At 43.7% G+C, this 140568-nt stretch overlaps 11 protein-coding genes, 2 long non-coding RNA genes and 1 pseudogene across 25 annotated transcripts; 7 read left to right on the top strand and 7 right to left on the bottom strand.

Moving 5' to 3' along the window:
* Positions 1–1703: 1703 nt before the first annotated feature.
* LOC4347312 (protein CURVATURE THYLAKOID 1D, chloroplastic) lies at positions 1704–5914 on the top strand. 3 transcript variants are annotated; one of them, XM_066304336.1, is made up of 6 exons: positions 1704–1892; positions 2001–2218; positions 3206–3310; positions 3695–3766; positions 3848–3935; positions 5649–5914. In XM_066304336.1, exons 1-5 carry the CDS (start codon positions 1814–1816, stop codon positions 3917–3919), a joined length of 546 nt encoding a protein of 181 aa, XP_066160433.1. In that variant the 5' UTR covers positions 1704–1813; the 3' UTR covers positions 3920–3935; positions 5649–5914. The 3 variants fall into 3 exon arrangements, with proteins under 3 accessions (XP_066160433.1, XP_066160432.1, XP_015611799.1); XM_066304335.1 differs by lacking the exon at positions 5649–5914 and adding an exon at positions 4518–5182; XM_015756313.3 differs by lacking the exon at positions 5649–5914 and having other exon boundaries at positions 3848–4163.
* A 4448-nt stretch (positions 5915–10362) lies between these two features.
* Positions 10363–15500, top strand: LOC4347311 (glucose-6-phosphate isomerase 1, chloroplastic). The gene is made up of 14 exons (XM_015756309.3): positions 10363–11041; positions 11449–11571; positions 11687–11785; positions 11869–11952; positions 12530–12673; positions 12754–12819; positions 12911–12979; positions 13067–13174; positions 13604–13656; positions 13748–13886; positions 13969–14125; positions 14224–14302; positions 14875–14941; positions 15053–15500. Exons 1-14 carry the CDS (start codon positions 10493–10495, stop codon positions 15191–15193), a joined length of 1878 nt encoding a protein of 625 aa, XP_015611795.1. The 5' UTR covers positions 10363–10492; the 3' UTR covers positions 15194–15500.
* LOC4347310 (uncharacterized) lies at positions 14692–18494 on the bottom strand. 4 transcript variants are annotated; one of them, XM_015756311.3, is made up of 7 exons: positions 18057–18494; positions 17097–17187; positions 16765–16919; positions 16431–16458; positions 16233–16341; positions 15618–15737; positions 14692–14992 (listed from the first exon to the last, which is right to left on the bottom strand). In XM_015756311.3, the coding sequence occupies exons 1-6, from the start codon at positions 18363–18365 to the stop codon at positions 15656–15658; spliced, it is 774 nt and encodes a 257-aa protein (XP_015611797.1). In that variant the 5' UTR covers positions 18366–18494; the 3' UTR covers positions 14692–14992; positions 15618–15655. The 4 variants fall into 4 exon arrangements, with proteins under 4 accessions (XP_015611797.1, XP_066160431.1, XP_015611798.1 ...); XM_066304334.1 differs by lacking the exon at positions 16431–16458 and having other exon boundaries at positions 16233–16371; positions 16761–16919; XM_015756312.3 differs by lacking the exon at positions 14692–14992 and having other exon boundaries at positions 15454–15737.
* Positions 18495–20081: 1587 nt separating this feature from the next.
* LOC4347309 (mitochondrial uncoupling protein 5) lies at positions 20082–22294 on the top strand. 2 transcript variants are annotated; one of them, XM_066304332.1, is made up of 2 exons: positions 20082–21347; positions 22093–22294. In XM_066304332.1, exons 1-2 carry the CDS (start codon positions 20181–20183, stop codon positions 22153–22155), a joined length of 1230 nt encoding a protein of 409 aa, XP_066160429.1. In that variant the 5' UTR covers positions 20082–20180; the 3' UTR covers positions 22156–22294. The 2 variants fall into 2 exon arrangements, with proteins under 2 accessions (XP_066160429.1, XP_015611796.1); XM_015756310.3 differs by lacking the exon at positions 22093–22294 and having other exon boundaries at positions 20082–21742.
* Positions 22295–24113: 1819 nt separating this feature from the next.
* Positions 24114–26862, bottom strand: LOC136351882 (uncharacterized). The gene is made up of 2 exons (XR_010735146.1): positions 26670–26862; positions 24114–24537 (listed from the first exon to the last, which is right to left on the bottom strand). It is a non-coding gene; the product is annotated as an uncharacterized lncRNA (long non-coding RNA).
* A 22130-nt stretch (positions 26863–48992) lies between these two features.
* LOC136351720 (uncharacterized) lies at positions 48993–50741 on the top strand (annotated as a pseudogene).
* A 4535-nt stretch (positions 50742–55276) lies between these two features.
* Positions 55277–67744, top strand: LOC4347307 (ubiquitin carboxyl-terminal hydrolase 17). Of its 2 annotated transcripts, XM_066304331.1 has the most exons (12): positions 55277–55872; positions 57686–58352; positions 58434–58522; positions 60293–60378; positions 60463–60625; positions 61096–61216; positions 61329–61486; positions 61800–61884; positions 62055–62267; positions 62608–62669; positions 62785–63344; positions 67375–67744. In XM_066304331.1, the coding sequence occupies exons 1-12, from the start codon at positions 55460–55462 to the stop codon at positions 67419–67421; spliced, it is 2664 nt and encodes an 887-aa protein (XP_066160428.1). In that variant the 5' UTR covers positions 55277–55459; the 3' UTR covers positions 67422–67744. The 2 variants fall into 2 exon arrangements, with proteins under 2 accessions (XP_066160428.1, XP_015651433.1); XM_015795947.3 differs by lacking the exon at positions 67375–67744 and having other exon boundaries at positions 62785–63742.
* A 6642-nt stretch (positions 67745–74386) lies between these two features.
* LOC107277367 (AT-hook motif nuclear-localized protein 17) lies at positions 74387–76071 on the top strand. Its single transcript, XM_015755972.3, has one exon. It carries the CDS (start codon positions 74753–74755, stop codon positions 75755–75757), a length of 1005 nt encoding a protein of 334 aa, XP_015611458.1. The 5' UTR covers positions 74387–74752; the 3' UTR covers positions 75758–76071.
* Positions 76072–91622: 15551 nt separating this feature from the next.
* LOC4347305 (beta carbonic anhydrase 5, chloroplastic) lies at positions 91623–96384 on the top strand. 3 transcript variants are annotated; one of them, XM_066304330.1, is made up of 9 exons: positions 91623–91726; positions 91815–92173; positions 93625–93786; positions 93862–93910; positions 94000–94113; positions 94201–94254; positions 94377–94468; positions 94553–94658; positions 95571–96384. In XM_066304330.1, exons 2-9 carry the CDS (start codon positions 91947–91949, stop codon positions 95766–95768), a joined length of 1002 nt encoding a protein of 333 aa, XP_066160427.1. In that variant the 5' UTR covers positions 91623–91726; positions 91815–91946; the 3' UTR covers positions 95769–96384. The 3 variants fall into 3 exon arrangements, with proteins under 3 accessions (XP_066160427.1, XP_015612363.1, XP_015612365.1); XM_015756879.3 differs by lacking the exons at positions 91623–91726; positions 91815–92173 and adding exons at positions 92529–92785; positions 92878–92930; XM_015756877.2 differs by lacking the exon at positions 91623–91726 and having other exon boundaries at positions 91740–92173.
* Positions 96385–97843: 1459 nt separating this feature from the next.
* On the bottom strand, positions 97844–98570 carry LOC107277475 (transcription factor bHLH30). The gene is made up of 2 exons (XM_066303987.1): positions 98394–98570; positions 97844–98314 (listed from the first exon to the last, which is right to left on the bottom strand). Exons 1-2 carry the CDS (start codon positions 98568–98570, stop codon positions 97844–97846), a joined length of 648 nt encoding a protein of 215 aa, XP_066160084.1.
* Positions 98571–105458: 6888 nt separating this feature from the next.
* LOC4347303 (uncharacterized) lies at positions 105459–107091 on the bottom strand. 2 transcript variants are annotated; one of them, XM_015795950.3, is made up of 2 exons: positions 105863–107091; positions 105459–105779 (listed from the first exon to the last, which is right to left on the bottom strand). In XM_015795950.3, the coding sequence occupies exon 1, from the start codon at positions 107001–107003 to the stop codon at positions 105885–105887; it is 1119 nt and encodes a 372-aa protein (XP_015651436.1). In that variant the 5' UTR covers positions 107004–107091; the 3' UTR covers positions 105459–105779; positions 105863–105884. The 2 variants fall into 2 exon arrangements, with proteins under 2 accessions (XP_015651436.1, XP_015651437.1); XM_015795951.3 differs by having other exon boundaries at positions 105870–107091.
* Positions 107092–112840: 5749 nt separating this feature from the next.
* On the bottom strand, positions 112841–114038 carry LOC4347302 (protein MIZU-KUSSEI 1). The gene has a single exon (XM_015755954.3). The coding sequence runs from the start codon at positions 113713–113715 to the stop codon at positions 112981–112983; it is 735 nt and encodes a 244-aa protein (XP_015611440.1). The 5' UTR covers positions 113716–114038; the 3' UTR covers positions 112841–112980.
* A 6919-nt stretch (positions 114039–120957) lies between these two features.
* Positions 120958–122154, bottom strand: LOC107278886 (uncharacterized). Its single transcript, XR_001539795.3, has 2 exons — positions 121226–122154; positions 120958–121138 (listed from the first exon to the last, which is right to left on the bottom strand). It is a non-coding gene; the product is annotated as an uncharacterized lncRNA (long non-coding RNA).
* A 4068-nt stretch (positions 122155–126222) lies between these two features.
* Positions 126223–130703, bottom strand: LOC4347301 (uncharacterized). 3 transcript variants are annotated; one of them, XM_015795865.3, is made up of 10 exons: positions 130189–130703; positions 129391–129519; positions 129175–129291; positions 128604–129053; positions 128117–128484; positions 127884–127983; positions 127247–127306; positions 127048–127131; positions 126793–126918; positions 126223–126673 (listed from the first exon to the last, which is right to left on the bottom strand). In XM_015795865.3, the coding sequence occupies exons 1-10, from the start codon at positions 130276–130278 to the stop codon at positions 126365–126367; spliced, it is 1833 nt and encodes a 610-aa protein (XP_015651351.1). In that variant the 5' UTR covers positions 130279–130703; the 3' UTR covers positions 126223–126364. The 3 variants fall into 3 exon arrangements, with proteins under 3 accessions (XP_015651351.1, XP_025876263.1, XP_015651352.1); XM_026020478.2 differs by lacking the exon at positions 130189–130703 and adding an exon at positions 129702–129857; XM_015795866.3 differs by lacking the exon at positions 130189–130703 and adding an exon at positions 129595–129720.
* Positions 130704–140568: the final 9865 nt, after the last annotated feature.

Below are 140568 nucleotides of genomic sequence, written 5' to 3'. Positions count from 1 at the left end.
AATTTAATCTAGAGTGGTTTTGATCCTACGTAGTAGTCCGGTCAATATTTTTCGGTATTGCTAAAAATATGTCGCCACAAATTACGATGGATTTCAGTCGGTTGTTTCAACCATCAGATGTAGATGCAGAAATCACCGCATGTGTACGCATATCCCTCCAATTCTGTTCTCTTCTTTTGTTTTAACGTTATTTGCTAATCAGGATTACTAATTAATCTTAAAAACTAAATATCTGTGTCATCACAAATCTATAGTTTTGTGACTTACATCAACTTACATATGTAATTTTGAGAATTACATATGTAATTTTAGGACTTACATATGTAATTTTGGAATTTACATTGTAAATACACTAAAATTACATACGCAATTTAGGGACTTACAATGTAAATACATGCCGACTATTTTTTGATGAAAAATATGACGCCATAAATATAGCTACTCCCATTTTTTTTTAGAAAAATCAGTGGATCCACTTGTTAGAGAGAGAGAGGGGTAAGAGAGAAAATCTGACAAGTGGGTTCCACGGATCTTTTTTTTAAATACTGATTGGACTGTTACATAGAACTAAAACCACTCCGGATTAAGTAAGAGGGGTGAAAGATAGCTTTTTTTTTGGTATAGGGGTAATTCGTACTCATCCAACAGTTCAGCGGTATAATTCGGACCTTTTCTTTCTTCTTGTCATTACTCATCCGATGGTTTCTCTATATCTAGCTGAGTCCATCAAATCTTTAAATATTTAGTTGTGCTAGTGAAACCTCTCTTGAGCATGCCATCTATTGATGTTGTTTTCCTATGAAAGAGAAGAGAAAGTTAGACATAAGCATTACGGATGGTGTACTTAACCCCTACGGTATAAATGAGTACGAATGATCAGTGTATAACATTTTTTTTAGAATTACACAGTACAACGCAGACACTCACAACGCACGCACACTCATCCCTAAGAACGCACGCACGCACGCAAACCCTATCTCTATGAGCATCTTCGAAGACTGGGCCAATAAATACTGGTGATTGATGAAGTCACCACAGACGCCTCGCTGTCGACGGGTTTCTCTTGGGTATGGGATACCCAAAAGAAACCATATCCTAAAATGTTATGCATTGATCATTGCTGAAATTTAGACATTTGGTTAGGCTATGATCATAATGGAACAGACTACTTTGCAATGAAAAGAAAAACACGTATGCCCTTTTTTGAACACAAGGTTTTCTTAGAGATTCACTATGTACATAAACTTAGAAATTCCTGCTCTCTCCATATTAAAATAAGTTTATTTTTCACCCATTCTACACATACCCATACAAAACCCAAAAACCTATAATAGCCTCACTTTGTGAGATCCGAATGTAATTGTTTCTCTTTTTATCTGCTTTCAATACATTTATAACATTTATACTCTAAGGGTTAAAACTGGAGACGGAGGAAGTAGGTACATTCCAACACGAGGAAAAAGGGGAAGCAACTCGGTTCAGCCTACCCGGACGAAGCACAAGAGAGAAAAAAAGCCCACTATTCTTTCCAGTTTCCACACACCTTGCTCCATCCATCCGCAGTTGAGAGGAAAGGGGGAAAAAAAGAAAGCCCAAAAGCTGCTCTCCGCCACGCGGCCGTGCTCGTCGACTCGCGCCGCCTCCTCCTCCGCCGCTTCCCCGCCGGCCCAGCCCAAAAACCCCAGCGCTCTGCCGCCGCATACGGACAGGCAGGCTAGGCAAGTGTGAGCCAGTGAAGGCGGCGACTGTGCGAGTCAGCTGCTCCTCCCAGAAACCTCGCCACCCTCTCTCTCCGCCGCGAATCGAGACTCCGATGGCCCCCGCCGCCGCCGCCGCCGCCGCGCTCGTGCGCCTCCCTCTCCGCCCGGCGCGGGCCACCCTGCCGAACCAAGGTACGCACGCACGCACGCACGCCCGCCGGGACACGGTGCATTCACCTCGAATCTTCCGCTGCATGGGCGATGGGAGAGCTAAAACCCTAGTTTTGTTCACCCCCCAAGGTTTTGGCCGCCGCCGCGCCGGGGCGTCTTCGCTGGCCGTGCGGGCGAAGGACTCCGACGATCTGAGAGTGCTGATCTCGGAGAAGCCCGCGGAGCCGGCGCCTGCGAAGCGGGAGGGGTGGGAGGGGTTTGGCCGGGAGGTGGGTGATGGGGATGGAGAGGTCCAGGTGCAGGGGGAATCGACTTCCTGGAATGTTCTCAACCAGATTGGCGTCGAGGTGAGCACGCGTGCCTGCCTGCTTGTTGCATTTCTGATCTGAAACGAATGATTTAGGTGCGGGTGGTGAAGATTTCGTCTTGATCACCATTTCTTCGATCTCATTTCTTTTTCAATCAATCTTGATCATGGTTTGAACATAACATGAGTTTTTTTTCTCTTTTTTACACTGATTAATAGGACAGGAGTAAATGTTGCTACTGCTCTAGTTCAGCATGTAGAATAACAGTCTTGCGAGTAGATTGTTTTAGTTGTCCGATGAGTGCTAATTTGTAGATGTTCTTGTTTGCTTTGTAAACTATCATAGAAGCCATATATTTGTTGAAGTACATATATTCAGGAAATAAATACTACCTCTCGTCATATTTACATGACGTTTATGGCATCAGAATATACTTGATAATAGTACAACTAAGTTGTCCTAAATGTCAAGTATACTTGACTGGAGGGAGTAACACTTTCTGGGATACTAGAAATGGTCTGTACTCTGTAGGCTCTTTATCAAAGCAAAAAGTAAATTTGTCTCTAGATATCCGATTACTTGGTCTCAGTATCTATCTTTTATGTTTTATAGAAAACATCTGCCATTTACTTACTGTTTGGATCTTACACAAGGACGGCCTTGTTCTTCTCATTCAGAATGCTATCAGCCTATGTATTAGATGAAAGTAAACATTTATCATTGTAAGATTACTTTCAGAATTGTCACCCTACTGTTATTTTTGAAAAAAAAATCCTTTTGTTCTTGACTCCTGTTTAATTTGTCCAAAATGTTCATATGTTTTGATGGCATAAGTATATTGTTAGTTTGTTACTTCATGCTTTCAAGAGAGCTCAGGCTCATAAGGTCTATACCAGGTTTTTGTTTATCTTGTATCTTCCAAATGCTATGCATAATATGCAATTTCCTGAGAGTATTTCATCCAATGTTTCATCTATCAATGATGCGCTTTACTGTGGCTCACCTCTACAAACCACTCTTATGCAGTTGGACTCTGAAAATTCATATACTGCTCTTGTTTATGGGACATCTGCGCTTGTTACGATCTGGATTTCATCAATTGTTGTTTCTGCACTTGATTCAGTCCCTTTGGTATGCAACTCTGATTCTCTCTCTCACTCACTCACTCACTCACTCACTCATCACAATTTCATTTGTTTGAAATTGTATGATAAGATGTAAAACAGATCAGTGCTTTATTTTTGAAATTAGGAAGTCAAAAGAAAAAATAGTTTCTGAAGGCAATACAGTTGCTGGCTGTACCAAATTTTGCCACCTGTTGGTTATTTCGGTAGTGCCAGTTCTCTCACACTTACTTTCTATGACTGGAGCAGCTCGCAGTTACATGCTTGCCTTTGGCAATTTTAGGACTTTTCTCGAACAAGCTATAGAAGCATTGCATAATCTTTGTTAGTATTATATATGGAAGTACTATGTCACAACTCATAACGATGTGATTATCGCTGTCATGAGCAGGTTCCCCAGGTGATGGAAGTTGTCGGCCTTGGATTCACAGTTTGGTTCACCTCGCGATATTTGATTTTTAAGGTGATTAGTTTTATATCTGTTCTGAACACTCTCCCCTATTAAATGGACTTCTACTCATATTTGTACTACTTTTTTGTGCAGGAAAATCGGGATGAATTGATCACCAGAATTGGCTCCATCAAGAAGCAGATACTTGGATCTCGTGGTGACTGAGTAGTTCTCCTACACGGTTAGTGATGAATCTCGAAAGGTGCTTCGAATGTTTAATGGGTACCCATGTTGTGTTCTTGAAAAAGTTGTTATGAACATTTAATATGTTATCTTAGTGCTTTAGTGCTGGTTCTGAATAATTAGTTATCACCTCTTCTTTGCTCCCGTTGAAATTAATAGTAGGGGCTGCGAAGTCATGCTTTCTTGCATACAATCTTTGAATGTCATGGGTCATGCTGTCTTGTTAGGGGGCTGCTATCCTTCTAAGTCATACACAATTCATGACCATACGGCTGGGCCAGGTGGCTGCCGTCCCTGTCAAATGGTTCCAAGAAGAGTTGCTGAACATCAACATAGCCGTGCTTAGGTTCCTCTGGCCGTATCTGGTTGGTTTGCCGTTTAGATTGGGAGGCCAACTTTGTGTTGAGAATATTCTATTCGCCCTTCATGGCTTCACAAAGCAGGAAAAAAAATTGGGAATATACTTTTTCTTTTTAATAATTTGCGCATATATACCTGTATGGAAAGAATTACCACAAATATACCTCCATCATATAACGGAGACGCGAGAGCGCAACATAATCGCAGTGTGGACATGCAGAATCGGTGGCCGGGCCAGTCGCGCAGGACGGGCGAGCGGCACCGCTTCGGTCCCACGAGCGGAAGTGCGCCACCGCTTCGCTCTAGCGTCTTGGGAGAGCGGCCGCGTGGTGGCGAGCGCGATCGCGCCGCACCGATACGGTCCCGCAGCATTGAAGGGCGGCAGCGATGCAGTCCTGCGTCCCCGTTGCGAGACATCGAGGCGGTTCCACTGCTCTGCGCTCCTACATGCCCGTTGTGCAGTATCGCCCTCTCCCCGCATGCATGTCGTGCGGTAGCGTTTGAAACTCGCAATACCGTGGCATGCGACCGATTTGATCCAAATAGTCCACGCTGAAACTTTGTCGCACACAACAATGTCATGGTCACGCATAACAGAGAAAATAGTAATTTCTCTCGTCCGTCTTAGCTTTATTCACATGCTGTAGCAATTATTTTGTCGCACACAACAATGTCGCCGTCACGTATGTCCATAGAAAAGAGTAGTTTCTCTCGCCTTGTCTTAGCATTATGCACATGCTGTAGCAGTGAAGTAGCGTCAAAAGTTTGTTGTCCTATACTGTTGAAAGTTTGGATAGCCTACTCACGGACTGTTTATAAAAGGAACCTTACGAAGGGAAAGAAGACAGACTTCAGTAGAGTGGATCACTCTTACTCTTGAGTTTATTGTTGGTGTACTCATGGTGTAAACTTCAATAGGTTAGAAAGTTTCATGAATTCACAGGCTCTATCTTGTGGTATGAACTGAGTACACGGTGATTATGGTGAGTATTGGGGTCTTACCATAAGTCAAGGTCGTGAATTCATGAAACTTTCAAACCCACTGAAGTAATGTATAAAGGTTGTGGAAAACTTTGTTATCGTGCTGCAGGTAAATATTTATAAGTGTCCATTTAGATGTAGAAAAGACAGTTTAATATTTAAAAGTTTTTTATTTTAAATGTATCACACACGTTAGATAGTTTAACACACAGATTTGTTTGAAGTAAGCCATACATCAGACATAAGAAATATATAATCATGGTACTGATCATTCTCCTCATCGAAATTCCTTGATGTGCTAGTGTTCTTTACCTTGCATTTCTTCTAGCCCCTGCTGGAGGTCTGCGTCCTGACAACAATAATCTTTCAGTTGAACGTTGATCGTGGACAGACCTGTGTGTCTCTCCAACGCCGCTGAAGTCAATGTGCCCGTAGTCTTGTGTCGGCTGAGTTATTTGAAGTGGTTCATCATTCTGCGACGGTACTATCTCCTGATATGCTATTGACGACCCCCCCACCGTAGCTACATAGGTCACCATAGGACTGTGTGCTGCCCGCATATGCTGCCATTTGATCGGTGATGTACTTTCTTAGCTACATCATCAATTAATAAAAGCCCTAGTGCTACCGATTTTCTCCTTTTTTTCGAATTTTTTTTGGCTCATCGGGTTGGCTACCACGTTGTCTCTTTCTGGGGCAGGGCTCCTCGATTGGGTGAGGGGAACCGGCACGCACAGTACCTGCTATTCCCAGGCGCACTTATGCTCTCTAGTGTCCCGGTAGCCTCTGGCGTGTCTTGGTGGAGTCTGGCAAGGCGTGCATGCATGCCATGCTCATGTAATTTTGTAAAAATGGATTCTAAAATTGTAGCCTTCTAGCACACTGGACTATAGTACTTTCTTACTAAATAAGCATATCAGGAGATATTACCGTCGCAGAATGATGAACCACCTCCAATAACTCAGCTGACCCAAGACTACGGGTACATTGACTTCAGCGGTGTTGGAGAGACACAGGTCTGTCCGCGATCGACGTTCACCTGAAAGATTATCGTTGTCAGGACGTAGACCTCCAGCAGTGGCTAGAAGAAAAGCAAGGAAAAAAGACACTTGCACATCAAGCAACTTCGGTGAGGAGAATGATCAGTAGCATGATTGTATCTTTCTTATGTCTGATGTATTGCTTAATTCGATCAAATCTGTAATATCTTGTGTGGAACTAGCTAATGTGTGTGCTACATTTTAAAACAAATAACTTAAGAAATAATATTTACATATGAAAGTGTATCTAGGCCCTAATTGTTTTGGTGGTTAATGACGATCTGATTAGCAAGGACTAATGCTTACTATTGAGAATGTGTGAAGGAACATTAGTCCGTCATGAGATGATGTTCGATGCGACATCATTTTGTATGGACTTTTGATGGAAAGTAATAATGAAACTATTGGTAAATTGTAAATCTTCATTTACTCGGTCAATAGGAAAGCCGTACTATAAAGGGGATGTTGTATTGATATCTAGGAATGAGAAAAGTGCTAAAGTAATATTTGCTGAAGTTGGCTTCTTCCTTAGATTTGTGTACCGGTGTTTTTTGGAGTTTTCCAAAGTGTATTTGCTTTTGAAAAATGGTATTGTTGTTTTTTGGATTTTTTCGAAAGCTGTTTCGGAAATTTCCGAAGTGCTGTGAACTTGCAAAAATCTATACTGGTCTTTTTCGGAGAGTTTCGGAAAATTTCGAACTGTGTTGAACCTGTTGATTTCGGTACTGGTGTTTTTCGGAAATTTCCGAAGCTATGAGTTGAAGCACATATCAGTACTAGTGATTTCGGATTTTTCCGAAGGTGCTTCGGAAATATCCAGAATGTTCTTTTCACGTTGGATTTCGGTAGTGGTGATTTTCAGAAGTTTCTGAACTTGGTTTGGAAATTTCCGAAAAAGGGTATCTTTACCCACCAATGGCATTTCTGAGGGTGTTGCTATAAATACGCTCCTCATTCCACAAGGCAAGGTTGCTGGTGCTATTGAATACTTTGCCCTTAGCTTGCTTTGTATTTAAGATCCACTTTGAGCCTTGCTCCCTCATTTCTCCTCTCCACCGAGCTCGGACTTTGTGTGTCAGAGAGTTGTGGATTTGAGTTCGTGTGAGTGCTTGTGGTCGACTTTGTGAAGATTTGTTGAGCACTTGTTTCATCCCTAAGACATTCTTGCTTAATCTTTTACTCTTGGAGATTGAGGACTCCTAGACTACTAGGTCTTGAGCCACCGATATAAGTGTGGTTGGTCGGAAGAAGTTTGTGAAGGTTGGGTCTCACCTCCGAAAGGGAAGAGATTCCAATAGTGAAAGGATGAATGCTTTGTGCAACCTCTTGAGGAAAGAGTAATCAAAGTCCAGGCTCTTTGTGAGCTCCTCAACGGAGACTAGAATCCCCTCAAGAATTTGAACTTCGGGGAATAACTCATCTTGCAAGAAATTTGGTGACATCCTTTTTCGCTTTCCCTTCTACTATCTTCACTTGCTTGTGCCGCTATAGCTTTAGCTTCTCTTTGAGCTTTAGATTATTTGTTGTGCCTTGCTAGATTCATTTTTCTAGTGTGATTGTCGTTTGGCATATATCCGAAAATCCTAGCTTATGCATTTTATTAAGTTTTAACTTAGCCTATTCACCCCCTTCTAGGCCTAAGTGACCCTTTCAACATGCCTTTCCTGCGTCTAAATGGACACTTATAAATATTTTCATGCAGCATGATAATGAATTTTTCCACAATCTTTACACAACATTTAAGTTGGTTTGAAAGTTTCGCAAATTCACAGCCTTATCTTATGGTAAGCCCCCAATACACACCATAAATCATCACGTACTTAGTTCATACCACAAGATATGTCCTGTGAATTCGCGAGACCTTCTAATCAGTGAAGTTTATACACCATAAGTACAATAACAATGAACTTTAAAGAGTGATACAATCTACTGAAGTATGTCTTATTTCCCTTCGTAAGATTCCTTTATAGGCAGTTCGTGAGTAGACTATCCAAACTTTTTGATGGTACAGTATAACAAACTTTCGGTGCTACTTCACTACTACAGCGTGTGCATAAAGCTGAGTCTTAACGAGATAAATTACTCTTTTCTATAGGCGTGCGTGACTACGACATTGTTGCGTGCGATAAAATAACTGCTACGCCGTGTGAATAAAGCTGAGACGGACGAGAGAAATTACTCTTTTCTCTGGTAGTGCGTGATTGCGACATTGTTGCCGCGTGAAAATAACTTTCGGCGTGGACTATTTGGATCAAATTAGTTGCGCGCCACGGGATTGCGGGTTCCAAAACACTACCGCGTGACGGGGAGAGGGCGGTGCTGCACAACGGGCATGTGGTAGCAGGACCGCCTCGGTTTTGTGCAATGGGGACACGGGACTGTATCAGTGCTGCTCTTCTGAGCCGTGGGACTTGGCGCTGCTCGGGTGTCATTCTTAACCGGCCCGCCCGCCTGTCCCGCACGTCCACGCCGTAATTATGTTGCTCTCCCGCGTCTCCATTATGTGTTAGAGGTATATTTGTGCTAAATCTTTCCATTAAGGTATATAAACTCAAATTATTAAAAAAAAGGGGGTATATTCCCAAAAAATAAATTCCACAAAGCAACTCAACCCAATTGATAGTTCTCCCCCTCTTTCATCTAAACTTGTAATATTCTGTGAAATCTATACTCCGTCCCAGTATAGCGGTCGTTTTACCCCGTAGCAGATGTCCCAGAAAGCTTGACGCATCCAAGTTCCAGCAGCGATAAGTACTTGAAAAAAAGAAGTCCCAGCAGCGAGAAGTACTCTAGAAAAAAGAAGTGGGCCCATCTAGTACCGTGGGTGGCGTGGGATTTTTCTCCTCCACATGAGATTTTTCTGATTGTGTGTCAATTCTCTGCATGTTGAAATGACTACATGCAGCTGCCAGCTAATGATTTGGGGGTGTTTTGGTCATTTTCTCCTAAAGCAAATTTGTGTCAGTGATTCTCGGACGACCACTATACTGGGACTGAGGGAGTACTAGCTAATGTCATGTCGGATATTGCCTGTCCGCATGCTTGACTCCTGAGAATGTAGGAAGACAAGGTCAACATAGCAGCCGGAACAGTAGCTACACTGTGATGAGCAATTGGAATACTGACGCAATCAGTTAGCATGTAGCTCGTCAGGGAAGGGAGGAGCCAATCGCTTTCCTAACACTAAGCGGCCATTAGCGTTCAGCATGAGGCAGTAATCTTGGGCTTTTCAAACGTGTGGGACGATATTAAAGATCGAACTGGGCAATATTAATTTGGTCACTGGGGTGTTTTGCGCTGACAAATGATGCATGCCATCATCCAAAATAAACTAGAGGAAGATTGGTCCATATGTATGTATGCACTTTTATTTTATGTTCCAAAATTTTGATGCAAAAGAAGCAGTTTTTGAAACCTGGAAGTGGTTTTAACAACTTGAACACTCTTCCAATACACGACAAGACGGTCACACGTGCTGCACGGTGGCCGTCCAAATCAGGTCTAAGAAAACAGAGGTGAGACGAAAGTGCCATCAAAATCAAACCACATTCCCATTCACCAGACGCCGTAAATTGTTTTCTACGGCCGTAAATTGGTTTCTACTTGCTCCTTGCGAGGGTCACCGTCCAGCCATCCATCCAACTGACAGAACAGAAACCAGCAAACTTCCTGAAACAGCAGCCGTTGAGAAATCACAACCAAAAATTCGCCAAATATCTCTCTGCCCCTCCTCGACCGCGAGTTCTCCTCGCTTTACCGTTTTGTAGCCTTGTCCCGTACTCGTCGCGTCAAGCTCGCGAAAAGATCCCCGGGCCCACCTACCATTGGCACCCAGCTGCCACCACCGGATCTCGCCGTCGAGATTTTTCCGCCCCCCGCCGTCGCTCGCACGCGCCGCCTCACCCCAAGACGCTGACATGTGGGGCCAAGTCGTGGCACAATGACAGGTGGGTCCCACGTGGTGACGTGGCTGGGGTCCACCCGGTGCCTTCGTCTTCCCCCAGATAAAGCCAAGCCCAGCGATGCCACCAACTCCTCTTCTTCGTGGACTCCAAGACGAAACCATCGCTTCCCCTCCTCTCTCGCTCTCGCCGGAGTTAGATGCGCGTGAGCTCGTGTAGGAGAGCGGGAGCGAGCACTACCGGGTGAGACTCCGGCGGCGGCGGCGGCCGCGATGGCGTCCATCTCCGGCGCGGCGGCGCCTCCGTCCTCGTCGGCGGCGTGCAGGCTGCGGCTGCGGCGGCAGCTCCTCCTCCGCCCCTCCCACCTCCGCCTCCGCGCCCCCCACTCCATCGCGGACCTCTCCCGCTCCTCCTCGTCCTCGTCGGAGCAGCAGCCCTCCTCTACCCCGGCGGCGCCGCTCGCCTCCAGGCCGGGGCAGAACGGCAGCACCCGCGGCGCGGTGGAGAAGGACCCGATCAAGCTGTGGGAGAGGTACGTGGAGTGGCTGTACCAGCACAAGGAGCTCGGCCTGTTCGTGGACGTGAGCCGGATGGGGTTCACGGAGGAGTTCCTCCGCCGGATGGAGCCGCGGATGCAGCGCGCCTTCGCGGCGATGCGGGAGCTCGAGAAGGGGGCCATCGCCAACCCCGACGAGGGCCGCATGGTTGGCCATTACTGGCTCCGCGACCCAGGCCTCGCCCCCAACTCCTTCCTCCGCACCAAGATCGAGACCACCCTCGACCGCATCCTCGCCTTCTCCCAAGACGTCGTCTCCGGCAAGGTGATTGCAGAAGTTTCCATTTGCTCGAGATGCTAAAAATTGTTGCTGTTAGGAGTCTGGACTCGCTGAAATTAGATGATTTTCACGTGTTACTAATTTGATATCTCTAGTTCTGCTACTGCTACTATAAAAAAAGCTTAATTTCTGGCGGCTAATAGCAAATAAGCAAACGAAACCCTATTAGCATATTGTGGTAAAATTAGTGCGGTTTTAAGCTTAGTAAGCTGTGTGCTCAAGGGTGAAGAAAAGGAGCCACCTATGTTTTGGTGATTACCATGAAATGGGTACTGGGGAATGTGCATTGTTCAATAGATAGACGCCAGTCGAGTTTTGCTTATGCAGGCTCTTGCTACTTCTTTTTTGATCTTGAGAAACACTATTAACAAAGTGATTTGGTGCAAATGTAGATTAAACCTCCGTCATCTCCAGCTGGCCGATTTACTCAAATACTCTCAATAGGAATTGGAGGATCAGCTTTGGGGCCTCAATTTGTTTCAGAGGCACTTGCACCTGATAACCCTCCATTGAAGGTGCGCCCCTACTTTTATATCCATGCAATGTGCTTCGATCTCATTTGCCCCTTTGTAGATTTTGGTGTTTCTCATGTAGCTATAACCTCACCTTTTGTTCTGTTTGATGTCTCAGATACGATTTATTGACAACACTGATCCTGCTGGAATCGACCATCAAATTGCTCAACTAGGACCAGAGCTTGCATCTACTCTTGTAATTGTTATTTCTAAGGTTGATATCACGCTTGTTTTTCCTTATTCACCCTCTCTTCTCCCTGCTTCTTTTGCAAATTTTATGTTTGTCTATACTTGCAGAGTGGAGGCACACCTGAAACCCGGAATGGTCTGCTTGAAGTGCAAAAAGCCTTCCGAGATGCTGGGCTGGATTTCTCGAAACAGGTTTTTACCTCAGGCTCTTTTACTTCTTGTATGTCTTTTATCAACAAAATAGGAAGTGCAACATTTATTTTAAGCCAATTTAGACTGTAATCGATTTGTACTAGTCCCGTTTCTTGATTTATATACTGATGGTATTAAGATAAACACTGAAACAATATTGTTTCTCTTGTTTTACAAGCAAACCATCAGTGTTCATAAGTAGGTCATGTGGTGTGGGCTGTTCTGGATCCATTTGTGTGACATGATATTAACGTGCATTTTGTAACTCAAGATATAAAGATCATTATATTATACTCCCTCCGTATTTTAATGTATGACGCCGTTGACTTTTCGACCAAAGTTTGACCATTCGTTTTATTCAAAATTTTTGTGCAAATATAAAATCATGCTTAAAGAACATTTGATGATGAATCAAGTCACATTAAAATAAATGATAATTACATAAATTTTTTGAATAAGACAAATGGTCAAACGTTAGACAAAAAGTCAACGACGTCATACATTAAAATATGGAGGTAGTACTATATATGACTGGTGTGGTACATACCATTATGTGACAGCATAAACTGCTATGCAGGGAGTTGCAGTTACTCAAGAAAATTCTCTGTTAGACAACACTGCCAGAATAGAGGGATGGTTAGCTAGATTTCCCATGTTTGACTGGGTTGGTGGAAGAACATCAGAAATGTCAGCTGTCGGATTGCTTCCAGCTGCATTACAGGTCAGTGCTGCTCCGTTCTCCTATATTGCTGAGAACTGAACTTTCATTAGCTCTCAGATTAACACGAGTTTGCTTGCCAGGGTATCGATATCAAAGAAATGTTAGTTGGCGCAGCACTAATGGATGAGGAAACCAGGAATACTGTGGTATGATGTTATAAGAATACATACAGTTTGTAGTTTAGTGATACAATGGACTGTTGAGGATATATCAAGATGTTGCTATCCACTCATTCAGGTTAAGGAAAATCCAGCAGCCTTACTTGCTTTGTGCTGGTATTGGGCATCGGAAGGAATAGGAAATAAGGTTAGCATTGTTGATTACTTCTGTTTAAGTTTTTTTGTCATTGTTTTGTGCATTATTTTTATGTTTTGAGTTGAACATATGTTTCAGGATATGGTTGTACTTCCGTACAAGGATAGTTTGCTACTTTTGAGTAGATATTTGCAACAGCTTGTCATGGAATCTCTTGGGAAAGAATTTGACCTTGATGGCAATCGGGTACACATTCTTCCGTTTTATTCTCACTGTAACTGATGTTACTAAGGCCCTGTTTGATTCAGCTTAGGATTATTATAATCTAGATTATTAGAAGTAAGCTAAAACAAACAAGTAGATTATTATGCTAGATTATTATAATCTATAAGCCAGATTACTATAATCCAATAATCTCCTCTAGAGGAGCTTTTTCCAGATTATTAAGTGGGTAAAGACCCACTACCTTTAGATGCCTCTAATAATCCAGAGAAACAAACAACTCGTAGATTATTTTATATCAGCTTATTATAATCCAGCTTAGAGTAATCTGATTTAATAATCTAGATTACAATAATCTTAAGCTGAAACAAACAGAGCCTAAACTTAACTAGTTACCAATAATTAAATTATGTCTCCAATAGTTTGCTGACAAACAGAAATTTTTAATGGCAGGTTAATCAAGGTCTAACTGTGTATGGCAACAAAGGAAGCACCGATCAGCATGCGTAAGTTTTTTTTTCCTGTTTTTCTGCAGTACTTGCTTAAGAGTCTGTAGTTAAAAGTGCAAAAATCTAATGGTATTATATCCGGTTACAGCTACATTCAGCAGCTGAGAGAAGGTGTACACAACTTCTTCGTTACTTTTATTGAGGTTTTGCGTGATAGGCCTCCTGGTCATGATTGGGAGCTTGAACCTGGAGTTACATGTGGTGACTATTTGTTCGGGATGTTGCAGGTTGATATTCAGCTTTTTAAGATACAGAACTATGACATTTTTTTCTATGAATGCAATGACAGAGGAAAGAAATATTTTGCAGGGAACCCGTTCTGCTCTTTATTCTAATGACCGAGAATCCATCTCCGTTACTGTGCAAGAAGTTACTCCTAGGGCTGTTGGAGCGCTGGTTGCTCTATATGAACGTGCTGTGGGGATTTATGCTTCTTTAGTAAATATCAATGCCTATCATCAGCCTGGTACATTCCTCAAACAAGCTAAAGTTGACTAGGATTCTTTTGTTGCATTATGATTCTTATGATTATGATATGATGTATTTGTGCTATGCGCTGTACAGGTGTTGAGGCTGGGAAAAAGGCAGCAGGTGAAGTGTTGGCACTTCAGAAGAGGGTGCTGACTGTTCTGAATGAGGCCAGGCATGTTATATCTTTATTTACATTTGTATATTATTTATCGTATATTATTTATCTACAGATATTGATTTGTGCACAGTAGTTTGAGGCATGCATATCTTTTAGGTTTTAGCACTTGAAAAACAGATGTTCCTACATTACTATATCTTTACCTAGAGAATACTTTTCTGGAATGACTTGCACTCTGATTAATGGCCTCTAGACAGCTTCAGATGCCAAAATATTGGAGATGTCATAAATTCTTTGGGAAAAACTCTTCTGTGGGTTATTATTGGGAATCAGAGAACCTACCTCATGTGGCTGCAAATTCACCAGATAGCATGAATTCTATTTGAACAGTTAGCTGTCTTGGACAGTTTAAACCTAATTACTGACAAAGGGAAGCCTTTGTGTAACAACTGGAACATATCTTGCTCATATGTGTGAAATTCCAGCACATCGCTTAAACTTGTTTTATCAGTGTATTAACCTAAAGACATGAAACTCTCGGTTTTGCGTTTACTCCCCGATGGGGTATCTCTTACAATTCTAAGTGGTTCCTGAATTTCTGCTGATTACTTGCTGCTGTCTTTCAGCTGCAAGGATCCTGCCGAGCCGTTGACGCTGGATCAAATAGCAGAGCGCTGTCATTGCCCTGAAGATGTAATATTCATTCCTGACTCAACTTCTGTTACTATCTGGATTCATTGCGAACTGCAAAACAGATTTACCCTTTCATATTAATAACTCGTGCTATTCCATTTGTTGCATCAGATTGAGATGATATACAAAATAATCCAGCACATGGCAGCAAATGATAGAGCGCTCATAGCAGAAGGCAGCTGCGGTTCTCCTCGAAGCATCAAGGTTTACCTTGGAGAATGCAATGTAGATGAGGATATGCTTGCTGCTTAGAATTTCCGGTCTTGGATGTGTGTAAAATTGGGTGGGCTTTGGAATAAAAGGAACGACGCCTATGGCTGGGCCATGCATTGTTCCAATGAGCAATTAGTTTTTTATTCGGTTGCAAATGGCATGACTGCCGCAACCCTGTACTTTAGATTATAGATTTTCTGTTTTAATTACAGACAAATAATGATCTTGTCATCCCGTGCCCTTTTTCAACTTCCAACCAAGAAGATGGTACAATTATTTCCAATCAAACGAGTGGAAAGTTAATTCCAGCACTAAATTTATTGAAATGTTTATTCAAAGTTTCAAACGAATGTCATATTTACAGTTAGGTTGTAGAAAGTCAAAGCTTACAATGGCAAACCAACGAATAGACACTATTTTACATGAGTATTGCAGGTCTTTCTGGCCGTGTTAGCCAATTTACCTAATGATGATGGGAAGCATGCCAGTAACAGCAGCAGCTCACAGAAATTTGGATATCACACTGCAGGACGTCCGGAAGGCTGTAGTTGCTACCTTAAGAATTGCTTGATTATGGTAGATTCTGCAGTGTTGCAATGAAGTTCTTGTAAGTAAACCAATACAGAAAACACGTGTTTATTTAGATACAGTTTAATAACAAGGTATGACAGTCACTAATCGCAGAGAACATATTTGGACTTAAAATCGGGAACACAAAGCTCAGATGTGATCTTATGGTTTCTTGATCTTCAGGATCACTTCAAAGATTTAGGTTTGCCCCCTAACCTATCATAACCAGGTTGGAAGAGACTACATAATGGAGGACTGAGATGAACCCTCGAAAGTCTGTTTGACAATCTTATGGACAGCCTATAAAAACTTATGCAGCCTGCAAGAAAGCTGGCTACTGAAGCTTGGGTATGAAACTAAGGCCTATTTGGGGTGCCTCCGAACTAGCTTAGTGACAAGCTGCGCTGGTTGATTCAACACTACTCAACTGAACATCAAGGCTATCATTTTGCAGGGAGAATAATACCATAAAGAAGATTCACAATCAGATATTGGTGGAATAACTTACCCAATAGCTGTGGCACTCCATGAATCTACATTATAAATAACTTTTGTCCCATTCCATGCCTTCCGAAGTTTACCTTTTCTCTTTCGAGATGAAAATGTCTTCTTGAGGGCTGGCAAAAGAATGATGAGCAACTTCAGCACTGAAACATTCATTCCAATGATTCAACCATTTATCTGAATTAAGGAAAGGGAAACAAACCTTTTCTAATTTGATCAGGAGAACATTCCTGTACAACATTAAGTTTGAGGCATCAGATATATGATTGTCCAATGATGATATTTTAGGCAGAAAAGCAAGATGTATTACTTAAAGGAACATAAACGTAATTCAGACCAGGGAAAACTAGATCATGTTCAAAATATGGTGACAGATCTTATTTGAGACAAGATATGCAACAGATAAAAACTAGGGTTTCTCAAAATTATAACCGCGTGAACAATATTAAGCAAGGTTTTTCAGTGAATCATGGACAACAAAACAAGAAAAATGATGTATAATTGGAGCAGAAGTATTAATAATAGGGAGTACCTACATTGGCTGTTTTAAGCGACGATATGTATGTGGCAATAAAGAAAGCCATCCCCTCAGTTGCATCATCGTTCTTAACAAGAACATATCCATCACCTAAGTCATCGTCTTCCCACAAATCTACTGCCTTTACTATATCCCATGATGGATCTTGTTCAACTGCGGCAAAGAACAGTCAATGAACTTTAGAGTATGATAGCCTCCGTTTCATTCTATGCATTACTAGAACAGCAAGTGAGTTTCAGATCCAGCACGACAACAAGTGTAATTTCAGCTCCATATATGCAATAGCTTACACATCACAATCAATAATAAGTTCATTCAGTAAAGGAATACCTGCATCATTTTGATACAGTGACTTCTGAATTTCATCAACCTTTTGAAAAAAATTGGGTGATTCGAATGTAGATTTAAGAAGATCACATAGCTGAAAAAATAAAGGCAAGCGATTTTAAACATTAGGAAAGATTAACATAAAAATGAACTGTAATTGAACTTGTACATTCTCCCAGTCATAAAGAAAGAGATCTCCATAATTATTATGAGACTGTTCAGATATTCTACCCTTTTCCCCTGTTAGCAGTTTTCTTTCTAGTATGTAAAACTACAGAAATGACTAGCCTAAAGTTAAACATTATATACTCTTACAAACCTGAAAACACTGTTAACAGGGGAGATGTTTTATTTTGAAGGACTTCACACACATTCATAACTACTCCTATATAGAAACAATTGTTCTGTCAGCTGGATTTCCAGTTCCTCTTCTCCATTCAGAAATAAGCCACTAACGTACTCCTTTTCACTCCGCAGTAATCCACTAACCTACTCAGTACTTCATGATGTTCTGACAGACCAACTAATCGACACTACATGTGCAAGGACACAGTATGCTCCTGATAAAAAGTAGTACTCCGTACATAGGATTCATAGTATAAGTAGTAGATAATTTGACTCGATACAACAGCCACCACTAGGTTCCTTATTAATTGAGAAAAAAACTACTATCACACCACTAGGGCATCAGATAGACAAATATGAAACAGTAGTACTACTAGTAGTATTGAATCCAGATTGTGAAAACAAGCCATCTCAGATTATCAGATCTAAATGCATGACAAATCGAATCAATTAATTCTGAATTTATCAGGATAAACTGAACAGTGGTAGTGAATTTTAGTTTCATCATCGCAATTTGTCAGCAGTTACGGCAATTAACGGCTTACAATGCGAACTCCCAAAATCACAGGCCTCAACCGCAGATACCAAATCGGAAAGGAATCACTCCTCCCTCCTCACCTTGTCCGTCTCACCGTCGGAGCCACCCGCCAGCGACGCCGCCGAATCATCATCGTTACCACCGCCGCTGCCGCCGCCGCCGCCGCCTTCTTCCTCGTTATCCGGCTGCTCCTCGCCGCCGCCGCCGTCGTTAACGGCTCCCTCGGGGTCAGGGAGAGGCACGCCGAGCTCCCCGCACTCGCGAAGCTCGTCCAGCGCCCGCCGGAGTTCCTCCAGCACCGACTCCAGCGCCTCCCTCCGCAGCCTCATCGTCGGCGCCGACCGCCGCGGCGCCGCCGCCGGCGAGGAGGAGGCGGAGGGGGGCCCCATCGCCCCAAACCCTACCACACACCCGACGCGGCGGCGGCGGCGGCGGCGGATCGCTGTCGAGGCGCTCGTCGTATCTGGTGGTTGATTTCGCTTCTCCGGGTTTTGTGGGGGGAGAAAAAAGAGAGAGGCGCGCGCTGCGTGGGGTGGGGGGAGGTTATGTCACTGGTGAGTAGGCCCGAGTTAAACGATCTTCCACGTGTCAGCGAATCCTAGTCGTTCGATGAATCTGAATCTGACTTGTGGTGGTTGGACGGCCACGTGTTAAAAAAGGGAAACGTCCGCATCACCCGATGCTGGGACATTTGCAATTTCGATCCAGCTGTAGATTGACCAGTTGTTACTCTCTTTTTTTTAACACCATACAAACGTAATACTCCCTCTGTCCCAAAATATAAGTATTTTTTTTAACCTCGGTTCAGTCTTCGAGGTGCTACTTTGACCAATAATATTTATAAAAATAAGATGTTTTAAATAAAGAGAGTTGCATATTATGATAGCTCGTTTAATGATAAACAAAGTACCATCAAATTTACATGATTAATCTTTTTAATTTATTTGCTATTAATAGTTAAAATTTAAAAAGTTTGACTTCACACTGTTCTAAAAATACTTATATTTTGGGACGGAGGGAGTACACATTAGAGCAGGTACAATAGCAGACTAGTAGCCAGCTATAAACATATTTTAATGAGATAAAAGATGAGAGAGAACAGCGGGCTACAGATCTGTAGCCAGCTGCAGCACGGACTCCAAGACATTGTGTGTGTATGACAGGTGGGACCATATATTAATAGTACAGTAAGTAACTATTGTATGAATTGGCTATTAGATTAGCTATAGGTGAATTGTAGCTAGTAGTGGGCTATACTATTGAACTTACTCTTATATCTCTCAATATCTCCAGAAAACTAGGACGATATATATTGATATTAACAAAGTCATCATAGATATCTCGCTATCGACATATATATTACCTATCACTGAAAAAATAATTAATCATAAATGCAAGCACATATACTACGTTCAACACTGAATGTAGGTAGATTGGTAGACGGGTTCCACCGCAAGAAAAGCATTGCACCAGTGAAGAAAGAAACATCGGAATTTGTATGTAGTTTGTTGTTTGATGAATTCTTTTGATTAAAAAAAACTAAAATCAGAGTTGATTCAGTTAATGGTGTTGCCTACGATATACTTCCATATCATGATATCACTGTAGACTATGAATCATATCTTTAATTAAAACTAAATCAAGAAATTAAGTATGAGACCTCAACTCAATGAAGAATTTCTAGTTGAAAAACATTCCTAGTGTGCGTTCGGATGGAGGTAGGGATCTTCTCTCCGTTCATATAAAACCGGATGGTTCATTAGAACATGATTAATTAAGCAACAGTTAATCTAAAAATAAATTAATATTTTTTAAGAAATTTTTGTATAGAGATCTTTTGAAAAAAATACATTGGTTAGAAAGCATACTAATAAAAAGAGAAAAATAAGAACATAGTACTATAGTAGAAAATGAGAACTTGGAGTATTTGAGAGGATGGGAAATAAGAAGATTAAGAAGATGCGTAAAGTGAACGGTTAACGCATGATTGATTAATTAAATATTAATTATTTTAAATTTGGAAAATAAATTAGTATGATTTTTAAGCAACATATATATATATATATATATATATATAGAAAAACATAGTTTTAGAAAATATAAGCGTGTAAAACGATATGCAGGAACGAAACGTTGAGCATTCAAAATTTCAAATTGAACATATGAATCAAGAGAGAATAAAAAAAGAGGCCTTCTAGGCTGGCATGGACAATTGGACATGTTTTCAACTAGGGTTTCAAGCTTCGAGCATCCACTTTTGTCCTTGCAAACTTTATACGGCAAGGCCCGTGAATCTAGCCCCCCACACCACCCCACCCGCCCGCGCCGCGCGGCCGCCTCGCCTCCCCTCCCTTCTCCTCCTCTCCGCCCCCGCCGCCAGGCCGTCCACCTCCGCCGTCTCCTCCCCCATTCGCACCCAAGGCGCTGGCGCGGAAGGCATGGGGCTGAAGGGGTTCGTGGAGGGCGGCGCCGCCTGCGTCGTGGCCGGCAGCTGCACCCACCCGCTCGATCTCATCAAGGTCCGGATGCAGCTTCACGGCGAGGGGCCCCCTGCCCCAGCGCTCGCGTTCCCCGGCGGCGGCGCGCACCACCACCACCACCACCACCTGCTGCAGCAGCAGCCGCCGCGTAGGCCCGGGCCGATCGCCGTGTGCGCGCAGATCCTCCGCGCGGAGGGGCCAACCGGGCTGCTCTCCGGCGTGTCGGCGACCATGCTGCGGCAGACGCTCTACTCCACGACCTGCATGGGGCTGTACGACACGCTCAAGAGGAGGTGGGAGCGTGACGACGGCGGCGGCGGCGGCCCGCTGCCGCTGCACCGGAAGGTCGCGGCGGGGCTCTTCTCCGGCGGCGTCGGCGCGGCCGTGGGGAACCCGGCCGACGTGGCCATGGTGCGGATGCAGGCGGACGGGCGGCTCCCCGCGGCGCAGCGGCGGAACTACCGGAGCGTCGCGGACGCCATCGTCCGGATGGCCCGGGACGAGGGCGTGTGCAGCCTGTGGCGCGGGTCGCCGCTCACCGTGAAGCGCGCCATGATCGTGGCGGCGTCGCAGCTGGCCACGTACGACCAGGCCAAGGAGGCCATCCTGGCGCGCCGCGGCCAGGGCGCCGACGGGCTCGCCACGCACGTCGCGGCCGGCCTCGCCGCCGGCCTCGTGGCCGCGTCGGCGTCCACCCCCGTCGACGTCGTCAAGACCAGGGTCATGAACATGAAGGTGGTGGCCGGCGCGCCGCCGCCCTACTCCGGTGCGCTCGACTGCCTGATCAAGACCGTGCGTTCGGAGGGGGCGATGGCGCTGTACAAGGGGTTCGTCCCGACGGTGACGAGGCAGGGGCCCTTCACCATCGTCCTCTTCGTGACCCTCGAGCAGGTTCGGAAGCTGTTGAAGGGCGTCGACTTCTGAGTTTTTGAGTTCTGTCAGTCTGACCGAGGCGACATGGCGATCGCCCAAGAAGATGCACAGGCCATTGCTAGGATACTTAATTATATATTAAGTTATAAATAACTATATATCTAACTAATTTCCAATTAGTAAGATTTTGTCCTGCAAGCCTCCATCGCAACGGTTGCAAAGCTGCACCCCGAGTTGCACTGATGAGACGAACTAAAAGGTTCCTGTGGTAATTTTGATGTGAGATGTTATTTTTGGATTTCTACAAGGCAACTGATCAATTGCGTATGGTAGTTGTCTTTCAAAGTGATCTGATCAGTTGTGATCAATTGCATTTGCGACACATAACAGTGAAGTGATGATGGATTGCAGTCTTCAGAAGAAGAAAAAAATAGTACTCCGTCTACTTTTGATAGTCATATTTCTAAATCTGAAAATTTTATTTTTGATAGGCATATTTCAATCCAACAAACTATCATCTTAATGATTTTCTCGAATTTAATGCGTGACTCTCCATTCTTCCACATATGATTGGGTACATGGGCTTTGAGAAATGTAAATATTAATGAATCGCTTGTTTACGATGAATGATTAGTAGCATGTTTAAATAGATGATAAGTAGAATTAATTATTCTTAGTCTGTGTCAAGATAAAATATGACTATCAAAAGTAGATGGAGGAAGTAGTTTATTACTGATTATAATTGACTTATAATTGAGTGCAGCTGGAAGTGCTGAATCTGCAATGGCGTATCCTCGGCCCTCGCAGGCTATCAACAGGCGGCTGAAGGACGCCATTGATGGTATTTTTGGACCTGTGACAGACATGAAACACTGAAACAGGATACTGGATGTAAACTTGTATTGAACAATGCAAATTAACACAACAGTTTCAGACTAATTATGCAGAATAGATATATGCTCTTACCATACTATATTATAATATCTAGCTTAGAACAACATTGCGGTTTTCACTTCAGTAAAGAATTAGTAACATGTACCATGTATTAATATTACATCAGGTTGTCAACCTGAATTGATGCTTGGCCGGTCAGACTGCCTGGCAAGGGGAATAATTTGTACTGTAAGATTCAAAATCGACATGTTTGATGAAAAGCTATCCCCTTCCTTTTGTATAAAAAGGAAAAAGAATATAACTCAACACATGTTCTGTACACAATAGGAAAAAAAACAGAGCTGTTTTCAGTAGATCTGCAAAATTAACACTGCAAGAGAAAGCCATGAAAATATGTGAATATGCAAAGCCTACATAACCAGGGGCGGATCCAGGAACGGATAAAAGGAGAGGCTAAACAAACTATACAAAACTATAGCCCCCTCTTCTAATGGATGTATGACAGAAAAAAATTAGTGGGGGCTCCCACGGTTACAACGCCAGTAGTGGGGCTCGAGACCTAGTAGTGGGGCTCGAGACCCCGTAGACCCCATGCTGGATCCGCCACTGTACATAACTAATAACTTCCCATGGTTCAACAGAAAATGCATCATACAAGTTACTCATAACATAAAGCATAGGCTGTTTTATAGAACTGAATTAATATTGCAGATGCCCTGAAGACAGAGTACAGTGCATCGCCATGAAATTTTATTGTGGATTACATGAAAGAAATAACTAATTAAACTTTAACAAAGTATTGGATTGGACACGTCAGTACTCAATACACAATGAGTCAATGGCACAGAACAAATAATCATCTGCAATGAAGATAGTAGTAGTGAAAGATGCACATGCTGTAGTTATCAAGAAACTAGTAAAAGGCTAATATGCTGTGCTTTCTAATTCCAATAATCATCTGCAGTGAGACAAAGTACCGTCTAATTGCAGGTATAACACAGAACGCCGTGATCAGCTCATGAAGCGGATAGGGGAAAATATATCTTCCTAATCTCTATAATCTTCCAACATATCAAGACAATCTAGGTTAGCTAACTGCCATTCTCTAGAAACGGCAAACACAAAAACTCAACAAGACAACATGAGCTGATATTCCTTTTACTCCAGTAAACACATATTAAAAGGTTGTTGGACTTCATACAAAGCAAATTAATGGTGAAAGAGTGGTCCATAGCTTCTGTCCGGTCCAGTTATGACGATCTACGGTGCTTCATTTTGGGGAGATGCGTTAATGGATCGTATTGCTGCCAAAGGTGCAGGTTTGTTGAAGCACAGTATTTCCTAAGTGATACGTTAGTGTTGGATTGAACAGGAACGCACAGGCTATGTAGAAAATTTATATTCTGCAAGAAATAGGCATAACCATTCAAGTAATGTTCAAAAAATGAAAATTCATGACAAATGTCTCCAAAAATAAGGCCACAAATGACAAGATGGCAACATAATATAAAGAGGGGGCATTGAAACTTGCCCTGATGTAAAACTGAGAAAGTTCACACACACACCCCCCAAAGAAAAAAAAAACTGAGCACGGCTGAGGGAATCATTTATGCCTTTGCCCTTTTGACACTAGGAATCATTCGATTGACTGCTAGCTTCTCACAATCTGCACGGTTTATTTCAAGAGCCGTAGTGCACTCCTTGTCAAGGGGAACTAAGCTAGCAGTCAAGCATCATGGAGTTGGTTCTTCTATATACCCATACCCAATTTAAACAGTACTACAACCAACTCTGTCAAAACTCAAAACAGGTATTTTTTGTCATCTTAACAGTGAATCACATGTGCTTCCATTAGAATCCAGACTGCTAACAAGCAAACAATGAATCATGTCCAAAAGGGTCCAAACCAAGGATCATTTTTCATAGATATTCAATTGAGTTAGATGAACCAATGGAAGTTTCCAGGCAGCAGGTGCTGCCTTCAAACATCAGTTGGTTGGACAAATGGAGGACTAGTGGGCCTAAAGTACATACTTTCTTGGCCTGTTGGATTTGGCCCACTTGCAATGTAGGACTGCCATAAGGATAAATTGCATAGAGACAATCCAACCAACAAATTTGGCTGTATTCCATCACTTCAGGGTGCTATTTACTCAACCAATATTCTGACTTTAACAAAAGTTGCTTTCATTTTGTGCAGTTTAGGTCCTCTTGGATTCTCTCTTGGTAGGTAATCTACTAAATTTCCAAAAAGATGATAGCAGCTTCATCCAACGGCGCAAAAAAGGACCAAAAGGCAACAGGACAACCAAATCTAAAAAATAGAAATCCAAATATCATATTCTGAACCAAAGAGCAATATTTAGGAGCATCCCTGCACATACATAAAATAACTTTACACGCATGAAATAGAAAAAGTATTCCATACACTAGCTCATTTTAAGTGGTTTTAATTGATTTAACAGCAACACCACCATACATAATCGGGTAAAACATCTTAAAACAGAATCGGACCTTACAACAGTGAGTATATGCATTGTCCAAACCAAATAACATGTGCATGTCCTCTGAATCATACTATTCTACATTTCTCTTGCTATCTCGAAAGGACTGTTGTAATTATAATAGAGCACTAACTAAATAGTCGTGCTTTACTACGGATTAAACAAATTATATTGTGCTAATATCGTTTGGAACAAATTAATTGTGACATTTTTGCACAATTTTGTCCTTGTTGATGTCTTTGTATGATAAACTTGTATTATAGGAATGAAATCGATAGAATTATATATAGAAGAACTATTTTGTAATATTAAAGCAAATGAAGTAGTAGTTAATAAAAAACATGAAGGGGTAGTTGGTTAAGAAAACTCTATACAATAGTTGGTGGGGTGGCAGATTCACTGCCACCACCATTGTCTTCTTTTAAAAGGAGTATAGATTTCAAGCAATAGCCGCAAGCCCGCAACTTATTTATATTTAATGCCAGCCAAAGAAATGTCTAATTTTATTTAATAAATTCTATATCTGCCTAAACACCACTTGTAAATCGAAAGAAAACAGCACAACAGCCAACAGATGATAGTTCTAAATTTCTAATTGACACAAAGGTTAACATTTCTTTAATATACACTATCTATTCTCATCTGGGGGGAACTAAAAAAGTAGTCTGGATAGAACCAATTATGGAAACAATTTAACATTAAAAAGCAATTTTTAAAGTCACCGCAACTGGAACAATAATGTGACAGATTACATTTGAATACCTCCAAGACAAGATGTCTTTAATCTATGCAATTATTTGAACTTGTTCTGTCTTCAATAAATGGTCAAGGTACTGATCAAAGCGACACTGATTCTATTAATAGTAGATGGTACTCTTGTATACAGCATGTTTAATTAATTGCAATCTAGATTTGAAATGCGCTCCAACACATGCATACAAAGATAGAAGTGAACCAACTGTCCAACTCTGTGTCAGTGTCAAGTAACTCAAAAGCAAACTACCATGCAACTATCCCCTCATCAAGATATGCTTATTTTTATCTACTTGCAGGACTATCCTTCATTCAGATGCAATCTGAATTTGCAAACTACTGTGCATTTTTCCCATCATGAAGATAATTTACTTATTATCTACTTGAACCCAGAAGATAATGGGAGCAATTCCATTTTGCAGCTTTTGGAACTAATAACAGTAAACGTGCCCCAAAAAAAAAAGAAGTGGGCACTAGATAGTGAACAACAGACCACATTTTCTTATGTTTCTCCCCATCACCTAATGATCAAACAGATATCATTCTTAATCTAAGCAGTCACTTAAACTAATGCAGTGAGCCCCTCACCCTACGCTCATTGTTCTTCGCAACCTCCTGAAGAATGTCCACTCCAAGCCACACTAATAAACGACCCCATCATTCCAATGGCAAAGCCCCCAGCCCCACCTAGCATCTGAATATCCAATTAAATACGACGCAACCTGAGCTCCGAGCGAATCATCACCCCTTCCCTACTGATGATTACACTGGGAGGATCCTGGGGACGGCCAACATGCGAGCTTGCTCAGATACACTGTCCGCATTGCATCATCAAGCCCCCACAAACCCCAACCACCCCGCACATGTGTCGGAGTAAATTCCACTTCCCCCCCAATCCAACAATCTCCCTTGTCACCTTGCACTTGTTGCCTTCCCCTGGGTCTGGTTCCAGGGAATTTAAGAACATTTTATGCAGGCGTGGTCCTGGGCCTAAGCTCGCGTGCGCGCGCTGAAGAGGGTTGCTATAACAAGAAAGCTGAAACGTCGGCGCGGTTTAAACAATTCGGGATCGCCATGGCTGGATTGGAGCTAAGCAAATCGACCCATCGACACCTGGATGCGTGGGCGTGGCCTCGGAAAGGAGGGGAAGTAGAAGTAGAGAGGCGAGGATGGGATTAGCGAATCTTACGCCCCCGGAGCGGTTGCGGTTGCCGGTTGGGATCCTCGGTTGAAGGATCCGGTCCAACACGAGATCCCGCGAGGCGGCGCCGCGGCGCTGCTTGAGTCTCTGGAGGCGGAGACGGCGGCCGGAGTTTGGGAGGGAGATCGCGCCGCGCTTCTCGCATTTGGCTGGTTGTTGGCTTGTTGCTGCGTTGCGCGTTGCCATTCAACTTACCCAGAAAACGGAAAATATGCCACTCCAGAAAATTGCAAAGGATAAAATGTCACCCACTAGAGTACAAAGGATAAAATACCACTCAATAGGTTATCATCAGTATACTTTGCCATTTTGGGTGGTTTTGAGACCAAAATACCCCACCGTGGAGAGAGAGGAAGGGAAAGAGGAAAGACGGCGGCCGTGCTCGTCGCCAGCGGGCAGCAAGCACGCGGGGGTGGGCGGCGAGAAGGGGAGGAGGACAGTGCCGCTGAAGGGGGGAGGACAGCGCCGGCTCCATCGGGAGAGGGCGTCGACGTGGGGAAGGAGGACGGAGCTGGCACGTCGCTGACGAGAGGAGGAGGACGAGGTGATGAGGAGCAAGCGAGCGGCGGCGGTGGCACCCACGCGCGCTTGCCGCCGGGGGAGGACGAGGAGGCGATGCAGGGGAAGGAGGAGGAAGAGGCGACGCAGGAGAAGGAGGACGACGTTGGAGCAGCAGCGGCCGGGCGGCGACGGGGACGACGGGTCCGTCTGAGGCTTCACCAATGTCGGCTCTTCCTCCGCCCCGTCGTCCTTGCCGCCCTGTCCTCTTCCCCCGTCATCCCCGCGGTCCGTCGCCACCACCGCCGCCCAGCGAGTCCTCCTGCGCCGCCCGGCCGGCCCTCCCCGGTGCTCCCCTTTCCTCTCTCTCCAGGGATATTTTGGGCATAAAAGTCTCCAAAGTGGCATTTTATCCGAACCGATGTTAGAGAGTGGCATATCATCCGTTTTCTCTCAACTTACCCCTCTTTTGAAAGGGTTAATTTGATCCGTTCCATTGCAAATATGTCTATTCAGATAAATGTCATTATAATTCGTCTATTCGTAGCTGTGCCACTCAAATTTTACAAAATTGGAGCCATGCTATCACTGTCATGTTTTACATCATCTTCCTCATCTACATGTGGGACCCACTAGTCAGATTCATCTTCTTCCTCCATCCTCCCCTCTTCTCTCTTTTTTTTCCATCCCTCTCTACCACTTCAATCTCAGCCTCATCAGCAACAGGTTGCACCACTTCCTCCATCCTCCCGCAGGCCGTTGGCGCCAGCACCATGCCGGAGCAAGCCGTGACGGAGGTCGGAGGCATGGACTTCCCCGGCGGCGAGGTCGGAGGCGTGGCGCGTGCGGCCGCGAGTGGGGGAGGTGTGGCGTCTGTGGCCGCAAGGGCGGAGGCGAGATCGTCCGTGTCGGTGAGGGCAGAGGTGTGGACTCTCGTGACGGCGAGGGAGGACGCGTGGACTCCCATGGCGACGAGGGTGGACGAGTACTCCACAGCGGCAACATCGGAGACGTGGACGCCTGCGGTCACGAGGGCGGAGGCGAAGTCATCCGTGGCGATGAGGGGTGGAGGTGTGGATTCCTGTGACGGCGCTGTCGACGGGGGATACCTGTAGACCGGATATAAAGGGTATTGGGGTACGCTGGTATGAGGATCTACGTAGTACGACATCAAGCAAACAGGAAACAGGGATTATACTGGTTCAGGCCCCTTGGTAGGTAATAGCCATAATCCAGTTGATATGGGATTATATGATAGAAACCACAGATTACAAAGGGAATAGCGGAACTCGACGATACCGTCGGGATCGTAGTCGAGTTGATCCGACTAGATCTCCCGGCGACTTGGCTCCAACAAGCTCCAGCTTCGTAGGCTGTGGTGGATGTGTTGGCTCTGAGATTCGATGCCTTAGGTCCTCCCGGGGGGTCCCTTTTATACCACAGGTCAACTGGTCTCCAAGTAGGACTCGGAGACATCAAACCCGACACGATACAATGACGACCCAGTTCTATCTGAGTAGGACTCTTTCCATCTATAGACCCCGTGATGGACTTCCTTAACTTATGCTGAGAACGTCCGTATACGCGCAAGCATACCATATCGATATGTGACGTATATCGAGGGGTAGAGGGTATACCTTACCCGTAACCCTGACAGTAGCTCCCGACTTCTGCTTAAATGAACTTGTGAGACCGATCGCGGCTTCTGATGTTGTCGTTGTTCTCGGTGTGAAGACCGAGAGACAAGGAGTGATCGACAACGTCGGGTGAAGCTCAACGGTCATGAGTGAATTTAAACTGAAGTCCGAAAAACTGTCGCATGTAACGGACCCCGAAATTTCCGGCGGCCATCTCTCTCCTTTCCTTGGAATTCGCACCGTCGGAAGTGCGTCTATTTAAGGGAGTTTTGGGGATCCCATTTGAAGTACGCCTGTTGAAAACACTCTCCAGCTTCCAAGCGTCCCTCGTCTTCTTCGCTCCCGCAAAAAACCCTAGCTAGCTCATCTCGATCCTTTCTTCGGCGATCCCCAGCAGTGATGGATCTCGACAAGTCAACCTCCACCGGTGCATCGCTGAAGAAACTGCAGGAGGATGGTGCCCTTCCCGGTCGTGGGACCGCGGAGAGGGAAGTAGGAGGTACTGAACCCCAGCCTGTCCTGGGTTGCATGGTTGCGATCGAGGACTTTATTCTCTGTGGTTTTCTTCCTCCGCCTTCTGAATTTCTTCTCTTGGTCTTGAATTTCCATGGTCTTTCCTTGCTCCATTTGAACCCTAATTCCATCGCCTTCCTAAATATCTTTTCGCATCTTTGTGAGGCCTACATTGGGGTAGAGCCGTTTCTTGACCTTTTCCGCTTTTACTATGAGTTGTGTTGGATGGAACCCAAAAAGGTGTCCGGGTGTGTTGGTTTCCGACTTCGGGATGGCCTGAAGTCGCGATACATCCCCTTCCAGTGCCCCTCATCTCGCAGCAAATGGCGGGGGAGGTGGTTCTATCTTCAGATAGAGGATTCGGATCCGGTCTTCGTTGTTCCTGAGGAGCAACCAGACAAGATTCCATCCTGGACCACCAAACCCGCCTTGACCCCATCCCTCCAATCTTTCATCGATGTCATTGATGACCTCCGAGAACGGGGGTTATCGGGGTATGAAGTCACTGCCGACTTCATTGGTAGGCAGATCCAGCCGCTTCAGGCTCGAGCTCATCCGACCTTTGATTATTCTGGGACGGAGGACGCGACCCGGATTTCTCCTCGGGGTATTTTCCTTTTTAGTTAAATTGACTCCCTTATACGCGTGTTCTTCCCGACTTATCGGATTCCGGTCTCGATCTGCAGGCTTGGACAGCGCAACCGTGGAGCGCCGAGTCGGCCAACTGATGATCAGTGGCCCGACAACAGCGAGCAACGTCCCCGTCCCCCTTTGCGAGAAGGGGGCAGCCGAGCGCGATGCTGCCATCAACGTAAGTGCACTCCATTAGGAATCAGACCTGGGGCATATTCAATGTTCCTACCACTATTGCTCTGATGTGGAGGGGAGGATTCTATTGTCTGCAAAACAGGAACAAAAGATTAGTTAAGTAATGAATCGGCTAACCGTTATGAAATTTAGTGATGACAAAGTTTACTTGGGGTATGACGTCAGGGAATAGATCTGTCATGTACATTGTGGCCGATTGATGAAATAGATGCAACTTCCATTCACCCCATCATCTGTCAAAGTTCCTGCTCCTGAATCCTGCTAACTCAATATTGTCGATACTGCCTAAGGGAGGTCCTTGGAGGTTAAGCAGTCGATCCATCATTAGAGTTGAAGAAATTTCTCCTCGGCATTGGATCTTGTCAGCAAAGAATAAGCCGATTGGGAGTTGGCCTAATCCAAGTTGTCTAGCTGAACTTATAGAGTGATAGAATTCGTAGGAGACTTGGATATTTCTTCCTTGGTGAATACCGACAGGTAGGATGCATGGGCTGATTGCAGCTGTAAAGACTTCCCTGGACGTTTGATATCTTTCATGATTGATGTCTTCAAATCTGAAGTCTAATGGGAGCTCAAGGTCTGCTGAGTCTTCATAAAGAAACCAAACCCGGGCATCTTTCTGGAAGCCTTCATAAAAGCTGCAGAACCAATCTTTGAGCAGCTCAGCCGATAGTTTTGCCCCAGCATCGGCTGGTGTGGATGCATATTCTCCATATGACATGCATCTGCAATGGGTGAGTTCTTCTCCATCGTCTTCTACAATTGGCTCCAACCTTGGGAATTCAGCTTCTGTTATAGATGGCCGATTGACAACTTTCATGACTACCAGGTTTAGCCAGGTCTGCAGTAGCCACCATGGTCCACCTGCTCCAACTATTGAGTCGACGGCTATCTTAGCCGATGCATTTTTCAACTTTTGGTATAGATAGCCGAGAAGGATTTTGCCCAAGGGAAATTGTTTATTTGATTCTAAGGCTTTGGCTACAAATTGCCAATTGGTTGTGGGACCACAGCTGGATCTACAGAAGAGAAACTTTTCTAGCCACATTAGCAAGAAAGCTACGTGCTCCCGAGGAGTGACAGGCCCTTTGCCCATGTATGCCGCTACATAACCAGACCACCCTCCTATGCTTTTGGTCTTGAAGTCAAATTGGTTCTTGGTGTTCATACTCATAGGGTTAGCCGATGAAGTTACATCTAATCCAGTAATCATGATGATGTCGATCAAAGTTGGAGTCATCGGCCCTTGGTTAAATAAGAAGGCATTGATGGTGTTGGACCAGAAATAGGTGGCGGCAGCCATCAGAGGTTCATCCTTAGCAGAATTGGCTATGGTGAGAGCAAGCGCTTGGCCGATCCCAATCTCATCCCAGTGGGTTTTCTTACTAGCCGATATGCGTTGGTACCAGGTGGTCCAGCTCTTATCAGGGGTAGGCTTTTCGAGAGATGACCAAGACTTGAAGGTATTCTTCCAGTGACCCAAGTTAGGGTTGGCTAGTCTAAAGGGGATTCTGTTGGTTTCACCAATGATGAAATCAGTGGGGTCAAGATTGTGGATTGGGCCAAGAAAATAGTGGTTTTTGTGCGATAGGCTGGGAATCGCAACTAGGTTGGAAAGGTGCTGCAAATCCAAAGGAATCGGGAAGCAGAAAACATAATGAGAAAAGGAGAAATCGATTTCATGCGAGGAAAAGGGATCTAGCCGGTGAGAACTTACCTCAGCGTACTCGGCCAATGGCGTAGTAGACGGGCTAGTGGAAGACGACATCGCCGCAGGCGGAGATCTGATCAAAAGCGGAATCGCCTGGGGATCGCTTTTGCGTCGGAGGAATCGCCGGAGAGAGAAAGGACAAAGTTTCGCTTGGGCGGTGAAAACGGAAGTCACGGCGTGAGATTTTTTGAGGGCAACGGTTGGTATTTAAAGCGATAGAATAACGGTCGAAAAACGGCAGAGTGCGAGACTTGCTCGGAGTCGGTACACAGCAAATCCGGAACATTATCAAATATCCCGGACTTGGGGGGCATGTGTTAACGACCAAATTTGCTAATATCAGCATCGGAAAAGGATATTAGATCAAGGTGGAGTCGAAGGCGAAGATTGATCCGAGAACAGAGCAAGAATCGGCTGAAGTCCAGATCGGCTACGATTAGGATCGGCTGGGTCTGAGTCGGACTAGGTGAGCCGATGCAGCCGATTCTGACAGTATAATTTGGTGTATGACATTGGGTTGAATTGAGGTGCTTCAAGATGATTGCCGCACATGGATAGAGTCCTGAGAAGGCAATTGTATCTATTAATTAGGATGTTTTATGTAACTTCCTTAGAGATATGTTTGGGCAAAAGTCTGCCGCAAAGACTTATGGTATCTTAGAGTTTGTTAGAGATAGTGGTCGTGTCTGGTATGGACATATCTTGTAATTCTCGGGTATAAATAGACCCCGAGCCCTATGTAATTTTTAACACACACGTTCAACACAATTTCGGCGCATCGCCACCTTTTTGCTTTAGTTTTGTTTCGACGAGTTCTTGCTTTCGGGTTGAGCTGCATCGGTTTCGATCTTCAACAAGAGGTAAAACTTGTTATGACGACTTGTGTTCTCGGGATTAGTGCTTCCATCTTTATGACACTCTAATCTTGTCTATATAATTCGTCAAGTTATCATATATCTTACATAATCTCTGGCAATATCGTCATCTAACCTACAATCGGCTAACATCTGTTAATAGAAGGCAGCCGATTAGGTTAAATAGCGACGTTGTCCTAGATTATATAGGATATCTACCACTTTATGAAACACCCAGCAGCTTGATTGTCTAGATATTGTTCTTCTTTTCATACTTAATGCTGCATCAGTTGAGTTTGATCTATTAAGTCGTGCTTAGAATATCAATCTCTAGCCTGTCCTCTGGTTGCCGATTAGGGTAGTATCGGAGTTTCAGCCGATCTTATCTGAGTTAAGCAGATCTCCCAGGCCTCGTGTTTTCTGACTTGACGGCGATTAAGCAGCGGCATGATGAACCTGTGCACGAGTATATTCAGAGATTCAGGGAGATGAGAAACAAGTGCTTCAGCTTGAGTTTAACTGACGCTCAGTTAGCCGATCTAGCCTTTCAGGGTATGATTGCTCCGATTAGGGAGAAATTCTCGTCTGAAGACTTTGATAGCTTGTCACATCTGATACAAAAGGTAACCTTGCACGAGCATAGGTCTGCGGAGACTAGGAAAAGCTCTAAGAAGGTTAATCATGTTTGTCCTTACATGTATGGGTCGGATGACGATGAGGATGACTCTGAGATAGCTACAGCCGAATGGGTGAGGATTAAAAAGGTCATACCGTGCCAATGGGTAAAGAGTTATGGAAAGGAAGAGAATATGATTTTGATATTACTAAAGCTGACAACATTTTTGATCTGCTACTCCGAGAGAAGCAAATTCAACTCCCTGCTGGTCATACGATTCCATCATCTAAGGAATTAGGCAAAAAGAAATATTGCAAATGGCATAATTCTGGGTCCCATTCTACTAACGATTGCAAGGTGTTTAGACAACAGATTCAGGTGGCCATTGAGGGAGGCAAGATTAAGTTTGATGATTCCAAAAGCCGATGAGGGTCGATGGTAACCCATTTCCCGTTAACATAGTACACACAGTTGGCCGAATAGCTGATACGGGGTGCATGAGGGGTTATCAAGTAAGTTCGGCTAGAATTATAAACAAATATCAAAGGAAATATGACAAGCAACAGGAAAGGCATCATGAAGAAGATAATGGTGGCTTTGATCCTCATTGGGGCTGTGAGTTCTTCAGGTTCTGTCGGAATGAAGGTATGAGGTTACCATCTATCGAGGATTGTCCTGGATGCAGTGATGTTGCAAGGGGTTCAAGCCGATTGTACGATGGAGGCAATTGGCTAAAACAGACAAGAGTGCCTGTTCATCAGAGATTGGGTCCAGTAAACCAACGTGGTGATTCGGAATATGACGAAAATAAGAAGACTCAATGGTGTCCTGCTAGTATTTTTACGAAGAATCAGAAAAGAAGGGTTCAAAGATTGAGGAGTAGGGAACGCTTCCAGGAGGTCGAGCAAGAAATTAATCATCGGCTGAAGAAAGCAAAACCGAGGCAGGAGTGGCGTGTTAAGAATCAGGCTCCTGTAGCCGACGATGTTGCAGCTGATGAGGCAAAGAGGTTGGCAAAAGGAAAGAGTGTTGTGACGGCACCAGTTAACATGGTTTTTACCTTGCCAGCCGAATTCGGGATCGATCAAGCCGATGTCGACGAGGTGGAAGAGGAATCGGCTAAGTTGGTTCTATCACCAGAACAGGCGGTGTTCGAGAAGTCTGAGGGGACAGAGAATCGGCATCTTAAACCATTGTATATAAATGGCTATGTCAATGGGAAGCCGATGTCTAAAATGATGGTTGATGGTGGGGCCGCGGTGAATTTGATGCCTTATGCTACGTTCAGAAAGTTGGGTAGAAATGCCGAGGATCTCATTAAGACAAATATGGTGCTCAAGGACTTTGGTAGCAATCCATAGGAAACCAAAGGTGTTCTAAATGTGGAGCTGACAGTCGGCAGTAAGACTATTCCTACCACGTTTTTTGTCATCGATGGGAAGGGTTCTTACAGCTTGTTGCTTGGAAGGGATTGGATTCACGCCAATTGTTGTATTCCTTCAACTATGCATCAATGCTTGATTTAGTGGCAAGGCGACAGAATAGAGATTGTACCAGCCGACAGGTCAGTTAATGTTGCCAGTGCCGATTTAGCTCTTTAGGAGATGGATGGCCTTGATTGTTTATCTAGAAAAGTTTGGAATGGAGATTTTCTAAAAGTGTCCGATTCTGATATACAACCAGTTGAAGATGGAGAACCCAAGCTATTATTTTGAGGGCGTCGTGGAGGGTTCAAGTGTCTACACTAAGGATACGGTAGATGATCTCGATGACAAGCAAGGTCAAGGTTTTATGTCGGCCGATGATTTGGAAGAAATAGATATAGGTCCAGGCGATCGGCCAAGGCCGACATTTATTAGTAAGAATTTGTCTCCAGAATTTAGAACCAAGCTGATAGAGCTCTTATAAGAGTTTAGAGATTGCTTCGCTTAGGAGTATTATGAGATGCCTGGACTCAGCCGATCAATTGTAGAACATCGGCTACCTATCAAGCCAGGGGATAGGCTGCACCAGCAGCCTTCGAGGAGATGCAAAGCCGATATGCTTGAACCTTTCAAAGCTGAGATTAAGCGTTTATATGATGCTGGTTTTATTCGTCCTTGCCGATATGCTGAGTGGGTTTCTAGCATAGTTCCTGTCATCAAGAAGAACGGCAAGGTGAGGGTATGCATTGATTTTAGAGATCTGAATAAAGCTACACCGAAAGATGAATATCCAATGCCAGTAGCCGATCAGCTGGTTGATGCTACATCAGGGAACAAAATTTTGAGTTTTATGGATGGAAACGCAGGGTATAATCAAATTTTTATGGCTGAAGAAGATATCCATAAGACAGCTTTTAGATGTCCTGGTGCAATCGGCTTATTTGAATGGGTTGTTATGACTTTCGGCTTGAAGAGTGCTGGAGCTACATATCAACGGGCCATGAATTATATTTATCATGATCTAATCGGCTGGCTGGTTGAGGTCTATATTGATGATGTGGTTGTTAAATCTAAGGAAATAAAAGACCACATAGCCGATTTAAGAAAAGTTTTCGAGAGGACCAGGAAATATGGCTTGAAGATGAATCCGACAAAGTGTGCTTTTGGTGTATCGGCTGGCCAGTTCTTGGGATTTCTTGTCCATGAGAGGGGAATTGAGATAACTCAGAGAAGTATAAATGCGATCAAAAATATTAAGCCCCCGGAAAACAAGACCGAATTGCAGGAGATGATCGGCAAGATTAATTTTGTTCGAAGGTTTATTTCTAATTTGTCCAGAAAATTAGAACCTTTTACACCATTGTTGAGATTGAAGGCCGATCAGCAGTTTACTTGGGGGGCAGAGCAGCAAAAGGCTTTGGATAATATTAAAGGATACATGAGTTCCCCTCCTGTTTTGATTCCTCCACAGAAAGGGATACCTTTTAGATTGTATCTGTCGGCCGGTGAGAAGTCAATCGGTTCAGTCCTGATTCAGGAGTTGGATGGAAAAGAACGAGTTGTATTTTATCTCAGTCGTCGGCTCTTGGATGCAGAGACTAGATATTCTCCTGTGGAGAAGTTATGCTTATGTTTATATTTTTCATGCACGAGGTTAAGGCATTATTTACTGTCCAATGAATGTACTATTATATGCAAGGCCGACGTTGTTAGATATATGTTATCGGCTCCAATATTGAAAGGAAGGGTTGGAAAGTGGATATTTTCCTTAACTGAGTTTGATCTTCGGTATGAGTCTCCGAAGGCGATTAAGGGACAAGCTGTAGCCGATTTTATTGTGGAACATCGTGATGATTCAATCGGCTCGGTTGAAATGGTGCCATGGACTTTATTCTTTGATGGATCGGTGTGTACTCATGGTTATGGTATCGGCCTAGTTATAATTTCCCCTGGGGGCATGTTTCGAGTTTGCTTATACTATTAAACCTTATGCGACTAATAATCAAGCTGAGTATGAAGCAGTGCTTAAAGGGTTGCAATTGCTCAAGCAAGTTGAAGCCGATGCTATTGAAATCATGGGGGATTCTTTGCTGGTAATCAGTCAATTGGCAGGGGAGTATGAATGCAAGAATGATACGTTAATAGTTTATAATGAGAAGTGCCAAGAACTGATGAAGGAATTTCGGCTGGTTACTTTAAAGCATGTATCACGAGAACAAAATATTGAAGCTAATGATTTGGCCCAAGGGGCATCGGGGTATAAGCCGATGATCAAAGATGTTAAGGTTGAAATTGCAGCAATAACAGCCGATGATTGGAGGTATGATGTGCATCAATATTTACATAATCCATCTCAATCGGCTTCTAGGAAATTAAGATATAAGGCGTTGAAGTACACTCTATTGGATGATGAGCTTTATTATCAGACGATTGATGGAGTGTTACTTAAGTGCTTGAGTGCTGATCAGGCTAAAGTTGCAATCGGCGAAGTTCATGAAGGAATTTGTGGCATTCACCAATCGGCCCATAAGATGAAGTGGTTACTTCGGCGTGCAGGGTATTTTTGGCCGACAATGCTGGAGGATTGCTTCAGATATTATAAGGGGTGTCAAGATTGTCAGAAGTTTGGGGCAATTCAACGAGCGCCGGCATCGGCTATGAATCCTATTATTAAACCGTGGCCATTTAGAGGTTGGGGAATTGATATGATCGGTATGATAAACCCACCATCAAGTAAAGGGCATAAGTTTATATTGGTGGCGACTGATTATTTCACCAAGTGGGTGGAGGCCATTCCTTTGAAGAAAGTTGATTCTAGGAATGCAATTCAATTTGTTCAAGAACATATAATCTACCGATTTGGTATTCCTCAAACTATTACAACTGATCAAGGTTCAATCTTCGTGTCCAATGAGTTTGTTCAGTTTGCCGATAGCGTGGGTATCAAATTGTTGAATTCTTCACCATATTATGCACAAGCTAATGGGCAGGCTGAGGCATCTAACAAGAGCTTGATCAAATTAATTAAGCGGAAGATTTCTGATTATCCTCGGCAATGGCATACCCGGTTGGCCGAAGCATTATGGTCTTATCGGATGGCTTGTCATGGATCAATTCAAGTTCCTCCTTATAAGCGTGTTTATGGACATGAAGCTGTTTTGCCATGGGAAGTTAGAATCGGCTCTAGAAGTATAGAATTGCAAGACGGTTTGACAGCCGATGAGTATTATAACCTTATGGCCGATGAGAGGGAGGACTTGGTTCAATTGCGTTTACGAGCCCTTGCTAAGGTTACCAAAGATAAGGAACGAGTTGCTAGGCATTATAACAAGAAAGTAATGCCTAAGGATTTTTCGGAAGGTGAACTTGTATGGAAGTTGATTTTGCCGATTGGAACTCGGGATAACAAGTTCGGCAAGTGGTCACCAAATTGGGAAGGACCGTTTCAAATATATAAGGCTGTGTCTAAAGGGGCATATATGTTGCAAGGGCTTGATGGTAAAGTTTATGGACGAGCGCTCAATGGCAAATACTTGAAGAAGTATTACCCAAGTGTTTGGGTTGACGCATGATTGGCTAGTGTTGTTGATGCATGACAGCCGATGTGTTTTACATCGTCTTGAGATGGCCGATATTGTTATATCGCCCTTAGTCGTTTTTCTAATTGTAATCGGTTTTTGTTTGCCGATATATAACGGCCGATATTGTTATATCGCCCTTAGTTGTTTTTTTTTAATTTTATCAATGCTGTTGACATTATAAAATTGGGGGGCACATATATACAAGAAATTCTTGAAAATTAGAAGTTATGTTAATCGGCACAAAGGATTGTTAAAACAGCAGGGTATTAAGGTATCTTAGTCGATTACAAGAATTTCTAAGTCCTATTACACAAAAGTTATTGAGACAAGTACTGATGGATAGCCGAAATAGCTCTTTGCCTAATTTGTTCGACTTCTTCATTGGCTTGGGCATCTTGAGAATCAGTCCTAGGAATGATCTTCAGGGACTTGGTTAGGTCAACAACATTCTTGATAGCTGATTTGAGCCTTGCTTTTTGCTCTTCGACAGATTTTGGGAGATCGGCTAGCTTTTTGCGCTCCATATCCAATTCAGCATTACATTCTTCAAGCTGTGCCAAGACATCGATCTTACGGGCTTCAAGCCGGTCGATATTGGATTTGATCGGACCTTCGGATAGCAGATCGAGTTTGACTTTTTCTTCATGCACAAGCTGCCGATTGACTTGGATTGTGGCTTCAATCTCCTTACGCTCACGGCGTTCGGCTAATCTTAGCTTGGCTTTTTCTAGTTTAAATTGATGTTACTCAAGATAAGCGGGTGGAGTTAGGACATCGGCCAGTTCTTCAGGAATTAGAGCTTGAACTTCGTGCAATCGTGTCCTAATCGATCCACAGTCGACAACTAAGCTATCCAGAGAAGAGGCTTCTAGCCGACGCGAGATATCTTCAAGTGTTTTCTTTGCATCGTCAGATAAGGGAGCTAGAGCTTTGCTTGAAGTATCTTCTTCTGCCTCATCAAGATAATCTTTGATATCAAAAGAAAAGAGATCGGCTAGAACCTGCAGGTATAAGTTCAGAAAGTTTGAGAGCTAAGTCAATATAGTCGATCTAAATTCTTGCATCAAAGGAAAACTTACTAGAATAGCAGGAGCAGCTGGTTGTTCTTCTTTAACAATATGATGACTCCCCACGGCCGATGGAGTTCGGTCACTCGATGATTGTTGTACATGAGAAGAAGGAGGAGGAGGAGGCTGTAAAAAGACAAGTGTTAGACAAAATCGGCTAGTAAAATTGAGAGTGTCTTACTGATGGAGCTGGTTTGAGAATTGGTGCTGCCGATTTCTTCTTTATAGCAGTTTTCTTCTTCTGCAACTACAAAACCTATGAGTAGTCGGCTGAAAAATAATGATTACAAAAGGGTTTGCAAGGAAAGATGTTTTACTCTGAAGAAGTGAGTGGGGGCAGAAGGAGTTGAAGGTATCTGCTTAGGCGAAGCCGATGGTGTTTTTTCAGTATCACTTACTTCGACTGCAGCCTGATCAACATCATCCTCAATATCTTCTTCATCCAGAGCTTGTTCAATGGATGGATCCAATGCAGGCAGGTCGTCGGTTGGCTTGGTTTTCTTAGATTTGGCCTTTTTCTTTGGAGCTAGAGTCAAGGTGCTCACAGCCGATGATCTAGTTTTTCTTTTCTTGGTTACATTGGTTGGTTCCCTGATGGCGCCTTGGAGGAGGGTTGAGACCTTGGGGGCGTGATAGCCGATGACAGGGGGAGACAATCCGCCTCTATTAGGAATCAGACCTGGGGCATATTCAATGTTCCTACCACTATTGCTCTGATGTGGAGGGGAGGATTCTGTTGTCTACAATACAGGAACAAAAGATTAGTTAAGTAATGAATCGGCTAACCGTTATGAAATTTAGTGATGACAAAGTTTACCTGGGGTATGACGTCAGGGAATAGATCTGTCATGTACATTGTGGCCGATTGATGAAATAGATGCAACTTCCATTCACCCCCACCATCTGTCAAAGTTCTTGCTCCTGAATCCTGCTAACTCAATATTGTCGATACTGCCTAAGGGAGGTCCTTGGAGGTTAAGCAGTCGATCCATCATTAGAGTTGAAGAAATTTCTCCTCGGCATTGGATCTTGTCAGCAAAGAATAAGCCGATTCGGAGTTGGCCTAATCCAAGTTGTCTAGCTGAACTTATAGGGTGATAGAATTCGTAGGAGACTTGGATATTTCTTCCTTGGTGAATACCAACAGGTAGGAGTCCGTCCTCCCTCTTTTTGAAGAGTAGGGTCTTAGCTTTCTTGTACTCTTTGGCCATGCTTTGTAAAACTTTTATTGGTTCCGACCGCCTTTGTGTGTGCAGTCATCACCTTAGCGTTTTCAGCATTTTGATCTTGAGTACTTTGTTGTCGTTTGTAGAGATGTTGATGTCGAGGATGTCCAGCAGCGCGGGCAGTCTGAGTTGCCGGTGGTCGTTCCGTTACTTGCGTTCGAGCCACATGTGCCGGAGGGCGATGTAGCTCAAAATTCGCCCATCGAAACGAGCATGGCGACGACTCCCTTAGGTTGGTTGTCTTTGTTATCATTTCCTTTGCCCTTCCGTCTGGATCGACTTGATTTGTTGTGTTCTCGGGAGAGAAGAGCAACTTGACTTAGTCGTTTCCATGCTGAGTAGATCTCGAGAGTGCGCTTGCTGACCAGGATCGTCGCATCCAGTACTGGAGGACGAAGTTTGAGGTCGCGGAACTCGACAGGAATATGCTGGAAGTGAGAAAGGACCAGGCTGTAGAGACACTTCGGGGTCGTGAGGTGTGGTTCAACTCGTATCTGAAGAGTTGCTGCACATCCATGTCGAGAGTCTGTAGAGAGCTCCGAGTACCCCGTGGGGATCCCGAGGAATCGGCGGCCGGATACATCTCGTGGCTGAATGGGGCCTGCGCCCAGCTCGAAGGCATCGGTCAACGTATCGACGAGGCCTTGAAGCAGGAGTGTCGTTGCTCAAGCCGATATGCCGGGGGGCACGTGTTGGCCTGCATACGAGATCATCGCCCGCAGCTGCACCTCGAGTTCCTCCGTGAAGGGTTTTCTCGTTCTCGGAGAACTCCTACGGAGATAGATGGCCTGGCGAAATTGATGGCGTTGCTGGCGGAGAAGGTCTTCCAGTCGATGGACTGGCGTTGGCCTTCCTGGTAGTCTCCGTGTCCTGTTACAAATGTCTTAGGGAAAAAGTGTGATATAGTTTCGGATTTTGATGGAATTGTAAGAAATACTTGTGGAATAGAAAAGAAATCTAAGCTTTCTTACTCTGGATGTAGTGTGTATGAGTGTCTTCTCACTTCACGACTTTGATCAGTCGTTTGAGTTATACACTCTCCCTAGCCCACAGCCTTGTCATCGGAGAATTCTTCTCGGAAGATAAGGCTCTTGGACCTTTGACATGCCTCGGTTGAACAAGCACTGATCCTAGCCCCCAGCCGTGAAGTTGGAAAGTATATTTCCGATTACACGGCTTGGTTAATACGCACGGCGAGAACTCTTACACAACCAGATCTGACATAGTCTTTCGTCTCTACAGGATCTGACAAGGCCTTATCGGCTCTGGGCGTCCCTAGCCGAAGTTCCCTTAGGTTCCTCGGAGGCCTTGTCAAGACGGCGTAAAGGGACATGAGGATAGGTTTCAACGCTAGGTGTCATCTGGGTAAGGGATCGTCAGGAAGGAACACTTTGACTGTAGTCTATACCTGAAAAATAGGCTTTATTGAGGCTGTAAGTTGTCTTACAAGTATGGATACTATTGACTTATACATAAAATTTACGTAATTGATCAATGTTCCAGGAATTTGCCAACTCGCGACCATCGCCGTCTGCGATTTTGAATACGCCTGGCCGCAGAACTTGTGTGATCGTGTACGGTCCTTCCCATTAGGGTGAGAGCTTGTTGCGCCCTGCTTGGCTTTGAACCCGTCGGAGGACGTAGTCGCTGATCGAAAGCGTGCGTGCTAGGATGCGCTTCTCGTGGTAACGGTGAAGGGCTTGTTGGTAGCTGGCTACTCGAACGGCAACTCGTTCGCGATGTTCCTCGAGTAGATTCACATCGTCGTATCGCTGCTCCTCCTGATCCTCATTGGAATACTTCTGTACTCGTGTACTTTGATGTCGTAGCTCGGTGGGGAGCATGGCCTCTGAGCCATACACGAGGAAGAAGGGTGTCTCCTTGTTGGACGTTGTCGGTGTGGTACGCACAACCCATAGTACTGATGGAAGTTCCTCGACCCACTTCTTGTCGTGTGACATGAGCCTGTCGTAGACGCGGGTCTTGATTCCTTGTAGTACTATGCCGTTTGCCCTCTCGACTTGTCCATTGCTCTGAGGGTGAGAAACCGAGGCGAAGCAGATCTTGACTCCCAGCCTGATGCAGTAATCCTGGAAATTGGCACTGATGAACTGGGAGCCGTTGTCTGTTATGATACGGTGGGGCAATCCGAACCTGCAAAATATCCCTTTGATGAATTTGATGGCGTTGTCGGCCTTGATTTCCCCCGTGGGTATCGCTTCAATCCACTTGGTGAATTTGTCGATCGCCACGAATAGGATCTTGTAGCCGCCCTGTCCTCGTGGGAATGGCCCGAGCATATCTAGCCCCCAGCACGAGAACGGCTAAGTGAGAGGGATAGTCTAGAGTGCTTGTGCTGGCAGCTTTGTGTGTTTACTGTGGAATTGACAGGCTTCACACCGCTGAACCATGTCGCAGGCGTCTTTGAGGGCGGTTGGCCAAAAAAACCCTTGTCGGAAAGCTTTTCTGACTAATGTCCGACCGGCGGCATGTGACCCACAGATCCCTTCATGTATGTCGAGGAGGAGGTGTCTGCCGTCGTCGGATGAGACGCATTTTAGAAGTATCCCGTTTGGTGCCTTCTTGTATAGATCGTTGCCGATCATACAATAGACTTTTGATTTACGGGATATTTTCTCGGCTTCTGCGTCGTCCTCGGGCAGCTCTTCGCTGCATATGAATTTAATGAGTGGGGTGCGCCAGTCGTCTGTGGTCTCGATATCGGCAACAGCGCGCTCTGCCTTTGTAGCCCCCGAGCCGACGTTGGGGGCGTCCGGGCTATCTTCGCCGGTTGCCTCTTTCACTGATGGCCTTGTCAGGACGTCCAGAAAGGTGCCAGGTTCAAGTGGTTCTCGTCTGGACGCACGTCGTGCTAGATCATCCGGTTCGATGTTGTCTTTGCGGTATACATGTCGGACCTCGATCCCATCGAACCTTTTTTCCAGCTTCCTGACTTCTGCGAGATACTTGGATAACTCGGGGCTAGAGCACTTGTAATCTTTATGCACCTGGTTCGCGACTAGTTCGGAATCCCCTTTCACGATCAGTCGCCTGACTCCGAGTGCAGCTGCAGCTCTTATCCCGGCGAGTAGTCCTTCGTATTCGGCTGTGTTATTGGTTGCCCTGAAGTTGAGGTGAATTGCATGCTTGAATTGATCTCCCGAAGGTGATGTCAAGATGAATCCTACCCCTGCTCCCTGGCTGTTGAGTGTGCCGTCGAACGCCATTGTCCACGTTTCATTGTCGATTTGGTTGTCTGACCTGTTATCAGGCATGGTCCAATCGGCTACGAAATCGGCGAGTACCTGGGACTTGATGGCTGTTCGTGGCACGAAGTGGATATCAAATTGGCTTAGCTCGACTACCCATTTGGCAATGCGGCCGACAACGTCTTTGTTTCTCACAACTTCACCGAGAGGGAAGGAGGAGACAACTGTGACCCTGTGGGTTTGGAAGTAGTGGCGTAGCTTTCTTGATGTCATGATTACTGCGTAGAGCAGTTTTTGGATCTGTGGATATCTTGTCTTTACGTCGTGGAGAGCTTCACTGACATAGTAGACTGGTCGTTGGACCTTCTCTCTCTCGACAACAATGACAGTGCTAACGGAATATGGCGTGGTGGCAATATAGAGAAATAATTCTTCATTAGGTTGGGGGGGCAACAAGTACAGGTGGATTTGATAGGTAGCGCTTGAGTGCAATGAATGCCTCTTCGGCCTCTTGTGTCCATACAAATTTGTCTTGCTTTTTCAGCAGAGCGAAGAAAGGTTGTCCTCGCTATCCCATCCTAGCGACGAACCTGCTTAGTGCTGCCATGCATCCGGTTAGCTTCTGTACTTCCTTGAGTCTTGTAGGTGACTTCATGTTCTCAATTGCCTTGATCTTCTCGGGATTTGCTTCTATTCCTCTGCCAGAGACGAGGAAGCCGAGTAGCTTGCCCGATGGTACTCCGAACGTGCACTTCTCTGGATTGAGCATGAGGCGATATCGTCGGAGGTTGTCGAACGTTTCCCGCAGATCGTCAATCAATGAGTCGCTTGTCTTGGTCTTGACAACAATGTCATCGACGTAAGCCTCGACATTGTTTCCGAGCTGGTCGCTAAGTGCACCTTGGACCGTGAGCTGGAAAGTGTTTCCTGCGGTTATTAGTCCGAACGGCATCTTAACGTAGCAGAATACCCCGAACGGCGTGATGAATGATGTCTTCTCCTCGTCCTCTTTCGCCATGCTGATTTGGTGGTAACCGGAGTAAGCGTCGAGAAAGCTCAACAACTCGCAACCGGCTGTTGAGTCCACCAGTTGGTCTATTCGAGGAAGAGGAAAGTGATCTTTGGGACACGCCTTGTTGAGGTCGGTGAAATCGACACACATTCTCCATTTCCCGTTGGCTTTCCGCACCATGACTGGGTTGGCTAGCCACTCTGGATGGAGTACCTCTCTGATGAAACCAGCTTTGAGAAGCTTGTCGAGCTCTTCTCATATGGCTTGTTTTCGATCTGGTGCAAATCTCCATAGTTTTTGTTTTACTGGCTTGGCATCGGGTCGCACCATGAGTTTGTGCTCAATCATCTCCCTGGGTACCCCCGACATGTCGGACGGCTGCCAAGCGAACACGTCAGCATTGTCGCGGAGGAAGGTGATGAGCGCGAGTTCCTATTTCTCTCCTAGTGACGCCCCGATCTTAACGGTCTTGTCGGGGTTGGCACTGGAGAGTGGGACGATCTTGATTGCGCCGTCTGGTTTCGGCGTCTTGTTTGTCTTGCTCACTTTCTTGGATGGCTCTGCTGTGGCAAGCGGGTTGGGCGTATGCTCGACCATGTCGAGGCTCTGCTTGTCGCATTGTACCGCCAGCTTAGTGTTCCCTTGAATAGTGATTGTTCCCTTCGGTCCTGGTATCTTGAGCACTTGATACGCATAGTGAGATGCGGCCATGAACTTCGCGAGTGCAGTTCTCCCGATGATGGCATTGTATGCTGTATCGAATTCAGCGACATCAAAGGTGATCTGTTCCGTTCGGAAGTTGTTTGCTTGGCCGAAAGTCACAGGCAACATAATTTTGCCCAATGGTTTGGACGATGACTGAGGAGTGATTCCATGGAAGGGTTGATCGGTGGGCGTCAACTCGCTTCGTGGGATCCCCATTGCGTCCAAGGTGCTGGCGAAGAGAAGGTTGATTGAGCTGCCGCCATCGATCAGGACTCGTTCGACCTTGATATTACGAATAGTGGGTTCGACCACGATTGGATATCGCCCTAGGATGACAGCAGTCTTGGGGTGGTCCTCTTCTGAGAATTCTATCTTCTGCTCGGACCACTTCATCTTGGGCGCAGCCCCCTGCCACGTCGAACAGACTTCATGTTCCACTTTCTTGTATTCTTGCTTTGAGGAGTATGCCGTGGAACCTCCGAAGATGTGTGAGACATGGAGATCGGAATCTGGTTATGCTGAGTCCGATTCCTGAGTAGGCGCCTCAACGTCCTTCTCAACCACGCGTACTCGCTTGTCTTTTTCCGATGCCATGTGTTTTGCAAGCGACTTTTTGAAGACGAGACAATCTTCTAGAGAGTGTCTGTCCGACTTGTGTATAGGGCACCATGCTTTCTTCGTGTCGCTGCCTTGTGGGTCTGCGCGATTGGGAGGGTCCGCGTATTCTGTTGCGAGAACTTCCGATTGAGCTTTCCTTTTCCCACTCTTGCGATTTTTCTTCTTGCTTGACTCAGGTGCATCCTTGGCTGGTTTCTTCTCTCCTCCGGTCTTCGGTTTGTCGTTCTTGCGTCTCAGTGCGTCATCCGCATGAGCGCATCGATTGACAATTTCGAATAATCTCCGAGTAGTCGTGACGCGCCTCGTTGCCAACTCTTGAGTAGTATAGCGATCTCTGACACCGGATTTGAAAGCGCGAATTACAGAACCGTCGGTGATCTCGGGGATTGTGTTTCTGCACTCGTTAAAGCACCGAACATAATCCCTCAAGGATTCACCCGGGTTCTGTGTCAACGCATGTAGGTCATCTTCGATCGCGTGGCGCTTGTAAGTTCCTTGGAAGTTGGCTACGAACTGGTGCCACAAGTCTGCCCACGAAGAGATCGAGTAGGGGGGAGATGCATCAGCCATGACGTGCAGAGCCTTTCAATGCGGTTGGTAAGTAATTCGCCAACGCGTTGTCGTCCGCTCCGGCAGCGTAGAGTACTGTGGAGTAAACTGGAAGGAACTCTTCTGGGTCAGTGCTCCCATCGTATTTCTCTATTGCTCCAGGTCGGAATCTTTCAGGCCATTGGACATCCCGAAGTGAACGACCGAAAGCTCTACACCCAGCGCTGGGGGCGGTGGGTTGTCGGCGATCATACGTCCTTCGTGGATGTCTGTCTGATGATGAAGATGACGAGGATGATAACGATGACGATGGGTCACTTGGTTCCGGCGTACGATTACGAGGACGTCGGCCGGGTTCTCGAGAATCCTGTCATCGTCTCCCGTTGTTGTCTCGGCGCCAATCTCCATCATCGTCGTCATTATGGCGACGTCCTCGACCAGTATCGCCCAGCACCCGCCGTTCGCGATCGTCGTGATCGTGGCGGTTGTGGCGGTTATCACGGTCTTGGTCTTCGCTTGAACGGCCTCCTCGATCTTCGTTATCGTGACCCCGTGAAGAGACATGACGCCGTGAACGGTTCTCGTTGTCTCGTGTGCGTCATGCCTCTCGGCGGCCGTTCAGGTGATCGCGGAGATCGCCGGTGCCGCGAGGTGGAGGGGTGACTCGATGAGGCGATTCCCGGCGTTCAGGGTTTTCACCATTAGCATCGCGGTTGGTGGCTGTTCTGGGTGCGCTGCGGCAGCGGCCTCTTCGAACGCGTTGCTGAGGTTGGTCACTGATTCCCGTAGTCGTTCTATCCAACGTGCGAGATCGTCGTTCAGAACGGGATCGTAGGGGGTTTCCCTCAGTATTGTGTTGACAGCTCTGATGTGCTGGGCCAGAGTAGTCACTTGATTCTCCGCTTCCGTATTGGTGCACGCTGACGTGCCGACATCATCAATAGCCAATACCTCACATGGCGTACTTGTTGTCGATGATCCATGTCTTCGAGCAGGTGCAAGACTGATGGTTCGTGGGGATCAATGTCGATTACCCCAATAAATCGATCTGAAATCGGCGTCGCTCCTTGTTCCTTGTCCTTATCCCTGATGGGGATGCGTGACTGCTGTACCTTAGGAGGCGGCGTCTTCATGGCGCTGAGAAAGACCTTGCAGCTCAAGAGGTCGTGATTCTTTGTCTTGTGAATAGAACAATAGACATCACGAGTTGGAGAGGTACGCTGAATTTCACGCTCTTTGCAGGCACGAATTTCAGCATGGACGTTGAGAAAGACTCAGCAGGCTTGCAGGAAGTGTTTCCTGGTTTTGTGGATAGGACACCAGGACCTTGTCACCTCGGAAGTAATCCTCGTCGGCTCGTGATTCCTATTGGAAAAACAAGGCTTGGCCGCACTAGGATCCTTCTCGGGCTCGGATGTCGTCGACGTTCCGATCTCCGCTTCGGCGGGAGGATCCTTCGACATGGAGTCGCCCCGGGTTGTAGCCACTGCGTTCTCGTTTCCGGCTATTGGCGGACCAGCTAAGATCGGCACTGTGGTGTAAACCGGAAAGACAATTTCGCCGACTTGAGTCCACACCAGTGTTGTTGAAGTAGGAACTCCTTAGTTGAGGTTGGTGTTGACGCTGTTGTCGACGAAGCTGGATGTCATAGTAGTAGAACCTTGAGCACCAAGTGCCCCTACCTAGCGCGCCACTGTCGATGGGGGATACCCGTAAACCGGATATAGAGGGTATTGGGGTACGCTGGTACGAGGATCTACATAGTACGACATCAAGCAAACAGGAAACATGGATTATACTGGTTCAGGCCCCTTGGTACGTAATAGCCCTAATCCAGTTGATATGGGATTATATGATAGAAACCACAGATTACAAAGGGAATAGCGGAACTCGACGATACCGTCGGGATCGTAGTTGAGTTGATCCGACTAGATCTCCCGGTGACTTGGCTCCAACAAGCTCCGGCTTCGTAGGCTGTGGTGGATGTGTTGGCTCTGAGATTTGATGCCTTAGGTCCTCCCGGGGGGTCCCTTTTATACCGCAGGTCAACTGGTCTCCAAGTAGGACTCGGAGATATCGGACCCGACACGATACAATGACGACCCAGTTCTATCCGAGTAGGACTCTTTCCATCTATAGACTCCGTGATGGACTTCCTTAACTTATGCTGAGAACGTCTGTATACGCGCAAGCATACCATATCGATATGTGACGTATATCGAGGGGTAGAGGGTATACCTTACCCGTAACCCTGACAGGCGCCATGGCCGGCGGCGAGCCCATGCGGCAGCAGCCTCTCGCCGGCGATGGATTCTTCTGGTTCCTCCCCGCACCGAAGCCAACCACCTCTTCCCCTTTCATCGCCTTCCTCCTCCTGCCTCATCGCTCCACCCATGCCACTCCCCCAGTTATGGAGGCTGAGAAGTGGTGGAGAGGGATGGAAAAAAGGAGAGAAGAGGTGAGGATAGAGGAAGAAGATGAATCTAGCGGGTGGGTCCCACGTGCAGATAGGGAATATGATGGAAAACATGACGGCGATGGCATGGTTACATTTTTTGTAAAAAATGGCACGACTACGAATAGACGAATTGTAATGGCATTTATTTAGATAGACACATTTGCAATGGCATGGATCAAATTAACCCCTTTTGAAAAGGGAGAAAGAGTGAAAAAGGTGTTTTCAAATTCAGAAAATTATAGGTTAAATGGAAATTGCTATGTGCATTTTGGTAAGTAAAGTACCGTTGATAGAAAAAAGATGCATTTTAATTTTACAAATTCTAAAATCAAAGCTAATTTTAAACCGGACACTTTTCATCTTTCAACTTTTCAAATCGTTTGCTTTATTATTTGCCCCGAGTTTTAGCTTATATGACGATGATAAACACCATACAAACAAAAATCATCTTATTTTACCTTGAGAAGGTTGGATTGAATGGGTTGGCCCCGGAAGTTTAGGGATGTATTGTGTATGGTTTGGTCGTTTGGAAGCTTATTGTTGATTTTCAAACTTGGGTAAAATCGAGGGTAAATTAGATCATGCAATTGCAAATGTGCCTATTCAGATAAATAACATTACTATTCGTCTATTTATAGCCGTGCCACTGAAATTTTACAACATTAGAACCGTGTTATTGTCGCTATGTTTTCCATCCATTTTCCTTTTCCCCCCATTTTCTTCCTTCTTCCTCTCGTCTTCTTCCTTCAGTGATGTTCTCAACGTTGGGTGGTTGCTTCAACAATGGCGACAGTGGGTATGACTGCGCTATCATGGTGAGTGACACGGCGCAGAGCGAGCTAACGTGCAACAATGGCTGTGGGGTTTGTAGTGGTGCGGTGATGGGGGTGTCGAGGAAGCGGGAGAGGGAGATAGTGGAGCAATATGTGGCGATGGCGGCATTCACGACGCTACTGCTGGTTGGTGGTGGTCAGTGGCCTCGGCTGCAGTGATGGGAGATGCGCTGGTGTCTGAGATGTGCCTACATAGAGCGAAGATCGACGCGGTAGTGCGGATGGAGTGTGAGCGGATGCACGACGGGCTGGAGCAGGCGCGGAGAGGCAGTGCTAGGTGCTGGTGCGCATGGCGTTGGCGTTGGCTGCAGTGGCTACGGGAGAAGGAGGCCGAGCTCGACGCTGCTCACCGCCACGTGGTCGAGCTAGAGGAGCTGCTCCGTCACGCTGCCACCGAGAGCCAGGCGTGTGCGGGCTCGCCTGCAGCAACGAGGCCGTTGCGGCTGGCATCCGCCTCACCTTCGACCACCTCCTCCTCCGCAACGCCCCCGCCCAATGCTTCGGCGACTCCGACGCCCTCGCTGTCGTGGCGGACAACGCCTCCACCTTGCCAACGGCATCCAAGTAGTCGTGCAAGTCGTGCGGTGAGGACGACGCCACCATGCTGCTCCTCTCTTGCCGAGAACATCGCTCAAGGGAAGAAGACAGGAGAAAGAAGGAAGAAAATGGGGGAAAAAAAGAGATATGGATGGAAAACGTGACGACAGTGGCAAGCTCCTAATTTTATAAAATTTAAGTGGCATGGTGTCGGTGATATGGGCCCAGGGGTACGTGCGCTAAAGGGAAAAAATCCTTTCCCCCAGCCATGTGGCCGCGCGGCCCGCCCCCCCCCCCCCCCCCGCGTCGGGGGGGACGGACGCGCAGGCAGCGAATAGCCGAAGAGGCGCCTACCTCCGTCTAGGGGCCTCGGGGTGTCCCGTTGCACCCCTCGGGCTCGAGGGGTTGCGCCACCCTGAGGCCCTCACTCGGCTGCCACGTGGCGGTCGAGTGGGCGGAGATAGGAGCGCTATCAGGCACATTTATGGGCACCGCCCCAACCGCCCCCTCGCCGCATTTAATGCGGCGTGGCTGGTCGTGCGCCGCCCAGCGATTAGACGTGCGTCAGTCGCCCTGACTGGGCTGTGACCATCCACCAGCGGATGGGACGGGTACAGCGCACCCACGTCCCGCCCTGTGTCAGGTATGCCCCGTCCCATCAATAACGGGGGATCAATGTCCGACCGGCGCTAAGCCCACAAAAGTCTCCAGGAATTTATGAAGGAATGACAAGGAGTGTCCCCCGTGTCATGCGGAGGACGGCGCTGGGGGCCACCTGAGGACAAGCAGCCACCTTTGCTTTTGCCCTAGGGCATGGGTGGCAGCTCGACCCAGGTCGGTATGGGCCCCTCTCCAGGACCGAGACGGGTAGAGGTGGTGCATATGGTATCCCCTTAAACTATAAAAGGGGACCTTGCCCACCAAGCGAAGGGACGACGCTGGGTAGCTCAAACCTTAGGAAAAGACTTGCCAACTGTCGCTCTAGGGTTTGAGATCTCTTGTAACAGCATAAGCATAAATCCATACACAGGAGTGGGGTATTACGCTGCCCAGCGGCCCGAACCTGGATAATCCCCCGTCTCCCACTTGACCGCCACCCATCATACTAGCCTACTGGACGGCTAAGATACACTCCTGACCATCGCGCCCTATTCCCCCGGCCAAACTCACAAAGGGGGGCCTCACGTCCTCCCGCTAGAGAGGATCACTCCTCGACACATGGGCTACGAATAGACGAATTATCATAACATTTCTGAATAGGCACATTTACAATGACATGATCTAATTTACCCTAAAATCTGCGGGTTATATAGTACACTTTTTTTTCGTACCGTTTCAACTTTAAAATTGGGTTTCATAAATAGACCGCTCAAAACAATACACATTATGATTTTCTCAAATTAACCAACTCATTTAACTTATAAAATGTTAACTTAGATTTTTTTCTGTAATCATAGAATGAAACAAAAAGCAATAAATAAAATCTTAGCACTTATTGCTGGAGTTACGATGGGTAAGGCATAGAAAAATAAACGTAACAATGAAGATAATTTATAGCTAAAACTTTTATATTTTTGTTGTTAATGGTTTAAAAACCAGAGCTGAAAAAACGACTATATGTAATGAAAAGGCCAAAAACCAACTCTACAATTGTGTTTTATGATTTAAATTTTGACAGTGTGTGTTGATAAGCCAGCACCAAACCAGAGAGTTATAATCTCTCTTAAAATAATGAAACAACTTTAGGCAAAAGATAAAATGATACATTCAATAGTTACATTTCTCACCTAAATAACGGATACCTGGCATGTATTTCATCTAGTTGAGAATCAACAGCCATAGTTAATTATTAACTGCGCAAAGTAGTATGCCAACAAATATCAGCTAATCACAACTAATTCTTCTTGAATGTTCAGCGGATCGGAGAACACGAAAAGGAAGAAAGCACAACTACCTAAAAGGATCTACAATAAGATTCCATTAATTAACAATGAATTAAGTTTGTCTCTATCAGAATTTTGCTGATGGTGATGGAAAAGGATACTAATTGAAAAGTTATTTTGGCCTATGGCGTCATGAAAAGGAGAAGGTTGCAGCACATGCATGTTGTAAGCGGCAGTGCAAAGTATTCGTTCATGTATACAATATATTCAATATAAGTATTACACTGGTGGTACTTATTTGTAAGGTCATTGTAGAACTGTCATGGTGAAATTCCATACTAGTAGATGATAAAATTTTGGATTATCGTGGCACGCTTTTCAAACTGCTAAACGATACGTTTTGTGCGAAAACTTTCTATATGAAAGTTGTTCTAAAATATCAAATTAGTCCATTTTTGAAGTTTGTAATAATTAAAACTTAATTAATCACATATTATTATCATATCGTTTTACGTGAAACACTTAATCTTTATCTTCATCTTTATCTTTAGAAGATTCAAACGTACCTTAGGTATGCTGATGACAGAGCCAATGTCACAATTGAGTCTTGGTGACTAACAGAGTTTTCCAATGACTGATAGCTTTGTTTCAAATATTAACATCGGTCGGCATAGCAAATTAGCAATCGGCGGTGGATACGAAGTGTCGGATCCTAAGCGAACACCTAACTTGCCTTGGAGGTAGATCAATCGCTAGGTGGCAGAAGTAACAATACATAGTAGAAACACTTATTGTGAGAAGTGGTAATAGTTGATGAAAACAAAGAATAATATAGCTAGTAGAGTTTATGGAATAGTTGAGTTCTACTTCCACCATTTCACGATGTAAGTCATTTTAGCATTTTCTACATTCATATATGACTAGATTCATTGACATCAATATAAATATGGGAAATACTAGAATGACTTACATTGTGAAACGGATGGAGTATTTGACAAGAATTGAGAGTTATAGAATCGTTATGAAGTGAGCATAGCTCAACTGGCTAGGTTCCTTGTGGTGGAACCAGCCCACCGGGTTCAAATCCTAGATTTGACACGGGTGCTCGCATTTATGGCTAATTATTCTTTTAGTGGCATGCTCATAGGGGTGAGTGCAAATCCTAGATTTGACACGGGTGCTCGCATTTATGGCTAATTATTCTTTTAGTGGCATGCTCATAGGGGTGAGTGTGCGTACGTTGTGCCCGCCCAATCTTCCGAAGGGGTGTGTTTCTCAGAAAAAAAAAGGTTATAGAATCGTTGAGTTCTGTTGGACAAGAAGTGAGTAGACTTATTATGAGAAGGTAAAGTCAATCCACAAATACGCACATGCCCAATGCTATGTTACTCTTGATTAGATGGAGATACCAATTAATACAAACTTTAAAGTTCCAATAATAGTCAATATCCATTAGAAAAAAAGATCTAAGTGTATTATCAAATCAAGATTTTTTTAATACCGTGGATTAAATCGAGAATGCATACATTACACTAAGGTGAGAGTGAAATAAAGAGCCTTGAAATTAATAGTGAACCAGGGAAGATACATATCTCATGATTTAATATCCAATTGCACGTCTTTTGTGAGCATATTTTGACATTTATAATCATATGAAGAAACAAATGCTTATGTCCAACTACCCATCTATATCAACTGATACTTACTAACGACCTTTGAGCACTTTTCACAAGAACGTCGACAACGATGATGAAAAAAGTGGCCTATGCGATAAACTTATAACCGTGGCATCCAAATTCCCAACCTATCCCCACGTGAAAAAGACCTCAAGCTTCACAAATGTGTCAAACAACCAAAAAGTTGCACCACGAACAACAATGACATGTGGCCAGGAACCTGGTGGGTTATCAATATTCAATTTTCTAAGCACTTTGCTGACATGCTTGGAGATATGCTTGGAGCAAAGTCTCACCCCTGCATGCATGCACACGCCTTAACTTGCTGACCTCATTTCTCTCCTCCAGAAAGTTTATCAAAGTGGCCCCAAAACAAAATTATAGTTAAACTGTTAAAGTAAAGCAAAAGAAAAGAGTACTATCAAGTTCCTTTTTTGCGGGGAGAGTATCAAGCACCTAATGATACCGAGTCACGAGAAGTCGCATAGGCCGTAATCTTGCATGATACAGTATCACTAGAAAATAATACTAGTTGACCTCATCATTTTGAAAAAGGAACCCAAAAAAACAGCATTCTTTTTATAAAAGGATGACATCCCATGAACACCTAATTCATCAAATAAAATACTCCATTCAGCCCAGTAAACAAATCGATTTTTAAAACACCATTAGTAATAAATAAATAAATCAAATTTTAAAACACCAAATCTTAGCGTGGATGCGTGATTAACACTGAGGATGTCGGAGTAAATGCAACGACGACGACGACGACCACGCAGTTCTTCTCAGACACCGCGCGACCCCGCCGGTCGCGCCAGCCACCGCCACCTATCTACAGTTTCCCGCTGTTCCTCCCCCCACATCGGCCGCCCGCCGCCGCCGCCGCCGCGTGCCTTGCCTGTGTGACTAGTCTCGCGCGCGGTGACGCGCCGCCGGGAGAGAGAGGGAAAAAAAAGAAGAGGAAGAAGAAAGAAACAGCCGTTACTACCGCGCATTCGGGGGCGGCTGCTCTCTCCCTCTCCTCTCACGTTTTCCACCCCCCACCGCCTCGCGGGCTCGCCCTCGCGTCACTCCTTGGCGCGGCCTCCTCCGCGGCTGCTGCCTTCCGGAGTGTTCCGCTGCTGGCGTTACCACTCGCGGTGGACGACAAAAGGGAGGGGGGGTGGTGGTGGAGCGGAGCGGGGGTGGAGCGAACCCTAAATCTCCGGGCTGTGTGGGGGCGGTGGCTTGTTGGGGGGGAACCCGGTGCATGCGAGCGGCGACGGCTTCGGCGGCGGGGGTGAGATCTATGCGCTGGGCCGGAGGCGGGGGAAGGGGAGTCGACTGAGCGGTAGAGGAGGGAGATGGCGTCGGCGGCGTTGTCGCTCGCGGTGGCGGTGGTGGCCGTGGCGGTCGCCGCGGTGGTGGCGGTGGCGCGTGGGGCGCTGCGGCGCGCCGCGGCGCGGAGGGAGGAGGTGCGGCGCCTCGCCAGGCTCGCGGCGGTGGAGGCCGAGGTCGCGGAGCGCGAGGCGTACTGCTACGCGCGGGGGAGGGGCGGCGTGGCGGGTGCGCCGCTGTGGACGGTGCCCGAGGTGGCTTCGCCGCGGGAGGACGAAGAGGAGGAGGAGGAGGAGGAGGCCGCGGCGGTGGAGTTGGAAATGCCGGCGGCCCGTCAGGCGGAGGCAGCGGCGGCGGCGGCGGCGGTGAAAGGGGTGTGCGTGGTGTGCCGAAGGCCAACCACGTTTAGATGCAAGCGCTGCAAAGGGGTCAAATACTGGTCAGTGACTTACCATCCTCCTAGAGTTGTTTCCCGTGCAATTCATGTCGAGTTGTTTCCCGTGCAATTCATGTTGATTATGATGTGGCATTGTGCAAATGGCATAAAAAATAGTTTGGCTTTCCTAAAAAACAAGGGCGCTGCTACGCCACTGATTTGAATGGTTCATAAATGTTAATAGAGTACCACTGCACCTGTTCTTTGTGTTGAGCTTGAGCGTGTTTTCCCTTTCCCAAATATTTGTTGCATAGAACTTTATAGAACTTGGAGTACCAGAAACTGCATAACACTTCAACACATGATTTGCTCAACACCGACATGCTAGAACCTGCATTACCTCTGACAATTATTTCTGAAGCTTCTAATATAAAATGATAAATTCAATCAAATGATATGCTAGTGGAATAATGGTCACGGACAGCACTTGCAAGACATGTATTCTGGCACAGTTGCACAGTTGTGCTAAGCAGTGGTAGCATTAGCGCCTGTGGAAGTGTGGGACTGTGAAGAAGATGTGCCAGAAATAGGAGTAAATCCTAAAGTATGGCAATTAACAGTGCTTCTAGGAATTTAAAGTATCCATTATGTGTAATATTCAGTATGAGAACTAATGACCACAAAAATCCTTTATTAGTTCTAACTGGTAATATTTAGTTTTTTTTTTTTTTGGAAAAAGCAAGATTTTGCTATGTGGTGATGTTATGTATGGAGTGTGTTATATGTAAATACCAGATAAGCTATAATTTCCTCTGTATGAGGATATTATTGTTTGATTCTGAGTAAGTATATCAGCCAATTAGAATTGTTGTACAATCAACTTTGGCTCAATGGATTTTGAGCATTGGCGCTGCTTTCAGAGAATTACCTTATTTTCAGATAACCTGTTAATATGTCTTCTTCAGATTAGGAAAATAAATATGCACATAGATTACATAAAATTGTTCTGTTGGGTATATTATATGTGATCTAGACCCCAGCTTATCAATTCCTATAATCTAGACCACTGTCAAAATGTCAAACAGCCTATAGACTAATATATAATCCTAATAAATATGGTACCGTGTTCTGGAGTTCTGTTTACATCTAGTATTGTTTAACGAAATGCTAGGTTTCTATTTTTTTTTGTATTAACTTGGATGCTACTCCAAATCTCTAATTGTAGGAAAAAAGGACATGAAACAAATGCATTGGGTGGTCTCAAAACTTAAAAGTTGCGCATTAATCTAAACTCAAGAACATGCACTTTATGTGCATTTTTATCCAACATAACCTAGTTATTAAAAAATGGAGCACTTCATTTATTGAATTAATTTTCATTCCGCTATATATTTCTTTAACTGGGTAATTAATTGTTTCCAAATTCCTGGAAATGGTTGGCTTGGTTGTCTACATTATGCACAATTGCACATCCTTGAAATGTATCACTTATATCTTAATGTCTCTTTTGAAGGTATTGAGCTATAAATGAATCCTGAAAAGCGTTTAAACAAATTCAAATTCCCATGGAACTATTATTTGTAAATATTGCAGATCAGTATACAATTCCAGACTTGATATCTCCACTTCCTGTTTTACTCCATGTCAAGGCTTAGGTCTTTTGGTCCAACAATTCCACGCTTCCCCTTCTTATGTGATTCCATCTTATCTATATTTATTGGTTAATATATCAGAAATATTTAGTTTAGTGCAGTTTTTTTTATCATGACTTTGCAAGTTATGTTGTGTGGCATCAATCTAAGATCGTTAATAATATCTATGTTATCTGTTCTATAACCAATGTGCTACTTCAGTAATTCCCTTTTTTTGGTTGCAGTACCTTCAAGTGCCAGATATCTCACTGGAGACAAGGCCATAAAGATGAATGCCATCCACCAAGAGTTGATGCCAGGCCTGACAATATAACAGTAGTTTCTAGTGTTAAAAAGGGTGTTGGAATGTACAATTCATTTGAACAAAGTGTGAAATCCAGCGTAGAACCAGCGGTTGAAGTCAACAAGTCAGTTGCTGCTGTGCCTGAATTGTCTGAGGCAAACCTTGTCTCCGATGGTGTAGATAATGAAAGAAAGAAGATGAGAGGTCAGAAGGCATCTATTACTGCAAAGGTTTCTGAGGATGTCCTTGACAACAATAGGATTAGATCTGTTGATAGTTCTAGGCTCCCAACTTCTGGTAAAGCTTGCAATATTCAGGATGCTACTGTTAATGAGAATTTCTCTAAGACTTCAGCAGGCAGCTCCAGTTCTCGAGTTGAACGGTCTACCACGTCGGAACCTGAACTGAACCATTCTAACAAACAGGCTTCTGGCACAGACAACCTTAAAAGTTCGAGAGGTTTGCCATCTGTGTCAACTGTTGGCACAATTTCTTCTATTCATGGATCAGAGAAAGAAGCTGCTATGCCAAATAATCGGTCATTGGTAAAGAATATTCCCAGGCAACAAGCAGCTGCAAAAGTTGTGAGGCATTATCCATCGGAAATGGTAAATAAAACTGGAAGCTCTTTTAATCATTAACATATATCATTACACTAAAATTACCTAATGGTTGTCTCAATTTTTCAGACACTTTTTCCGTATGAACATTTTGTCAAGCTCTACAATTTTGACAAGGTGGAGCTGCGCCCTTTTGGTCTTGTGAACCTTGGGAATAGGTAAATCAAATAATGAACCTGTAAAATATCACATGTGAGGAATCATACTGATTTGAACATTTATGTCATTTAATTAGGTCGATCCTAATGTTTTCATTTGGCAATTATTTATACCTATGCATGTCATTACTAAACTATTTTCTTAAAATGGGTTTGTTCATTATTTGATTTTCTTCTTCCACTGTAGTTTGAATGATTTGATTTATCAATGACCTTGTGTTAACTCATGTGCCAACTCACACACACACACAGATATATATATATATATATATATATATATATATATATATATATATATATATATATATATATATATATATATATATATATATATATATATATATATATATATATATATATATATATATATATGCTTATATTATTGTTGTACTTCAAGTAGTCCATGTAGAAGCATTTTATTCAGTAGAAGATAGCTAATAAAGATGATGAAATCAAACATGTGATGATGCTGTTGTCTTGAATACATGTACTTTTGATGGTTTCACCTTTTTTTCACATTGGACTTAACTATGTTCATTGCACTGGCAATAGGACTTATTAACTTTTACATGATACGGGCAGACAACGCATTTATTCAGCATAGATTGGTGGTCAACCCAATCATTTTCTATTCAGCAACATTTGATAGTTGCACTCTTGCGACACTAGTAATATTTTTTACATTGTTGTAATGCACTAAACGGTGTTGTAGATTTTGCAGGGCCACATGCAGTGTTAAAGGTTTAAGTAATAAATCATATCAATGTACATGATCTTAAGATTGGGTTATCAATTTAATGTTATTAATTTGCAACGATGTTCACATATGTATTATCTGCAATAGCATGGATAAATAATCAGATTTTTAAAGTTGCATATGATTCCACAATGTTATTCTTTTAATGTAAAAAAAAACCACAATAATATAACAAAACGGCAGTTCTATTATACGCTTCCCTCTACTAGAAAGGAAGTGTCCTGTGTTGTTGGCAAGTTGAAAGGTGTACATAGGCTGCAACATGAGCATTACCCTACTGTATCCTGACAGAATCTAGCATACTGCATTTTATAAGAGCCCATATCTCATTGTTTCACATTAGATGGTTCGAATCAAATTGTCTAATCTTTCTAAGACACGTGCATTGGTGTTATACACCAACAGATCAAAAGCATACTACATGGCATACCACAAAAATTAGTATGACGAGGTACATATTGTAAAGTATAGAAGGTAATAATGTGTCTAAATGTCTAGTTCCCTTTTTTTAATGAAACTTGAAGAGGAAAAGTCTGGGTTAAAGTCTTCAATAGCATGCAAGGCTCCAATATGGCAAATTCTGCGGATTAAAAAATAACAGCATGTGTCCGAAATGATTTGTGGTAGCAGATACTAGTGCTCAGGCAGGTAGCTTAGCGCAATAGGCACACTTCAGCTTGATTTTTCCTTGTGTTTTTGGTTCTCGCCCAAACTTACAACTACTGTTTTTTCAACCGTAGGATTGCTTTCAGCAGGATTTTTTGCCCCTGCATTATAGTTTTTCTCTATCATGTTGTGACTGATTGAATATAAAACATGTGTGTGGTGTGGTGTTGTGTTTGTTCTTCTTTTTTAATGGAATGACACACAGCTCTCTTACACGTACAAGGAAAAAAAAGAATATATAAACATGTTAGAGCACATTATGTTATGTGTAAATAATTTGCTTAATCCAAGTGTGATGCTTAATGCTGTAATATTTGCCTAAACTCCCTCTTTTGATTTCTTTTCAGTTGTTACGCAAATGCTGTTCTTCAGTGCTTGGCATTTACGCGGCCACTTACAGCATACCTTACGGAAGGACTTCATTCAAGAAATTGTAACTTAATACTAAGCCAGAATTGTGTTACATACCATGGTATGTTTCTTTATGAATAACAAATATTGATGCCATGTTTTCTAGGTTCCAAAAAGGAATGGTGCTTCATGTGTGAGTTTGAAAAACTCATTCTGGAGGGTAGGCGAGGAAAATCTCACTTGTCACCTACTGGAATACTATCTCATTTGCGTGACATTGGAAGTAGCTTTGGCCCCGGTAGAGAAGAAGATGCTCATGAATTTCTCAGGTATGTTTTTCTTTTATTTGCTTGGCTGTAATGCTAAGCCCTTGATGGTAGCTAAGTCAAGTTAAATCAGTATTTTTGGACTCAGGCTGATAATGTGCTGTATAATGTCAACGAATGATGATGGGTACACCTTTTCGTTTAAAAAATAATGGTTTGGCCATGCACTCATGCAAAACTTATGTTATTGCTGTGACAAATATTCTGAAGTAGTATTTATTCAAAATTGATCTGGTGTTTTCCTTACCAATATACTAGCACTGACCCATGTTTCGTTTGGAAAGGGAATCTTATTGTAACTCCCACAGTTACACTTTATTCTTGAAAAATATTGACTTGAAGGTATTTGGTCACAAACTTCCAAGTTTGGGATGTTTTCTAGAAAGAATCCTGTTTTAATTAGACAGATGATCAGATCTTCTGCGCATTATTAGTTTTTTCGTTGCATTCAACTGTTTTATAAATTTTGACAGGTATGCAATTGATACTATGCAATCTGCTAGCATGAAGGAAGCCAAGAAAAACGGTGTTTATGGGCTGCCTGAAGAAACAACACTGGTGCAGTTAATATTTGGGGGCTATCTACGATCGAAGGTTTTCTTCACAAAACACTCAACTTTTCCAAGTCTGAAACTCTAGTGTCAGCATATCATATCCAGTGAAATTACATTGTTTATTCTTTTCAACTTGTTCTTCCTTTTTATAGATAAAATGCACAATGTGTCAAGGCAGTTCAGAACAATGTGAACGCATTTTGGATCTTACTGTTGAAATAGATGGGGATATCAATACCCTTGAAGAAGCACTTCATCGGTTTACATCTACAGAAATTTTAGATGGTGATAATAGATACAATTGCAGCAGGTTGGTTTGATTTTGTTCCATTGTTTAGATGTGGTCATGACTAAGCTTCTTGCATTCATCACCATGCAGTCAATTAAAGTTTATGTATATTTTTGGGAATTGATTTTGAAACAAAGTATTGGCACTTATAGTTACTTGACTTAACACACCATAGGAGTTCAGGTTGGTGATGGTTTATACAATCTAACTACTGGAACTTATGGGAGAAATCAATGCATACTCAGCGGTCTAGTTCTATTGATTTGTAGTACCTGACATCACCCTGCTTTTTTGCTGCCAAATCTGATATGCCTCAAACTATTATCCTTGGCAGATGCAAGTCATATGAACGTGCCAAAAAGAAGTTGACAATATCAGAAGCACCAAACATCCTGACTATTGCGCTGAAAAGATATCAGGTACCATTAAAACTCTTAGGTTATTTCCTTACTTCAAGGTTCAATATGCACTCAGGAGATCTAGTCCACTTTATGTTGGGTTAGTTTTTCTTGTGTTTGTTCAGATAAAGTTTACTGAATGCTGCAGTTTTTTGTTTATGTTCCAATGACACTTTTCCCTGTTTGGACAGTCTGGTAATTTTGGCAAGATCAACAAGGCTGTCAGGTTCACGGAGTACTTGAATTTGTCTAACTACATGAGTACAGCAGATGATATTTCCCCCGTGTACCAGCTCTATGCTGTGGTTGTCCATCATGATGTTATGAATGCAGCCTTTTCTGGCCATTATGTGTGTTATGTCAAAGACACACAAGGGAAGTGGCACAAGATGGATGACAGCCAGGTAAGCAGTTCTTTCTACATTATGTCCTTTCCACATTATGTATTTATGTGTGTTATATGTTAAGTACACGTTTTTAGATACTGGAAGACATTTAAGCTTATTGTGTGTTATCTATCATGACAACCATTTTTTTTTTCGTCATCCCTATTTCTGGATTGATTCCAAATAATCAACGGACTAGACCTCTTATTCGATCATTAACCAGATGTGTTCATTTTTTGTAAATAGCAGCGAAATACTTAGGCATTTATTAGATCTCATAAGAATGATGTGCTCTGCTTTCTTACATAAACTGATGTTCTGTTCTAAATCACCAACTATTCTGTATTTCTGTCTGTAGGTGAAACCTGTTTCTCTGGAAAAAGTCTTGTCAAAGTGTGCATACATGCTATTTTACGCAAGGTAAAAACCCGGTTTTCCCTGCTCTTAGTCAATGATGACACTGTTATCCAGTATATTTTGTAGCCTCATTTTTCTGGGTATCCTTAATTCCTTTAAATTAATCGGGAAATATCAGGTGTTCACCACGGGCACCAAACTCTGTAAGGAAAATGATTCTTGCTCAAGACTCATCGTGCACAAAGAAAGCCAAGCAGATGGTGGATCCAGGACCACCATCTTTGGAAGGAGGAAGTTACTTAAGCAGACACCAAGGTGGGCAGTCATGTAGAGATCATATAGTCTATGACCTCACCTACACATTCGGTGGCTCATCTTATACAGTAGTGGAGTCCCCGAGTCCAAGTGACAGCTCCTCGCTGTTCAGCAACTCTGATGCAGGGTCAACCAGCACTTTCAGTAGTGATAGCACTGACAGCACAAGGAATTCGACCAGCATGGAGGAGTATGATTACATATTTGGAAGCTCGGATCAAATGTACCCTGTAAGCACGGTGGTTATACCTGAGGAACATGAACTTAGCTATTCGCGGCAGAGGTCTAGCTTGAACCCCAGCACTTCAAGTCAATATGTGGATCAAGCAGCTGAGGTTGAGATGCTGCACCAGCACCAGCATCAGGCCGGCAGAGGGGGCTGGGATGAGGGTGATGTGATGCCATTCTTCTATTCCAACCAAGGTAAACACCACGATAGTAGTAGAAGTAGCAACATTAGTAGTAGTAATAGGAAGTTAACAGAACAGCGTAGGACGATTGGGGAGGTTGACCATGGCCCTGGAGAGGGCCATGGCAGCGTTTTACTTAGAAGGGCGGCTAGGGAGAGGATTGCCCAAGCAATTTATTGATACAGGGGGCTTGGGATGTAGATTAATAATTTATTATCCTGTATAAATACACTATTGCAATTATAAAAAAGGCATTCATTAAGGCCTTGTTTGGATAGTCTGAAATTACTACCCATCGACGTGGATGGGCTAGGATTTTGAACTAAAATCCTGGCACACATGTTGACGGGCTAGGATTGAGGCTCATCCAAACAAGACCTATGAGAAGAGGCGTCCATCCTTTCACCTTGACATGATTCCTTAGCTGGGTTGATTAGTGGGGTCGATTTTTGGTGCAACTTACTCATTATGGCTGTGTTTAGATCCAAAATTTGGATCCAAACTTTAGTCCTTTTCCATCACATCAACATGTCATACACACACAATTTTTCAGTCACATCATCTCCAATTTCAACTAAAATCCAAACTTTGCGCTGAACTAAACACAGCCTATATGTAAAGGTTGTGTTTGTGCATAATACACTTTTATTTTTTTTCAAAATAATTTTAAGAAAAATAATAGGGAGACTTTGTTTACTTGCTCTAATCTTTCACTAAATACAATTCTGGCTCTATAGATCGGTGGAGAAAAGATAATCAAGATGGAAGCCGAGTGTTTTTATCTTTGTTGTCCTCTCTCCGAATCTGTAAAGAGTTGGTGTGATCTTTTGGAAGGTCCTGAGCATTCTGAACGCCATCCAACTATTTGTTTTTCTTAAAAGATTTTTGGAAGCACAAGCCTTGCACAATGGAAATATTTGTACGCAGACACTTACCAACCACGGCTAATCACTCGAAAAGGATGGGAGTCAGCAACTCTCAGTACTTGAGGTGTCTCCATAAGACTACAAATGCTATATAAATGGATGGGTTTAACGTATGGGCCTTTAGCCCATGTGGGAAACCCTTCAGTCCTTCACAGGATGGAAGGTAAACTTTTACGGCCTGTTCAACCTGTGCTGAACCAGGCCGTGAAACTTGTAGGAGTAGGTTTCCAAATTGTAGGGCCTGTTAGTTTGCTACTATCGTCAAATGTTGGAAATGTTTTAATTTTGGCCCCTTATATGTGCTATTGACACATTTTGACCAAACACTAGACAAAATACTATTCAAAATACTAATAATTTGGTATGACACATTTTATTATCAAACCAAAATAGTCCGTAGTCATTTGACTTATATGATCCTGATTGAGAGTGGCATTTGGGTGGGTCCCTACCCTCATTAAAAGAACATGTCCACACTTTCTGATCACATATTTTATTAATAGCTTTATAACTAAATCATTTTTTGCATATTTTATTTTTTACACTTTAACTTGTTCTGTTTAGATTGAATTGCAAATTTGTTTGGCTAACATTGGTTTTGATCATTCTGCTATTTGCCTTTTTGTATTGTGCGTGTTTTTTAAATGATCTATGGTACCCAAATCCACTTGACATTAGAAACAAGTCTGGTTTAAACATTTTTTTATGGTGGCACATATTGTCCATGCCAAACATTTCTTGCTAAAGTGTGGCAATCTAAATAGAAACACTTGTCCTAACCGCAAGCGAATGGCCAAAGGTGCTATAGAAATTTCCGGGGCCTTTCGTTGTGTTCCTTTTAAAATAGAAAAAAAAAAGGTGGTATAGGAATACTGGCACGCCACAAAATTAATTACAAACTACGCACAAGCTTAGACGAGTGTGTGAAAGTTTGACTCTTAGTCAAGGAATGGTTAACTATTTGCGCCACTCTCACGAGTGGTGATAAAAGATTTACCACTAAAACCATATATCATAGACACATGAGGGCTTATATGTCATAAACAATAAGTGACAAATCCTTAATTGTCACGTATTAAAAGTGGCAAATAGTTAAATGTGTCCCCCTAGTCAAACACGTACCTATTCACATTTTCTTTATTATTATTATTAATATTATCTTACATATATGAGCTCTTGAAATAGGAGTAGGGTATGTACTATAGACAAGCAAGGTGTATTATCCATGGCCCCTTTAACTTTAGCCCGGCCCCCTTTTCATTGTTCTCCATTCAGTCGTCTTTTTTTAATATTTATTTCAATTGTTGTTTGTAAGAAATATTCCATTGCTGCTTTTATTTCTCAAACAATGTGTTTTTTTTTTCTTGTCATGCCCTCTATTGCATTTGTCCCAAAAAAATGTTTTTTTAATAGTCACGAGTATTAAGGAGGTTGATGCAAATGATGGGAAGAATGTTGTGATTGGTTGAGAAAAGAAATCATATGAGAACATTAAGGGGCTGTTTGGTTTCTAGGGACTTATTCCAAGTCCCTGTCACATCGGATGTTTGGACACTAATTTGGAGTATTAAACATACACTAATTACAAAACCCATTCCATAAGCTTGGACTAATTCGCGAGACGAATCTTTTGAGTCTAATTACGCCATGATTTTGACAATGTGATGTTACAGTAAACTTTTGATAATTATGGATTAATTAGGCTTAAAAAATCGTCTCCCGGATTAGCTCTCATTTATGAAATTAGTTTTTTTATTAGTCTATGTTTAATACTCTAAATTAGCGTCCAAACATCCGATGTGACATGGGCTAAAAGTTTTAGCCCCATCTAAACACCCCCTAAATAGAGTGATTGTGATTAGTTGAGAGGAGAGGATATGTGAAAAAATAGCTTCATTTTAGGATATGCTATTATGCTAGAAATAACTATATTTTGGAACGGATGAAGTATTTATTAATTCCTTGGGCTTGGTTACTCTTCTCCCTACAAAACAAAAGGTGTGATAGGTACACTTGTGATTCTTAGCCTTCTTACTTTGCTACTTTCTCCATCTAGGGAAAAACCAACTTCTAGAGTTGAAGCTTTATATTTTTTGAAAAACTTCTACCTGTCTTCTAGTAGATTGATATGATGCGTGCATCAATATTGTGTTGTTTCTAGCTAGTGTTTTACATCTACAGAAGTTTTAGATGGTGATAATAGTAGTGTAGACTACTACCTCAATAAAAAAATATCTTTTATATACGAATCTGGATATAGTGAGAGTACCGATAAAAAGCATTAGTAATTAATTATGTTTATCTGGCTATCAGAAATCGTGCTACGGGTATTTTGGTCTTCTGCTGTTAGTACTAAATTTGCATTTAGTTTTAGGAGTTTTTTTTTAGATAGGAGAAATAGCACCGAAGCTCTAAGCCAACCAGTTGTTTATGAGCATGTGTCAAGAGTGATTTCAACTTATCCATATACTTGGTCAAGTTGCTTGGCACTGGTGTGCTCCTAATATATCCAAAAGGACTACTTATTAGACCCTTGAAATGTAATGGTTGGTCTACTTAACTCCAAAGTATCATATGGATATTCTATCCTCTACAGTATTGGGGGTAGTTTAGCCACATTTTGTAGCTAACGTATGGCGATGCCCCAACCAGTGTTTGTGACATATTCACTCGCTCGATCGGGTTGGCTCCAAAATGTTGACTGAGAGCGTGTTAGTGTACTCTTGTGATGGCAAACTAGGGAGTCGAATTTGAGAGGGGATTGCTTATAAGCCATCACTATATATGTTAGTTTCCAAGGTGGCAAATTAAAAGGGGTTGAATAGACATGTATAACACATACATGATTGTAGCTTCTCTTTTATAAAAATGTTATTTACACTTATTTTGAAATTTTGATTCTTATTTTGAAAATTTTGTTTATGCCCTTCTTAAATTTTGTATGTCATTGCACTTGTCTTTATAAAAATGTTCTTTACACTTTCAGAGATGTTGATTAATTATACCCTGCACAATGTTTTGCAGATATCATTGTAATTTGTCTTTATAAGAATGTTGTTTTACACTTTATTTTGAAAAATGCTGATTATACCCTGCCCCACACTATATACTTTGCAGATCCCATGTATGGATACCCACCAGCATACAATGCTCCGTTCGTGTAGAACGGGCATGGAGGTATGCTATCTTCAAGTTGGAAGCAGACACCGTCCATCATCGTCTCCAACTCCACCAACTTGAAGAAAGCAAAAACTTGTATGTTTAGGCGACAGGAAGAAAACAAAACAAAAACTTGTATGTTTAGGCGACAAGAAGAAAACAAAACAAAAACTTCACATGTAGAATAGAGTATATAGTAGCTAGGTTAGCTCAGCGTAAATAACTGCATAAGTCGACTAATAATGCACTGTCTTGTGTAAACATAACGTTGACAATCTCAGAAACCACCAATAATCTGCGTGCAATGCAAAATATTGTACTTGTGTTATGTTTGGTTGGTGTTTATGCGTGTATGCCTGTTTGTGTTACGTGCGTGTAGTATGGTGGTGTTTGTGTGTGACACACAACACCCAGACCGGGCTGTGTGTGTGTACGAGATCCGTTTGTATAATGTGTGTGCATGCATGCGTATGTGTCACACACACACATCAAGACCGGGTGCTGTTCAGGTCAACAACCCTCCAAATGCAGTGGCCTGTGTCTGCATGCAGTAGCCCACACTAAAGTTTGCCCGTGCATAAATAGCTTGTGCTCTCTCTAGCTCCCTGTCCATGCGACGCACTGCGTAGCCTACTACGGCAAATACTAGGCCTGCATGGGCACAGAGGTGCAGACGTGATAGGCCGGTGGGGGCACGGCCATGCATCCTGCGGATTATTTTATGCGTATGGAAGCACTCCCTCCGTTAAAAAAAAAAACAAAAAAAAAAACAACCTAGGTTTCCATGTCCTAACCATCCATCTTATTTTAAAAAAATATGAAAAAAAATTTAAAAAGACAAATCACGCATAAAATATTAATTATGTTTTATCATCTAACAACAATGAAAATACTAATTATAAAAAATTTCATATAAGACGGACAGTCAAATATTGGACACGGAAACCCACGGTTTGTCTTTTTTTTACGGAGGGAGTATAGCAGTGGAGTACTCACATATTCCATACAAAACCAATTTAGATGTGACTCATCCTAGTAATATGAATCTTCGTTACACTAGAATGTGTCACAACAATTTTTAGATACATTTTTTGTGGGAGAGGGAGTAATCAGCAATACTACATTTCTTCTAAAATAGATTAATTTAGTAGTAGTATAACATATTCTAGTACTCCCTTCGATCCATTTAAGTATATTTGTATCCAACGTTTGACCGTCTGTCTTATTTAAAAAAATATGAAAAAATAAAAAAAATCATGCATAAAGTAATATTCATATTTCATCATCTAATAACAATAAAAATACCAACCATAAAAAAAATATATAAGATAGATGGTTAAATATTGAACACAGAAACCACAAATACACTTGAAATGTGATAGGGAAGTACTATAAATCTAAACATATAAATCTAAACAGATAAATCTGCATAGGTCATAGCACTAGGATATATCACAACTCATGGTACATTAACTTATTTTGGGATGGAAGGAAGTAGTACAAAGTAGCGAGAGAAACATATAATACTATTATTTGATTTTAAGTGGCTGAGAGCAAGTTTAATAGTAGAGCTCACTACTTACTATTAGTCAATGTTAAAGCTAACATGTATAGTAGGTTGGCTATAAGGTTATCTTTATTTTCTTCATCCCCTCTCTTTCTCTCACCATGAATTTAATGCATATTTCTTGGAGTTTGTGTGCAGTTAACTCTTGCATGAGAGCCAACACTCCCCACTTTTATTTATCTCTCTCTTCCACATAAGCATATAGCTTGCTTATAGCCCACTATTATCCTTGCTCTAATAGATGGATCCTACATTCAGCAGGAGATATGTCACTGACCCACGTTAGACGATAATATTATAAGAAAAAAAAACTCATCTAGCAACAAGCTAGCCACCATGGGTGAAAACAGATAACGTTTCGTTAAAAATAATATGTTTTTCAACTTTTTCCTAATTATATATAAAGTGTACTCCCTCTGTCCCAAAATAAGTGTAGTTTTGCACTGTTCATATCCAACATTTGACTGTTCTTCTTATTTGAAAATTATTATTATTACTATTACTATTACTATTATATGATAAAACATGAATAGTACTTTATGTGTGACTATTTTTTATAAATTGTTCATCATTTTTTCAAATAAGACGGATGGTCAAATGTTGGACAAGAATACGGGATACCTACAGCTGCACTTATTTTGGTTTCATATTAAAACCATCCATTATAAAATTAAATAAAGTTATAAATATGAAAAAGTTATGGTTGTATCAAAATAATTTAAAAATAATAAAGAGTAAAATGCATGGAGGGTCATTCAACTTATTCAAAATATATATTTGAGTCATTAATTTAAGTTAATTTTGTCATGTACTCGTCTAACTATCCATGTGAGCATAAATTACACATGACATATCACTTAGGATTGAAAAAAAAATACTTCTGGAAATGTGCAGACCTATCAATTTAAATGCATGATCTAGCAATGCCCCTAGCTTTGACCCAAAATAAATTCATTTTTCACCCATACCACACATATCAATACAATAAAAAAACTAAAATACCCCTACTTTATTAAATTAATGCAACTATTTTACACTTTGCCTACTCTCAATACAATTATCCTCTATTTTTACAAACTTTGATGTAATGATTACTAAAAGTGAACTTATTTTGGGACAAATGTAATGAGTCAAAGATGAATTTATTATGGTGGGACGGAGTATTTGAGTGGAAAAAATATATAGAGAAAATGAAAGATGTTAGGGTTTGATAGCAAGCGAGAGACCACTGAGAACTATAACTCGTCAAAGCAGAAAAAAAAAGGATTTGGTTCCACTAATATATATGGGGTTTTAAGCACATATCTAGATACAAGTTTTTTAATCCAACGTGGCATACTATACGTATGCTTACATGGGTAATTAGATGGATAAATGATTCACTTAACTCATATTAGTGATTCAAATATGTATTTTTAAACTAAAGTGTCTAGGTAACACAAACAAATTGAATGATCCCTTAGTACCCCTCCATCTCAAAATAACTGCAGTTTTACACTATTCACGTCCAACGTTTGACCATTCGTTTTATTTGAAATTTTTTTATGATTAGTATTTTTATTGTTATTAGATGATAAAACATGAATAATATTTTTTGTGTGACTTATTATTTTTATTATTTTTATAAATTTTTTATATAAGACGGACGGTCAAATATTGGACACGGATATCTACTGCACTTATTTTAGGACGGATGTACTCCCTCCGTTCTGTAAAAAACCAACCTAATACTGAATGTGATATATCCTAGTGTTATTGTACTATTCTAGATTTTTTTTTTCCGAAGAAGGGAGTAGAACATTTTACTCAACAATAAAATATTGTTTTCATCCCTACACCAGGCTGGCAAGGCAAGCATATCTGATCGTCTCCGTCGCCGGTGGCGTGAACAGCGCCGGCACTTTATGATGATTCAGGTCCAGGTCGGGAGAGTGACGGCCGGCCTGTGCCTGCCTGCCTGCCTGCTCTGCCTGATGTGATGTGATCGGACGGATGCGAGGATTGTTGCTGCTGCATGTCGCGGCCGGCCGGTGAATCGGTGATGATGATCTGCCCTTCTCGTCGCTTCGCTTCGTCCGCGCCCGCGATCGTACGTACGCCTCGGGCGCTATGCACGGCCCAAACGCCATGATTCCCCCCCTCTCCATCAGCTGAGGGAGATTAGATACACCGTTTGCACGGCCCGGCAATTATGAGGCGTGTCCGTTCGTTTCATGCATGCAAGCGCCCGGATCGACGGACGGACCATGGTTTGGTACTTTGGCCATCGGTGGATGGATCGATCGGTCGACGAACCGCGACCGACCTGTCATCTGTGTTCAGCGATCGATCGGCGTGAGACTGTGAGGTTGCATTGGGAGGAGCTGCGATTCTGCGAAAGATCCGAGAATATATCAGCAAGTAGTATCACCTCTCGATCGATGCGTGCATCAGGATTATTTCCAGCGGACCGACGAGGCATCTCTGTGCGACTGCGCGCGACGCCATCCGGACAGGAAACGACCGCTATATATCTCGATGACACGATCTGCAATTTGCATATCCTTGGCAAGTTGCATTTGCCACCCTGCGCAGAGATATGATCACGCCAGCTACCTTCCAATCTCCCAATTCCATTCGAACTTGACGAGTGATGACTGTGCCGACAAAACCAATTAACGGAGTAGTAGTAGTAGCATTCGGTGTGACAGATGCGTGTGCGCTACAGGAGAGAGTCCAGAGAGAGAGAGAGAGTGAGAGAGAGGCAGCGTACCCTGGTCAAGCGATTACTCAAAGTGCAGAACATGTCTCGTGTCTCGCCATATATATCGATCGATCAGCACACAGCCGTGGTCCCATGTTGTGTAGAGAGATCACAGTGCATATCCCCCCACACGTACGCGCACATGGCGAAGCGCAGTACCACGCGCTGTTTGATTTGGTCGACACATACAGGCGCCGCCTACTAGCTCAGCTCGCGATAGCGAGAGGAGCAAGAGATCGATCGATCGCCGTGGTACCCGACAGCGGGTGGCCACGAGGCGCGTCCCGAGCGCTGGGGGCCTCTGGCGCGGGCGAAGGCATGCAGGGATCGGCACGTTGACGCCGCGCGCGCGCTCGCGCTGCACCGGGCGGTCCCGCGGCGCGGTTGGACGGACGACTGTTTTTGCAGCAGGTTGGCCCATGAGGATGTGAAGATGTTAACGTACGGGGCATTTTTCAATAGCCGCCGAACGCTTACAGCTGCAAATGCCAACTTTTTTCTTTTCTTTTTTACTAGCTTGCAAATGATTGTACTAGTTGCATGCCAAACCTTTTCGGGTCGTCTTACAGTACTCTTAATTAGTCTACCACCCTGCTCTTTTCAGAACTTTACTGCATTATTACTGTGAATTGTTTGTTCTATTTAAATTGCTTAGATCACTTGTTTTAAACTATTTTGTAAATTTATTTATCAAGATATATATAACTTATCCTGATAATCTAATCAATAATCTATCTCAAAAATGATAGTAGCTTTTGCACTAGTATGACTTTGTGACACTAGTAACAATTTAGGGCATACTTGGTACAGCTCCAACTTCTAAATTTAGCTTCAGGAGTTGGATCTGGAGTGGAGTTGTGGAGTTGCCTAAACCCAGCTTCACAACTCTAGTTCATTTTGTGAGAGAGCTCCACCCAACTCCACTCCCAGTTTTGATGGAGCTGAAACTGTTTGGCTGAGCTCCAGCTACAGGAGGGGTGGAGCTGGAGCTAGAGCTGTACCAAACAGGCCCTTATCCTATAACTTTTGATTTGATAGCAACTACTTACCTCTTAACACTTGGCAGATTATACTTTCGTACTTCAGTTAGCCTTTCCTTATGTCTATATTATATAAGATCTATTCTTTTGGGCAATGTTCTAAGTATTATATGTCCCATAAACCTTGTTCTTAATCTATAATATTATAGCGAGTTAAAAAATAGATCTATTGTTCTCACAAATCTCAATAAACCTCTTTACACTGTCTTTGTTGTATCCCGAGTCTCCTGTCCATGTGCCACTCCTTATTTTCTTTAAGGAATCATCTCATATATGCATTGTTGTTTTTTTTAGTCTCTCTTGTACCCGTCATATTGCCTACTGAGAAACGCCCTGGGGTCTTCCGGCTAGCACCACAAGTTAGTGGGCTAGACGATCTGGGTTCGAAGCTTCACCCTTTTAATTATTTGATATTAGGTCCTTCTCTAATACTCGCGTCTTTTTTATCATATCGCCTACTAATCCCTTCCTTGATGATTCTATGATCTTGATCTCCCTCACCTATTATGTAAAAATGTCATAACCATCCTCCGTCAATCGCTCATCATCGGGCCGCAATATCCGATGATCTCCAAGGTGATCCCAGTCTGAGGACTCCATCAAAATGTATGAATTCTATAAGATTTTTGCAATACTTAGTTCAATTCCCATAAAGTTTATTTGTTCCATAGGAACCTAAAGGGTAGATCATCGGCATCAGAATGGAACTAAAGAACTTGGTTAGAAAGATGATCTCACCAGCTCAAGCACAAATGTTAACAACGTCCTACTTCGAGAAACTCGATTGGAGGGCATCCACAATCTTTTCACATCAATGGTAAGCTGAGAAAATCGACCAGAATGCATATGTGCATTAAGAAAAAAAAGTCACTTTTGAAGCAAAACTATAACTTGTAGGCATTCAAATACATTAAAAAAGAAAGAAAGAAAAGGCTATGATCTTCTGATATTTTTCCACCGAGAAACACGGAACAGAAACGCATGTACTTGCAACACGGGTTTAACTTTTTGATTTTGAAGTAAAAAACCGCTCCTTATCGGTTTACCGGAATCTGACCAAAAACCAATAAAAACCTATGACTTTCGGTCAACGCCGTACGTAAACTGACTAATACCGACCGGATTTAATAAACCGAGAGCCTAGCGGTTTCACGAAACCCAACCGATTTTCGTGAAATTCCATTGGTTTTGTGAACCTGGCGTACACTCACCCCCATGAATATACACATTATCCCTATAAGCATCTCCGGAAGATTCGACCGGCATATAGTGAGATTGACGAATTTACTACGGACGCCACATGGTTGACTGATAAGTCGCATATCACTGAAAGAATAATTAGCCATAAATACGAGTACCCGCGTCAAGTCTAGAACTTAAACCTAGATAAACGGGTTTCATCACAAAAACTCTGACCAGTTAATATAATCTCACTTCACAATCACTATCAGAATTTTGAATACACAAGAACGAATCAACGCCAAATTCAACCACGAAATAATTCGACCATCCATTTACGCCTGAGAGTTGAGACCGTACCATTCTGATGTCCGGTTAGGGAAAGCGGACAACGGCCGTGAGAAGACAAAAGGATAAAAAGCAACACTCCCCCATGTCGCTCTCACCAACAGTGGCACACCGCCTCCCCCCTCTCTTCCACAGCTCATCCTGTCCTGTTCATACTGCCACTAGCCACTGTATCAAGCAAGCTGAAGAGCTAAGCTACTGCCTGCTCTTCGCTTCCCTTCCCTTCTCCCTCCCCCATCACTTTCTTATCCCGAGCTCCATTCCGTTCCAGAGACCTCTCCTCATCAGTGCCAACCCCCCACACCTCTCATGGCCACTTGCCTGTGAGTGACACGCCGCTGATTCGTCCGCTTGCTTTGCTTGTTTGATCTTTCGAGCTAGCTGCTAGTGTGTGTGCACAGTTGCAGCTAGCTAGCCAAAGCTTTGTCGAGTGGTTTTGGTTGATTGCTACTCTGTGCCATGTCGTTCTGCGAGAGGGACATGAACAAGGAGAGCATGTACCAAGAACGGGACGACATGGCGGGGATACGGTTCGCGACGCCGCCGCTGCCTCAGCAGCAGCAGCAGCAGCAGCTGGTGGAGTGCTTCTCCGACGAGGTGGACAGCCGCGGGAGTGGCGGCGAGATGAAGGATGCCGTGGGGAGCGGGAGTGGGCAGCTGGTCGTTGTTGGTGGCGGGGATGGGGCGAGCATCGAGGTGGCGAAGAAGAGGAGGGGGAGGCCGCCGGGGTCCAAGAACAAGCCGAAGCCGCCCGTGGTGATCACGCGGGAGGCGGAGCCGGCGGCGGCGATGCGGCCGCACGTGATCGAGATCCCCGGCGGGCGGGACGTCGCGGAGGCGCTCGCGCGGTTCTCGAGCCGTCGGAACCTCGGGATCTGCGTGCTCGCCGGCACCGGCGCGGTCGCCAACGTGTCGCTCCGCCACCCGTCACCCGGGGTCCCGGGCTCAGCTCCGGCTGCGATCGTGTTCCACGGCCGGTACGAGATCCTCTCCCTGTCGGCCACGTTCCTGCCTCCGGCCATGTCCTCCGTGGCGCCCCAGGCCGCGGTCGCCGCCGCGGGCCTCTCCATCTCGCTCGCCGGCCCGCACGGCCAGATCGTCGGCGGGGCCGTGGCAGGCCCGCTCTACGCCGCGACCACCGTCGTGGTCGTCGCCGCCGCCTTCACCAACCCCACCTTCCACCGCCTCCCCGCCGACGACGACGCGTCGGTGTCCGTCTCGGTGTCACTCTCCGGCAGCGGCGACGCGGACGAACACCGGGGCCACCAGCACAAACCTGAGCCGCAAGAACCGCGCCAACTTCGACGGCCGCCACCGCACCTGTCAGCAGCCGCCGCCGTCTCAGCAGCACAGCCGGTGGAGCCATGCGGCGCGCCCATGTACGCCTGCCACCCTCAGCCACAGGAGGTGATGTGGCCGCCGCCGGCTCGTACGCCGCACCCGCCGCCGCCGCCGCCGTACTAATCCGACCGAATTGGTACGCCATTGCCACATTGCTTGCATCAAGGTTAATGGCGCAACGACGATGAACGCCTAGGTAATTGCTAGCTAGATCTCCATTGACCTTAGCTCCTAGGGTTTAACTCCATTTTCCTTCAGCTTCTAGCTAGTATGGATTTCGATCTGCATTAGCGTGGAAATATGCCTTCTTTGTTTCTTTTTTTTTGTTGCATGCACGTCTAAGCCTGGCCAAATGACACTTTTGCTTTTCTTATCTTCTTCGAGTATTTGCAAGCTAACCAAATCTGGTATAAAAAGGTTGTTTGCAGTTTGCACCAGTGATCGATCGAACTTGAGAATGCTGCTCTTATGATGTCTTTTGTTGCTTGTCATTGGTTGAACTACGATTTAAACAAGCAATCAAAGATAAATTTAGGATATTCTTTTTATATTTCTATTTTTAACGGTCATCAAAAGACGCAGAGATAGGGATATTTATATTCCATTATGTAAAAAACTTCCTTACCCGCGGCGTAAACGTGATGACTGATTTTTTTTAAAAAAAAAAGACAACGAAATCCCCTAAAAATAACCTCTAAATTTAAGTTCAGCGGCGGCTTAAGCCAAGGAGCAGCCAAGCAAGCAGACAGTATCTCTTTTTAGTTTCTTTTTTATATTTCCACTGACAATTGAAATAGTACGTCTATTTTCATATTAGAGGAAAGCGTTACCAGTGCATGCCCATTCTGCTATTTGTCTCAGATCTCTAGTCTAACCGTATATGGGCCTTCAGCCGCTCCATTCCATCTATCCATGTTCTCTACTTTGCTCGCTTTTTCTAGTTTTCCTTTTTCAAGGATGCAGATGAATGCACGCTAATATAACGATAAAAATGCAGTCACACTGACATAATCTCGTCGTATAATATTGTGCACTGGTTCGTTGGTTCATGTTGTGATTTGGGCTGCAAGTAGTCACCTCGGTTGTGATCGTATGTAGAAGTATTAATTTGTCGTAAGTGCATCCCTCATGTAATACTCTTTGTTTTAAATTCTTATGAATGGTTACTATTACTGTTTTAACTTCAACTTAACTTTTAACTTATTAGATTATAATGAATAAAAGTTAAATCTTTCCTTAAAAAAATAATGAAACTTAAATCGTTATAGTACTCCGTCCCATTTTAAGTATTCTGCGTCTAATTTTTTTTTGAAAATTTTTTATTTAGTATTTTTGTTATTATAAGATGATAAAACATGAATAGTACTTTACTCGTGATTTATACTTTCAATTTTTTTTCAATTTTTTTTTAAAAAACAAGACGGAACTTAAAATAGAATTGAGAGAGTATTTTAAAATATTTACATTTTTTTAAGAAAAAACGAGCAGTCTCACGGGACGATATTTGAAACATGACGTGGAATGTAGGACAGGCCTAGCGTCTGCCCCTGATTAGCTTGGCAGACCTGTACGAGTAGTACGTAGGAGTATACTCCGTTGACAAGACTTTGACGTGACAATATTGATGTTGGGCATAGCATTCACTGGCCTATGGCATCTTGGACGTGTCTGATTTTTACTCGCTTCCTGTGTGTTTAGTTCGCGCTAAAATTATTAGAATGGTTGAAATTGAAACGATGTGGCGGAAAAGTTGGAAGTTTACGTATGCAGGAAAGTTTTGATATGATGAAAAAGTTGGAAGTTCGAAGAAAAAGTTGGGAACTAAACCAGGCCTTCTTCTGGCCTACTCCGTAGGCCCGCTCAGGCCTGAGTTTACCTCGTGTTTAGTTCCAAAACTTTAAACCAAAAATGTCATATCGAACTTTTCTAAACATATAGAAAACTTTCAACTTTTTTATCACATCATTCTAATTCAATCAAAGGCCGTGTTACTTCACCCCAACTATCTCCAACTCTCAACTTTCCATCGCATCATATTACATCAAAAACTTTCCTACACAGATAAACTTCCAACTTTTTTTTCTAAACTCTCAACTTTCCCCAAACTTCCAACTTTACCCAACAACATACCCAACAACAATCACTACAAGAAAAATGATTTGTAGAGACATTTTTCTAGTTCTGTAAAGGCACTTATCAAATGCCTTTACAACAATGTAGAGGCATTTTAAAAAATGTTTAATAAGTGTCTTATGGTGAATTGTCTCTACAGACAAAGAGACATTTTATAAAATGTCTATAAGATGGTAGAGGCATTTCCTAGAGACATTAAATTGTACCGCAAACATATAAAACCAATCCCAAAAAGAGAATAAAAGAGTTTCCTTGCTTTTGACAAGTCTTGAACTCATGATCTCTTGGTTAGATCATTTTAATCTTCAATACAACTCAACTCCATGTCATTACTTGTATGCTTGTTCCTTTAGTTACTTATATTTAGTCCTTTAGTACACATTATCATTCTAAAAAGTGTCTCTACAAAGTTTAAAATGTCTCAACAAAATGCATTTACATATTAGACGCATTTTATAGTGCCGAAAGAATGCCTCTACGAGATAAAATCTAACAAACTGTTCTAAAAATGTCTTTAGAGTAAAAGTTTTCTAGGCAATTTTTAAAGTGCCTCTATAAAGTGTCTCTACACTATAAAACTTCTGATTTTAAAAGCAATTTGCAAAACGCCTATACAAAAGTGCCTCTATACGAGGTTTTTGTTGTAGTGAATACAGGACTACACACTTCTAATTTTTGCGTGGAACTAAACACATCCTTACTAGTCCTACGGATTTAGTATTTTACTATGCCCTGGAGTACAGGATTAGAAGATCTTACACAAATACTCTCTTGCTCCCAGAATATAATGGATTTTGGTTGGATATGACATGTAGGATGTGTCACATCCAACAAAAATATTTAGGGACAGAGGGAGTAGCTCATTTCATAAATATGCTACGGCAATTTATATTAGCTTCAGGATTTTTTAAGGTTAATACAGCTTCAGGTATTTTACAGTGAATTTAAATTAGATTTAGGGTGTTGTGCAGAAATGTAGAACATTTTAGGGTCCCTTTGAATCGCATGAATAAAAAATCCGAGGAATAGAAAAAATACATAATTCTGACATGAATATAAGTGCAAAACACATTAAATAATGACTATTTGGTTAAACCGCAGGAAAAACGTAGAAATTAAATGAGAGAGACAGACTGAAAAGAAATTTTATGAGGTTGGAGCTATTGCTAAGTTTCTTTTAAAATCTTTATAGGATTGTCGATTCCATAGGACATTCAAAGTATAGGACATGATTCAATCCTTGGTTTCAAAGGTCTTTATAGGAAATTTTTCTATAGAATTGATATTCTCCAAAATTTCTTTAGCATGGATTAAGGTTAACGAGAAAATACTTTTGATTCCTCTCATTGATAAATGAATAGTTTGGGTAGGAGGGTTATCGGGGAGTAACATGGGAACAAATTTGAATCAAAGGTGATTGATAAGATAGGTAGTTCCTATAAAGAGTATACAAATACTTATATTGTGATATAAACTTTGAATCGTGAAAACCATTATATTTTAGAAATACTTTCATTGTTTACAAATATAAGCATCTGAACAATAAAAATTCAAGGGCCAATACTTGGTATAATACATGTGTATATGATTTGTTGAGTCAGAACAACTCTATTTGATTCAAGAATTACAAAATAGCCAAAATAAAAATACTCCAAACCAATAGTTATATTTGACTATAAGTATTATTTTACTTCAATTAAGGATTTAGGTTTTTTTTTCATATATTGATGTTTTTGAAGTTTGTACCCACATGGAAAATCCCATATTCACCGCTGGTCATGGCTTCGTTTTGTTCTCTCTCAATAATATACTCCTTCCTCTCAAAGTATATGATATCTAACTTTTTAGAGATTAAGGATAAATGAAAAGGTCTATAACACCTTAAAATGATGGATATATAGAGAGAGTGAAAAGGGTTGTTAGGGTAAAGCAAGTTAAAACTGATAGCTAGATGGTGGAAGAAGTAGTACGAGTAGGAGGTGGTGAGGAGGAGGCGGTTGTGCAGGTGGGGAGAGCAGGAGAAGGGAGGGGAAGGAGATGAGCGCGGAAGAGATGGTGTGGTAGAAGGCAGGGTAGCGGCCGCCGGCGACGTGGAGTAGGACAAGGAGGCAGTGGGTGAAGGGTGCTCCGACGAGGGAGGACGATTGGATGGGATCGATCCCCTTTTTCACGCAAGTCAATGAAAATGGCTCGGGGCAAATAGGTCGAAGCACAATTAAAACATTTCGAAATCACCTGAAATGGTCGAATTGGCGTTTCAGTAAGTTCGCTTCGTTTGAAAGAGGCATTTTAACGAAGCCATATTCCGGAGTGGCATTTCAGGGAAACTCTATCCCGAAGATGGCAAAATGCTAATTTTTTGATATCATATTAATTAATAGATATATTAATATGTATTAGATCTCTACTAATTTTTATTCTGGATTCGCCTTTTAGTACATGTGTACTGTGTATTATTGTTCATGCGTTAAGGATGCTTTAGCTCAAGTATCCGTGCCTCCGTGGATGAACAAGTCCTAAATCGTAGAGCAGAGACGAGGGTGTAGAGAAAGGCCTCTAGCCTCTAGGGCGCTTTAGCTTTCCCCCCGGAGATGCAAGATACGATCGCAGGCCACCCGCTAAAGTACAACCAGGCCTGCAAGCAAAGCCCACGAAAGGAAAGGCAGCCATGAGATGAGATGACTGCACAGTGCCCAGCCGCACCGCAATAAAAGCAGCGCCTGCTTAGCTTAGCTTCTGCGGCTGCCTTTGCTTCTTCGGTGCCACACCTGCAAAACCACCTAAACATCTCTCTCCGCGCAAAGCAAAACCACCGAAACGTCTCTCTCCGCGCAAGCTAGCGAGGTGTACTCGATCCAACGATCGATCAACGTTGTCTTATCTTTCCTTCTTCTCTTTTGGTCAGGACAGGCAAATCCAGCCTCTTTTTTTCACTGCTCTACTCCCTCCATCCAAAAAAACAAACTCTGAATTTCCGTGTCCAACATTTGACCGTCCGTCTTATTTAAAAAAATATGAAAAAAAAATAGAAAGACAAGTCACGCATAAATATTAATCATGTTTTATCATCTAACAATAATGAAAATACTATTTATCTCTTCTCTATCTCTACTACTTAAAAAATAAGAGGTGCTTCCATCGTCCGTCAAAAAAAAACGGTGAGTAAAAAAATGTGCGAAAAAAAACCGGGAAAAAAAACCAACTTTGTCCGATAAAAAGAACGGGCGAAACAAACAGAAAAAAAAAATTCACCGGCGAAAAAAAGCCGTGCGAAAAAAAAACCAGTCCGATCCAAAAAAAGCGCGAAAAAAACCGGCCCAAAAAAGGAAAAAAAACAGTCCGATCCAAAAAAGCGCGAAAAAAAGGCAAAAAAAAGAAAAAAAAATCCGATCCAAAAAATAGGGGCGAAAAAAACAAGAAAAAAAAGAAACGAATCCGACTCCGTCTACGCAGTAAAAAATAGCGAAAAAATCTAAACGAATCCGACTCCATCGACGCGGTAAAGAAAAGGGCGAAAAAAAATAAAAAACTATATAAGTCCGATTCCAAAGAAAATCGAATCCTATCATATTTGACACGGCGTGGTAAAAAATACTTAAAAAATAAGAGGTACTTCCATCATCCGTAAAAAACCATGGGCAAAAAAACTGTGCGAAAAAAAACCGGGCGAAAAAATGAAAAAAAAACAACTCTGTCCGATAAAAAAGAGGGCGAAACAGAAAAAATTCGTCAGCGAAAACAAGCCGTGCAAAAAAAGGACGAAAAAAAAACCAAAACCTGTCCAATCCAAAAAATAAAGGGCAAAAAAAACCGGCCGAAAAAAAGAAAAAAAAATTATGTCTGATCCAAAAAAAATAGGGGTGAAAAAAACAGAAAAAAATAGAAACGAATCGACTCTGTCTACGCGGTAGAAAAGGGCGAAAAAAGGGGGATAACGTAAACGAATCCGACTCCATCGACGCGGTAAAGAAAAGGGCGAAAAAAAATAAAAAAAAGTATCTATCCGATTCCAAAGAAAATCGAATCCTATTATATGTGACACGGCGTGATAAAAAAAATCGAATCCAATTCCATCGACGCGATAAAAAACAAGCGTAAAATTTTTTTTCTGTCCGATTCCAAAAAAAAAAGTTGCGAAAAATGTTTTACATTTCTCTTTATCTATCTCTATCTGTTCCTGTATCTCTATCTCTACTAAAGGTGTTTTCGTCGTCCATCCATGAAAAAGAAATTGGGCGAAAAAAATCAAATCGGATAATATGTGACACGGTAAAAAAAATAAAGACATTTCTGACATCTGTAGTAATGAAAAAAGGGCAAAAAAAACATGAAAAAAAAGGAAAGTCCGATTCAATATCTATATATACATAATTAAAAAAAAGTATGGCTTATGGGTTATAGTTTTCGTCCGTCAAAAAAAAAATTCTATCGCACGTGCGATCGATCCCGCTTCAATCCTTCTCCGATGGCAAAAAATAAAAAAAGAAAACAAAGAAAAAAAATGAGAGACCGCATCAAATTTAGACCTAAATCCTAAAGAAAACACTACTACAAGAATACAAGATCAGATTCAAGAACACTAAGAAAACACCGACGCCGGAAGGGGAGGGTGTCGCCGTCGCTGTCGAACCACCACCGCCGTCGCAGGGATGTCGGTATGCCGGGCCGCCGCCACGTTGTTTTGAGAGAGAGGGGGGAGGGGAAATGATTTTAGGGTTAGGGTTTGGGCTATTGAACTTTTATATAGATCGGGATGACCGTCTATCAGACTGGACGGTTATGGCTTCTCCCGCGCCAGGCCGAACACCATTCCCAGGCCGCCCACACAGAATAAGTTCACTTTAGGTCGCTTAAGTTGTTCCTCCCCGATTCTATTCCCAGGCCTCCTACACTATTGGGCCGCCTCATGGACCACATGTACGCTGCTCCGTATGAAACAAATTCCCTTTAGGTCCCTTCAGCTGAACTTTTTTTATTTCATTATGAATATATTTTCTTAAAGAGCTCATATCATGTAAAACTAAACCTTAATCATATAATATTTTTATATTTGTTATAATTTTAATTACCCATCGCAACGCACAGAAATTTTTTCTATGTAAAAAAAAGGACCACGACATACGAGTGAGAGATATATACCACACACACCCGTAGGCTTATGTTTAAAGGAACTGGCAACATATTTTCAATTACAGGTCTAATTGTTTTATTTAGGTTATTAAATTTGTTTTCATTTATATAATTAGTTTGCTCTATTTAAGCTTTTGAAAATTGCTAAAATTTGAGAATAACTTTTCCTACTTCGTATTATACTATTTTTAGCTAATGGAATTAATAGAAAATTAATTATATATTTTTATCTTTTTTACCAAAGGTCACTGCAATTTTATTTCATTAATATTATTATTATGATTATGATTCCTTTATATTTTTTCCCACCAGTATACATGATTAAAATTATCTTTACCCGGTACAACGCACGGGCATCATTGCTAGTAAAAAAAATATAAGACGGTAGTCAAACGTTAAATACGAAAATTTTTTTTTTTGCCAGAGGGAGTACGTACTCCGTACACGAATTATCGTGCAGCTGATCGAGACGACGCACGTAGCACCGTACTACGTTCCGGGCCCCGCGCGCACGAAATGTTTCCGTCGGGAGTCGCAACGGTTTGCAAACAAGCCGTACAACGTGGTGATCTCCGTATGCGACATGACAAGTTCGTTCGAGGTGTACAGCGGTTCATAGCCTGCGCCTGCACTTTTACGTACGTGTACAGCGTAATGTCACGTAGATTATGCAAATGAATGAACGATGGATGCATGCATGCATCCATGCACGAGCCGAGGTAGATAGGCTCATAGCTCAAATGAATGAACGTGAGGCCGGCCGTATACGACCCCTACCGGGTACAGGACGGCAAGTAAGGGCTGTAGCTGTACTGTAGGACTACGAAACTGTCCGAACAATTGTCACAAATACACAGACCCACAGAGCCACATAGGCACAGGTTGTATTTAGTTAAAAATTTTAAAGTATACCGACACACATTCCAAGTATTATATGTAAACTAATAACAAAACAAATTATAGATTTCGCCTGTAAACTATGAGACGAATTTATTAAACCTAATTAATATGTCATTAACAAATATTTAATATAGCACTACATTGCCAAATCATAGCGTTATTAGGCTTAAAAGATTCCTCTTGCAATTTATATGTAAACTGTGTAATTAGTTTGCATGTGTCTATAGAATAGACTTCTACTTTTGTGACCTTCCCAAACACTACCTAGCTGTTTGATGTGATGTTTTTAGAGCCAAAAATTTTTGGACCTTCCCAAGCAACGCATGTGCTCCACACAGACCGGACACCACAGCAGCAAGCTGATCTAGCTAGCAGTATCTAGCTTAGCTAGCAGCTGCATGCTCCGTATGGTACTACTACTGTGAACAAGAAAGTGTCCGGCCAGGCCAGCCATGCCCATGAGCTGCATGGGAGGAGTCAGGGCGGGTGCGTGGGTGGCGCAGGGCAAAGCGCAGCAGGAAGATACCCACGCGGCGTCCGGCTCTGCCTCATCAGCGGCTCTGCCTGATCACCCTTCATGCGCGCGCCTCTCTCTCCTTCCCGGCTTCTTTCTCCGGTCTCTGCCGTGCGTCCGCGGCCAGACCAGACCAGACCAGACCAGGGCTATACATTGCGTTGCTGGGCGCTGTCTTTTGGGCTTGGCAGGTAGGGGACTGGGTGTGCAGAGGCAGCGGGGCAAAGGCGAAAAGCAACGGCGACTTTTGGACCGGCCGGGAGGGAGATGAGAGGAAATGCTATAGCTTGCTGATACGAGCTGATGATGATTCGGTGCTACAGTATACTTCTTCTCTGGCTGCTTCTTGAGAGTGGTGTTTGTGGAGGAGTCAGGCAGAGAAATAAAGGTAGTGGCACTGACAAGACGGTCACGGTATACCTGCCGGGCCCGGGGCCAGTGTACCGTCGCGGCCCCTCTCCTCTTCACAGAGTCGTCCTGGACTTCCGGTAGATCAGCTTCCCGAGGAAATCGCCGGTTTGGGCCAGATGGGCCCATTGTAATGTTTGCATACGAGAGTTTGGGCCAAACAGTCCAGTTTCCGGTGACTAAAGCTAGAAGGAAAAAGTACACCGAAGGTCCCTCAACTTGTCATCGAGTTAAAAAACGTCCTCAAACCGCAAAACCAGATATCCGGCATCCCTTAACTAATCAAAACCGTTTACTTTAGGTTTTTTTTTGGTGGTTTTGACCCCGGTATTATCCGACGTAGCGGCTGAGTTAGCGTGGGACCCACGTGGGCCCCATATGTCAAGATGTCACATCATCTCTCTCCCCCTCTTCTCTCTCTTCCTCGGTTCCTCCTCTCTCTCAGTCTTCTCTGCCTGTAGCCGGTCAGTGGGGCGAAATAGGAGAGGAGGGCGGCATCACGACGGTGGCCAGTGGCGGCAGCGGCGGGGAACCAAGGTGGCAGCCTGGCGGAGCTCGACGGTGGCCAAAGATAGGCCTCGGGAGGAGGCAGCGAGGCAGGAACGGCGCGGGCATCGACGGGGAGGCGGGGGTCGTCAACGGTAGGCGCGATGCCGTCGAGGTCGCTCACCTCGCCGCCACCGGGATCTTCGACCTCGAGCTCGCTTGTGCCACCGCTACCAACACCTCCTAGGCCTCTCCGACGGTCCGACCTCGAGGTCGCACGTGCCGCCGCCGCCTCCCTTCTCAAACGTCGCAGCCGCCACCGCGTCCCTTCTCTCGTGTCGTCGCCGCCGCCGCTGGGGTGGTCGGGACAGCGCGCAGCCGGCGGCGGGGAAGGAGGCACAACTGATAGATCGATGACGATGCCCAACGAAGACGACCGGTTCGACGGAGACGAAGCCAAGTGAAGAAGAGCACGTGGTGATGCCCCCATGGGCCAACCTCCCGTTCGATCTCCACGCCACCACGACGGCTCCTCTCCCCCAGCGACGCTATCGACCACCGGACGGCCCGCTGCGTCTTCTCCAAGTCCAGTCGATGGGGACCAAAAGAGCCAGGCAAATAGATCCAATCCAGTCACCTCCTCGAATATCGCGGCGAGCTGCTCTAGGCGTTCGTCCTCGTCGATAGCGGCTACTGCAATGACGTCCGGGGCTACAAACCTCGCCGGCAGCGGCTACTGCAACGACGTCCGTGTCTCCTTCGTGACGGCGGTAGCGGCGGCGGTGCCGCCGGGTGCTCGCACGCTGCCTCCGCCGGACACCGCTCAACCCCACTCGCCACCTCCACCGCTCAGGCCTGCTCGCCGCCTCCGCCGCTGTGCTCCGCCGGCCGCCACTCTGCCCCACGTCGCCCGTAGCCGCCATCACTGCAGAGAATGGACAAAGAGAGATGATGAAGGGATAGAAGAGAGGAAAAGAGAGAGGGGGTGATTTGGCATCCTGACATGTGGGGTCCACGCTGACTCAGCCGTCACGTTAGACAAAACCGGAGTCAAAACCACATAAGGACCTCAAGTGAACGGTTTTGTTAGTTGAGGGAGGCCCAATATCTGGTTTTGCGGTTGGGGGACGATTTTGTAACTCGATGACAAGTTGAGGGGACCTTCGGTGTACTTTTTCCAAGCTAGAACCTAGAAGTCCTCTCAAAATGAAAAAGGAAAGAAATTGAGCCCCAAAACCAGATATGAAGGGGACCTTCGGTGTACTTTTTCCAAGCTAGAACCTAGAAGTCCTCTCAAAATGAAAAAGGAAAGAAATTGAGCCCCAAAACCAGATATGAAGAGTTCCTCAACTATTAAAACCAGCTTATTTCTCCTCCAACGAAAGTTTGCATAATGGTTTCGTCTTACGTGGCACTGTTAACTTAGTCTTATCTAATGTGGCATTACGGTGAGAAAATAAGATATATTATGAACCAATAAAACCCACAAATCAGTGATCACTCTTCCTACACCCTTCCTTCTCTTCCCCATCTCTTTCCACCTTTCCTGAAGGTTTCCATGTGTGGTCAAGGAGCTTTAGCCATGCTATTAGGAGATTATAGGAGGGACGCGGTGGAGTGGATCACTGTGTACTGTTGCTTCTCATTCGCCAAGCTCTTCGCTCTTTCCACGTTTTGCGTGCCAGCCGCTCGAATGCGGACCTAGGTAGGGTTTGCTGCTAGCTTGTCACCATTGACCGGAAAAAAGGGAGATGGATGAGATTGTCACCCGAGACATCTACCCAAGATGGCTAGCTACCGCGGTCACCAAAGTCAAGAAGGCAGATTGGAAGCTGGCGGCCGTCATAGTCTCGTAGAGGGGACTATAGATGGCCAAAAAGCCCGAAGCCTGACGGACCGACCCACAGCACGACGTTTTGGCCCGGCCCAAGCACAGCACTGCCCGTCAGGAGTCGGGCCCGTGCCGGCCCGGCCCGACCACCGGGCCATGCCTGGGCCTCTCCACCGGCACGTTGGGCCGGCCTGGCACGGTATAATGGGACGCAGGCCAGGCCCGACACATAAACAATAGGGAGTAAAAATAGACATATTATATGCCACGGTCGAAATAATAGGGACGTAAAATAGACTTACTTTAGCTATATGTATGTCAGCCCAAAGAGGAGGGATGGAAAATAGACTTATTTTCACTATATATATGTCACAGCCCAAAGTGGAGGGATGGAAAATAGACTTATTGTCGATATATATGTCACAGGCCAAAGTGGAGGGACGGAAAATAGACTTATTTTAAAAAAGGCATGATGGGCCACCCGCACCTTCGGGCTGGCCCGGCACGGCCCGACGGCTGGTGGGCCGTGCCTGGGTGGGAGGCACAGCCCATGGGCCGGCACGGCCCGACACGAAGTGCCGATCGGGCCGTGCCGGCCCGATGGCTGGTGGGCCGTGCGTGGCCGTGCCGTGCCGGGCAGACCTTTTGGTCATCTATAGAGGGGACCAAAGAAGAGTGATTAGGCCGATACCCCCTTCCTCCCTTTAGCTAGTCTTTCTCCGTATCAGAGATGCTGCTGGTTGGATGAGATAAGAGAGGAAGATAACCTAGTGCTTACTGGCATGAGAGGAGAGAGGATGGCATGTGGGCTCCAATTTCTTTTTACTTTTTTCCTAAGACTTACATGTGGGCCTGTCTATTTTTTCATATTGTGGAATGCCATGTAAGCGTCACATCACATGGAAGATTAAGTCAAAGTGCTAAATGGATGCCGCGAAGGACGAAAACACCATCAAAACCATCCAAGGAGGTAATTTAAACCGGTTTTAACGATTGAGGGAGACTATATCCTATTTTACGCTAAGGGACAGGAACCAAACTTGCCCATAGTTCAGGGAAGCAAAATGGACTTTCTCCAATTTGGATTTGCTAGAGCAGGAACCATGGTATGGCATGTAATTGGGCTAGGCCCAACTATTCTAGAGAATCAATATCCTGCAATTGGGAGTTCAGGAGTCAGGACTGCTTGTCTGGAGCCTGGAGGAGAGGAAAAAGGATAAATATAATCCAAGCTTGGCTACGCAACGTTGATTGACAGTTGCCTAATTCCCGTTGATATTATGCTGTCAGATTTGAGTTGAGCTTTATCAGCAGTTTCAGTTTGACAAATCCTTCTTAGGCCTTGTTTAGTTCCCACACAAATTTTACACCATATCACATTAAATATAGGCTAAAAAATAATTAATTCAGAGATTGCGACTAATTTACGAGACGAATGTTTTAAGCCTAATTGCTCCATGATTTGACAATGTGGTGCTACAGTAAATATTTACTAATGACGAATTAATTAGGCTTAATAAATTCGTCTCGCGGTTTACTGACGGATTCTGTAATTAGTTTTTTATTTGTGCTCGGACACCTCATGCGACACCCTATATAATACCCGATGTGACACGCTAAAATTTTACGCGCGGGATCAAAACACTCCTAAAGCAATTGAAACTTGTTTAAAAAGTCTTGAAAATGAGCAGGGCAAGTGAACCAACCTGGAACAGTTAGCTACACGGTGATTATTATCGTAGCTGGGCCAACCGCCAACCTGGCCCAGCCCGCTCGGCCTTCGCCAACGTCTAGACAGACTGCCGAGACTCTAGAACAGCTGGACTGCAGTAGTCATCGATGCCCCCTTCATACTAGATAGATTCAGCATCCAAGGCAGATCCTCCGTCCCCGCTGGAAATGTCGTGGCGCGGCGGTCGCTTCCTCGATGTAAAATCACCGGTTCCCTGCTCCGCCCCTGGGCTCCTGCCGTTTTCTCGGCGCGCGACCAATTAGAGCAGGTACAATAAAGATTCATCCGTCGGCGGTAGTGTATCCACGTTGGCTCGCATGCATGCTGTGCTAGAGGAGAGAAGGACAGTGAGAGAACGCTAGCGGACGACTAAATAAGCGCTAGGCTGCACGTGAACTCCGAGACGCTGGGCCCACAGGTGCGGCGCAAGGAGACTGTTTGCTGCATCCCTACTACCATAAACTAATGATAGATGGGCCCATTTATATTAAAATAATACGTAACTAGCTAGGTGGCCCACGCAATTGCGCGGCTAGCATCCAAACAAAATCATATATTTTTTAGGTATGATTTTACTTAAAATTTATTAAATAGCTATCTCATTGTATTAAGACTTTGAAAGACCAAATCTTATCATCCCCGTGTTTCTAATTATATAGTTTTTTAAAAGTCACATCAGGTGCTACCCCTTATGTCATCTTTTTTTTTTATTTGCTTGCTCGATCTACCACTATTTAACGTGGTGCCTCCTTTTAAGGCTGTCTTAATAATATAACAAGATGGGTGGCCCGCGTAATTGCGCGGCTAGTACCCATACAAAATTATATATTTTTGTATGATTTTACTTAAAATTTATTAAATAATTATCTTGTTGTATTAAGAGTTTGAAAGACCAAACCTTATCATTTCCGTGTTTCTAATTTTATAATTTTGATAAGTTACATCACTTGCTACTCGTTACTTTTGTCATATCCTTATTTAGTTGCTTGCTCGATCTATAACGGTTTCTATTCATTCTCTTTAGAACCTTTTAAAATTGGATCTTATATTATTTAGAGTTTATTGTCCAGTTAGGTTTCATTTTTATAATTTTTAGAAATCTCGTCGAATGCTGCCATTATAAAAATCAAACATAATTATCATTTTGTTTTTTTTACTTCCTAGAAATTCCGCTAAAATGTCAGCGACTTTGTCATTATACTCCAATACAGCTCACCCGCTGCCTTACTTCTTTATTGTCATTGAGATTTTAAAATCAAACATGATTATCATTCGTGTTTATTTTTTTTACTTTTCAAAAGCTCGAACCTTTTAAAATTGGATCTTATAGTTTTTATAATTTATTGTCTCGTTGGATTTTCTTTTTTATAATTTTTAGAAATCTCGTCAAACGCTGCCACAGTACTCTTCTACGACCCGTTCGCCGCTTGTTCTTTATTGTCATTGGTATTGTAAAAACGAATATAATTATCGTTGGAATTTATTTTTTACTTTCTAAAAGTCCCACCAACCATAGGCGGCTCTTCCATTGTACTCCTGTACAACCCGCCCGCTGTCTCTCATTTTTATTGTCATTGAGATTTTAAAAATCAAATATGATTATCATTGGGTTTTACTTTCTATAAGACCCGCCAACCACCTTGACCAGTTGCTTCACGACATGCCCGTCATCATTCTATTTGGTGTTTTATTAATAGTTTTTAGATGTCCTATCAACCGCCACCACTCTAATCATTTATAGACCTATTACTTAATTAATCTCGTCATGTGTTTTAGATGGTCTTTTCTTCCAATAGTCCTTATTTGTTATCACTAATTTTAGTTATTTATAAATTGTATTCCTAGTTGAAATCTTTTTTCTTTTTCTAATTTTAGATTTTTTTTTTTCAAATTTTAATTAATACCGTATAGTGTTCTTTTAATATTTTTATTTTTTATTTCTGAATTTCAGTTGTGTCAAAATTGTATTCCTACTTGAACTCTCTTTTAATTTTTCTAGTTTTGGATATTATTTTATTTTTATTCTGAATTTTAATTAATCTCGTATTGGGTTCTTATATGGATTTTTCTTTCAATATTTCTTATTTTTAATTCCTACTTGAACTCTTCTTTTCGTTGTGCTAATTTTGGATTTTATTTTTATTTTTATTCTGAATGTTAATTAATCTCGTATTGGGTTCTTATATGGACTCTTTTTTCAATATTTCTTATTTTTAACTCCGAATTTCAGCTATTTTTAAATTGTATTCCTACTTGGATTCTCCTTTTCTTTTTCTTCGATTAATGTGGGAATTTCTAGCTCTCATAGCAAATGTGGTGTCTTCTTTTAAAGCTGTTTTAATAATATAATAGATAGATAGATAGATAGATAGATAGATAGATAGATAGATAGATATGTATAGTATTAGAGCCTAGCTATTGTACTATTAAACCTGCTCTTAATTACCCCGGGACAGCTCGGCTCCGGTCCGTCGCTCCCAACCAGCGTGTCCCACTCTCCCACTCCCACCCCACTAGCGAGATGCCGAGCGGCTGGGAGAGCACGGGTGGTTTCCCTCTACGTCGCGTACTCACGTGGCGTCCTCCGGGCCACGGAGCCGCGCGCATGTTTGCCCCCACCGAATTTTATTGGGAAAAAAGGATTACCAGTTGCAGCGATACCCAGCTGGGCCTTCGTCCGCACGACCGCGCGCACAGTGTGCGTGTCTATTCTTCTCCAAGATTGCTGGGGAGTGGGGAGGGCGCCCTGCTCGTGCTAAGGAAAAAAAATAAAAGAAAAACCACATCACACGTTCGGTGCAGTTCCGTGTCAAAGCGGAAGTGCAACCGTGCGAGTGAGGATAATCATGTGAGTCAGACACACTGCTATCCTATCTGTACGGGACTGTCTTGCTTTCCCTCTCGAGGTCTCTCGCCTTCCGACGGCCCCAAGCAACCAACTCCAAGCCAAACAAACCTGTTCTTTTCGATCGCTTCGTTTCGTTTCGTTTCCTTCTTGTTTTTTTGATTAAAGATAGGCAATAATTTCGCCTAAATATTTTGATAGGGCAAATCTCCATCATACACGTCGAACAATTGTACTGTTGGAGTTTTTCTTCCCTTCCTATTGGCTATTTGGTTAGCTCTTCCTGGGGGCAGGGGAGGGTGCGCCATTTCTGGCTGGAGCTTGCTGTGTTCTATGGTCACCTGGCCCTTGCGATCAGCAGCTCGGCGCTTGGCTGCTGCCGCCGCCGCCGCACGCGCAGCTCCAGCTTCGGTCGCTCACTCGCCACCACCTGCGCCGATGCCTCCTCAGCCATGTCCACCTGAAGACGCAGCGCTCCAGCACTTGCGGCGCGCCACCGGACACGACGACGGCGTCCCTGCCGCCGGCGAGCAGCCGCCGTCTCGTCGTCCAATCCATCGGTGAGCTATAGTTCAAAGTTTTTGCTTTCAAGCTGCAGTGAGACACCAGCTTGAGTGCTTGATCGCTCGTATCTTTTGGATTGCCCAGTTTTGAGTTTTCCACGCGCCCACACAGCGCAACTCGATAGTCATGCGGCCCATGCCTCTAATGGGCCCCAGCACATGGGCCCACGACAACCACTCCCACTCTCCAAGTATCGAGGAATCCAACGGCCAGGATCCTCCCACCGCATCCCAAACGGACGGACGAGATGTTTCCCCCACGTGAACCTTTACGCGGCCGCTTCCAGTTAATCATCGAAGTTTCCGCCCCCCACCAGCTTAATTTATCATTTTTCTAAAAAAGAAAATCGCTGCCTCGACCTCGGTTTCTCCGTCGCATCGCCGTCGTGCTCGCTGCCTCGCTCTACCCCGTAAAATCCCCCCCGGCCGTTGCCGCGCGAAGCTTTTCCCTCCCACAAATGCCCGAGACCCCGACCACGACGACCACCACCCGCGCGAGCACCGGGACATCCTCACATGGCTCCTAGTCTGCTCCGCCCCGCCTCCCCGTGCCTCAACCTCGCGCCCCCCACCGCCGACGGCCCCGGCCGGAGCCGCTCCGCTGTGACGGTGAGCTCGCCGACCCGCCCGCCCATTTTCTTGGCTCTGCGGCTTTTCGTGATTCGTTTTGTTGATTCGTGGCTTCTGTGGGGGTGCGTCAGATCGGTGGTTCGAGGCCGCTCAGCGTTTCCCTGCGTGTGGGAGGATCTAGCCGGTAAGCCCAGGATCGATCCAACCCATAATTTTTACGGCCTTTTGGGACGACTGATTGGATCATGGAACTATCCGTCTTATTTGATCGGTTTTTGGTCCCTTTTCCTATTCATGAACCACCAGCGGTCTCCCGCGAATCTCTGATCTAGTGCGCAAGTTAGATGTTTGAAGAATTGTCTGAACTAATTGGGTGGATCTGCTAGGCCGTTTTGTTTGGCCAGCGTGCTTGCTTGATGTTTTTTTGTTAATTTATATAGCCGCTTTCTCTGTGCCCGTGGCTCAATGTTGATGGCTCTGCTATTCCAGCTTCCGGGGTGGATGTGATGTTGTGGTTGAGGAAAGGAGATTCTAGTTCGGGAATTATATATCTCAGATGAACTGGGTAAAATAAGGCATAATTTTGCAGTGGGGTATCCTTCCAATTTTACCATGCATTTGTGATACTTAGGATGGGTTTGAGCATGTAAACTCTTCTAATTGGATCTTTGTGCCTTCAGAACTTTTTAGTCCTGTAAATAAATCATTTATCTCCTCCTTTATTAATGAAAAAGAGGCAGTCCTCCTGCCCTCTTATTCGAAAAAAAAGAACTTTGTAATGTCCCCTTATTTAATTTAATTTGTCTGAAGAACAAAATAATGAATACTCTGTTGCTGTATTGTAATTTGTACCAGTAAGATGAATTTCTCATCTGCAGGAGGGACTTTCCGTGTACCACAATGGCCTCAAGAGATCATTCTGGTTTGACTCGACAGCTTTTAGATTTTCAACATGGTACAGTAGATGAGATAGATGGGGAACATGATCCATTCATGGAGTTGAAAGCAAGGTTCATGGACTTCAAGCACAGGAATTGTGTGTAAGTGGATCATGCATCATTGTAATCTATCTAACTTTTTTTGTTTACTGAGTTTGTTGTGTTTGTGACTTATAGGGATAATATTTCTAACTATCAAAATCTTGCTCAGCAGCAAACACCAAAGGTGAATGACTATGGTGCTGTTGCAAATTTCTTTAATATTAACATTACTGAGTTCTTTGGGATTGCTCATTTCCTTTTTCTGGTGTGCAGTTCATGGTGGTTGCTTGTGCTGATTCTAGGGTATGTCCTTCAAGTGTTTTGGGGTTTCAGCCCGGGGAAGCATTTACTGTCCGTAATATAGCAAATTTGGTACCACCATATCAGGTAGTTCAAGTTTAGACAAATGAATTATTATTTCCAATATAAGTTTTACCATGCAAGTTTTGACAGTAAACAATGCTATTATGCCAGCATGGTGCTTCAGAGACTAGCGCTGCACTGGAGTTCGCTGTCAACACACTAGAGGCAAGAATATTTTGTGATATAGTATTGAAGATTATATTTGAACGTTTTCTATTTTTATCAACTCTAGTGACATGAGCATATACAATGAATTCTGAATCACCCAATGACATTCCTTTATTCAGGTAGAGAATGTATTAGTGGTAGGTCACAGCCGTTGTGGTGGTATCCAAGCACTAATGAGTATGAAAAGTAAGCAAGATGATTCGCAATCTAGGTAAAGTTCTTCCCATCTTTTGCATTACGTATCCTTTTATTTTTCTTTTACATCATGCATATATGGTGTTTGTTTCTTGAACAGAAGCTTTATCAGAGATTGGGTGTCAATTGCAAAGAGTGCAAGGTTAAGTACGGAAGCAGCAGCTGGAAATTTGAATTTTGAATTACAGTGCAAACATTGTGAAAAGGTGATTTTGATTTTCTTAGTTTGATGGATAATTGTTACTACCTCAGTTCATTTTTACTACTTTATATCCTAGAATATGTGCTTTAATTTTGTCGTTAGAAATATCTTCATAACTAGTTCAATGCCCATGCTTTGCTATGGGAACAGAAAAACAGCAAGAATGTTTAAACTGCATCTGAAATAATGATGTTATAATAATTTTTAAATCACTGGGAAACTAAATTTTCTGGTGTATATTAGTAAGATTGAAAGTAAAAGTACAAAACACATTGTTCTATAGATAGTAAGTCAGTGAACATTTACCTAGTTGGGTTCTTGGGTTGCTTAGGGAATGGACAAAAGTCCCCACCTACTCACTATTTGGGGTCCTACATGACAGTGGTTGATGGCAATGGCAGACTCACCACCACCACTACCATCTTTCATAATAGTATATATAGAGTATAGATATAGATATTGTAATTCCATTATTATATCTGAACGTAAAGTTATTAGAAGCAATTGCCAAAGTCAAATCTTGAAGACTGAAAAAGAAAAGAATATTATGTAGAAAACTAAAGAACGGAGATAGTAGAAACCTTGATTTTTCAGGGGAAAAAACATGCATTTGGTAGTGCAGTTTGTTGCTTCAATGATCTTTACTAGTTCAAAGAGATGTCAAAGTTTCAAGGGGTAAACTCGTTACTGATAGCAGGCTTCTTCTTGGTTCAGTTTATGTATTCAAGTTTCTGGAATAGATTTAGCATACTTCAACACATGCTAAATAACACTGATTTCCTGTGTTTGATTTCTTGAAATGTTTGGTAAAGTTTAGTGCATGCAATAGCTGAACATTGAATTTTGTATAGCTCTTATTGCTGATTTAAAATGAAGCTACCGTAATATCTGACATGAATGAAATATTTTGTTGCAGGAATCAATTAATAGCTCACTGTTGAACTTGTTAACATACCCTTGGATAGAGAAAAGGGTGAATGAAGGAACTTTGAGCCTTCATGGGGGCTATTACAATTTTATTGATTGCACATTCGAGAAGTGGAAATTAGTATACCGCCAAGGGTTGGAAGGTGGAAGCAAGTATGCCATAAAGAATAGGACTACCTGGTCTTGATCAAGAGGCATTGCTTACCTGGGTAAATTTCACTCTGCCCCCTGCAGTTTAGCATGGTTTTGCTTTGCCACTGTGCTGTCCATTTTCATTGCACTTTGCTCCATTGTGGTATTGACATTCTGCAAGAACGAGTCCCAGTATCAAGTCACTGTTACGGTGTTGTTGGTACCATTGATTAACATAACACTTGACGGCCATACTTGGTCATGTTGTATGTTATCAGCTTCACAGAGGTACATGTGGCACTTTAACAGTTATTTGATACAGTGACTAGGCTGCAGTTGAGCGAAACCACAATGGAGTGAAGTGCAACAGAAATGAACATTATGGCAGCAAAGTGAAAGTTTGTCAAACTGCCGGGGACAAAGTGAATTTTGTCCAAATATCCCTGTATTATTTTCTGCTTAGAAGCATCATATTAATTCAATAAGCTGCAAACTCATATTCATACCAAAAACATGTACGATCTTGCCACATTTGGCAAATTATTGTGTTGTATCATTTATCGTGTAATTGCAAAAATAAGATAGAGCTTTGTAATCTGGTGTGCCGGGCAGCTGCTGTATCAATATAATAATTCTCAAATAGTTGAAACAATGTTGTGTTTAAAGTTCAATCTTTACTGTTCTTTTGTCGTAGTCACTACAACCGAAATATTTTGGTTCATTCGGAAGTTTGGGGTATGTATTAAGACCAGATGAGACACTGGTTTCAATGACTTATATTTTGGGATGGAGGTGCAGAGGGAGTAGTTTTAATATGTTTCAATGCTTTATATTTTAGGATGGAGGTACACAGAGGGAGTAGTTTAATTAAGCAGTAGTACTCTAGTTTTGATAAGTTTGGTCCAGTGCAGTAGTTTTGATTATACTTCATGACGAGGTTTGAGCAGTATGGACTTCAATGCTGCCATGCAATCTGCCAGTATCTATAGTGAACCCCTTGTCATTCAGCAATTGAGATCCTTTGCAGTACTGCTCACTGACATGTGGGCCCGAGGGGCTGTGGGGCCTGCATGTCAGTGAGCAGAACTGTAGACGATGTCATTCAGAGGGGCTGTGGGGCTCACATGTCAGTGAGTAGTACTGCAGCGATGTCATTCAGAGGGGCTGTGGGGCTCACATGTCAGTGAGTAGTACTGCAGACGATGTCATTCAGACCCTGCAGCAGTGAGTACAAAATGTAAAATAAGGCCTTAAAATTAGAAAACAAAAGCCTTACAATGTGATTTTGAGTCCCCTTTACTATGAAATTGTTGATTGATTATGTTAATTGTTGTAGGCTTATTACTGCTGCGAACAATCGGACAGCGGGCGGATTTAATACAGATATCACAAATTGTTATTAGCATCATGAAGAGGATTAGACCTTGTAATCTTGTTGGGTTCATTTTTCTTTTGTCTGTTTTTTCCCTCTGAATATGATACTAACTAATCATGAATTATTAGTACTAATGGTAGATTTGGGGCCCTTAAATTTTAGAGGCCCCTGAACACATGCACAGTTTGCACATGTGACTATACGGCCTGGTATTTGCTATATGAGTATCTCGATTGGGTGAGGTCTCTAGTTAATTCTCTACTCTCAAGATTAAGGCCTTGTTTAGTTGGGACAAATTTTTAAGTTTGGTTGTCACATAGAATATACTGACACATATTTGAAGTATTAAACGTAGTCGATCTAATAACAAAACACATATTGATATATCTCATGTTAGTCTATCGTGTCATTTTATAATTTTTTTTCTTCAAAAAGAACTATTTAGGTGATGTAAAAAAAATAACCTCGAGAGAATGAAAACACTGATAGTTGCAATATCTAATGGATGGAAAAAAACATGAACTACATGTTCAATTTAGGGGATTGCATTTTCCACAGTTTTCCTTCCTCTTCCTTCCTATTTCTCTAGTCAGATCACTTCAAGAGCCCTAATCAAGTAGGGACGTATTTGGTTTTAGTTGCCAAACTTTGCCATGCCAAATAGTGTCTAGTGCAGTATCGTAACTATGACTTACTGACTTGTCCACTCTTACGTATGGAATTGTGACAATGTACGTAAGGGAACCAAACATGCCCTAGGCGAAATCCGCGGAGAAGCGGCGCTGCTTGTAGCTCTCCACGGCGAGCAGCTCCTCCTGGCTCATGATCACGGCGCGAAGCGCGGCCTGCAGCGCCGGCAGCTGGGACGCCCCGTTGCTGCCTCCTCCCGCCGCCGCCGTCCGCGCGACGTCGAGCTCCAGGTCGCTCCGGGTCCTCCCGCCGACGGTGGCGATCTCCGCGCGCACCGCCCTCGCGCTGACGGACCTCTCCGCGTCGCCCAGCTCCGACATGAGCCCCGGGCGGTCGGCGCAGCACACCGACGCCTTCACGCGCCTCGCCGCCTGCCTCTCCCCGGCGTCGCAGCTGCACCCCTCCACCTCCACCTCCTCCTCCTCTACGACGACCTCGTCGCCTTCCCCCGGGACGACGGCCGCGCTGCCCGCCGCCTCGCTGCGCAGCTTCCGCACGTACCGCACCACCTCCCCGAGCAACGCCGCCTTGTCCATCTGTTGCAACCACGTACGTACGGTGGTGACATGCATGCATGAGACTATGAGAGTACGAGACGATCGAGCTCACGCGCACCCGGGACGCCGAGGGGACGAGGCCGCGCAGTGTGTCGAGGTGAGCATTGATGCGCTCCCGCCGCTTCCGCTCCGCCTCGCTGTGGCTCCTTCTCGCCCTGGTCCACCGCGGCGCGGCCGCCAAGCACTCGACGTCCAACCTGAGCTCCGCGTCGTCGCCGCTCCGTGCAGCCACCATCTCCACGAATGGCTAGCGTATTATGTGTCTCTGTCCCACAGCTCGATCGGTTCGAAGAGAAGATATAGGCGGGACAGGAAGCCGATCGTTGCAACGCGCAGGTAGCCACGTACTGGTGGGCACGCATTGCACTGTTAGAGCAGGTACAATAGCAGGCTATAAGCCAGCTATAAGTATATTTTAAAGAGATAAAAAAAGAGAGAGAAGAGCAGGGGGCTATATATCTAGACAGCTGCATTATGGACTCCAAGACGTAATGTGTATATGACAGGTAGGACCAGCTATTAATAGTATATTAAGCAACTATTGTATGAATTGACTATTAAATTGGCTATAGATAAATAGATTTGCTATACTACTGTCGACATTTAACAGGGGTGAAAACTTTCAAATTTTAAGCCGTCTAATATGCTTTGAGATTTGTGCTAATGAGCGAAAACGGTTTAAAAAATTAAAACGCGTGCAGTAGGGATCAAACCCAACACCTCCAATTTGGAGGTTTGTTCACCTAACCAGTTGCCCCATCGTGCTTTATTGAGTTACACTCGAGTTACATATTAATTATATATAGTAGTTATAATGTAATTACATAGTAGTTATATTTGAAAGTTTTTCATCCCAAAAACTGTCGACAGTTGTATAGCTACTCCTATGATGAATTGGAGTCAGTAGTGGGCTATACTATTAAACTTGCTCTTATAAGCAAACGGGCACGTCGGAGGCCGCCGGCGCCGGTGGCGACATGGCTTTTTATTGCGTAGGCAACTAGGGCAGGTCTGGCTGCGGTGGGCATTGGCGTTTCGACCTGTGTCGCGGTCGATCGAGAGGAGAAATCACCCGTGTGTGGTCCTCGCCTTTTGGCGGCTATTCACCAATCACCGCACAACCGATCAAACTTCAAACGTCGCAGTTTCTGCCGGAGCGAGGGGAGTAACGTAACGTTGAACCGGTGGATGCATGTGCACATGTGTACTGCACTTTTCTCGCACGTAAATTGTCGGACGGGTGCAGTGAAAAAGCGTCGGCAAACGCAACTCCGGCGGGCTACATTTACAGCAATATGGCCGGCACGCCGATATGCCATGTCTCCTTGCTCTGTAACAAACGGGCACACGCCTTTAGGTTACAAGGCAACAATTAAGCAGGCGAGCAAAGAGAGTACAGCGAAGGCGAAAAAGGCTGCGACGAGTACACACCGGTGCTATGCATGATGATCGATAGGCAGAGAGAGAGAGAGACAGGGTTGTAACTTGCAATTGCAAGTAGCATCCATCATAGATTCATACTTAGATTTATAGTAGTAGTACCACAGTATCGAAGTACTACTACTTACCAATCAGTAGCAGTTCGAGTACTGAACGGTGAGCTGGTTTTTCTCGGGTTGATGGAAATTATGTGCATTGGCATCGTTTCTCCGTTCAAGGATTCGGGAGTGTGGTACTCTGGAGTCGATCTGGTCCTCAATCCCTTTGTAGATCCAGGACCTCAGGAGCTGTCGACGAGCGCGCGATGCAGCAGAAAACAGAGGCGTATGTACCGCAGCAAACATGGCGTATGTACCTGTAATCCTGCATGCATTCCTGCTGCCGTCTTCAATGTCGTGCTGCAAAATTGATGGATTCTCTCAGGAGGGGCTGCATCCTGTAAAATCACAGATTGGCAGGCCTATTCCTAAATAGAGAACTTTTATGGTACAATTATCCTGTTGGAACCGATTCACTCGGCTCTTCTAATAACTTATCTCTCTATACTATTACTCTATATCTCACACAGACACAAGAAAGAAATTAAGGGAGAAAGAGAACACGAGCATACACATGGGACTACATCTTGTTTTCTCAGGAACCATGCCACTCATTTTTATTCCTCTATCAAGTGTCACTACTACAAAAAGTTTCATCCGGCACCAATACTAGAAACCGGCACCTTTAAGAAAAATAGAACCGGCACCTTTAGCATTGCTCGAGCCAAAAAAAAAAAGAGAGCCGGCTCAAATTCGAGCCGAACTCACCAACCAACCACACGTCACTGTCGTTGTCATCCTCCCTTGAACCCAGCCCTACTCCCCTTCCTCTCGGATTCGAGATCAAAACCAACAGCAAACTAGTATATGCATGGTACAAAGAATAAGAACTCAACAAGTTTGGGACAAGAACTCAACAAAATTAGGACTAGAACTTAACAAGAACTCATGAACTAAAAAAGAAAAACACTAAAGAACTCAAGCCGCCACCTCACATGCGCCACCGGTGTCCTTCTCCACCCCTGCCGCCATCGCCGCATGGGCATGGCGCAGCCGCCGCCGCTGCCGAGGTGCGCCGCAACTGCCTCCGCCAGGCAGCTGCCGGCGTGGGAGCTCGCCGACTCCCAACTGCCTCCACCACATGCTCCCCTCTAGCCGGATCTGGCAGACGGGAGCCCGCCGCGCCACTCGTGGGAGTACCCGCTGGCGGCCACGGAGCCCGCCGCCTCCCTTCTCGCCGGATCCGCGGAGGGGAGGGCACGGCTGCTACCGCTGGCCGCCTCCGCCCATGGGGTGCCCGCCGCCTCCGCTGGATCTGGCGGAGGGGAGGGCGCGGCCACCGCCGCCGCTGCCGTTTTCGCTGGGCAGGCACCACGAGAGAGAGAGAGAGAGAGAGAGAGAGGGGAAGGAGAGAGAGAGAGAGAGGGGAGAGACGTGCGAGCTGAGAGACGAGAAAGAGACGCTAGATGGATAAGTCAGAGAACGATTGAGTAGATAAGGACGCGCGGTGGGTGTGGTTCTGATGGGCTTGGCTCAAAATTATAGGTGCCATTTTTTTTTAAAAAAAAGGTACCTATAATATATTATAGGTGCTGGTTCTTTTAAAAAACCGGTACCTATAGTATATGTGCCGGTTTTTTCACTAGAACCGGTACCTATAGTGTTTTAAGGTGTCGGTTCTATGTTTTTCCGTAGTAGGAATGTGGGAAAAGCTCCATAGGTGCTGGTTTTAAATGAACCGACACATATGAGCCATTCTTTATGAGGGTGTTTTTTAGTAGTGTGTACTTATATACACAAACCGAACTGCACAAACTGAACGCATTCTCTAGACAAAAGTTGAGCATGCGCTGCATGGATATACATGCAGCTCACACGACTAACAACCTAACTAACTACACTAATAAATCTTGCATGCACACACTAATTCAACACATGCAAGCTAACAACCTGATCTAGCCATGCATACACGAACATCCTCACAATGTGTTAATGCACACAATTCTACATGCTAATAAACACACAAATGACAAGATTATTTCCAACAAGATCTGCTTCCGGTTCCAGCACATTGAGTAATGATGGTTAAGCAGTTAGTTTCTGTTGTATGATTATAACTGTTAGGACATGTACAACGGTGTTTAATAATGGTCTATTTCCATTATCATGCAAGTAAATTTGGACAAGTAAATTTGGACGTGGAAGAGACAGGGGAGGAAAGGGAAACGTAATTGCTACATATGACAATGCTTAGAGTCGACTCTTAGTATTTATTAGAGGAAATTTTGTTACATGAGGGTGAATAAAAGGAAGAAGAGTAATAAAAAGTTATTTTAGTGTATTAGTGGTTAAGAGGTTTTGTTGTCTCAACTATTAGAGGAGAATAGTCTCTAAGTGATACTACATCCGTCCTAAATTAATCGTGTAATTCTAGGTTGTTTAGCATATATTAAGATTTGAGAAAAAAAACTATAATACCACCTATTAAATGGTTTATAGGTAACAGTGGAGAGTAGTTGAGGGTAAAATAGGGAGAGATTTGGATGAGAAGTGATTAATGGGATCATTAGTACTCTATTGTGATAATTATTTTGGGGACAAATTTAAATCCTAGAAACACAATTATTATGGGACAAAGGTAGTACGTATTAACTAAAAGGCCATATCGAATTCTATATTTGTACACGCCCTTATAGAGGTGTGTGTGGGAATAACCAAGCCCGATTGGCAAAGGATTTTTCAAATTTAACTTCCCAAATATCCAAGAGTTTATTTGGTTAATCACTATAAGAAAGGGATTGAAGGGAATTTAGAGGGAATTAATCTTCAAAATTTCTCCAATCTTCATGGGAGGTATTAACCGAACAAACCCAAAGAAAATTTTTCTATAGACATCTTGGTTTGTAGGAAGAGATAGGAAGTATTTTATGTGATTGTATTTCTATGGTCCAATTTTAAATTAAAAAAAAGCAAAGGAGTTAGATCAATTGGAAATTTCCTTCAATTCATTTTTTCTATGGTGTGACCAAAGGACTACTCTGCCCATTGGTGCGAATCCTCGCTAGCCATACCTATCTTGATAGGCTGCCTCTTGCCGACTGACATTGCTCCCAAGGCCTCTTTCAACTCCGAGGGACACTACTATGGTCATGGTGTCGACAGGTGGGGCGGCTTTCGCCTCCCCGCTATTGGGGGTGAGGCCATCTTGCTGACTTGTTTGGATTGGCTAGGTGTTTGGAAATCGGAACCGCTCCATCATGCTGACTTAGCTTGGCAAGGATAACTCGACGCTCGATTTTCTCTCTATGGAGTAAGTGGTTTGAAACCTGAATTGGCTAATCATCTTTGGAAGTTAGAATTGTAGTTTGGAGGTAGTGCTATGAGGTTGCGGTTGTGGCAACCATGGAAGCAGAAGTGGCGATCTGCATCTCATAGAGCTTGCTTTTCCAACCTTCCTCAGTTGCATAGTGGATGTTATCAATGCAAGTCAATAAAGTGTGTTGACATGAAATTGAACTGTTATGTCAAGGGAGACGAGCTTGGCAATGATGACCTACAACATGTTTATTTCTTTTCCTTTTTGACTAAGCACAGGCATTAGTCGTGAAGTGACTATTGAGAAGCTTTGGATTAGTGGTGGCTACATGGAGATAGTGGCATGCGACCGTGGTGGTGACAGCTGTGGAGGCAAGAGCAGTGAGCTCCTTTTTGCGGCACTTGCCTTTCCGACTTTCCTTGGTTACATAGCAGCTGACTTCAAGTCAACGAGATGTGTTGAGGTGAGGTTGGAGCTGTTGCGTTATGAGATACAATAAGTTTTGTTTTGGTGAGTGGAGGCATCAATCGTGAAGTGGCCGCTGGGAGGCTTTGGTTTCAAGGTAGCTAGATGGAGATAGTGCCATGAGGCAAGACAAGAGCGACGGTTTTGTTCATTCAAGCTGCCTTATCTCTCTATAAATTTGGTGGTCATAAAGTCGGACCAAGAGCACATATGGTGAGGTGTTGAGTTTGGTTGTCGTGCTTTTTTGGATGCGGTTGTTTAGGTTGGTTGTGTGTCTGTAGTAGTTGTGATTTTTTGCTAGTTTTTTTCCTAATTAACTTTGCAGTGCAAGGTTTATTCTTATTTCTCCTTAAAATAAGATACTCTTTATACAAATTTACAGTTGATTGTCATTTTCTTCTAAAAAGTGCTTCTTTTTGTAACATATGTGTTTTTTTACTCATTGGGATGAGAGCGGCATACCAATTCAATTCACGTGTAACATTCTTTTATTGTGTTTTTCATGGTAAGGACTCCTTTGGAACACAATATTAGGAAAACACATAAACGAAAAAAAAAAGTATAGATCCTACAGGAAATAAAAACACATGAATATGGTAGAAGATGTGTTTGTCTACTCCATAAGGAAAAAAAGGGATTTTGAATCGAATAATTCATTAGAATAGACAAAAGAGGAGAAATAAAGTGGCATGTTGCCTTGGATTTATCGAAGGGATGCAAAACATATGAGCTTTGTTTAAGTGTTTAGAATCCTCAAAAACGTGAAGGAATGGAAGACATCGGATAGGAATTTTCAAACCCATTCCTACCATCCAAAGGACTTTATAAAATATTACCACAAGATTTCAAGTCCTTTGAAATTGCTTTAAAAAATTCCATTTTCCAGTGATGGGAAAACACATGAATAGGAAAAACATAAGTATAGGATACAAATGCATGTGCAAAACAAAGAATTGAAAAATATAGAAAAAAAACAAAGTGAGTTGTTTGGAAGTCATGAATTGATCATAGTGTAGTACTCAAAGGACTGAAGTGTACCCAATGGTGTCATTGTTCCGAATGTGTTTAATTCATGATCACTTAGCTATGTAGCTTGCTTTGTCATGGACTTATCAAAGGATTGAAAAAAGAGCCCTCGATCGATGTTTAAATTCCTATGGAATTGATAGCGAAGAGAAATCAATCCTTTGTTTTTCCTATACCAATTCCTTTGATCGAAAGGAGTGGGCAATGGCATTTTAGATGTGAAATCGTATGTTTTTCCTAAAAACAATCCTTCAATCAAAATGAGGCCTAAAACGGGAGGATTAAGCTACCAGGGAAACTTCAACATGTTCTCGATCTTGCAGACTCTGCTCAGTTAAGATCTGGATGCTCAGGTAGACTTCCAACACTACATCAGATTTATGAGACCTACCTTAGACCATGCGAGTAATCAGCCCAACGGAGTACACAGGCAGCACAAACATTGCAATGATGCTTAATAGAAGGATTTACCATGGAGGCATGGATGGACACAGGCAGCACAAACATACAAGGATAAACTGATGAATCATCAACATGCTTGTTGCCCTCTATCATATATTCACATTCACTAGATTTGCTAACAGTGACCACATGGCAAGTCAACTAAATAAACAGCAGAAATTCAGCCCAAAATTACAACAGGGATGAAATGCCTTGGTTCAAAGGAAAAAGGTGTTTGGGTTCACCCAAACAGCAGTAATCATCGCAACTATGAGAAAAGTACGGATAAAGTGCCCAGATTCAAAGAAAACAATAATAAAAGTATTCATTGCATGATCAAATAATAAGGATATCAAAGAGAAATGTTGTGGCGCTTGAAAATTAGCCTGAGCATAAATGACTGGGAAAATAAAACTCTCATTCATTGCTGCAAGTCTGCAATCCTATGCAGAGAAGAGCTTATAGTAGCATCAAATTTCAAAATTTACAATGCACGGTACTAAAATCGCTATCTCCTAATAATCTTAGATCAGAACAGCTAGCTCAACTGAAGTCAATGAAATTAGACAACATACAGCAGCTAACTGCATCTAAAGCATGAGAGCAGCAAGGTAGTACAACCCAGCAACTGAGCAAGACTGCCTGAAAAACTAAGTTTCTATCACCATTGCAGTGCTTCTCAATGTAGGATCCTGTCAACCACGAATTAGCATTCAACCTACAGATAAACGTTTCAGTCGATGACAATGATAGCAGGATCAAACGAATAACCCAACAAACCCATCTGATCTATGATCATACCAATCACCTTCATTGGTATCATTCACAAATTCTTCTTGTTCTTGCTGCCTTTGGGACGGCCTCGCTTCTTCGCGCCCACCTTCACTCTCACGGGTTTCGCTGGTTTCGGCACAGATTGCACCTCCACGGCAGCACTAACCGGCGCCCCATTCTCAGCACCAGCCACACCATCAGCTTCCGCACCACCAGTGGTTCCAAGCCAAGGTGTATTCGGCTGATCTGTTCCATGCTGCTGCGAACTGATCAGTTTCTCGAAGCCAGGACAGCCAGGAAAACCAACAGGGAAGAACCCCCAGGTGCAGTAGTACATGTCAGTACCCGGCACAATGGGTGGTGGCTCCGCCATTTCCTCGGCTACAAATGGCTGGCGGCAGCTAGGGCACAACACCTTCCGCGCCTCATAGAGGCGGTCGTACTGGTGAATGTGGCAGCAGGACATGCACACTGTCCAGAACGTGGGCGAAGGCGGCGCGACAGGCTCAATCGGCGGCGCCGCTGCAGTGGCGGGTGGCTGTGGAGCCACCCGCTGCGGTGGAGTTGACTGGGGCGCTGCTCTCGGTGGAGTTGATTGGGGAGGCGCCCTTGGTGGAGTTGGCAGGGGAGCCGCCCTCGGTGGAGTTGGCTGTGGCGGAGGCTGCGGCTGCGGCTGTTGCATCGGAGCTGGAGGATGGTACGCGCGAGCTGCCGCCGCCGCGGCTGCGGCGGCGGCGGCGTCGAGTTCAGCATCCAGGGCGGATTTAAGTATCGGATCGGAGAGGAAGGCCCATGAATCGGCCACGAGGCGGGCGGCCTCGGCGAAGGAGAGCGAGCAAGGGCGGTCGGGGTGGGAGCGATTGAGGAGGAAGGAGAGGCGACGGTACTGCGCGTGGATGGCGTCGGGGCGGCGGGAGGCCGGGGTGGAGGGATCGAGGCCGAGGACGGCGTAGGGATCTGGATGACCGTTGGGGATGCGGCGGCGCTGCGCGGCGAGGAGGACGTCGGCGGCGGCGAGGAGGTCGTTGGCGCCCGGGACGTGGGGGTCGGTGCCGAGCGCCTGGGAGACGAACTCCTTGCATCCCTCCAGGTCGCGCGCCACCAGGAGCTTCTCCGCCACCCGCATCCACTGCTCCGCCTGCCCCCGCGCGGCGGCGGCCGGATCCATCGGCGGCGAGCGGAGGGGGGAGGAGGAGGAGGTGACGACTGGCGAGTGTGGATGTGGACTTGGGGGATTCGGGGGATGGATTTGGTGTGCCGCAGCTTGGGGTGCGTATAGCGAATAAGCGGTGTTCCCCCCAAACGCGTGGTATTTGGGCTTTGACCCGTGTGGGCCAATTAGGCCTTGTTTGTATGGGCCTAAATCCTAGCCTATAAAGAGGAGAGGGAAAGTGGAGGAAGAAGTTTTCTTTTGTTTTCTTATGACTTCTGTACAACTTTTATGTTTTCAAGTAAAAGCGGGGCGTAATGCCTTTTGTCTTAAAAAGTAGATGAAGAAGAAGAGGTGGTAACTTACATGTGCGTTTCACATGTTTTAAATATTTTTTCCTGACTAGAATGTCATGTTAGCTAAAACAGCCATCCATAATACTGCTATGGGACCTGGTTTGGACGGTTTTGTTAAGATTCTTGATATTACGGTTTAAGGGATGTTAATTAAACTTGACGTAAACATGAGAGATAGCAAGTGGACTTACTCCAACGTGTATGGGCCGGGATTTTGGCCCATATACTGACACACCTGAACAGCCCGGGATTTCGGCCTGTCCTAACGAGTACGTATTGGGAGGTCACTTGGGCCTCATCTATCCATGTGTCGTATACATGGCCCAAATTTAGCCCAAATATGCTGGTACAGTCTGGTCTTGCCATGGGCCAAATGTTCATCATGTACAGGATTCAACTCATTATCAGAGAAAGCTAAATCAGTAAATCCGCTTTAAAAAAAAAGCAGATAGGGAGGAAGCTCAATTCGTAACCAGGCAAGTGAAGACGAGTAGTTGTTGGAATTAATGAATGGGTCTTAGCCCATTCGAAAATTAATTCTTTGGAAAATCATAAAAGCCCATCTCATGGGATGATATGCATATAGAGTTTAGTACCACCTTGCTTATTCTAGGAAATGGGGCCTCCTTAAAAGGGAGGATGCCCTCCTAGCCACTTGAAGCATGTGTGGCGGAGAGAAGAGGAGGAACACGCGCGCGCTCGCTCGCCTGGCCTGGCAGGCGGCGCGCGTGCACGACGTACGCGTCGAACGGTTCGTCAAAATTGGTTCCTCACCTTGCGCGCTCGCTCGCCTGGCCTGGCAGGGCAGGCGGCGCGCGTGCACGACATACGCGTCGAATGGTCCGTCAAAATTGGTGAGATGCAGTTCGTTTTTGTTTTGGAAATGTTCCGAAAAATCCGGTGCGTGCAAACGGCGTGGAGTCCGGATAAGTTACGCGCGACTTACGCGCAGTGGAGATGGTGCGGGCGCCCTGATCAAGCGACCCTTCTCTATATAAACCGAGCCGCCGCCTTCACGCAACACACGCGAAATCAATCTAGGGTTTGCCTCCTATTCTGTGCTGCGCCGTCGCTCGTAGGTTACTCCATCCCGCTCGCCGGCGTGCACCTGCGATTGGGAGAGCAGGTCTCCGGAACCTCTGCCTTCGACGTCCTGCACCGGGAGAAGGCGACAATAAGGTTTTTGGGAAGCGCTTTGCGCGACTGCTCCCTGTTTGTCCGCGACGGCTCGTCTTCCTCTTCGCTCGCGTGCTGCGTGCCTTCGTAGACGCCTGCGAAAAGTTTCGACCGAGCAGCCGGTCTTTCCGCCACCTCGGTACGTGTTCAATATGTTGCGCATGTTTGATCTATTCATATTATACTGTGTAGTTTACATGTGTAGATCTAATGATGTGTTCATGCTAGTTTTTATCTGTAATGTCATGATTTATTTATGAAATAGATTAAATCATTATATGCCTATAATCTCAACAGTAGTCATGCAGAGGCATGAGGTAAATTGACGACCAGCAAGGACTAGAGGGTACGATAGCAAGCTGGAACAATTGTGCTGCATATGCCTGCATCCAAACAACAGTACAGCGAAGCATCAGAAACATGTTGCTGGCACTGGCAAACAAGTTCAGATCTTGTAAGCTTTTACATCATTTTTTTTAATGTATGGAAGGTGTTTTTGTTTTTAGGTATATAAGTGGATTATCCAACTTTTCTCATCAGCTTAAGTTTTTATTGAACTAACTACTGATCTATCCAACTAGTGCTCCCATCGGATGGCTTAATCAGCAAAAAAAAAAAAAGCCAAATTTTAAATTTTCAAGCTTAATTTTGAGATTGATTTTGAGATATTTTCAACGTAGTTTCTTTTTCAACATTGGCTTTTAAGTCACCAAGAACACATTTATAAAATTTTCACCTACAAATTCATTTTTATTTCCTTGGCTTATTAGAAAATAAGCCAAACGATGGGGACCTAGAAGTTTTGACATCTCTTACTTGCAACATCTAGAAAATTGCTGCATCTCTTTTTTTTATATATAGAAAATAGGATTGAAATCTATCCTCTACGTTTAAACCGGATCTACACGACCAAGTGTTGCATGTCTTACTCGCAACATCTAAAATAGTTCACCTGCTGGAACAACCTGATGAACCCAGATCATACAGGTGGTCCAACATGGACTGCACTACCCTGTAGGTCTGGTCACCGATCTAAGAAAGATGTACTGAACAACTTATTGCAGGACCAAACGCTGTCCAAGGGAGATGCATGGATCAGCAATTCATGCTACAGTTGCCGGAGATGATCTGGTGCTGCAGATTATTGATAGCTAACTCTTCCAGCACTTCTCATACGACTACTATTAGGCACTAGCTACTTTCTGCACAGAGTAAATTGTTCTTCAGCAAAAGTATCCTTTTTTCCCTACTGGATCTTCTAAGGATGTGTTTAAGAGAAGAGAAAAAAAGAAGATTGAGAAGTTACGTAAAAGAGATGAACCATTAGCATCTGATTAATTAAGTATTAATTATTTAAAACTCGAAAAATATATTAATATGAGAAATATATTAATATGATTTTTAAGTAACTTTCTTTAAAAGCTTTTTAAAAAAGATATATCATTTAAGAAAGTATGCGTATAGAAAACAAGAAACTTTTTATCTTTATCCACTACCGACAAAAGTAGCCTTAAGACAGCCCAAAAAACAACAGTGGGGCGATCAATTCGTGAACTATTGTTTGGTTGCGCTTATTGAGTGTGAGAGATTTTCGAGAAGTATAGTGACGATTCTGTCATAACTGTCCCCGAAGTGTCAAAATCAGCTTGAAATTAATTATATAGTTTCCATCAAATATTTTGTAATACTTTGTTTTTGGAGAAAGAGAGGTCAGGCCTACTCCCGTTTCTATTATCGAAACGAAATACAGTGTAATATCCTATATTGGACTTACAATGATGTTGGTATAGTGGATGAGAGACTGATTTTAATTTGTATATGAAGTGAGAATAACTGTGTATCCGAGCCAATTTTACTACACCCGCCGTTGACTGTTTAATATCATCATCACAAGCTCATCGATTGACACCAAGCACGAGGATGGCCAGATCAGTAGCTCTGCCCGCTTTGTAGAAAAGAATCGAAATCTTGGATTCACCTATTGGAGGTGCGACGTGTTGGGTGATTTTATCGACTAATGACTAATAAGATTAGGGAAAGGATAAAATTCTTTCCTAACAAGAAACCAACTAAGAGATAAATCTGCTTTTGCGTGATTGGTAAAAAAAATGGATTCAAATCCTAATTAGAGATAACCCCTGAGCTTGGTACACGCTAATTTTCTCTACACAAACCCTAAACCTAATCACCCGATCGAGTGTGCACCGGAAGGGTTTAATGAGGAAGTCTTGAGGTTGTGCAGGTGAAAGCCGTCGACCAGAACAGAGAACGAATAGAATCGGAAAGAGGAAACAGAGGAGAAAATCAAAGCAAGAAAACGAAATCAATAAGTGGCTTTAATGGCTTTATCCTTAAGTCAGTAGATCAATTTATTTTCCGCATAAGCAGAAGGTGGTCATGTTTAGGCTAAGACTTAAAGAAATATGTAGATTAAACTCCAACATGACAATTTTCACGGTGAAATTGGCAAATGGCGGCTCAATAGATGCAAATAGACTAGCAAAATACACTGAATAGGCTGCAATGCGTGAACGGTGGTGGATGCCATCTTCAACACCGGGGGTGCCAAAGAAACCCCTGAACATGCTTTCTTATTTTAGTTGCATGGGAGCTATGGTGTGAGAGGCAAAAATCTTCGGTAACATAGCAAAGAACCCTTTCAAGCTCAGTAACGACAAAAAAAAAAGAGAGGCGCAAAGCACAAAACATAGCGGGAGTGGTGTACCTAGTTGAACTAACTCTCCCTAAGAACTTGTTCGTTTAATCCTACCTACAACGGGATTGAGATATCACCAGCGGTAGGAGCAGCTCATTTTAGAATGCATTGTTTAGAATGCTAGATAAGATTATCAGATTGGGAACTGTGCTAATGCGCAGATGGCCAGAGCGCGGTCATGTGTGCACGCCCACCCACGTTCGACTCCACCTAGAGTCGACACATATCTTCCTCTCTTAATTCCATTGATACCAAAGCCCCTCCTTTGATATCCAACTTTTTTTAATTGTCGAATTGTAATTACGAAACTACATTATGCCACTTTTTTTCTCATACCAAAATTATCTTTTTATCCTTCCTACCTAAATACCTATATCAATACTTAAATACCTTACGAGGTGAGCATATCTCAGTTGGTTAGATTTCTTGCGATGGAACCAGTCTATCTAGATTCTAAGTCTTAGGCTTGACACTTAGTGGTTGGCGATGTATCCATCAATAACGAGACGACCGTGGTGACTTCATCTATCTCAAAATATGCTGATCCTTTTTTCGAATATGCTCATAGAAATAGGATATGTGTATGTGCGTTCATACGGGTGAGTGTGCGTGTGTTATGAATACCCGTGTTTATATTGTATCTTAAAAAATATTTAAATATCTTTTACATGGTATTTTTCATTATTGATATTTAGAATTTTACCCTTTTTAAATGGCATCCTAAAACATCTCATAAATAATATGTTTCAAGATTCTCTGTTCTGTCAATACGACAGACGAAATTCTTACCTCTTTAATTTTTTTTAAAAAAAAACATGCAGTGGAAGGTGCCGTCCAATTTATACAATATTGACGAGGACGATGATGTCTTTCAATTTGTGCTTCTTGGATGGTACTGAACTACCTAACTCAAATCTCTGCAATTTAACCAACTTTGTCATGCAGTCATAGCATTTGGTTACTATGTTAAATTAGTACTACCCTTATAATAGATAATGTCGTTAACTGTTAGACACATATTTAATCATTCATCTTATTAAAAAATAATTTAATTATCATTTATTTTGTTGTGAGTTATTTTAGCACTAAAAGTATTGTAAGCATAATTTTTTAAATAAAACAAATGATTGAATGTGAGTTTAAAAGTTAACAGTGTCATCTATTAAAAACATAAAAAATATTAGTATTATACACAACTACATGTGATGTTTTCCTCTCCTATGGAATTCCCTATAGTCCGAATTATATCGAACAGTCAATGTGGAGATGGGACGTACTGTTTGAAGATTATGAACACTGTACCTACCAGCTTGCACATGCATCACTTAAAGAGCAACTATTATGGTACGGTGCATGCCCATATCCCAATCCGCATCTTATAACACTATTATTTCCCACCTTTGTAAGAAAATACCGATTACAGCCATAACACATGAAAGAACTAAAACTCATCATGTTAAAGTATAATTTTGAAAAGGGAAGACATTTTTTGGGTATATGAAAATTAAGAAAGTTAATTACTCTAGTGCAATAACCTGCATACTACCAATTCGACCACCAGGCATATACAAAATTAACTGTCTAACTGAAAAGATAATACAGATTAATTAACTGAATTATGCATACTTTCTATTTCCACCATTACGTTGAACCTGTCTGCACACACACAAGAGTGTATTCACAAGAGAAAGGCAAAGTAGTATATATGTATTTCGATTTAGGTGAAGTATATATACTAACTTCGATATCATTTCATCCTCACTAGGAAAATGCTCAGCTCCGGCGCGCTGCCGTCGCCGGCGCTGTCGCCGCCGACGCCGCCCTCGTTGGGGTTGATCATGTAGAACGCCTCGGAGTCCTTGGACCCGACGACGCGCTCGACGCGGGCGCGGACGTAGGTGAGCTCGCCGTCGGGGCCCGCGGGGACGCCGCCCTCCTTCTCGGGCGCGGCCGGCAGCACGCCGGCGCCCATGGAGACGCCGCGCAGGAGGCGCAGCACGTGGCGCTCGTCGTCGGAGGCCTCCTTCCGGCGGATGGAGTAGCCGGCCTTGCGGCCGTTGCAGTAGACGGCCCAGACGTACTCCTCCACGAGCCGGCGGCGCGCGCTGCGGGTGTCGCTCTCCAGCGCCAGCTTCACCACCCCGGAGGAGATCTCCTTGTGCAGCGCGCTGGTCAGCATGGGGAGCTCGATGAGGAACACCGGCGGCGCGCGCGTGTCCTCGTGGATGGCGAGGCTCACGCGGCCGCGCCGGTGCCCGAACAGCGTCACCGTCGTCGCGTGGTCGGCCAGGAGCGCCCTGTTGTGCCGGCCGAGCAGCGCCACCATCTTGCACCCGGACGTCAGCATGGGCATGAGCTTGAACATCTTAAAGATCCCTCCACCACCACCACCTCCTCCGCCGTCCGAGGCCTTCGTCCGGCGGCCATTGGTGGACGGCCGGAGCAGCGACCGGAGAGTGGGGCCGTCGACGAAGGACGGCATTGGACGGAGTAGGTGCAGCTAGCTGGCTAGTGAAGTAGTGATTCTTTTCTCCTACGCAAAGCGGGGTTGCCTGCCTCTCGCGTGGATATATAGTCAGCCATCCATCCATACACGACGGGAGCTAGCGAGCGATCGAGCTGGAAAATGAGAAGTTGGGTGGCCGTTGTTGTGGTGGTGGTGTGTTGCGTTTTGTGTGTAGCAGTGTAGCTTCATCGTCGTAACTCTCGTACATGCCCATCGTTTGCCTGTTTGGGTCGATTTCGATCGTCAGTTGGATTGTCTGAGTTTGAGTGTGACCATGACTGTGGAGCATCGACTCTGACATAGCAGGAGATCCGTGGGTTGCTCGTACAAATGATATATACTCTCTCCGTTTCAAAATATAAATATTTTTAGTTTACTTAGTAAATATTAAGGTTAAGAAAAGAAAAAAGGTTCTTTTTCAGTTATATGAGTGATCAAATTTTGAGTTTTGAATTGCTTGAATTCTCCTCTCAAGCATCTGCTTGGCTGAAAATGTATGGATTATCGTGCATTAAAATCAATGCCCTCAGAATTGCTTATATATTCATACAAATTTGAAATCTAGGTATACTTATATTTTAAATCAGACAAAGCAGTTTTAAAAAGATTCTCTTTCGATCATCTCAGTGATCAAATTTTGAGTTTTAAATTGCTTAAACTACACTTCCAAACTTATGATTGGCCGAAAATGCATGGATTTCGTGCATCGAAATCAGTGTCCCCAAAAATATTTAATTATGGTACAAAATTTAAATCATAGAAATGCGAATATTTTAGAGTGGAGGGAGTAGTTATATCAGATCATCAGTTGGATTAGTTTTCATCTTGCACTGGATCAATTGTTACAAAAGGATGACGATTACGTGGATGGAATCAACCCTTTATGTAGATTGAGACTAGGACTTTGTTTGGAAGAAGATTTTTCTTGAGATATTCAACAAGCACAGAGGCAGATACAATATGGGGGCTCGAGCCTCCACTATTGGTGTGTAAACCATGAAGCCCCCACAATATCATACGTAGATAGGAGAGGGAACTGTAGCTTTGTTATAATTTGTTCATACTATACTACTGTTTCTTTTTGGATCTGCTATTGAGCACACATGGTATGAACTTGAATTTCCTTGTGTAATGAGCTTGTATTGGAAATTCATACGATACAAATATGTAGCAGAACTGATAAAGTAGCTAAGTTAATTGGTGATGACTGACGAGGCTAAATGGACTACGTACCATTGAGAACCATAATGGACCCCCACAAGGCCACAATCATGTGAACTCCATGTGTTAGACTGTTAGGTTAGTTCAATATTAAAGGATTTTTAAAAGAACTTTAGGAGGGTGCAAAAAAGGAATAGGTGACAATATTGAGGACACAAAAGCATTTTTATCTCATCATATATACCTTTATAAGAATATAGTTAGTTTGCTTGCTTGCATATTTATACTTTTAGGTGGTGTTTGGGAAGGATGGACTAAACTTTAGTCCTCCAGAGGAACTTATGCTTTGGTGAGAGCTCCTTAATTCCCAAACACCACCTTAGGGATAGTATTTTGTTGTTATAAGGGAATTTGTACCTATACTAGATTAGTACTCCATGTTTTTGACATAATATTTTGACATAAAGTAGTCCATTTCTATTGAGGTTTGTAATCTTCCGCTCAAACAAAAGGGAGCTCAAACAAAAGGGAGTTTGTGATCATCAAGCGCATCTTTTGGACCATGGACGCTCGATGGGAACGATAGAGATATGATCGTTGATCGACGTAAGACGGACCACTTGGGGCGGTGCAGGATGGAAGCAATGCTGCTTTTTCGTTCGGCATGTGTCTCTCTATCACTCCATCTGTTAACCTGAAGGTTCCTGTCAATATGATAGTACTGTCGTGGCCTCATGGGTTCTGTAGCTCTCTCTTTTGTTGATCTCCATATCAAACAGCACTTAGGTTGCCTATGTAGGAAGAGAGCTTTACTTCCGGTTGGCGACCTATTATAGTCCCGGTTGAGCAACTGGGACATCTAATCCGGGACCATCTTTATCCCCGGTTGAAATAATCGAGACTAAAGATGCATACCAAGTTAAAAAAAATGTGTGGTATGTGGGATTCAAACTCAAGATCTCAGCCCTCACGCGCATTACCATGCATCCCACCTACTACACACATCTGATTTAGATAGATATGCTTTCTTTTTAAACTAACCCTGGAGGCATTTTTAGTCTGAGTTGGTAACACCAACCTGGACTAAAAATATCTTTTATTCGGGTTGGTGTTACCAACTGAAAGTAAATATTAGTTTTTAATTCAAATTGGTAATATCAACCGGGACTAAGGATTCTCCATCTTTAGTCCGGGTTGGTAATACCAACCGGGACTAAAGTGATGAACATCAATCGGAACTAAGGATCGTTGGGGGCCTAACACGGCCTGACAGCTATTGAACCGTGGCTAAAAATGATCACTCAAGTTCATAAAGTGTCTTTAGGCTTTTGAACCGGAGCTAAAGATATGCTTTAGTCCCGGATCCTATTCAAACAAGGACAAATGTGATTTTTGCTATCCGAGCAGAGATCAGTTCTCCAGTAGTCACAAGCTACCTTCCATTAATTCTTCCTACTTTATTTTGTTTCAAAATTTTCGCATTGATCCTTCTTGATGGATATTTGTTTGTTTCAAATTTATTGCATTGATCCTTAATTGAAAATTACGTACTAGTAGCTAATTACATCACCAGTAACTACACCTAGTCCTCGTATATTTTTAGATAAAAAAATAAACTCATCCTATTTTAAACTCAGCCATTAAAATTTTATAAGTTAAAAAGTTAGCCCATTACATTTGTACTAGACTAGCTTGGGTTACAGGGTTAATCAGGTATTCAAAAGGCACAACTTCGGGGGTGCAGGAGTGGATAAGGAGATGACACGACAAAGTATTTTGAGGCACCAAAAATTGTTTCATTATTTATTTTTAGTATTTCACGCTTCCTATTCTTTTTATTTTTCAGGAATTCAGGTGCTTCAGCAGTGTATAATCCCTATTCCTGTACCTGCGTATGTACCCGGCCTGAAGGCAAAATAATTTCTCTTGTTTCTTTGTTCCCGAGGCACTTCATTGCGTGGTGATTTATCAGCTGAGGATTTATCGATCGCTTTCCCTATCCAAGCCGCGGGATCAGTCTTGTGATCTTGTCCATGCAATGAAGCAATCGAATTATTGAGAGCCCACGCATGCATGCTAGCTTGTGGATGTCCATGCACATGGTGTGTTTTGATGAATCGATACTGATGCATGCATAGGCACGTTGTTTCCGGCTGTTACTAGGGAAAATTTTAAAGATCACCCTATAAGTAATTTGAAGTTTCAGATTCCACTTCATAAGTTATTTTGTAGCAAATACCCACCCCTACTAAGTTTTATTGTAAAAACCATCCTAATATACACGTGCTTAACCGAATCAGCATGTTATCACTGATGTAGAGCAACTATAGACTAAGTTAGTCAAGTCAATATTGTCCAAGTGCTTATATTAATCTTATTCTTGATGTTCCATTGAATTTTCTTATGCATATAGCGAAACTCGGTGCGATAACATTTAAGCTATCATCAACAATTCTATTTGCGAAATCTTCAAAGCATGTCAAGACTATACTCTTAGAAGTACTTATTTTGATAAATACCATATTGTCGGCTCGTAATTTATAAACACACATGTTGATTCGGTTAAGCACGTGAACACTGGGATGATTTTTGCAATAAAATTGGAGTGGGGTGAGCATTTGTAATAAAATGATTTATGGGGTAGAATCTCAAACTTAAAGTGATTTATGGGTGATTTTTGTAATTTTTCCTTATTTAGTTAAGGTAGGTTCTAATTCATTTTAAGCCTGTGTGTGTGGCAGACATCAATAGGGACCATGATCAGTATCTAGTTCAATATCAATAAGCCGATCGACCAGCACCTTACAAAAAGCACAGTCTTTCTCTTCATTTGACAGATCTCGACCAATCATGTTTTAGGCTGTTAGGCAGTAGTAATCAATAATGCGACTATTAAGCAGGTTTTGACCACGTGGCATGTACATTGGCACGTGCCCTTCAATGCATCAGTTTTGCTAGTATTGATCGCCTGAATTTGTTTAAAAAACCATTGTTTAACGTGCTTCATTTAGTACGGTTTTGTTGTTCACCATCGGTTGGCCGGCTTGCTTCTTCTATGGTGGCATACATCTTGAAGCGATTTTACAATTCTTTAGAAGTTTTAGGTATCATATTTTAAATATAGTGTAAAATTTGATACTTTCGATACTAAGATATATTAAATTGTATAAAAATTTTAGTACCTCTCAGTACCTTACAAGGATTGTAAAATTTCTCTATATTTAAACGGTAGCAGAGCCAAAACATTCAAAGCCCGGGAAAATATAGCTACATTGAGTATTTGCAACGAAAATTTTGTTCAATTTATGTAATAACTTTAAAATCCTACAACATGTGTTGCCATCGTTGTCCGGGGTCATAAAAATAAACAATGTATTTGCCACTGTATCTTAAAAGTACAAGTAGAAATAGTGATAGGTAGCAACGATAATGACACGAATAGGACAATGGTTTCGATATACATAGGTATGTATACGGAGTTGGCAATGGACTAAGGACTCTAATTGTTTATGAGTAGGGTTGTCAATGAGTTGAGCTCGAGACGAGCATGTGTAACCTTTGAACTTTCAAATAGGCTTGACTCGCTTGGCTCGTGAGCAACATAACTTATATTTTAAGGATAATCCTTAACAAAAATAATAGGGCTACTACACTACGAGATTCCATCCAGATAGGATGATACCTTTCAGATTTCCGAATTTGATATCTATTGTTATCATATTTCTAATACCTATGTGCGACATGGGCATCGTCCAGTACCCATCGCAGGTACCAATTGATTCCTAGTCGGTACCAGCCAATACCTCTCCATACTAGGCCACTATCATCGGGTATCAGATTTGAGCTAACAAGAAGAGAGAAGAAGGGATAGAAATGGTTATCGATGCTGGTTCTTCCACCAGGAGACAACGATGAAAAGCTCAGGTGATGCCAAATAAGGTGGAAGGGGATCTCGAGGTTTCAAGATGACGACTTTGCTCCCCATCCTCCCTCGACGCAATCCCGTCCCTACGGTACCCCGTTCCGTAGATTTTTTGTAAAAAAAATAATTAGTTGATTACATTAGTAAAAGATGAGAAAATTTACTAAGATAAATGTGTGATGCCAAGCCAATGCTATTTTATCGTGTGGATGTGTATATTTGATATACTAATTTATTAAATAAACAATAAAAATTATATAGTCGGGTTTGTTTGCTCGTGCTCAGCTCGTGCTCGGCTCAACAGAACTCACAAGCTTTGGTTAGGCTCCATTTCGGCTCATTTGGAGATCGGGCCGAGATCAAAGTGCTCGTGAGCCTCAAGTTATTTCCACGACCCTGTTTATTTGTGTGATGAATATAACAGAATAGTCACCAGAAAATCTAATGCCATTTCGGATCGAACATTAAATATTTGCGATAAGAGAGTCTATCGGATGATCGATGTGTCATTTCGGACCCAGTTATATATAGAACGATTTCATCGTGCATCCACATCTCTTGGTCTAGGAAATCAGGAAGGAGTGAAAACGAATGGTCTAGTTAGCATGTTCGGTGAAGAGAAAAAGCTAGTAGGAAACTACTCCAAGCATCATAGGGTCGATCTAATCATGCACAAAAACAGGATCGAACTAACCAGCATTTAGGAGACGCTGGTCCGACGCCAAAGCACGCATGTGACGCTGTACCAAGCTTGCCCCTTCCTCGAAGGACGTACGGCCCTGTGCTGTGCATATGCCTGCCTCGCTGGCTCGCTCCTAGCACGCTGCCCCACGCATGCTTTCCGGTCTCGTTTAAGCCATCTATAAATATATTTTAAGCCAGCTATAAATAGCAGGCTATAAGAGTACCCGCAATGGTAAAGTAAGATGCTCTCTATAAAACATGTACATCTCAGCAATAGACTAGATTAATAGTAAATCACCTCAATAGTATGTCTACATGGGTATGTATAGCTCTCTAATCCATTGCCTCTTTTTCTCTACAGACTATCTCTAAGTTAATAGATAGTTTTGTTCTCTCTTCATTTAATCTCTTCCAGATAGGATAATATGCTGACATGGATCTCTTATAGAGAGCCTATAAATAACCATTGCGGGTGCCCTAAGCCAGCTATAAATATAGCAGGCTTATAAGCCAGCTACAAATATATTTTAAAAAGATAAAGGAAAAAAAAGAGCAACGGGTTACAGATCTGTAGCTAGCTGTAGCACGGACTTCAAGACGTAATATATGTATGATAGATGAGACCAGGTATTAATAATATAGTAAGCAACTATTGTATGAATTGACTATTACATCGGCTATAGATGATTTAAAATTAGTAGTGGGCTGTACTGTTAAACTTGCTCTAACGCCCCCATGCCGGAGACATGCCCGGCCGGCCGGCGACGGCGAGGGCGCGCTTGCGGTCGCGGCACGCCTGTGATTTCGTTGGGCGACCGGACACTTGGCCGCGCGATCTTGTCTCCGGGACCATTTCGATTTCTTGCATGATAGTATATCAATGAAATAGCAGCATGCATTATTAATTGCTCATAAATTTTTCCGATAAAAATCATGTACTCCTACTTCAGTTGAGTACCGATGATACCTGTGCCCCCCCCCCCCCCCCTCTGTTTTTACTTACTGCTAGATATAGCATCTGTCAATTAAATTGATGCTTCATGCATGATCCGGGATTGAGAAAGCAACGGAGCAGCGATCCAAGAAACGATTAGTTTATTTTCCGCATGATCGCATTAGGGATCTGTCTGCCAAAATGTGTCGGGAAATGAGATGGTGATGCGTACTGTTCACTACGTTGGTGTCAACATCTTTCAGTTGTTGCTCGATAGTACATGTCGTGGCGCTCCACAATGGAAAGATCAGGTTGTTCGACATAACATGCAGGAGGTAGCAATAGCATGACAGCAGAGTTGACCCCAGGGTTACCCCTGCGAAATCGAAGCGCTGATGTTTGGGACGTCCGGGCCTCCGGGGGTTAGTGCAGGGAGATGGCGATGTTTGATTACTCATAGGCCGATCTGTTTGGTCTGGCCCATATAAAACGTTGAAACTGGAGGGAATAAGTTCACTTGAGGTCCCTTAACTTGTCAACGAATTCGATTTTCGTCCTTCAACCAAAAAACCAGATACAACGGATCCCTCAACTATCAAAACCGGTGCAAAGCAGGTCCCTCAGCGGTTTTGACGGTGGTTTTGGCCGATGTGGCATCTACGTGGCCGGTTTGCGTCCTACATGGCGGTGACGTGTCACTGGAAGGAAAACATAAAAATTAAAAACAAAAACAAAAATATAGGGCCCACATATAGTTAGACAAAAGGGAAAAAGAGTGGACCCACCTGTCAGTGGGTCCCACCATCCTCACTATCCACGAACGATTGGACGACGAGAGACTGGGAGAGGGAGCGACCAGCGCCTCCTCTCTCTCCCTCCTGGCATCGTTCCTCGCCGGCCGGTGAGCGCCCACGGAGAGGGAAAAAGGCGCCGGCCGGCAAGTGGGGCGGAGACGGCAGCTGGCCGCCGCCCACTGCGCACTTCTTCGGCGGTCTGCGACGCGGAGCTAGGGTTGCGGGAGTCGGAGGGCGGCGGCGCCATCATCCTGCTCGAACAATCGGAGAGACGGCAACGACGAACTGTGTTCATGCAACAGTGTGATTACCTGGCCGGGACGAACTCAGTGACGATGCGGCCGCCGCCGGGGACGAGGGTATCGGAGATGTTGACGCCATGCTCAGCGGTGGCGTCCGTGGACTGGTCATGACCGATGACGCCCATCTCCTCGTTACGACTCGTCGCGGACTCCATGGCGGCGGCCGGGCCGCCCTTGACCGTCTTCCCCAACACGAGGTTCTCCGCCGACTGCATCGTCGCCGCGTCCCACGGCACGATGGGCTTGGCCGCGAGGCTTCTGGTCAACGGGAACACGTCGCCATACCAGATCCCTTGCTGGCTCATCCTACTACACTCTCAACGTAGCTAGTACTAGTGTGGTGAGATCGTGTGTGTACTGCGCTATGCATGAGAGAGAGATCTTCAAGGTCATATGTGGCGCGGCTCGCTGCATGGGTCGAACGGGGGACAGGCAGGGAGGCCGGCAATGGCGGGGCGCCGTGGGTGGGGCACTGGGGCTCGACGGCGACGGGCGGTCGCAGCCCGCCGAAGAGGCGCGCAACGGGCGGCGCCCAGCGGCCGTCGTCGCCACCCTCGCCGGCCGGCGCCTTTTTCCCTCTCCGAGCGTGCTCGCCGGCCGGCGAGGAAGGATGCCGGGAGGGAGAGAGAAGAGGTGCCGGTCGCTCCCTCTCCCAATCTCCCGTCGTCCAATCGTCCGTGGATAGAGATGATGGTGGGACCCACTGACAGGTGGGTTCACTCTTTTTTCCTTTTGTCTGACTGGCATGTGGGCCCACATTTGTTTTTATTTTAATTTTTATATTTTTCTTCCAGTGCCACGTCACCGCCACGTAGGATGAGGACCAAGTCAAACCGACCATATAGGCGCCACATCAGCCAAAACCACCATCAAAACCGCTGAGGGACCTGCTTTGCATCGGTTTTTATAGTTGAGGGATCTATTGTATCTGGTTTTCCGGTTGAAGGACGAAAATCAGATTCGTTGACAAGTTAAGGGACCTCAAGTGAACTTATTCCAAACTGGAGCAATCAAGGTAACCGCGTAAGGCGTCAAGTTTTGGGCCGAAGCGAGCACGGTGAGCAGGCCACCCCGGTGCTATCAACCACGCTTGGTCCCGCGTGACGGCGTGAGCGAGCCTGTCTGCTTGCGACAGGCTCAAATCTAACACACGAAGGTCAAGTGTAGCACTGTTGCTACCTAGGCCTGTACAAACCGTGCGAGTGCATGATACTCCCTTAAGACCCTCTACTCTTTTGCCTGATCTCCATCTAAACCTGTCCTAACGTGGATAGCCTTGGAATGTAGTACTACAATTAATAGATCGTACTGTACGTGCTCTACTCCATTGCTAGTATAGAGCCCCACTACGTTGCTTTATATTAATAGAAGAAAGCAATCTAACCCATTAATCTTATTTAATCGAAGGGTTTAGATTTATTTATACTAACACCTTAGTTAACAGTAGTAGAAATAGAAAGGGGCATTATTGTCTGAAAAAAGTAGGTGAGGTAGGGTCAATGACTAAACTTTTTTCATTTAGCTAGAAAAAAAACATAAATAACAAAGTTACTCTTAATCATTGTATTATTAGTAAATTATTGATTTACCCTTAATAACGAACGGTTCAAATTATTTCAACTGGTAGTATAATCTAAACCACGGGCACATAGACATAGTATGTATACGGAGTTGGCAATGGACTCTATAGCAATTTCTACAGGCTACAGAGTTGTAGCCGACTATACCACGGGCTCCAATAAGTTATATCTGAGATAGATGAGTGGATTAGGTATGTCAGGGTTACGGATAAGGCATACCCTCTATCCTTGGATATAAGATATATACTGATATGGTATACCCACGCGTATACGGGTGTTTCTTGTATATGTTAAGGAAATCTATCACGTAACATAAACGGAGTTCACAGATGGAAAGAGTCCTACTCGGACGGAACTGGGTCGTTACCATATCATGTGGGGTCCAATATCTCCGAATTCTACTTAGAGATCGACTGACCCGCGGTATAAAAGGGATCCCCCGGGAGGACCCAAGGCATCGAATCTCACCGCCAACACAACCACCACAGCCTACGAAGTTGGAGCTTACAGGAGCCAAGTCGCCGGGTGATCTAGTCGAACCAGCTCGACTACGGTCTCATTGGTATCATCGAGTTCCGTGAATATGAGATTGTGTATGAGATTGTGACTATATTAGGACATGCTAAAATGTGAACTGGTGCTTGTGGGCTAAATGATGTTAATTGGGCTATCAAATGCTAATTGGATTTTGTATTGAATTTTAACTGGGCTAAATTTGTTTGATATATGGGCTTCTCGAGTGTGCATGGTCCAGATGTATTTTTGTTGCAATGCTTGGGCCTATTGGGCCTTTTGAAAATGTATGGCCCGTTTAATATTTAATTCAATATAGATGAATTGGGCTGAATTTATTAAAATCTAATTGGACTTACAGTAGGCCTAGCCCATTAATAGGTTTCTCACTACATGGGCTTTAACAAGGCCTAGCCCAAAAACATGTTGCTCACTACATGGGCCTTAACAGTCCATATGAAATTTTATGACGATTTTTGGGCTTGATGGTGACGAAAATGGACGTCATAACTTTATGACGACAGAAGGATCGTCACTAGATTAATGAAAAAAAAAGGTTTCGTCATAGAACGCCATTAGAGACACATGATAGATGACGAATGAATTTTCGTCACGTGAGCGTCACAGATTACATAACATGACGTAAAATTCAATGTTTGTGACATAAATAAAGCGTCACCTATCATAAGATCTCTTGTAGTGTCTATATCCGGTCTACGGGTATCCACCGTTGGCAAGGTATTAATTATATAATATGTATTTACAACTAATTAATGTGTGATTAGGCTATTAGGTTGATTATAGTTGATGTTTTAATTTTTGGAGCTAATAGTTGGCTATATTATTAAAGTTATTACTCTAAGAGTATGTATGTTAGAGGCGTCTGTCGATAATGGAGGTGCGTGTTCGTCCTTCACATGAAAAAACACATAGCAGCCATCAGCATTTCATGTTAAAATTTTAGGATACTATCTGGCTATCTTTGATCTTTTTTTTTCCTTTGATTGAGGTGCTAGCACCTAACAGTAGCACTTAAGATATACTCGATAGGACAGTAACAAGGGATGTGTAGTTCAACACAAGATTCTATATTTAGGGCCTGTTCACTTTGATGCAATTTTGAACCATACCATTTTTTTTAAATGTTGTAAAAAAATATCAACGTTTAGTTTGTTACCAAATTTGGCCAATACATAAAAAAATCTTGTCAAAATTTTAGTATTACCAAAACTTGGTAATGTTTATTTTAACTAAATCTTAATAGGCGCTTAATCCCCAACACACTCGGGGTCGTGTGTCCCTTCAAATCCTCTTTTTTTACCTACTCCAGCAAGTAGCACTTACCCTCTACAAAAAGCCACGCAATCTCATCTGATTGCATTGCTCCCTCCTCAGCTCTTCGAAGGAGACCCCATCGATCCGTCCTTCCATGATTCAATCACTACAGGATTCACACGATCCCATAAACCCGCCCCGCGGCCCCCTTTCCCTCCTCCCAAAGAGAAAAGAGCGGCGCTGCACGCCGCTGATCAGTCTAGCCCGGCCCTCGGGGACTACTGATATGACAGTGGCAGAACAGCAGGTGCACCCGCCATGAGAGCAATCCCAAGCGTGGCAAAATCCCCGCGCCACGCGGCGCCTCGGACTCTCGGAGGGCCATATGTACAGACGAGACACCACCGCGGGTACGTACGCCAAACAACCGTGGCTGCTCCGACGCGACAGTACAAGGCACCGCGCTTTACTCCAACAGAAGCTGCGATATATGACGCGACGCGACACTCGCACGGCACGTACCGGTGTTTTGTCCCGTGCCGTGCAGTGGATTCAACGATGGGTGGATCGTTTGGGAAATTGGGAGGTGAGCAGCGAGTGGGCACGGAGGCCATGAGATGCAGCAGCTTCGTGACACACCCTGCCTGTCCTTCAAGGACGCCAGCCACCCTGTCCGTTTTTAGGAGTATATAAACCTACGGCACAGGTCGTACTACTACTCATACGACACGAGGCTGTGTAGGGTCCCCAGGGATCTTACCTGAGGGTGTGTTTATTCTTGGAAAAAGTTGAAAGTTTGGAGAAAATTAGGAATTTTAAAAAACAAGTTGGAAGTTTATGTGTGTAGAAAAATTTTAGATGTGATATGATGTGATGGAAAGTTTGAAGTTTGGGGTAGTTGGGGTGAACTAAACACGGCCTGAGTTTACTCCAACGCCAGCTAGCTTCCCTCCCTGTCGTTTAATGGCGGTGAAACCGTGTGATTATCCCGTCGGTGGCGGTAAGCTAGTGACACGTACAGTATTTTCAACGACCACGGTGATCCTGTAGCTTGTCTCGGTCGTACTGTAGATTCTACCGTTGGTCCCAATCATCAGGGCTGAAACACGCAGCAGGGAAAAGCTGCAGGGTCAGGTTAATCACTGTGACTGCTGACAGGACAGCATGCCATGGCGCCTTTCGCTTTTTTAGCAACAAGTCTGACAGGCCTGTGTACAGAAGCTGAGTAGTAGTACTGGAGTACCATCTCTTCCAAGCACGAAAAGGAAGGGAAAGAAGAAGCGACCGGTACTCGATCTCGACTGGAGTAGTCGTGGTCTGGTGGAAACACCTTTTATACTTCCTTTCATTCATTCACATCACCGAAGAACAAAACTCACAATTATTGGAAGCCTGTGTACAAGGTGCAGTAAAACACCCTCGAATTCACTCGCTGATTGCTGCTACTCACTGGCCTCTCTTCATGAGGCCAGCAGGTACCTGAATCTGAATTCGTACGGCAGGACCTGCACGCGGCGCGACTCGGCGGCGACACCCCTTCTGCCGTCCTCCACGATCCTCATCGCCTTCTGCCGCAGCTCGCTCGGCAGCTGGAGGCACACCCAGTCCATGAGGGAGTCCACGTCCTTGGCGAAGTCGAGGAGGTACCAGTGCAGCAGCTTCGGGATCGCCACCTTCGCCGGCGCCGACACCACCACCGCCGACTGCAGGTAGTCCCTCTTCGCCGCCTCCAGCTCCTCCTCCACTCCCCGCGCCGTGTACACCCTCACCTGAAAAAAAAAACATGACCAAGAACAAGACACAATCACACAACACCTCATCACAAACTACACGGAATTTTTACATGCTGTAATGCTGCAAAAATCTGACGGAATCATGGAGATCTTACAGCAGGGGAGGACCAGCTGCCGCAGGAGAGCGCGAAGGTGACCAGGGGCTCAGGCCACTCCAGCCCGAACACGCCTCGCATCGTCACGTCGTCGGCGGCGCCCTTGGTCACTCCACCAGGATTCACCTGTTCATTCACGAGCCATATATAGGTTGTTAGTTTTAGCGTGTGGTGCTGTGCAACCGGAACACCAATCTACCCGGATCACTACGATGGCCGTATCCACCATGACAAAACTATACTGTAACGCCTTACATGCTTCACGCTGTAGGGCAGCCGCAGGATGAAATGCTCGATCGACATGGCGCTGTGCGTGCGCCCACCCACATTTATTGTCGCCTGAAAACAGAGAGCGAAACACGGAGATCACTCTCTCGTCAGAGACTTGATTACTTCGTTAATCACCGGCGCATCATGATTTGTGCTGCTTGCAAGAAGTTACTTAGTGCTATACCTTCGGCATCATTGCCACGAGCATATGAGGGGTGGTAGGTATCCCTTGCTCGAGAAATGCCTGCAGTACGACAAGGAAGACAAGTGTTAGGGACAAGTATGAGGCACTAGGCATGACACTACACTACTACATCTACCTACCTTAACTACCCTTTCCTAGGCCGTATCGCAGATGGCATGAGATAGTTAGGCCTAAGGATAATAATGCCAAAGCGATGATGATGGTGATCAGTGTTAGTTAAAGCCTTTGTTTATGGTCATGGGGACAGGAAGCATTTCTTTAAGCAAAACTAAATGACTGAAGAGAACAGTACACAGACATGCCAGCACTATGTTCAGAGTTCATGGTTAAAGAACGTACTCGTCAGAACCACGCCCATGCTGTAATGTTGTACTGGCTGTACCATATAGTACTAGTAATATGCAATGCGGTAGTAAGTAATTAACCTCCCGAAATATTCCAGCATACAGTAGTTCTTCTGTCATTCTATCGGAGGCAAACATTGATAACGAAGGAGGTAACTATCACCGAAATGGAAATTTCCCTCTAACGAGAAAATGAACAAAGATATAATTGATCAAGATGAAGAAATTCAGGATGGGTGGGCTCAATTATGAGTGACAGGCTGACAGCTTACATTCATCATGCACGAATTGTAGATGTTGATCCAGAATGCCAGCTTCTGCTGATGGGAGAGCCCCGTCAGGTCAACCGATGAAAGCCTCCGGATCAAAGCCCTGCAGATTTTGCCAGGTAGACATGAACCACCTCTATCAGCGATGCTAATTATGTCAGGCGGCCACCTACTCGACAGACAACCAAACCGAGCTTGTAATAACTGAACGGAAAATTGCACTAGCAAGAACGCACTTGAGTTTCCGGGTAAGCATGGTGTCGTTCTCCATGGCCGTCTGATCGAACGAGGTGGCGTCGATTACATGGAATCGCTTGTATGACCCAACGTCTCTTGTGCCGAATTCCAGTATGCCATAAGGATCTTGAGGGTATGCGTCCTCTGAGCTCTCGCAAGAACCTGAAACCGAAGGAGACAATGCCGCCTGCTCCTCGTCTTGGCCGCTTGCTGATGAACCGCCCATCTGCGAGAAGATGGCGAGCAGGCATCTCAACAGTTCCTCCGACAATCTGTTCGGCACGCTCGAGTCATCTTGGGAAGCTTTTTCTGAATTATTGCTGACAGTGTCTGCGAGCCTTTTACGGTCCGGCACTGTGCTAATCGTCTGTGTGATAAAAAAAAATGCAGCAGCAGTACGGTTCAGAAGAAGTTAGTTCATGGTAGAAAAATGTGTAAATAAATACCATTCAGCAGCAATAAGGATCTTATTACTACTGTTTTTACCTGAGCAGTAGCCCTGCGTTTCTCAGGCGCTGCTGCTGTCGGCAGTCTGGATTTTGATGCCTTCTGCAGCAGCGGCGAATGGCGACAATTTCTAGCCGGTGTGTTACTGCACGACTGGTTCTCTTTCCCGGCGCCGGAGCGGTCGTCTTGCGCCACCGCCGCCGAAGGAGAAGGCTTTCTCGGCGTTTGCTTTGCACCGGCGACCCCGTTCATTGAAGGTCGAGTAGGAGGAGAATGACAATTTGCCGGAGAGACCTCTGAGTTCGGCACCGGGCTCGACGGCATGAGCTGCGCCGGCACGCATCCCTCGCCGCCGGGGAGGCTCGTGTTCTTGGCCGAGGAGAAGATTATGGCCTCCTGGTAGAGTCCTTGCCGGAAATTGACCACCTGCTCCTCGAGCCTGACGACCTCTTCTTCCAGCACCGCCACCTCCGCGAGAAGCGCCAGTGTCTTCGCACATCGCAGAATTCAGAGCAGGAACATGTTCAGAATTCAGAGCCGAATTGTCCCAAGCAGAGCAAGAACAATGCGTTTCGTTTGATGCAAATGCGAATGCAAATGTGGCACTGACTTGAGATGGCAGATACGGCGGCAGGCGAGGCAGAGCGCCGAGCGGCCTCGTGAACGCCCTCTCGAGGGCTCGGTGGACGTTCTCCTCGTGCCTCAGCTTCTTCTTCAGCTTGTCCACCTGTAAAATCCAGGCAGCGAATTGCGTCACAAAACACAACTCGGACGAACCAATGCGCTTCTCAAATTGCGAGAATTTGGGACAGAATTCAGGTAGTACATCTTGCTGCAGTGCGAGCTTCCGCTCTCTCCTCGCTTGGATTCTGTTCGTGATGCCTTTGGTGACCGCGTTGGCCGATGATCCCTTCTTCACCGGCATGGCGCCCTTCCTCTGATCCTTCTCCATCATCTGAACACGTAAAACAACAGTATCATCATCAAAAGAGGAAAAAGAAGGCGTTGTTTAGCTGTGAAAGAAGCTAACCGAAGCAAAGCAAAGCAACAGATTCCTCTTCTCCGAAAGATAAAGAGATAAAGCGGCTGATTTAAAGAAGGGGAAGAAATGCGGGCTCAAGAGCAATCAAGAGATACCCTATCGGAGTAGCTCTCGAAAGCTAACTGACGCCCGCGAGTCAGTGGCGAGATCTTCTCACGCTACACCACCAACCAAAACGTAGCTCGCAAGAACATCAAAACAGCACTGTTCGTCCTTGTATTCTTCCCAACAACATTTAATAATCCGTCGTACTACAGGAAACACATCGACGGTGCAACAAATCACTAACAACCACATTACGCCACCAATGCAAAACAACAAAATAGGCGCACAGAATTTCACACCTTGGGAACCAAAAACGAGAGTTAAAAAGAAAAAAAAAACTATCAAGCACCGAGTTCGAACAGCTGGCCTCAAGTAGGCGGCAAAGGCGCCGCCTTCCGATCCCGCGAGCGCCGGCGACCGAGGACGCCTCAATAATCCATCGCGGGAACCGAAAATAACCGCACATTGGCCATAAAAGAAGGGAGAACAGAGCACACGGAGAAACGAGAGAGGTTTTTGCCAGATTGAGAAGCATACTCTGTCGCTCTTCGTGGAGGCCGCCTTGGCGCCGTGCGCCGCCGCCGCCGGCCTCCGAGCCCGGCCATTCATCTCCGGCGCCGTATGCATATCAATCAGCAAGACAGCAAGCGAGGAGACAGAGACAGGATACTTAAAATGCTCGGCGGCTGCGGCGGGCGGGCGGGCGGCCCTACGCACCGCGAGGAGACACCGCCGCCATTAAAGGTCTCGCCGCGAGCTCCGCGCCGTGTGTGGCGTCCTTGGACGGCAGGGAAGCGCGAGCGCGTTTTTGGGGGGGGGGGGGGGGGGGGGGGGCCAGCCACCGCCGCAGCTGACACGAGCAGCAGCTGCAAGTGAATTCGGTTGGGGTCTTGGGGATGGCGCTTCAGATTGCGTTCGGATGGGAAGCGTGCGGTGGTGCGGGGGAAACGGAATTGCGGCGGTGGCGGTGGCGTCGGTGATGGCGATGCGTGGGCGGTCGAGTCGGGGGCTCTCCCCTCGCCGGTGGGAAACTGGCAATCCGCGCGCTGCTCGCTCTTGTACTGGTTTGCGGTGCCGTGTTATATACGAGACGGGAACTCATCGACTCAACCGGATTTAACTTTGTTACGCACCGTTGTGTCACGGTGAATCCGTTCGAGTTGGGCAGTGTTTATTCTCTTCGAACTTCTAAAGATTCTGTCATATCAAATATTTAAATAAAAAAATACTAATTGCACAGCTTGCATATAACTTATGAGACGAATCTTTTGAGCCTAATTACGATATGATTTAACAATATTATGCTACAGCTTAATAAATTCGTCTCGCAATTTACAGGTGGAATATGTAATTTGTTTTGTTATTAGTTTACGTTTAATTCTTCAAATATGTGACCGTATATTTAAAAAAAAATTTGCACACAAACTAAACAGGGGCTTGGTTAAGTATCCATCGCTTGTGCATATAACCCTTTCATTGTTCCATGATCACATGAGCATTCCACTTTTGTTCTTGGTGTGCAACGTTGTGGCGAGTATACGATCTGTAATTAATTACTCCTGCTTTTCATTGGAGATTTATGTGAATATAAAGTACTCCTACAAATTAACGTAGAGTACCCGTACCGTACTAGTAAATGGCTAACCGAGTGAGTCACCCTCCGGTTCGGCCGTGCGGGCGGAGCGTCGCGACGCGGTGGAAGCTGGCTACCCGTCCCCCCATACGCTAGCCGCCACTGACATGTGGACCGACCGTACGATGGGTCCCACGCGGCCAGAGACATCAACGTTCGCGAAGCTGCGTCGCCGTACGACTCGCGGATGGGCCAAGGAGCCTTCCTTCCTTTTCTCCCGCCTTGGGCCCAGGCGCCCAGGTGGGCCAGCACGCAGCGGTCGACGACGCGGCCGCCGGGGCCCACGAAGCAGCCGAATGATGCCGCGGGCGTGGTGCTCCGCTCGCTCGCCCGGCCCGCGGGGTTGGCTTTCGCTTTCCAGCTTTCGTCGCCGGATCGATACACACATGCACGTCGCTGACCCACTTCGGCGGCTGTCGCTCGTTTCACTCGTATAGCCGTGTTCGATCGATTCGACTGTTACCACGTAGACGTAGTACGAAACATCGACCAGCCATCGTTGCGCCCAAAATACACGCGAGTGGCGCCAACGGTTGTGACTGTTCACTGGACAAGGAAGCGAGTAGACCAACAGTGTCACCTGTTCGGTTGCTTGGCTGCGTTTGTAAAGTTTTCCCCGGACAATTGTGACGCTTTCCTCATCTCGGAATTGCTACACACGTACTCGTACATCTTTCGTCGCGGAAAGAGCTGCGAGAAGTGAAGAGAGAAAAAAAAGTGAAACGGGTAGGAAATATATACTGGCACGCACGCGTGCACGTACGCCACATAATTGGTACGGCCGCTGCGGCAAAGGAAAGAGCGAGCAAGGTAATAAGTCTAATAAGGCAGGAATAGGATTGGGAGGTGGTGATGAGAGGAGAAGGCGGCATGCACGCAGGCACATGGCGATCGCGGAGACCGCAAGCAATCCGTCCGATCCGGCCGCCTCTGTCGCCCTCTCCCCTTTCCCAGGGCCAGCTTGGATCGACAGCATATGGAGATGGAGATGAGCCCTTTGTTCACGTGACCTGCAACACTTGGCCCAGCTAGAAATCGATCGGTACGTGCATGCAGCCGGCGATGGTGGCGACGCTGACACCGGCCGGAGGACGACGCCCGCCGGCGACGCGCGCGCCGACAATGGCGAGGACGAGTTAACCGGCGGAGCAATGGCGCCGATGAGGTGATGACTTTGAGACAGGGGTCAGATGTAATCACGTAGAGTAAGATCGAAGCTGTTGTGAGTCGATCCATATCTAGTTAATTAGCGAATTTAGAGCCGAATTTATGTTTGTTGAAGTACCCGAGAACTTAATTGCAGTGTGGCAGTTAATGATGAACCGTCTTCTACGATACTGGCACTGCAGTTAACTTCGTGGTTACGGCGCCAACGACTGGGTCTCGTATGGTTCCAGAAATGGGCACAGGTAAAATTATGGATGTGTTCGTACCTAAGTACAATTACTAGCCACTACTACTGCAGATGAATGTAGACACAGCGGTACTTTCTGGGACATTTGTTTGACTATGAAAATGCCGAGGAACGTGCTAGTACTACACTAGTATCACTACTACTATGTGTACTGTATCTGTACTATGTCTGTATCCATCGTCAGGAGCTAGCATCACCTATCAAGTATCAATAGCAAATGTTGGATTGGTTGGATGTTGGAACAGAGCCGCAGCAACAGCAGCCTGCATTTGGTCTCATCTCGGCTCATGATCTCTTCTGTTGGGCATTCCGAACCCAAGACACTAAACATAGTTTTTATAAACTCCACATCATCAAGAAACTAGACACTACTCTTCCAATACAAACACTACTATTCCATATTTAAATTTAATGCTACTTATCTCACATAATGTCTTGGATGTTGTGTAGAAACCATGTCTTATACCATGTCTCGTATAAGACATGGTTTTCTTCTCTTTCCTCATTTATTCATTTGCCACATTATTTTTTATCCTAGGTGGCAGCTTATTTATGTCATTGGGTTGGGAATGCCCTTAATGACATTCGTACGACGAATTACTCTTGACGAATTGCAAATCGCATCTCCTCGATTTGTTCCTATTCCAGATCCCCACGTGATGGCATTAACCTATTGATACGCTTGTGTTTTTGTTCTTTCCGAATCTTGGCAGAAAAGAGCCAAATATTAGCTAGCACGCAACCCGCAGTATCGTACCACAGCCCCTTCTTTAATCTAACACAAACCGTTCTCAAATCTCTAATTTGTTCCGAGCTGTCAGTAAACAGGTGACAAATTGTTGTATCCTGTGTGTATTAGTAGTTCAGAGACCCCAAGCTTAAACAGAAGCTGAGAAAACCTGCATAATTACGCCCCGATCGAGTGTACCACTCTGGCTAAATGATGGCGTCCCTTTTTTTGGAAGAAAAAGCCTGTGACCTTTTTATCTTCCTGCGGGCCAGGTAGCACGATCAGTGTAAGCACTAAGCAAGGCCCCACCGTTTGCAGCCCTCGGATCGCCTAATCTGGTGACACCTGGCCCCGTCGACCGTTCCTTTGTGTTGATGGTGTTTCATTTCGATCGAACAAGTCGACGGAATTAGGAGAGGTCTATAGTTCCTTTTCGTTACTTATGTACGAATGCACATTGAATATCACTGTGATGAGGCCGGTGCCGAAGCTGTCCATGAAAGGGAGGGGACAACGGTGCAAGTACGTGAGCCAGTATCAGCAGCACGCGAAAGTCGCGCGTGTTTTCTTCTTGACGTTGATAACACAGAGTAGCAGTAGGAGTATACTATACGGTGAGGTTAAGCGTAACGGTAAATTTTGGATGGTAGTAGTGTCATCAACGTCTCTAGCAGCATCATGAACGGCAGCGTTTCAGCAAAGGCAGCTGAATAGCTGATGTTGTCGTCTTCGAGTATATACTGCTAGTCTGCTTCTGTACTCACTAAACTGCACTTTGGCTGTGTTTAGTTCAACGCAAAGTTTAGATTTTGATTGAAATTAAAGATGATGTGACTGAAAAGTTGTATGTGTATGACAGATTGATGTGATGAAAAAGGACTGAAGTTTAGATCCAAACTTTGAATCTAAACACAGCCATTGTCTACCTTTGGTTCCAACGGAAATGTATACTCTCGCCGCCATCATTCGCCATGTAAGTGTAATACTCGGAGCTGGCTAGAATTATTGAGATGGTGTGAGCTAGCTAAGTAGCTAGTACTCGAGAAAGAAAAAAAATTGAAAGTTTGGTTAGAATTGAAATGATGTGACGGAAAAGTTAAAAGTTTATGTGTGTAGAAAAATTTTGATGTGATGAAAAAGTTGAAAGTTTTAAAAAAAAATTTAGAACTAAGCTCGGCTCAAGTCGACCGAGATTGCTCCCGCGGCGTGGTCCATGGTCCACGCCTCGCTCGCTGCCGCTGGGCCATCAGCCCCCGCCTGTATCGCTGCATATGGCCTGACATTTCGCGGTGCGCGCCCGGCGAAAACCTGCGCGGAAAAAAAGCCTCGCCTTGTCGTGAGCCGTGGTGTCGTCTCCCCGCACCGCGCGCTACCCCCGCGGCCGATTGCGGCCGCAGGCGCGGTTGCCGGTTGGCAATCACGTCGGATTCCAAGGATGGCTCGCTGGCTAAGCTGCCCGGTTGCGGGAGCGCGGTGGGCGCGGGCGCGCGGCCGGCACGGCGCGCACAAAGCTTCACGCGTGCGTACTGCGTAGAGTACGTGCACTAATCAAAGGGCAAAGCTAACGACACGTTAAACGCTTTGAGAGAGATTTGTGCTTTTGTCGCGGCGAATTATTTGCGTGGGCCTGCGGCACGTACGGCGACGGGGTCTCGGATTAGTCCCTGTCCGAATGCGTTGGGCTGCTTGTTTTTCTCTGCGCGAAAAGGGCGAAACAGAGAAAAGTTGTGTGAAGCCACTGTGTCCGTGTCCGCGGCGACGTGCAAGGACAGAGGCCACCGTGCCCTGCTCTGCGTCTCCCCAAAGCTAGCTATAGCTCTACGCGAGGCCGTGTTGTGCTGTGTGTATCTCTCGTCACATGGCGAAAGTGGAAGGGGGGAGAACAAAGTGGCATTCCGTTCAGATTAATTACCACGCAAAGCTCTTTGGCAAAGTGATCAACGAACCATGGCAGAGATGATCAGATTTCCAGCATGCATGCGAGGCGGCCTTAACTTTGTGTCGATAGAAGTTTCTCTTGATCAGCTTTTGCTTTGCGAGACAAGTGTTTTTTGTGCTTTGTTTTGCATGCCACAATGATGATGCTGTGATTATGTCAGTCACTCTGTCAGCGAGTGAACCGCACTTGTACTTCCACTCGAAACTACTGGCGTCCAGTGCACTATGCATTGCCGCCTCAATTTACTGCTAACTTCCAACTTCCAAGTTCCGACCATCATTTCTCTGTTCTATGTACAGTATGATCACGTAAGATTAAATGTGCGTGTACTGTCGAAACAACGCAAAGAAAAACATGCATATTAACTGCTGTTTAATCGAGCCAACAAGAGCATAAATAGTGGTACTCTGTTATGAGAAGTGCAACGCGACAAGTTGTGCATTTGTTGTACAACCGGAGCTGTTCACACATGTGACCAGGGTCACCTTTCCAATTCATACGTACCTCTCCTACAAATCTCGTGCCAATAATGCAAGGTTAAGTTAGGGCCACGTACGGACAACAAACATGACACGTCGACGAAATAGTGTTGTTCTTACAAGTTACAACCAATGCGATTTACAATTTTCGAGTGCATAGTTATCTCATAGTGTGAGATTTGTTGGAAAAAGAATCACCTAAATTTGTAGCCATTGGATATCAAATAATCTCCTTGCTCCACCAAATACATGTATAGCCTCTCCTTTAAAAACTCTATCCCTTCCTCCACTTCCTATATGGTTATACCATACACTTGGCCAGTTGTTGTTGTCCGGTTGGTGTCGTGCGTACTCTGTCTCAGTCACTACTTTAAACGCGCACACACATCCGACATCAATGGGCACCTCTAATGTGGGACTAAATCCAACACACATCCTACATGAATGAGCACCTCCAATATGGGACTAAATCCAATAGTCTCTTCCGTCACGCATTGAATCCAACAATCTTCTCCTTACATCAACCCATGTGACCCCGAAGACTTGTGATCTATAGAAATTGTTCCGGGTACCAAACATAGGCTTCAATACCAGTTGTTAGAAAACCGGCCCAAAATCACTATCCGAAACCAAATGCGGAAGAAATGTTATAGGAGATCCAAACACAATAATACATGACATGTGAGACACGATATTTGTTAACGAAGTTCAACCAAAGCCTATATCTCCGGAGTACTTATTACATGTGCTTCTCCATGATCCAACATATTACAGTATATCGGAGTTACAACGACCTTCGACTGGACATCGCCGACAGCCGCTACCTCTAGCCTATACTAAGTCGTTATACGGTTACAACAGATCTACCCCTCTATTAAAGAGAGAATAGAGTCCGACTCTTACTCTATTATAAAACTTAGTACAACTCAAAGTCCGCTCGTTCCACTTAGCCATAAGTTAGTGCTGATGCATGACTTCCATTCGAAGACAGTAACGATACTTCCAACTAAATTGTAAACAATTTTGTACATATATTCAATAGAAACTCTAACACAGCCGATGTATTGAACATGCTGAAGTATACTTCTACTAGAAGTCTGCTTATTGTTTTCTTCTAAGGAAAGCACGCATAAGAACTAGATCTCAACCCTATGATTAAATACGATCAACGGCTCGGATTAATTTCTACTCCAAGTAGAAGGCACCGGAGCGAGACTCTATTGTTAATTGTATTCATGTTAATAATTAACAGGATCATGATCTTAGGATCATACATCGCATCAAAATCTATTATATACTAAGAGTCCATGAAACTTCGACAAACGCTCCTAAACCGCCACGTGGTGCTCTACAAACGCTCCCAAGTCGCCACATGGCATTATCTAATCTCACCGTTGATTTTCACTTAAATTGGTGGTCCCGTTAGTTTACACCATTAGATTAGATCTATTATTAAAAAATAATAACCTCCTCATGATCGGTACGTTTGTATTTGTACGATACTACTGCTGATCTTTCCATACGTATAAACTTAATAAACTTAATGTACATGATCTTTCCTAATCTTGCTGGAACCAAAAAAAAAGTACACATGAAAAAAAATAGAAAAAACATAATTCCATAAAAATAACAGTTTTTAAAATATGATTTTAGATAAAATATATTACTTCACAAATATAAATATATTTAGTTAAATAAAGATCTATATAAATATTCAATCAATGTTCTTTAAACCATATTCTAAATCTATCTGCTATATATTAAAAGTACATTAAACTTTCTACAAATGCTTTTAAACCGCTACGTGGATCTTAAATAAATTAGAGAAATCCTCTACAAACGCTCCTAAACCGCCACGTGGTGCTCTACAAACGCTCCTAAACTGTCACATGACACTCTAATATAGTAGAGAAAATCTTAAAAATTATGATAGAAAAGAAATACATTTAATCATTATTTTCCTTTAAATAGGTGGACCCATCAATTTTAACCATTAGATCTGTATTAAAAAAATCCGGTGTACAACACCCCGCACCGTATTTGCGCATGTACATAATCCATACTCCCTCCACCCTCCGTATCTCTTCTCCTCTCCTATTTTCTAACTGACCTTTCATATTTTTCTAGCTAACACTTAATATATAAACAAAAAATATTAATTAGATAGATTATAACTCCCAAGTTACCAGAAAAGAAAAAAAAAGATAAAGATCCGTCCGTCGATTTCAACTAAAGCTGATGGATCCACTATGCATGTCAGATAGTTAAATTAGATTTGTAAAATAACATGCCTATGGTCGGCCTTGGAGCGATCCAGAAATAACGAACCCTTTTTTTTCTCTCTCTAAGTGTACGTATATAAGTTAGTTAAAAAATATAGTGTACGTACATAGTACAAGAGTATACCGTGGTTAACTACTTAAAAGTAATCTATTATATAATTAAAGGAATAGAAAAAAGAGCCTCCACGTTCGCTCTCATGGTTTAGAAATTCTCACATTAATCAGACAAAAAGAAAAAACAGAGTCCATATAGAAATACAATTTAGAAATAGCTGAAATTCGGAATTAAAAAATAAGGAATATTAGAAGAGGAGACTAGAGTCTATATAGAAATACACTTTAGAAATAGTTGAAATTCGGAATTAAAAAATAAGGAATATTAGAAGAGGAGTATAGAGTCCATATAGAAATACAATTAGGAAATAATAGAAATTCGGAATTAAAAATAAGAAATATTAGAAGTAGAGTACAGAGTCCATATAGAAATACAATTAGGAAATAATAGAAATTCTGAATTAAAAATAAGGAATATTAGAAGTAGAGTATAGAGTTCATATAGAAATACAATTAAGAAAAAAATAGAAATTCGGAATTAAAAAATAAGAAATATTAGAAGTAGAGTATAGAGTCCATATAGGAATTTAAAACTAACAAAAATTCCGAAAAAAGGAGCCTCCACGTTCGCTCTCATGACCTAGAAATTCTCACATTAATTGGAGAAAAAGAAAAGGCAGAGTCCATATAGAAATATAATCTATTATGTAATTAAAGGAATAGAAAAAGGAGCCTCCACGTTCGCTCTCATGGCCTAGAAATTCTCACATTAATCGGAGAAAAAGAAAAAAAATAGTCCATATAGAAATACAATTTAGAAATAGCTGAAATTCGGAATTAAAAAATAAGGAAATATTAGAAGAGGAGACTAGAGTCTATATAGAAATACACTTTATAAATAGTTGAAATTCGGAATTAAAAAATAAGGAATATTAGAAGAGGAGTATAGAGTCCATATAGAAATACAATTAGGAAATAATAGAAATTCGGAATTAAAAATAAGGAATATTAGAAGTAGAGTATAGAGTCCATATAGAAATACAATTAGGAAATAATAAAAATTCTGAATTAAAAATAAGGAATATTAGAAGTAGAGTATAGAGTCCATATAGAAATACAATTAAGAAAAAAAGTAGAAATTTGGAATTGAAAAATAAGAAATATTAGAAGTAGAGTATAGAGTTCATATAGGAATTTAAAACTAACTAAAATTCGGAAAAAAAAAGGAGCCTCCATGTTCGCTCTCATGACCTAGAAATTCTCACATTAATCGGAGAAAAAGAAAAGGCAGAGTCCATATAGAAATACAATTTAGAAATAGCTGAAATTCGGAATTAAAAAATAAGGAATATTAAAAGAGGAGACTAGAGTCCATATAGAAATACAATTTAGAAATAGCTAAAATTTGGAATTAAAAAATAAGGAATATTAGAAGTAGAGTATAGAGTTCATATTGGAATTTAAAACCAACTAAAATTCGGAATAAAAGGAGCCTCCACATTCGCTCTCATGGCCTAGAAATTCTCACATTAATCAGAGAAAAAGAAAAAGCATAGTACATATAGAAATACAATTTAGAAATAGCTGAAATTCATAATTAAAAAATAAGTAATATTAGAAGAGAAGACTAGAGTAGTTATTACACATTAGTAGTTTTGAAAAGTTATTGCAAAATTTAAAATTATGTTGTCATTGTAATATATTTTAATAATATAATGAGAAAACATATATGCTATTATATGAGAGAAAATATAATGATGCTAGCCGCGCATGCTCTCATAGCCTAGAAATTCTCACATTAATCGGAGAAAAAGAAAAGCAGAGTCCATATAGAAATACAATTTAGAAATAGCTGAAATTCGAAATTAAAAAATAAGGAATATTAGAAGAAGAGACTAGAGTCCATATAGAAATACAATTTAGAAATAACTGAAATTCGGAATTAAAAAATAAGGAATATTAGAAGGGGAGACTAGAGTCCATATAGAAATACAATTAGGAAATAACTGAAATTCGCAATTAAAAAATAAGGAATATTAGAAGAGGAGACTAGAGTCCATATAGAAATACAATTAGGAAATAACTGAAATTCGGAATTAAAAATAAGGAATATTAGAAGTAGAGTATAGAGTCCATATAGAAATACAATTAGGAAATAACTGAAATTCAGAATTAAAAATAAGGAATATTAGAAGTAGAGTATAGAGTCCATGTAGAAATATAATTAGTAAATAATATAAATTCGGAATTAAAAATAAAGAATATTAGAAGTAGGGTATAGAGTCCATATAGAAATACAATTAAGAAAAAAAATAGAAATTTGGAATTAAAAAATAAGGAATATTAGAAGTAGAGTATAGAGTCCATATAGGAATTTAAAACTAAC

The sequence above is a fragment of the Oryza sativa genome, chromosome 9 (assembly GCF_034140825.1).
Source record: "Oryza sativa Japonica Group chromosome 9, ASM3414082v1".
Classification (NCBI taxonomy): domain Eukaryota; kingdom Viridiplantae; phylum Streptophyta; class Magnoliopsida; order Poales; family Poaceae; genus Oryza; species Oryza sativa.
Note: the sequence above shows the minus strand (reverse complement) of the source record. Positions and strands in the feature narration are given on the sequence as shown.

What these genes read in the sequence shown, in the direction of transcription:
- LOC4347312 (XM_066304336.1), top strand. Translation starts at nt 1,814, where the DNA reads ATGGCCCCCGCCGCCGCCGCCGCCGCCGCGCTCGTGCGCCTCCCTCTC. An exon ending in TCAACCAGATTGGCGTCGAG is followed by an intron (nt 2,219 to 3,205) that starts GTGAGCACGCGT and finishes ACTCTTATGCAG; the next exon opens with TTGGACTCTGAAAATTCATA. An exon ending in CACTTGATTCAGTCCCTTTG is followed by an intron (nt 3,311 to 3,694) that starts GTATGCAACTCT and finishes TGTCATGAGCAG; the next exon opens with GTTCCCCAGGTGATGGAAGT.
- LOC4347311 (XM_015756309.3), top strand. Translation starts at nt 10,493, where the DNA reads ATGGCGTCCATCTCCGGCGCGGCGGCGCCTCCGTCCTCGTCGGCGGCG. An exon ending in CGGAAGGAATAGGAAATAAG is followed by an intron (nt 12,980 to 13,066) that starts GTTAGCATTGTT and finishes CATATGTTTCAG; the next exon opens with GATATGGTTGTACTTCCGTA. An exon ending in ACTGTTCTGAATGAGGCCAG is followed by an intron (nt 14,303 to 14,874) that starts GCATGTTATATC and finishes GCTGTCTTTCAG; the next exon opens with CTGCAAGGATCCTGCCGAGC.
- LOC4347310 (XM_066304334.1), bottom strand. Translation starts at nt 18,365, where the DNA reads ATGGGGCCCCCCTCCGCCTCCTCCTCGCCGGCGGCGGCGCCGCGGCGG. An exon ending in ACTGTATCAAAATGATGCAG is followed by an intron (nt 16,920 to 17,096) that starts GTATTCCTTTAC and finishes TCTTTGCCGCAG; the next exon opens with TTGAACAAGATCCATCATGG. An exon ending in GCTTAAAACAGCCAATGTAG is followed by an intron (nt 16,372 to 16,760) that starts GTACTCCCTATT and finishes TGAATGTTTCAG; the next exon opens with TGCTGAAGTTGCTCATCATT.
- LOC4347309 (XM_066304332.1), top strand. Translation starts at nt 20,181, where the DNA reads ATGGACAATTGGACATGTTTTCAACTAGGGTTTCAAGCTTCGAGCATC. An exon ending in TCTTCGTGACCCTCGAGCAG is followed by an intron (nt 21,348 to 22,092) that starts GTTCGGAAGCTG and finishes AATTGAGTGCAG; the next exon opens with CTGGAAGTGCTGAATCTGCA.
- LOC4347307 (XM_015795947.3), top strand. Translation starts at nt 55,460, where the DNA reads ATGGCGTCGGCGGCGTTGTCGCTCGCGGTGGCGGTGGTGGCCGTGGCG. An exon ending in TTGCGCTGAAAAGATATCAG is followed by an intron (nt 61,885 to 62,054) that starts GTACCATTAAAA and finishes CTGTTTGGACAG; the next exon opens with TCTGGTAATTTTGGCAAGAT. An exon ending in ACAAGATGGATGACAGCCAG is followed by an intron (nt 62,268 to 62,607) that starts GTAAGCAGTTCT and finishes TTCTGTCTGTAG; the next exon opens with GTGAAACCTGTTTCTCTGGA.
- LOC107277367 (XM_015755972.3), top strand. Translation starts at nt 74,753, where the DNA reads ATGTCGTTCTGCGAGAGGGACATGAACAAGGAGAGCATGTACCAAGAA.
- LOC4347305 (XM_066304330.1), top strand. Translation starts at nt 91,947, where the DNA reads ATGGTCACCTGGCCCTTGCGATCAGCAGCTCGGCGCTTGGCTGCTGCC. An exon ending in TTCAAGCACAGGAATTGTGT is followed by an intron (nt 93,787 to 93,861) that starts GTAAGTGGATCA and finishes TGTGACTTATAG; the next exon opens with GGATAATATTTCTAACTATC. An exon ending in CAAGATGATTCGCAATCTAG is followed by an intron (nt 94,469 to 94,552) that starts GTAAAGTTCTTC and finishes TTTCTTGAACAG; the next exon opens with AAGCTTTATCAGAGATTGGG.
- LOC107277475 (XM_066303987.1), bottom strand. Translation starts at nt 98,570, where the DNA reads ATGGTGGCTGCACGGAGCGGCGACGACGCGGAGCTCAGGTTGGACGTC. An exon ending in TCGTCCCCTCGGCGTCCCGG is followed by an intron (nt 98,315 to 98,393) that starts GTGCGCGTGAGC and finishes TGGTTGCAACAG; the next exon opens with ATGGACAAGGCGGCGTTGCT.
- LOC4347303 (XM_015795950.3), bottom strand. Translation starts at nt 107,003, where the DNA reads ATGGATCCGGCCGCCGCCGCGCGGGGGCAGGCGGAGCAGTGGATGCGG.
- LOC4347302 (XM_015755954.3), bottom strand. Translation starts at nt 113,715, where the DNA reads ATGCCGTCCTTCGTCGACGGCCCCACTCTCCGGTCGCTGCTCCGGCCG.
- LOC4347301 (XM_015795865.3), bottom strand. Translation starts at nt 130,278, where the DNA reads ATGCATACGGCGCCGGAGATGAATGGCCGGGCTCGGAGGCCGGCGGCG. An exon ending in AACGCAGGGCTACTGCTCAG is followed by an intron (nt 128,485 to 128,603) that starts GTAAAAACAGTA and finishes TTTATCACACAG; the next exon opens with ACGATTAGCACAGTGCCGGA. An exon ending in TCGTGGCAATGATGCCGAAG is followed by an intron (nt 127,132 to 127,246) that starts GTATAGCACTAA and finishes CTCTGTTTTCAG; the next exon opens with GCGACAATAAATGTGGGTGG.